The sequence below is a fragment of the Henckelia pumila genome, unplaced genomic scaffold (genome assembly GCF_033568475.1).
Source record: "Henckelia pumila isolate YLH828 unplaced genomic scaffold, ASM3356847v2 CTG_461:::fragment_3, whole genome shotgun sequence".
Taxonomy (NCBI): Eukaryota; Viridiplantae; Streptophyta; class Magnoliopsida; order Lamiales; family Gesneriaceae; genus Henckelia; species Henckelia pumila.
Genome location: NW_027331831.1, coordinates 1,049,146 through 1,193,324, shown reverse-complemented (window position 1 = coordinate 1,193,324; position 144,179 = coordinate 1,049,146). Strand labels below are relative to the sequence as shown.

At 37.5% G+C, this 144,179-nt stretch overlaps 5 protein-coding genes and 1 long non-coding RNA gene across 10 annotated transcripts; 4 read left to right on the top strand and 2 right to left on the bottom strand.

The window, feature by feature from the left end:
- The first annotated feature begins 3,613 nt into the window (after nucleotides 1–3,613).
- On the top strand, nucleotides 3,614–4,420 carry LOC140871257 (uncharacterized). The gene is made up of 3 exons (XR_012147664.1): nucleotides 3,614–3,818; nucleotides 4,201–4,265; nucleotides 4,338–4,420. It is a non-coding gene; the product is annotated as an uncharacterized lncRNA (long non-coding RNA).
- Nucleotides 4,421–25,583: 21,163 nt separating this feature from the next.
- LOC140872144 (E3 ubiquitin-protein ligase BRE1-like 2) lies at nucleotides 25,584–29,366 on the top strand. 4 transcript variants are annotated; one of them, XR_012147762.1, is made up of 6 exons: nucleotides 25,584–26,253; nucleotides 26,515–26,744; nucleotides 26,995–27,078; nucleotides 27,856–28,078; nucleotides 28,644–28,723; nucleotides 29,186–29,366. XR_012147762.1 is itself a non-coding variant. In XM_073274915.1 (4 exons), exons 1-4 carry the CDS (start codon nucleotides 26,226–26,228, stop codon nucleotides 27,871–27,873), a joined length of 360 nt encoding a protein of 119 aa, XP_073131016.1. In that variant the 5' UTR covers nucleotides 25,584–26,225; the 3' UTR covers nucleotides 27,874–28,204. The 4 variants fall into 4 exon arrangements, 3 of the variants coding, with proteins under 3 accessions (XP_073131016.1, XP_073131015.1, XP_073131014.1); XM_073274915.1 differs by lacking the exons at nucleotides 28,644–28,723; nucleotides 29,186–29,366 and having other exon boundaries at nucleotides 27,856–28,204; XM_073274914.1 differs by lacking the exons at nucleotides 27,856–28,078; nucleotides 28,644–28,723; nucleotides 29,186–29,366 and adding an exon at nucleotides 27,618–27,848.
- Nucleotides 29,367–54,347: 24,981 nt separating this feature from the next.
- LOC140871451 (uncharacterized) lies at nucleotides 54,348–70,273 on the bottom strand. The gene is made up of 6 exons (XM_073273973.1): nucleotides 69,733–70,273; nucleotides 61,906–61,948; nucleotides 61,226–61,361; nucleotides 60,747–61,181; nucleotides 60,348–60,488; nucleotides 54,348–54,503 (listed from the first exon to the last, which is right to left on the bottom strand). Exons 1-6 carry the CDS (start codon nucleotides 70,271–70,273, stop codon nucleotides 54,348–54,350), a joined length of 1,452 nt encoding a protein of 483 aa, XP_073130074.1.
- Nucleotides 70,274–81,539: 11,266 nt separating this feature from the next.
- Nucleotides 81,540–82,781, top strand: LOC140871450 (sufE-like protein 1, chloroplastic/mitochondrial). The gene is made up of 2 exons (XM_073273972.1): nucleotides 81,540–82,468; nucleotides 82,761–82,781. The coding sequence occupies exons 1-2, from the start codon at nucleotides 81,587–81,589 to the stop codon at nucleotides 82,779–82,781; spliced, it is 903 nt and encodes a 300-aa protein (XP_073130073.1). The 5' UTR covers nucleotides 81,540–81,586.
- A 6,953-nt stretch (nucleotides 82,782–89,734) lies between these two features.
- Nucleotides 89,735–95,363, bottom strand: LOC140871634 (uncharacterized). Its single transcript, XM_073274236.1, has 7 exons — nucleotides 94,971–95,363; nucleotides 93,644–93,806; nucleotides 91,734–91,934; nucleotides 91,423–91,668; nucleotides 90,993–91,140; nucleotides 90,498–90,729; nucleotides 89,735–90,418 (listed from the first exon to the last, which is right to left on the bottom strand). Exons 1-7 carry the CDS (start codon nucleotides 95,296–95,298, stop codon nucleotides 90,081–90,083), a joined length of 1,656 nt encoding a protein of 551 aa, XP_073130337.1. The 5' UTR covers nucleotides 95,299–95,363; the 3' UTR covers nucleotides 89,735–90,080.
- A 2,142-nt stretch (nucleotides 95,364–97,505) lies between these two features.
- LOC140872082 (homeobox-leucine zipper protein HDG11-like) lies at nucleotides 97,506–105,818 on the top strand. Of its 2 annotated transcripts, XM_073274814.1 has the most exons (12): nucleotides 97,506–97,570; nucleotides 97,929–97,995; nucleotides 100,405–100,557; nucleotides 101,434–101,551; nucleotides 101,647–101,838; nucleotides 102,037–102,474; nucleotides 102,612–102,704; nucleotides 102,787–102,996; nucleotides 104,069–104,252; nucleotides 104,355–104,623; nucleotides 104,742–104,831; nucleotides 105,408–105,818. In XM_073274814.1, the coding sequence occupies exons 3-12, from the start codon at nucleotides 100,445–100,447 to the stop codon at nucleotides 105,789–105,791; spliced, it is 2,091 nt and encodes a 696-aa protein (XP_073130915.1). In that variant the 5' UTR covers nucleotides 97,506–97,570; nucleotides 97,929–97,995; nucleotides 100,405–100,444; the 3' UTR covers nucleotides 105,792–105,818. The 2 variants fall into 2 exon arrangements, with proteins under 2 accessions (XP_073130915.1, XP_073130916.1); XM_073274815.1 differs by lacking the exon at nucleotides 97,929–97,995 and having other exon boundaries at nucleotides 97,507–97,570.
- Nucleotides 105,819–144,179: the final 38,361 nt, after the last annotated feature.

Genomic DNA, 144,179 nt, shown 5'->3' with positions numbered 1-144,179 from the left:
GACCAGCAGTAGTAACAGTAGACAGTATGTTCCTTACCTCGAAAAATCTCACCATGTTCTGAGCTCCATAGCTCTCAACATCAATGTTATGCTCCTCCAGAATCTCTCAATCATCATAGTTCTCCCAGCAATCAGCAATCTCCTTGGAGTAAAAAGCAGATGAATAGGACGAGTTTACCTGGTATTCTTCGCCTAAGGTGTTGTCCAGGGTGTCGGCAACACCTTCCTCAGCACCTTCCTCTTCTTGTTCAGAGTCATCAGAATTGGACTCTTCTTACAACTCCTTTTCAGCATCTGAATCTTCACTCGAATCAGAGCTGGAACTATCAGAAGGTTGAGGGCGGTTGTCAGCAAATTCTGCGAGCATCTCCTCATCTGGTTCATCTTCAGATTCTGGGACAGGAGCAGTACCAGTAGATGTAGGCTTCTTGCCTTTAGACTTCTTCATTTTAGCCATGAATTGGGCTATTGACATTTCTTCTTCATCGGACAGAACATGAGGAACAGTAGATGTCCCCACAACAGTAGGTATAGATGCAGGTGCATCTGTCTCAAAAATAGTAGCAGCAACAAGTGGAGTTCCTGATTCAGTTGACTCACTCTCAGAGGAATCACTTGATGATTTACTTTCAGCGGCAAAAAGAACCGGAATAGCTTCTCCAGATGGTTCCTGGGTACTTGAATTTCCCCTTTTTCGGCGTACAAGCTTGAAGTCTTCATTAGAGCTCTCATCCCCAGAGGTGAATTCAGTGTCCACCAGAGATGGTCTTGATGGTTGTCCTTTTCCACGGAATCGTTTGGAGGCAGTGTAATCTGGGTTGTATCCAGCTTGTCTCTTGAATCGGCGAGTTAAGGGTTTCGTGGGAAACACCTTATTCACCACGCTCATGTCTGGTAAATTCTCTACATCGATGGCATTGCCAGGCTCTCCTGGAGCGATGGAGTCCAGAGGCACAGGTTCCTCGGCAACAGGAATGATTGCTTGCTCAACCACAGGGTGCGGTGATGTAGGTGCCGTGACACCTTCGCAGCATCTTCCGTATATCCCATCTCAGAACGAATATCATGTGAATCAAAATCTTTTCCTGCCATTAGAATGTGAAAGAGTGAACAGAGAAGAAATTTTAGGCAATGAAAAAACAGGGAGTACATAGGATACAATGGTGCGAAACAAAGCAAGGAGATAATATCTTTCCTTAAACAAATAAGCACACAAACATATAAGGCACCAAATCTTTTCCTATTCTAACTCGGATTCTGAGTAGGCCCCAACGGTAACAAAATCTCCAACGGTAACTATGAGGAGAATGGTAACAAATCCGATTTAATTTGGAAATAAATCTCTTCGATTTTCTCCGATAATTTCGGCCCAAATATTTCACCAAATATTTCCAAATTTAAATCCTCATCAGAATATAACACCACTGAAACAAAATCCAATAACATTCAAATTCAAAAATTCAGAGGATAGGGCAAAAATCACAAATTTTGTTCGATCAGAATTTTTAACCTTTTGGCTTAGTATATTCACAAATATTCATGCCCTAATTATGTCTAAAAACAGAGTGTGACATAAAAAATAAAATGCAATTTTATGCACAAATAAATGTTGACAAGTGAGGTGTTATCCACGATGTTGGCAACATCTCCCAGCAACACTTCAGGATTCAGAAAAAGTATTATATCCAATTCATTATTTTTGCAGAAGTGGTAACCTGCACACTAAAGGAACGATCTTCAAATGGACCCCTTTAGGTATCTTTTTCCATTTGCTTCTGATTATCAATCAAATTTGATGATTGATTCAATTCAAGCTTCATCATTTTTTTTATTCTGAATTTACAAAGTCACTTTTCACTTGGGACAAGATCATGGAATACACGAACGTCCCTCCACTACTTCGTGACTTAGTCAGAACTCTTCTTTAATTTATCCGAATTAAACTGTAAAATATTTTGCAAAGAATTTTGAGTGAAAGCTAGTCAATGGTTACAAAGTATCAACCACATTACAAAATAGAATGAATGCAATATGCCTAAGATCCTAAAAATGCACATGCATGAAAAGGTGTTGTCACAGGGTGTTGGCAACACTCCTGACAACATCTCGGTTCTGTCTATAATACACACATACTGAAAGACTTCCTTAGACTAGAAAATCTCTCGAAATCCAAATGTTTTGTGAATATATCAGCTAATTGGTTATTAGTTCCAACAAACTCAATTAAGATCATGCTTTTCTCGACCAAATCTCGAATGAAGTGATGTCTAATGTCAATGTGTTTGGTTCGAGAGTGTTGTACTGGATTTTTGGATATATCAATGACACTTGAATTATCACAGTACACAATAGGAGTATCACTCTTAACACCATAATCATTTATCATTTGATTCATCCAAAGGAGTTGTGAACAGCAACTACCAACAACAACATACTCAGACTCGGCAGTAGACAGTGAGACACAATTTTGTTTCTTACTATACCAAGATACTAAGTTATTCCCCAAGTAGAAACATCCTCCCGAAGTGCTCTTTCTCTCATCTAAATCCCCAGCCCAATCAACATCACTAAATCCTACCAAATTAGAATTGGTTTCTTTAGTGTACCACAAACCCAAATTCAATGTTTCAGCCACATATTTCAGTATACGTTTTACGGCCTTCAAGTGAGTAATTTTTGGGTTAGACTGGTATCTAGCACATAGACAAACACTATACATGATATCAGATCTAGTAGCACTTAAATATAAAAGACTACCAATCATGCTTCTGTAGAGGGTGTTGTCAACACCTTCGGCAACATCCTCCCTAGACAGTTTTTCATTAGACCCCATAGGTATGCGCATGTGTTTAGTGTTGTCATTCAGAAACTTCTTTACAAGATTTTTAGCATACTTGCTTTGACACAAAAATATACCATCATGCATTTGTTTTACTTGCAAGCCCAAGAAATATGTTAACTCACCAACCATGCTCATCTCAAATGTAGACGACATGCACTTCACAAAATCATCAACAAGTTTATCATTTGAAGCACAAAAAATTATATCATCCACATAAATTTGGCAAATTAATATATTACCTTGAGACTTTTGCACAAACAAAGTCTTATCAACTTCACCTCTTTTGAAGACAATATTGAGCATGTACTCAGTAAGTCTCCCATACCATGCACGTGGTGCTTGCTTCAATCCATACAATGCCTTTTTTAACTTATACACATAGTCAAGATGATTTGGATCCTCAAAACCCTTAGGTTGTTTCACAAAGACTTCTTCATTTAGGATCCCATTCAAAAAGACACTCTTTACATCCATTTGAAACAATTTCATTCCCATATAACATGAAACAGCAAGAAAAAGTCGGACTGACTCAATGCGGGCTACAAGAGCAAAGGTTTCATCAAAGTCCACCCCTTCAACCTGTGTATACCCTTGAGCTACCAATCTAGCTTTATTCCTAATGATGTTTCCCGACTCATCAGTTTTATTTTTGTAAAGCCTCGTTTTTATCTTAATTGAATTTATTTGAGTTAATCAGAGATTACAGAGTTCCCGAGCCGACTTGATTTTGATCAGGGTCCTTTTTGCAAAAATTGGATTTTTCAGGGACTAAAACGCAAATTGTGGATTTTATATATTATCTACTCTTAGAAATTGGTTGACAAAGTCTTCTTCATCCCCTCCAAGCCGTCTCCCTCCATTCTCACGCCTCCAAGCTTTTCCAAGCTTTGGGATTCCAGTCCGAGCACGATCCGGCCGTTGGAATTTATTTCTGAAGGCAGTTTAGCGATCACTGCAGCGAGAGCTCCGTTATATCGTAAGTTTTTCTACGATCGGATACATTCTAGTTTTTGGATGTTGTTAGAATCGTTTGAGATTCGAGTATGTTGTTCTCTACAGAGTTCTGATCGTTTATTATCTGTCGGTTTTGAATTAGAGCGACGTTCGGATTTGTTATGATTTTTGGAAGCCATTTTCGAAAATGTGGATTTTGAGATTGATGGGTTTGCTTTGTTTTGGTTGTCTTAGAATTTTTATGAGGTTATATCGCTATTGAACTGCTGTCTGCGTTGTCGGTTTGTTCAGTTATAGCCGTTATGCCGTCGGTTTGAGTTTTGGAGAATTGAACCGTTTTTGAAGTTGTTGAACTTGGATTGTAAGTCGATCATGGTAATTGATCTTTGATTGTATCTGAACAGATTCGTTTGGAGTTGTCAAGCCCTGTGTTAGCAGCATTTGGTCGTCGAGAATTGGACGAAGAACGGTAAAGAGATTACCTTGAACCGTTGCCTTTGTTGTTGGATTGTTTAGTTGTTGATTAAACCTTTTGTTGTAGCTTATCCAGAGTTGGAACTACTGCATTGAAAGGTAAAAGCAGTCATCGTAGCGGGATAGCATACTCGGGACTGTTGGTTCTCGAGTTTCCCCTTTTTAAATCACATATTGCATTGATACTTGTTCTAGCATGTGGAACTTGTATTTGTTGATTGATTGAGTTTTTGTTATGTGGCTTATGTTTATGTTTCTGTTATGCATTCATCTTGAGCCTACTTTGATTTCAACGGGCAGGACCGCCCTTTTTGTTAGACGTTTGGGAACTATGATTGAGTGGCCTAGGTTGTAGTATTTCGCCTAGTGCTAGCATACTCATTATGGTTTCTCAAAGTCTAGAGGAGTGGGATACGTGGCACCACCTCGATTGGGAGAGTCGGTGAGTCGTTACGTGATCTCATCCTCGGGATCCCAAAAGCAGAGCAATACTCCCGTGTTTATCAGAATCGATATCCTGGTTTTAAAGACATGCATATCATTAACTTCGACTTGAATATGTGGTTTGATAGTATGTTGTATATTCATTACTTGATATGTTGCTTTTACTGGGATTATCATTCTCACCGGTTATCCAGCTGTTGCTTTGTTTTGTATGTGTACTTGGCAACAGGAAGGGCAGGATCAAGTCAGCATAGACCTGGTTAGCATCCAGAGCAAGAGATAGAAGTGAAACTCGTTTAGAAGTCGAATCAGCATGTCAACCTAGTTATGTTTTGCGATCATGTTTAGTCATTCGAACTTCTCGTATATGTTTTGTAAGCAAGAAACGATGTAGGTGCTATCGAATTGAATGTTGCTCTTCCCTAAACCTTTCTTGTATTGTTATTGGAATGTCAAATATTCTTAATGCAAGTGTTTAGGTTTTGATTGAGTTTATTACAGTGCCTTAACTTTTCTGGGCGAGGGGATGGCGCGGGCGCGCGGCCTCTTTGCGAGGTATGAGCGCGGGCGCGCTTCTTTTGGCACGGGCGTGCGGCCTCTTTGCGAGGTATGAGTGCGGGCGCGCTTCCTTTGGCGCGGGCGCGCTGGGATTTGCGGGGCGTAGGTGCGGGCGCGCTGATGTCAGCGCGGGCGCGCGAGCCTCCTTTTTAAAAAAAAAATATTTATTGGGTTCTTGATTACTTATCGCTTGTTGTCTGATATTAGTTGTTTAGAAACGAGGTCTCACATTAAGTGGTATCAAAGCGTTAAGATTCTTGGTCGAACTAGAGTGAGCGGGTAGATCGAGTCTGCGTGTATTGGCTCCTCGCATGTGTTTGAATTATTTTAACTATGTACTTAAATCCATGCGAGCATGCTTTATTATTGAGAACTATTGAATTACATGGTTATGTGATTTAATTTATAAAGCATGCTCTACTTGAGATATAACTGTTTCTGTTACCGACTGGTATCCGGTATTCCAAGCGGTTGTAAGGGCACTGATTGTAGCGATTGAGATATCTCGTGTCCTAACCTTTGATTATCAGATGGGTCCTCGTCGAGTGATAAATAGAAACACACCGCCAGTTATCCCTGCGACTGAGCAAGCTAGCACTGAGGTTGATCAGTTGGATGCTTCAGCGACTCCTATGGAAACCTTGCTGAAGAGGTTTCAGTCGTTCAATCCGCCATTGTTGATGGGTTCAGAAAATCCAGTTGATTGTGAGAGTTGGTTGGATGATATGGATCAGTTGTTTGATTCCATTGACTACACAGATGACCGCCGAATCAGGTTAGTAATTCATCAGCTGCGTGGTGGTGCTAAGAGCTGGTGGATCATGACAAAGAAAGCATTTGAGAGTAAAGGTACAGAGGTTACTTGGACTCTTTTTAAATCTGAGTTTTATAAGCGGTTTTTCCCTATCTCGTATCGTAAGGATAAGGGAGCAGAGTTTGCAAATCTGAAGCAAGGGAATCTGAACATTGAAGAGTACGTGGCTAAGTTCGATAGTCTGTTGCGTTTTGCACCGCTAATTGCCGGAGATAAAGAAGCTAAGGCAGATCAGTTCATCAACGGGTTGAACCCCGATGTCTTCACGTTGGTTAACACCAACAGGCCTAGCAACTTTGCGGATGCCATGAATTACGCAAAGGGAGCAGAAGCAGGCTTGTGGAGGCAAAGAGGTAATCAGGGGGCACCTCAACAGCAGAGGCAGTATCAGAACCAACCATCTCAGTACCAGAATCAGCCACCTCAACATCAGAACCAGCAGCAGAGGTATAAAGGTGGTAGCAGTGGGGGAAACAGAAAGGATCAGTACAAAGCAAGAGGTAAACAGTTCAAGAGGCAAGGAAACAGTTCGTCCAGTTCCAGTGGTTCGAAGCAATTCGGTTCAGGACCGAGTTCTGGGTCATCATCCTTGTACTGCAGCAAGTGTGGAGGAAGACACTCACCGGATCAGTGTGTGGGAGTCTTCGGCAATTGTAACACATGTCAGTAACCGGGACACTTCTCTAAGGTGTGCCCTCAACGTAATAGAGATAGAGCTCAGAGTGGGAGTTCGTCTAGACCTGCAGCTCAGCCGGAGAGGCAGTCGTCTGCAGTGCACTCTTTCCAACCTCAGCAACAGCAGAACAGACAGGGAGGTAGCTCTAGTGCAAATCAGCCTCCGAGACAGCAAGCACGAGTCTTTTCATTGACAGAGGATCAGGCTCAGGCAGCACCTGACGATGTCATAGCAGGTAACTGTTCGATTTTTGGTCATTCTGCTCATGTCTTGATAGATACAGGTGCTTCCCATTCCTTTATCTCTGAGAAATTTGTGTTATTGCATGCTTTTCCAACTGAATTGTTGCCTACAGTAGTAGCTGTTACTTCACCTTTGGGTGGAGGAATTGTTTCTGTCATACTAGTCAGGAACTGTGAACTTTGTTTTGAGGGAAATTTGTTAGAATTCGACTGTATTGTGCTTGGGTTGTCAGATTTTGATTGTATTGTCGGTATAGATGCTTTGACCAAGTACAGGGCAACAGTTGATTGTTTTCTGAAAGTTGTCAGGTTCAGACCTGAAATGGCAGACGAGTGAAAATTCTTTGGTAAGGGTTCTCGATCTAGAATTCCTTTGATTTCAGTATTATCTATGATTCGTTTGTTACAAAAAGGTGCAGAGGGATTTTTGGTGTATGCAGTTGATGTACTGAAATCTAGCCCAGCTTTGGTAGATTTACCAGTGGTTAGAGATTTTGCTGATGTGTTTCCGGAAGATGTTCCTGGATTGCCACCCATTCGAGAGGTTGAATTCAGCATTGACTTAGTGCCAGGTACTCAACCTATTTCAAAAGCTCCTTATCGTATGACACTTATTGAATTGAGAGAGTTGAAGGAGCAGCTTGAGGATTTGATTGCCAAGGGATACATAAGGCCTAGTGTATTGCATTGGGGTGCTCCTGTGCTTTTTGTTCGGAAGAAGGATGGTTCTATGCGGCTCTGTATCGACTACCGCCAATTGAATCAGGCTACAGTTAAGAACATGTATCCTTTACCCCGAATAGATGACTTGTTTGACCAGCTGCAGGGTTCTTCTGTCTACTCTAAGATTGATCTGAGGTCAGGTTATCACCAGTTGAGAGTGCGAGAGGAAGACGTTCCTAAGACCGCATTCAGGACGAGGTATGGTCATTTTGAGTTTATAGTCATGCCGTTCGGTTTGACTAACGCCCCAGCGGTTTTTATGGGTTTGATGAACCGTATCTTTCAGCGTTATTTAGATGAGTTCGTCATTATCTTTATCAATGATATTCTTATCTACTCGAAGAACCGTACTGACCATGCAGAGCACTTGAGAATCGTCTTGCAGATTTTGCGAGTTTAGCAGTTGTTTGCCAAGTTGTCCAAGTGTGAATTCTGGTTAGATCGAGTTGTCTTTCTCGGTCATATTATTTCTGAAGATGGGATTTCTGTTGATCCCAGCAAGATTGAAGCGGTTATGAATTGGCCTAGACCTACTTCAGTGCCGGAGATTCGAAGCTTCATGGGTTTAGCTGGTTATTACCGTCGTTTCATCGAGGGTTTCTCGTCTATTGCCAAGCCAATTACCCAGCTGACTCAGAAGAATGCGCCTTTTGTTTGGACTCCAGATTGTGAGGCTAGCTTTGTTGATCTGAAGAGGAGACTGACCAGTGCTCCAATTCTTTCTATTCCAAAGGGTACTGGAGGTTTCACAGTCTATTGTGATGCTTCTAACCGAGGTTTGGGTTGTGTTCTTATGCAGCATAAGCATGTGGTGGCGTATGCACACGAGACTCGTTATCCGGTTCATGATCTTGAACTAGCTGCGATCGTCTTTGCTTTGAAGATCTGGCGTCACTATCTTTATGGTGAGTCCTTCGAGATCTTTTCTGATCATAAGAGTCTTAAGTACTTGTTTTCTCAGGCAGAGCTGAATATGAGACAGAGAAGGTGGTTAGATCTGTTGAAAGATTTCGACTGTGAGATCAAGTATTATCCGGGGAAGTCGAATGCAGTTGCAGATGCGTTGAGCCGAAAGCTTTGTTCTTTATCTCTTTCTACTATTGGTGTTTCTCAGTTGATCGATGATTGTTGCACTTCTGGTTTAGAGTTTGAAATAGATAGGGAGACTATCAGAGTGTTTGCTATTCAAGCCGAACCGGAGTTGTTTATTGCAATCAGAGAAGCACAGAAGTCTGAGCCGAGCATTCAGGTTTCAGTAGAGAAAGTCAGATCTGGGCATCAGTCTGAATTCCAGGTTAGAGATGAAGTCTTGTTTGTGAATAACCGTCTTGTTGTACCTGATGTTCCGGAGTTGAGACAGCGTATTCTCCGAGAGGCTCATTGCAGTCGGTTCAGTATTCATCCAGGAGGTCGTAAGATGTACAACGATCTGAAGAACCAGTTCTGGTGGAAGAGAATGAAGAGCGATGTAGCGAGGTTTGTATCTCGGTGTTTGAATTGTCAACAGGTGAAAGCAGAACGGAAGCGACCAGGAGGTCTGTTGCACAGTTTATCTGTTCCTGAATGGAAGTGGGATCACATTTCCATGGATTTCGTCACGAAGCTACCACGATCCATTCAAGGATGCGATGCCATTTGGGTAGTGATCGACCGATTGACGAAGTCTGCGTGTTTTATTCCGTACAGGATGACGTATCGTCATGATCAGATGGCTGAGTTGTATGTTAGCAATGTTGTGAGACTTCATGGTGTGCCGAAGTCGATCGTTTCAGACAGAGATCATAGATTCACTTCTCACTTCTGGCACAGTCTTCAGGGGGCACTTGGTACTCGATTGCATCTGAGTACAGCTTATCATCCTCAGACCGATGGACAGTCAGAGCGGACTATCCAGACGTTAGAGGATATGCTGCGAGCGGTAGTGCTAGACTTTGGCACTAGTTGGCAGGATTCTTTGCCTCTAGAGGAGAAGAGAACTTTTTTACCAGCAGCATGTTATACTCTAAGTAAGGCTGAGAAAAGAAAACTTTGCAATTCTTTGTCTGAAACAAAGGTCCCTACAGGTTATTCATCCAATGTTAAAAATCTTGTGTCGATGAAAGACTTGAAACTTGTTGGCCTTAAATCACACGACTATCACACTTTGATGCAACAATTGCTTCCAGTCGCCATCCGTGGTGTCTTGCCTAAACATGTTAGAGATGCTATCACTCGGTTTTGTGGCTTCTTCAATGTGTTATGTAATAAAGTGATAAATGTCTCAGAGTTGGATGCTCTGCAAAGAGAGATTGTGACAGTATTGTGTTTGCTTGAAAAATATTTTCCCCCATCCTTTTTTGATATAATGATTCATTTAACTGTTCATCTTGTTCGGGAGGTCAAATTGTGTGGACCGGTTTGGTATAGGCAGATGTACCCATTTGAAAGATTCATGAAGACCTTGAAAGACTATGTGCGAAATCGCAATCGTCCTGAAGGGTGTATAGCCGAATGTTATATTGCTGAAGAGGCTGTGGAATTTTGCTCGGATTACATGTCTAATGTGCATACAATTGGGATCCCGTCAAGACATCGGCAAATACAACTTACTAAGCCTCTGTCTGGTTCAGTATTGCACTCCACTTGTCATGATGAGTTGAATCAAGCACATCGTTATGTATTGGAAAATGATGTTGACGTCGATCCTTATATCGAGTAATTTCTCTTAACTATTAATATTTTTTTCACTTTACTTACATTCTATTGGATAACTTATCAGTAATTGTTCCATTAGGAAACACATGGAATTTTTGAAGGAAACGTTTCCTCATAAAGCTAAGTCCAAAAAGTGGTTACAAGATGAGCATAACCGGACTTTTATTCACTGGTTACGTGATCGTGTGAGTGCAGTTGGCAATTCCACCTGTCAAATATCCGAAAGATTGAAGTGGATAGCGCGTGGACCTAACAATCAAGTGTTAAAGTACTCTAGTTATTTGATTAACGGAGTTACTTATCATACAAAAGAGCGTGATAATACACGAACAGTTCAAAATTCTGGGGTAAGTTTAGTCGCAAAGACAATGCAAGTTGCTAGTGCGAAGGACAAAAATCCAATTGTGTCAGACATGATTTTTTATGGAGTTATTCAAGAAATATGGGAACTCGATTATCACAAATTTCAAGTTCCAATGTTTAAATGCAATTGGGTTGAGAATAATAACGGTATTAAAGTTGATGATCTTGGTTTCACGTTGGTAAACCTCAACAGAATTGGATTCAAGTCCGACTCTTTTATCTTGGGCAGTCAAGCAAAGCAGGCATTTTACATTGAAGATCCTCAAGATCCTACATGGCATGTTGTTCTTTCCACTCCTACTAAGGATTACATTGAATACATGAATTGTGATGAGTTGGAAAATGAGTCAATCCACTACCAGTGTTCTACAAGAGGGTTTGTATCAATGAAATCATTGGATGATGACGGAACAGATGAGAATGAACCACCGTGCATCCGTGAAGATTGTGATGGGACTTGGGTTGAAAATAATTAAATGTAATATTTTGTTTATAATACCAATGTTTTTTTTGTCTTTTAGATGTTGCTATATATATATATATATATATATATATATACACTACTCTGCCTTTATGTTTAATATTTAATGTCCCAAATCGAAATTTTATTATATTGCGTATCTATGGTCCCCTTCATAAATCTTTATCTTATTGTTAATTGCTTAGGACATAAAATGCGTAGAGATTTGAATAACCCAATTCACCATTGTCTTATAATTTCATATGTGAATAAATGATTATCAGCAGCGTCACCAATATTCATGCCTAACAAGTTGTCTATTTTTTTTTTTCAGGTATTGGGTCATTGAGGAGCTTGATAAGGTTTCGGCTGTCAATAATCTCGTCATTTCTTTGATGACACTATGGCAGCTCGTGGAAAGCTTCCTATAGGGTATCAAGTTGATGAAACGGTTGAGAAGAGCAATATATTACGGAGGATTGATAAGGCTAAAGGAAACAGTACTGCATATTCTGCGACTAACATTAGTTGTGAGGGTCAAACAGTGATTGAATCTACAGATACCGAATCAACAAGGACATGTAGAGGTCGTACACGTTTGGATAAGCTTGTTAGGCAAAGGGTGCATGGAATTAGGAAGGATGTAAAGCTCAACAAGATTGGACAGCCAATTGGAGAATTTGCGGGTGAAATGCAAAGTTATATCGGCGTGCTCGTTCGAGAGAAGATTAAGATAAGCTACAAGACCTGGAAGCAGGTTCCAAATGATGTTAAAGAGTTAATATGGGAATCGGTGAATGTAAGTTATAATTCTTACACAATTTCAATTATCTCTCAAATGGTTACGATACATTGAATGTGCTGTTCTATTTTTTTTAATAATTTTCTACAGCTGACGTACAATATTGACCAAAGCTGGAAGAAGGGATGTCTAAGTTCAGCAAATAATAAATGGCGTCAATATAAAGCTTTTCTCACTCAAAAATTCATTTTCAGCAAGAAGGATAAACCAGATGAGTTGAAAGATCCACCGATTGGCTATGGTATTACACGAGATGACTGGAGTTCTTTCGTAATCAGCCGCATGACTGACGACTTCATGGTAAGATTCATAATTTGTCTTTTACAAATAAGTCAATTACAATATCATTAGTTCTATTGAAATCTGATACGTATGTGAAATGTTCAATTAACTAGAAAGAAAGTGATGAGCAAAAGAAGAGAAGAAGGCAGAACGTATACCCTCATCGACTTTCCCGTAAAGGATATGCACGTTTTGCTGATGAAATTGTAAGTATATTGAAGCTGCTAGTTACTATAGCACATTAATATATATTTTAAACTGCTAGTTTAATATATTGAAGCTGCTGGTTACTATAGCACATTAATATATATTTTAAACTGCTAGTTTAATATTTGGAAATCAGATTTCCTTATGGATGGCATGTTGAGCATGATTTTAGTCACATATTGTTGTCCAATAATTCAACACCCATTCTATTTTCAACCTAAAATGATTGGTTATATTATGGTATGTAATGATATCCACTTTTTGCTGATGAAATGTAAGTATATTAAACCTGCTGGTTTAATCATCGACAGCAACGAGTTAGCTAATGCATCTGTTTTATCTTAATTTTATTTACTGGAATGACCATTCATAGTTGAAAATTGAAGGTGTTATGTACATTCTTGTTATGAATATCACATTAATAAAGCTGTCCAACACGCTGAGGAAGTGTCTCCTGCGTTGTCCATTTATTTATGTGCTGGTATTTATGTTCCAAAATCTGTATCTAAGATTGCTCCTTGTTTATAGGCATCTGAATTATGTGATGACGATGAGATAAATCGAGCTCTTATTTGGAAGAGAGGACGGGTCAACAAGGAGGGTGAATTTGAAGGGGATGATCTGAGAATGGCAGTAGACAAGATTGTATGCAATCAATACATGATAATCAATATGTTATTTATTAAAACTGATTTAGTAATTATTTTGTATGTTTGGTGATTACAGGATGATTATGTGCAAAAAAAACGAGAGGGGAAGTTGCACTTTGAAGGGGCAAAGAAAGATATCCTTACAAATGCACTCGAATCAGAAGAACATGCTGGGCGTGTGAGGGCTGTTGGAGGTCATATCACTCCAACAATCTACTTTAATGTTGGTAGAAAATGGAATAGACCTCTTGAGGATGGTCAATTAGTCGTTCGTCATCAAAAGGAATTGCAAGAGGCAAAGATGCTAATTTCTGAACAAAAAGCACGCATGGTAGAGCAAGATGCACGCATGGTAGAACAAAATGCACGCATGGCAGAGCAAGATGCACGCATACAGAAACTTGAAGAAATGTTCAGAAAAGGTGCATGCGACATTGAGGTGGATGAAAAAGGAAGTTGCTCAGTGAGGTTACCTCCCATGAGTGAAGATAAGATCAAAACAGAAAAGAGTGTCCCAAATTATGAAACTTTGATTGATGATGACATGAAAGTTTTGAGCAAGGATGAGTATCTTCAGGTATATGTTTGTTTAATTGTGGTTACATTACTTGATATTATTGCAAGAATAAGTTGCATCAATTTGTAACATGATTGATTGTCTTCTAGGGTAAGCCGGTTGCTTTGACATTGGTTTCTAAGACCAATGTTGTTGCCTATGGTACAATTGTTGATGTCAATGGGGCTGGCAAGTTACTTCATGGTGCTCCATTACCCATGAATTGCATGCGCGTCTCAGTGGATGAGGCTGTGGAGAAATCAGCACTGTTGCCATTTCCGATACCTAACGAATGTGATACTGTTGGTGATGCTATAGGAACCCATGTGGCTTGGCCTGCACACTTGGTAGTGATGAAAGATGAGGTAAAAATTTTGGTTCGGGTTAGTTAATATATAAGATTTTTTCAGAGTTGTAATATGTTCAGTTTCAGGGCGTATCCATCCTTATTTCACCACTAACATCACTTAAATGTGCGATTTTCAGAAGCCTCAAAGGAAGAAAATTGTTGAGAAAAAAAGTAATCATGTTTTGCCATCCAATGTGCCGAGATCATTGCATATTTTGTACTGTTATGCTAAGCGTGGGCTGGATATAATTGGAAAACATATATCAATGTTTCTTGATCATGATTTATTTGACGATGAGCACGAACTACTTGTGGACCTTGAAGACATCACACCTTTTTTTCTGTTGGAGCCGATATCTGCCAATTGTATAGTTGTTTACATGTGGTAAGTTTTCGAATAAATTTAACTTTTTTCTTTGAATTGTTTAGCATATATTTTGAATAAAATTCAATAATCTGGTAACATTTTTCTGTTCAAATGGCAGGTTTCTCTTCAAAAAGATGAAAAAAGATAACAAGGTCGAAAAATTTAGATTTATGAATCCACAGGCCATCCCAGTCATGCCATATGTATCCAAACTTGATAAAAATGAAAAAATTGAACACTTGAATAGCTGGGCAAGTGTTTTGGCAGATAGGCTAAGTGGTGCAGCAAGAAATCAATTAGTTTTGGTGCCATACAATGTTGGGTAAATCAGAAATACAATATCACTTATAATTGATTTTTTTCAGCAATTTTGCGAAACGTGTTAATTGACTAACTGTTTTGTGCCTATAGTTGTCATTGGATTCTCACTGTCATCGATCCTTATGTGGAGGTGGTTTATTTGTTGGATTCACTTGGTCATCGCAATCGCTATGAGGACTGGAAATATGTAGTGGATATGTGAGTATATATTCTTTTCTTAATTAAGCATTTAATTTAGCCAATGGAACACTTATGTCGAATCTTGTTGCTATATGAAGGAGCTTGAGATTGTTTAATTCGAACAAGGAGAGGAAAGGGAAAAAAAAGCCTACATGGGAAGTGATAAAGGTATTTCTTATATATGTTTATCTGCGATAAATTGACAAATATTTATACATGCAGGAAAGGAAAATGAAATATGAAATAAAAATATGCTTTGGGTGTGTGAGATAGTATTAGTCAATTGACAATTTTTTGATAATATAGGGTCCTCGCCAACCAGATGCAAAACAGTGTGGGTATTATTTGATGAGGTTTATGAAAGAAATTGTTGAAGGAAATGCTACAAGTGATAAGGATTCACTTTCCTCAATGGTATATTTGACATATTCTCAATCTTCTCAAATAAGTGTGTTTATATCATGTTTCTTCTTCATTATTGTTTTTTTAACTAATATGATTTGAGTTTGTTCACAGTTCATGAAAACAGTTTACTCTAATGAAGAAATTGATGAAGTGCGATCCGAATGGGCGGAATGCGTACTAGACTATATTAATTATGAATAGGTATCTTAATTAATAATGTTTTATATTCTTATTGTTCACTTTTGCTTAATGAGTTTTTATTTAGAGCTGTGATAATCGACTCTTGTTTTAGAGTTTCCAACCTGTAGTTCACATGTTCTTTGACCAGGGGCTTTCTTAGATAATGCATCATGATTTCGAATTTTGGATGCTTTTTGGTAGTGTCAATGTTTAGGTCTGTAAGACACTTTGTTTTGTGCTGTAGCATCTACCTTGATGTAGTATTTATAGTGCAGAAAAAGGTGAAGGGGGTGATTTCGGTTCTGTTTTCATTGTTTTTGGAATTATGTTTCGTGTAATAATTAGTTTCTTTATGATTAAAAAGATATAGAGAGGTGGGAAAGTACTGGATAATGGAAATCTTGTGGGAATTGTTGCTTTTGAGCACTGTTTCTTCCACATTAATCATGCAGTTGTAAGCATGGAAGGCGGCTTGTGTATAACTACAGGTTTCTGACTCCAATTTCTGTTGTTCCTTTGGTGGCTCTTGTTGTTTTTGGGCTCTATGAGCTTGGATTCTCTAAGGTACGAACAAGGCCTAACTAGCTGCGCATGATCTTTTAGTGTGTGTTTTCGAGCCTGAGATATACGGCTACTGATTAAGGACCATTTGATTGTTTTATTGGTCGATCGTGTAGTATGGTTTGATTCTTTTTGGTCGATGATCTAGGCTTTATGTTTTTTAGTAAAAAAAAAAATTCAACGAGCAGTTTTCTTTGCAAAAACAGTGTCAATCTCCATAGGTTCCATGTAGCTATCATCGATACTTGAATATGATGGTATTTTCTCCATATTAACTCTATACTGATTAATTTCTTGGAATCAATATTTGTATTTTACATGTACCTAAAATTTTTAATGTTAATTTGCTTATGATATCAAACAAGAAGGTCTGCATCCATGCTAGTATGAATTAAAGTTGGGAGGCTAGCTTATTGGTGTGTGGTTTGACTTAGAATCTGCACTGCCTTCCCTTTTGGAGTTGCTGAGTTTTTTTCTTTTATTTTTTTCCATGACAAGTGAGATATTAGTTTGATAGTTGACATTGGATTCCATGTTTAAATTGGTTAAAGATTTTGTTGATAATTTTGGACTTCAAAGGAAATATTGATGATGGATTGAAGAAAATAATGTTTGATTATTATTTTTTTTTTCTTTTGCTGCTGCTGTATTTGGTAGTGGATTGTGGGATATTATTGCATGTTCACAGTACAAACGTGTGGGGGCTTGATACTTATACTTGTGCCTCTTCAATGGGGGAGTGCTGTGTTTTGTTTTCTTTTGGTCAACATGACAAGTGAGATATTAGTTTGATAGTTGACATTGGATTCCATGTTTAAATTGGTTAAAGATTTTGTTGATAATTTTGGACTGAGAATGTGTTTTCTTGTAGGTAACTCGGGTTTTGATGCAGGGATTGAGTAATACGTAGAAGTCATCTCGTACTAAACATCGTTATCAAGGACAAACACATGATGATTTATGTTTTGATACAACCATATTTTGGAACTACTTTTGTTACATTTATATTATATTAGATGGGATATTTGGAGTTTCGACTACGTAGTATTATCTTCCAAATTAGATGTGTGACTATTTTGGAACTTGAATATTTTCATCGATTCAATGTAGTAAATATTTTATTTTATATTGATTTTTTTATTAATATTTATAGTTCGTATGAAGATTAATTAGACAACGGTTTTAATGATTCAAAATAAAACTGAATTAATAGCAAAAACCGTTGTCGTATACCACAAACGACAACGGATATACACCTTTGCAAAATACGTTGTCCTATGCCATAAACAACAACGGATATACACCGTTGCAAAATACGTTGTCCTAGGCCATAAACAACAACGGATATACACCGTTGCAAAATACGTTGTCCTAGGCCATAAACAACAACGGATATAAACTGTATAAGAACCGTCGTCTTAAATTGCCTATAACAACGGATTTAAACTGTTCCAAACCCGTTGTCTTAAGTCATAAACAACAACGGATATAAACTGTATAAAAACCGTTGTCTTAAATAGTCAATAACAACGAATTTACACTGTTGCATAACCGTTGTCTTAGGTGACTTAATACAACGGTTAAAAACTGTTGCAACACCGTTGTGGTAGGATAGCTACGACAACGGATAAAAACCGTTGTAATTGGGCACGCTTTTTACAACGCCCCCAGTTACAACGGTTTTATCCCCCCCTACGACAACGGATATTATCCGTTGTTGTTTTGCAATTTTCTTGTAGTGTCTTGTCGAGTTTTCTTACAACAACAGCTTCCAAGCGAGTATCGGTATGGAGCCTTTCGAGGCTTTGTACGGCAAGAAGTGCCGATCTCCGCTGTTTTGGGATGATTTATCCGAGTCACCAGATTTGGGACCGGAGATGCTTAGAGATATGGCAGAGCAGGTTAAGATCATTCAGACCAGAATGAAGTCAGCTCAAGATAGACAGGCGAAGTATGCGAATGTCAGGCGTAGACCTCTGAGTTTTGATCAGGGAGACCGAGTCTTTCTGAAGATTTCACCTTTCAGAGGCACTGTCAGATTCAGTAAGAGAGTGAAGTTATCTCGGGGATTCATCAGGCCGTACGAGATTCTCGAGAAGATAGGCGATCTTGCCTACAGACTTGCACTTCCTCCGTCTTTATCTGGTATTCACGACGTTTTTCACGTCTCTATGCTGCGAAAGTATCAACCAGATATTTCTCATATCCTTCAGCCTGACGAAGCCGAGTTAGACGAGACTCTGAGCTACTTTGAGCGACCGATTCAGATCCTTGATCGGAAGGAGAAACAACTCAGAACCAAGTCGATCCCGTTAGTGAAAGTGCAGTGGAGCCGTCACGGAGTCGAGGAAGCGACTTGGGAGACAGAATCTGACATGAGACAGCATTTTCCAGAGTTATTCAGTTGACGTGAGTTCTTCTTACTGTCTTTAGTTCTTTATTCTAGCTTATGAGTTGTGGTTCTCGTTGATTTCGATGACGAAATCTCTTCTTAGTGGGGGAGAATTGTAAAGCCCCGTTTTTATCTTAATTGAATTTATTTGAGTTAATCAGAGATTACAGAGTTCCCGAGCCGACTTGATTTTGATCAGGGTCCTTTTTGAAAAAATTGGATTTTTCAGGGACTAAAACGCAAATTGTGGATTTTATATATTATCTACTCTTAGAAATTGGTTGACAAAGTCTTCTTCATCCCCTCCAAGCCGTCTCCCTCCATTCTCACGCCTCCAAGATTTTCCAAGCTTTGGGATTCCAGTCCGAGCACGATCCGGCCGTTGGAATTTATTTCTGAAGGCAGTTTAGCGATCACTGCAGCGAGAGCTCCGTTATATCGTAAGTTTTTCTATGGTCGGATACATTCTAGTTTTTGGATGTTGTTAGAATCGTTTGAGATTCGAGTATGTTGTTCTCTACAGAGTTCTGATCGTTTATTATCTATCGGTTTTGAATTAGAGCGACGTTCGGATTTGTTATGATTTTTGGAAGCCATTTTCGAAAATGTGGATTTTGAGATTGATGGGTTTGCTTTGTTTTGGTTGTCTTAGAATTTTTATGAGGTTATATCGCTATTGAACTGCTGTCTGCATTGTCGGTTTGTTCAGTTATAGCCGTTATGCCGTCGGTTTGAGTTTTGGAGAATTGAATCGTTTTTGAAGTTGTTGAACTTGGCTTGTAAGTCGATCATGGTAATTGATCTTTGATTGTATCTGAAAAGATTCGTTTGGAGTTGTCAAGCCCTGTGTTAGCAGCATTTGGTCGTCGAGAATTGGACAAAGAACGGTAAAGAGATTACCTTGAACCGTTGCCTTTGTTGTTGGATTGTTTAGTTGTTGATTAAACCTTTTGTTGTAGCTTATCCAGAGTTGGAACTACTGCATTGAAAGGTAAAAGCAGTCATCGTAGCGGGGATAGCATACTCGGGACTGTTGGTTCTCGAGTTTCCCCTTTTTAAATCACATATTGCATTGATACTTGTTCTAGCATGTGGAACTTGTATTTGTTGATTGATTGAGTTTTTGTTATGTGGCTTATGTTTATGTTTCTGTTATGCATTCATCTTGAGCCTACTTTGATTTCAACGGGCAGGACCGCCCTTTTTGTTAGACGTTTGGGAACTATGATTGAGTGGCCTAGGTTGTAGTATTTCGCCTAGTGCTAGCATACTCATTATGGTTGCTCAAAGTCTAGAGGAGTGGGATACGTGGAACCACCTCGATTGGGAGAGTCGGTGAGTCGTTACGTGATCTCATCCTCGGGATCCCAAAAGCAGAGCAATACTCCCGTGTTTATCAGAATCGATATCCTGGTTTTAAAGACATGCATATCATTAACTTCGACTTGAATATGTGGTTTGATAGTATGTTGTATATTCATTACTTGATATGTTGCTTTTACTGGGATTATCATTCTCACCGGTTATCCGGCTGTTGCTTTGTTTTGTATGTGTACTTGGCAACAGGAAGGGCAGGATCAAGTCAGCATAGACCTGGTTAGCATCCAGAGCAAGAGATAGAAGTGAGACTCGTTTAGAAGTCGAATCAGCATGTCAATCTAGTTATGTTTTGCGATCATGTTTAGTTATTCGAACTTCTCGTATATGTTTTGTAAGCAAGAAACGATGTAGGTGCTATCGAATTGAATGTTTCTCTTCCCTAAACCTTTCTTGTATTGTTATTGGAATGTCAAATACTCTTAATGCAAGTGTTTAGGTTTTTATTGAGTTTATTACAGTGCCTTAACTTTTCTGGGCGAGGGGACGGCTCGGGCGCGCGGTTGTTGGCGTGGGCGCGCGGCCTCTTTGCGAGGTATGAGCGCGGGCGCGCTTCCTTTGGCACGGGCGCGCGGCCTCTTTGCGAGGTATGAGCGCGGGCGCGCTGGGATTTGCGGGGCGTAGGCACGGGCGCGCTGATGTCAGCCGGGCGCGCGATCCTCCTTTTAAAAAAAAAAATATTTATTGGGTTCTTGATTACTTATCGCTTGTTGTCTGATATTAGTTGTTTAGAAACGAGGTCTCACAATTTTTGAAAATCCATTTAGTTCCTATGACATTTCCATGAGCAGGACGCGGTACTAAGTACCAAACATCATTCCTAACAAATTGTTCTAACTCTTCATGCATAGCATTGACCCAAAATTCATCTTTTAAAGCTTCTTCTACCTTTTTGGGTTCAATGTTTGACACGAAACAAGAGAATCTTACCTGAGAATATGTAGAACTCATGCACAACAAACCTTCCATCTTTCGATAATCCACTTTCTCTTTCCTTCGAGTTTGCAAGTCTCCATGCACATCTCCAATGACCTGTGAGGTTGGGTGATTTTTTTGAATTCTGCTTGGAACGTTCTTTCCAGCTTCATTTACCTCACTGTTCTCATCAATATTCTCATCAGTAGGCTTTTCAACTTTTGATTCTGGATTTTCTATAGGAGGTGTTTTCAGAGGTGTTGGCAACACTCCTTTGACATCATCTAAATTTCCAGAATTTTCAAGCAGATCATTAACTTCATCCTCAGCTGTTTTCTTCTTTAGATCTGCAAAGTCATCAAAAACAACATTAATTGACTCAAAAATAGTCCGTGTTCTCAAGTTGTACATCCTATAGGCTCGGCTATTTGATGAATATCCCAAGAACATACTAGGGGTGAAATCGGGTCGGGACCCGTCCCGTAACCCCCTTACCTGATTCCCGTCCCGATAGGAATTGAGATATTTTTTTTCTCCCGATCCCGCACCCGAGATGTGTCGGGACCCGAATGTTCGGGATCCCGAACATTTGGGATCCCGTCGGGTCGGGAGAGGGTAATCCCAAATAATATTTTTTTAAAAAAAAAATTCTAAGAAAATATTTTTTTGAAAAAAATTTATGAAAAAAATCAAACAATTTCTTAATACATTACAAATAAATTAAAATTTCTTTATATATAACCATTAGAAACTAAAACATTTTTTAGTGCATTACAAATAAACTAAAACAACTACTTGATTAATAAAAAAACATATAATTATTCATAATAATAAAAAAAACAAAATAAAAAATTATAACTCAATGTTAATATTAAAAAAGATAAATATAAAAAAATTATATGGTATATAATTATAAGACATTAATATTAAAACATAAAATTAAAAAAAAAATTACTTTTTTAATTAAAAAATATTATTAAAAAAATTATTTTTATATTCGGGTCGGGTCGGGAATCCCGTCGGGAAGGGTTGCTTATCCTTATCCCGATCCCGATACCGACATTGATCGGGTCGGAAAAAATCCTGAACACTCGGGTCAGAAAAAGTTCGGGACGGGAAAAATTCGGGACGGGAACGGGTTGAGAATCGGGACGGGTCGGGATTTTTGTAAAATTTGCCACCCCTAGAACATACACTTATCACTTTTTGCATCAAATTTAGCAAGATGATCCCTATCATTCAAAACGTGACATACACATCCAAAAACATGAAAATATTTAAGGTTTGACCTCTTTCCCATGAGAATTTCGGATGTCATAGTAGTACCATTCCTCAAATAAACTCTATTTGAAATATGACATGCAGTATTCAAGGCTTCAGCCCAAAAATGTTTTGAAATATTTTTCGAACTCAACATCACTCTTGCCATTTCTTTCAAAGTCCTATTTTTCCTTTCAGCAATTCCATTTTGTTGTGGAGTTTTAGGAGCAGAAAATTCATGAGAAATACATTTTTTATCACACAGACTAGCAAAAGAAGAGTTTTCGAACTCCTTACCATGATCAGTGCGAATACGGATTACCTTCAGATTATGTAGATTCGTAATCTTAGTGAGCAGTTTCTTGAAGGCATTAAATGTGTCCAATTTTTCTCTCAGAAAATTTACCCAAGTATATCGTGAGAAATCATCCACACAAACAAAAGAATATTTCCTACCTCCAAAGCTTTCAACATTCATTGGACCCATCAAGTCCATATGTAAAAGCTCAAGGCAGCGTGTTGTCACAGATGTTGGCAACACCTCGTGTGACACCCTATTCTGCTTCCCTTTTTGACACGCTTCACACACAAATGGAATATCAGATTTTAAGTTAGGCATACCTCTGACAACATCTAACTTAATTAAGTTCTTTAAAGTCTTGAAGTTTGCATGACCCAATTTTTGATGCCATAGATCAAACTCATTCAATTTTGTGTGCCTACAAGCCATCTCTTCTTCGAGTTGATAGCAGTTATCCGATGACCTTGTACCTGTCATGACACACAAATTTGAATCATCAAAAACTTTGCATAGTTTCTTATCAAATTGCACATGCAAATTATCATCACAAAGTTGCCTTATGCTTATTAGATTTGCGGTTAATCCTTTAACATGAAGCACATTGCGAAGCTTGGGCAGACCAGCAACATCCAGAGTTCCTTTTTCAACAATGTTTCCCTTTGAACCTCCACCATAGGTTACTTTTCCACTTTTCTGTTCAACATAGTCAGTGAGAAACTTTTTGGAACATGTCATGTGACGAGAGCTACCGCTATCAAAGTACCATGCACCTGAAACATTAGTTCTCAAAGCAGTATAAATCATATGACATTGAATATCAGCTTTTGGTACCCAAATCTTTCTTACATAAGATCTGTTTCTAGGGATGTTGTGGGGAGGTGTTGGCAACACCTTAGGCAACACCTTCGATGCAGATCTATACCTGTAGTCTTCCTGCAGCTTAAAACAGTATGGTTTGATATGACCTGGTCTATGACAGTAATGACAGATGTACTTACGTTTCCTTTTAGATTTTGAAGGGGCAGCAGGCTGTGGCTTTGGTTTTGGAGGATCACTTGGTGAGACATTTTTGCTTGAGATTTTTGCACTCCTATTTTCCTTGACAAACATAGGGCCTTTTGAACTTTTACCAACCTCAAATATGCTATTTTCAAAACCTAAACTAGCCGTACCATATCTTCCCATCATGAGTAACGAATCAAGCTTGGAAGTGCTTGAATTAAACTTGCCAATATAGCATTTGCTTTTCCGAGTTCTTTCTTCACTTGGCTTAGTTCCATGTCTTTCTTACTCAGCATGACTTCCAGTCTTGACACATCAGCCTTTAGATCAGAATTTTCCTTCGAAAGAATAGTATTCATCTTATTCCTTTCAACCCAATCAGTATGAAGTTCTTCAAACATCATTCGAGCTTCTTCCATGGACATTGTCTCTTCACCTGTATCATTATCACACATGTTATCAGTAATGGAGGAATTCAAACAAACTGACCTTTGGGAGATGTTGCGGCCAGGTGTGGCAACACCTGCGGCAACACCTAAAGGATTGACTTGAAACTTTTTCTTGCTCTTCAGTAGGTCAAATAAGGCAGTATGGCTTTCTTCATCTTCTTTTTCTTCTTCTTCAGACTCTCCATCACTCAAGGACATGTTCACCCTTTCCTAAGAGTGTTGGCACACTCATTTGCATAGTGTCCAAAACCTTGACAAACATCACATTAAACAGTGTTCAACTTCTTTGACACAAACTTCTTCTTCCCTTCCAACATCAGTCGAGGTTTAGGAGTATCAACAGGTTTCCTTGGTGATTGTTATGGTCCAGTAATCCTTAAAGGCTTGTTAGAGAACATTTGAGCCTTGAGTTTTTGATCCGTCTTTCTTGACTCTTTCATCTTCTTCAGATAATCATTGAATTTCCTAGTCATAAGAGAGATCGAATCATCTTCCAAGTCAGATTGATGAACTTCTTGATGAAATTGAACATACTCCTCGTATGAGGGTTTCGAGGCTTGAAGGGCTATTGATTTTCCTTTATCCTTCTCTTGTTCTGAATTGTTCATCTCAAAAACTTGATGGATGTTAATCAGTTCAGTCATCTTCATCTTTGAAGTATCTTTAATTTCTTCAAGCGTCCAAATCTTCCCATTAAATCTTTTAGGCAAAGATCGAAGAACCTTGTTCACCATAGTTCCACTAGCAATAGGTCCTCCAAGAGCATGTGCCTCTGTAGCTATCTCCCTAAGTTTCTTATCATAATCAGCAATAGATTCATTCTCATCCATCCTGATATTTTCAAATCTTGCGTTTAACAATCTCAATCTTGTTCTTCTCACGCTATCAGTCCCTTCACAGTGTTCTTGAAGAGCATCCCATGCATCCTTAGCAACAGTGCAATCAACTATGATTCCATACATCCTCATATCAACAGTTGCAAAAATTGCATTGAGTGCTTTAGCATTGTAGCTTGAACTTTGTGTTTCCTCGGTAGTCCAAGTTTCTTCTTGCTTGATGACGTAGTCTCCATCTTCATCTACCGTCTTTGGAGGAGTCCAACCAGTCAAAATACTTTGCCAAGCACGAACATCCATAGCCTTAATAGTATATCGCATCCTATTCTTTCATAGTGCGTAATTCGTGCCATCAAGGACCGGAGGTTTCAGGAACGAGTTCGCAACAGACGATGAGTCCATCTTATTCCCTGTAATAAAATAAACAAACCAAGATCAGTACTTAGTGTATCAAGAATATGGCTCTGATACCACTTGTAAGGAAATAGGGGTTGCACATAAACTGTTTGAGGTGTTGTCACAAGATGTTGACCATACCTACACACTACAAGAAAAATGCAATAACACAACACTTAAAAGACAACATTTTTAGTGAAAAGTGTTGTAATTTTTTGGAATACAACGCTTTTAGTGAAAAGCGTTGTCGTTATATGTTTTTTATTTATGAAAGACAATGCTTTATTTACAAAGCGTTGTAGAATAGGCTTTTTTTGGGGTCAAAGACAACGCTTTTAAAAGCGTTGTCTATTAGCATTTTTTTCCCCATGTACCACAACACTTTTTAAATAGTGTTGTAGAAAATCTATTACTTTTATTTAAAATAAATCATAAAGTAAATAATATTGGCCAGATCCCCAAATCAGACCCTTCCCGATTACTTCTCTTCTCCGATCTGATCCCTAGCCTTTCTCTTTTTTATCTCTTTCAATTGAAAATCCCATGTCGATTTTTGCTCGATTCTTCAGACTAATTTTGAAGTGATCTCCGACAAGCCTTCTCCAAGAGCTTCATCCTACCCTTCCTTCCTCGAAACGCTGTTCTCGCTCGGGCCGTTCGTCGGGAGTTTAGAACAATACTTGGGCAGAATAAAGGACGCATCAACGAACAAGTACTTGCATTCGAACAAGGGTAAGAGTATATGTTTTGCTCATCCGTGTGATCGCTACATCTCACCATCCTCTCTTCATTTCTCAATTATCGGTAAAACATCTTTTTTCCTCAGCATTGTGCGAGTAATTGTATGTATTTGCTCATGTTCGTGTGGTTTGAATTGATTTTTGCGTCGTACAAAAATTAGGGAAAGTTTAGGGGTGTTGAAATTAGAAATGAAAAATCCCCCGTGTTCTTGGAAATTAGTAGTTTGATTATAGCGACTTGGCAACCATAGCGAAAGCTTCAATAGTCGTCTGCCCAAAATCTGGAGGCAAAAATTCTCATAACCCTGAGGCTCTGAGCTGTCGAGGTGGAAAAGGGTCTTCCCTGTATATACATATGGTGGTGAGGGTGACGAAGAACAGAGACGGAGGATGACATTTCGGGAGCAAATTGGAGGAAGCGGTGAAAAACCCTGAAGATACAAAGCAAGAAGAATGAAAGGTTCTCAAAACACTATTTTTGGTGAGTTTCGTTAATCATATTTTATTTTTCTTCAAGATCGATCTAATTTTAGTGCCTCTGTTTGCTATTGTTTTGCTCTAGATTGGTTCTTATGTTTTTAGATCTCTGTTTCTGCTCGGTGTGTGTGAATTCATGAGTTGGATATCTACGACTTTGTTTCTAGAGACATGAGTTTATTGTTTAGGCAATGAAATACGGATGTAGGTGTAAGTTTAAGCTTCTTTTGGTCCATATGTTTGGCATTTTTAATTATGTGTGTAGGGGAGCTGGAAGAGAGCATGGCTAAACTTGAAGAAAGTAGAAGAAAAATTATCAATCTGAAAATACAGAAAGATGGGGTCTTTGGAATGCAGGTTTCAATTCTTATTCCTATTCCTGTCCCAGTTCTCATTCCAGTTCCTAATGCCATAAACGGAACGATGTCTCCAAAAATGCACTCTGACATGTCAAAGCGATTATGCCAGCTAAAAGGGTCTGTTGAAGAGATAAAGGTTTCTATTCTTTGACATTATACAATTGACACTTGCTTGCTTCTTTTATCATCTCATGTATTTATATAATAGATAAAGTTCGCTTGACATGTAAATATATAATGCACTCTGACATGTAAATATACTTGCTTGCTTGCTTCTTTTATCATCTCATGTAAATATATAATGCACTCTGACATGTCAAAGCGATTATGCTTGTTTCTATTCTTTGACATTATACAATTGACACTTGAAGTTGAATACGATGTAGGTGGTCACAGAAGATTGCTTTTCTGAACTTCAAGATGTGCAGGAGGACGATTTAATTTTGTCAAAGCAGTTTCATGATCTTCAGGTTGCAAAACATAGTTTTTTCCCTTACAGATCAAAATATGGGTAAATTGCACGGGCATTGCTTGATGTTTGATATAATTACAGAAATCCATCTGTGTTATGTAACCACCATTCAGTAGTATAATCTTAACTGAGATTTTTTCTCACCCAAAGCTGAACTGAGATTTTTTCTCACCCAATTTAATTTGTTTAGAACAGTGTAATTTATTTATATTTGTAATCTTTACAAATTCAATTGGTTGATTGCATGCAAAAATAGATATTAACTTTATGATACATTAGCTGACATTCATTGATTGGTGTCTATTCCAAGATTCTCTGGTTCATATACTCTGTTGTTGTTCTTTTAATGGTTGCATAGGTTTTCTGAAAAGATTTAACTTTTCTAGTTGCTGATGGTGGTGCTGTGTTGTTGCCAATGTTCTTAGAGGGGAGGTTATCTCCCTTCATAAAAATGTGCCTTGGTTTCTTTTCATTTCTGGTCCTCAGAAGAGGCCACGGAGATTTTTTCTAATTTGTTTCCTGTATTGCTATTATTAGCATGTACTGGAGCATGGAAAGCCACATGGACAGTCTGCATGAGCATGAGTTCCAGCACCTTGAGAGAATAGCTTGCGCCTTATTTTTATTTTTTTATTTATTTCTGCAGTTTTTTTGTATGATTGGAATTTGGAACACATAAGAGCATTAAATTTTCTTACTTTGATAATTTTTTTCCTCATTTTTCTAGCTTATTCGATCAAAACTTAAAAGTGTCCTAAATTTATTTTCCAACCAGGCTATTATGAAAGATTAATTTGCGAATTACATCGTACATAAAGTGCATGAAACTTGTAATGACCAGCAGCGTGAATTGATCATGTCAAGAATCAAAATCCATTTGAATGTCGTAAGTACACTTATGGAAAGCATATAGTAACTCGTGTAGAGAAACTTGTGGCTGCTGGAGAAATCTTTATCACTAGGTGCAGAACCAGAGAAAGGACCTGGTAGTTACTCAAGTAAGAATGTTTCCATTGATTAGTTGTAGTGATGTACTGTGATGCATATGCTTATGTTGATCTCAATTATTAATTAGAGTCTGTTTAAGTTTATTTTAGAAAGTTACAAGAAGTGATTTTATCACATTACCATCCATTTAATCCCAATATTTATGTGATTGAAAAAGAAAAAGGAAACTGTGGGGCATGTCTCATACTAAAGAAAGGGATGGCTAAAAGCACATCAAAATTCTGAGTTTTCGTGGCCTTTGAAAGATCTTCTATTATATAAAGTTGTTCTTAAAAAAAGTATGTTGAATGTAGTACTGCTGCAGTTCCACTCCTTGCTTGGGCAGTTGATTTCAGGGGTGTACGAGGATGATATTTAGCTTTTACCATCTAAAGGACTTTTTTTCCCCTCCCATTAGTGTTTGTAGAGTGATTATGTTTTATTTTTAAAAAATCCCATCATAAGGCTGTACATTATGCTTATTATTATGATAACTTTTACCCAATCTACTATTATTTGTTCATTCCCACTCCCCCTTACCGTAATATAGTTAATTCGTTTGCTTGCAATTCCCAGGCTCGGGAGATGGAGAATAAGAAAGAAGGAAGGCCAGGGGAAGCCAGAACTTCTCTAAGGCATTCAGTGATGGATAATGGGTATGTTTTATTCATAAAGGTGTTGTACATAAATAAAGTATGTTGCTTTTGTTTATTTGAATTTGAATTTTTGAGTTTTCATATCTGGTTAATAACTCTCAGAGTAGTTACGTTCAACTCTATAGATGTGGCAAGCCCTTATCGGTGAGGAAGTTTATATGATGGAAGAAAATGACTTATCATTTTAAATATTTAAGTTTATATTCCTAGAATGATTAAAGATCCTCTTAAAGAGAAATTTCACTAAATAAAAAATACCCATACCCACGTCCTCATTGGATGGTTACTGGTTACATATTTTGTTGCATCATTGAAAACTTTAGTCGCATTTTATAAAATTAGCCATTTATATCTTTCATCTCTAAAGTTTTTGTTCCCTCTTTCCCAGTATTTGGTTGTAGAAAATAAAAAAAACATTGCTCTTATGCTTCAGTAGTTAGTAATGCTTTTGTGATTCTACAGGGGAACATGGCTATCCTGGCGGCAAATTCTTCGACCCCTTGTCAGTTGCCGGTACATTGAAGGATGGAGTGTACATCCCGGACAATGAAAAGCTCGAAAGATTGAAGCTTACTGAGATTAAGCATGCTAGGATCGCAATGTTGGCTATGCTCATCTTCTACTTTGAGGCAGGGCAGAGGAAAACACCCCTTGGTGCACTTGGCTTGTAATTTTCTTCAATCTTGCATAATGTTTGAGTAAAAAGATCGATTATTTTTTTATTTGAATGATTTATAATATTGGAATATTCTATATTAAATTTTATTTACAAATTTTTGAATTTTGAGTGATTTATAATATTGAAAATTTGTGAATTATTTTTTTTTTTTTTTTTTATTTGAACAAAGGTCTTTGCCAAAAAAGACAACGCTTCTTTTCCAGATACAACGACGGTTAAAAAACGTTGTCTTTTCCAAAAACTACAACGCTTTTTATAAAAGACAACGCTTAAAAAGCATTGTCGTTTTTAGATACGACAACGCTTTTTAAGCGTTGTATTTTCTAGAAACGACAACGTTTTTTCCGCGTTGTCTTTGAGCGTGGTCTTTTACAACACTGGCTACGACAAAGCTTTTTTGGGGACATTAACAACGCGGAAAAAGCGTTGTCTTTAGCCGTTTTTCTTGTAGTGACAATAACACCTTGAGTAACTTGCAGCGGAATAAAATTAAAGCGTAAATAAAATAAACAAGCAACCAAATAAATAGACTCAATATGATTTAAGCAAGAGTATAAAATACTCTTGCAGTGCCTCAGGGCAAAACTTCACTAGAAAACAAATCAAAGAGTTTTACAAACCCTAACACTAGTGATTATTGTAAAATTCAATTTCTCAAAACAATTGAGAAAATAAACCATAAAAATAACTCCTAAAAATTCTATTCAAAATAGAATAAATAAAATAGAGTAAGGAGTTAAAAATCTTGATGCCAAAAACTTGTATAGTCGAAACACTCTTCAATCAATGATCTTCAAGTGTTCTTCAAGCATCAAGTAACCTTGACTGATTTGAGCTTTCAAAGATCTTCAATCCTTCTGTCAATGTACGTGTATGAAGCTCTTGGGAAATCTCACGGTCTCTCTCTATCTCTCTCTTCTTGTGAACGCCTATCTCAAATAAATAGACCAAAAATCCTTCTTCAATATATTTCCTTGTAGGCGTAGGATTCCTTTGATTTGATCATATCAAATCTACACAAATAAAGAAAGGTAAATATTAGATATGATATGTTAAATATTCTAATCAGCTTATCAATATCGCAAATAGGAAATAAATCACATAAATAAAGATTACTTCATGTACAAGAAAGGAAAAAGATATTTAATAAACTTTTTTTCAAAATAGGATGATTTTAAGGAATAAAATATTCCTTTAAGGATTTATGTTCACCATGTTCTTATCTACTTGCTGGCAACATATTTATAATTTAGCTATTTATGAATTAGGGTATAGGGGAAAGCAAAGAGTGCGCTCCTAAAGCAATGGAAATTGATCCAGTGAAGATCTCCCTAAAAAACTGGATATAAAAGCTTCTCAAAAAATTTGAAGCTGATTATGAGAAAATATTTGCATTTTTCATGAATGCATTAACTTTAAGGTGATATATAAAAAAATTATAGAAGGATTTGATGCAAAAAATATCATTTTCGCCAACTTGAAAAAGAAAAAAAGATATTTGATTCTTGAAGTATCATAACTAAGGGTGAAGTCATCACATGCATCAATTTTTGGCAAATCAGTGCATGAGACTGAAATATTAAGAGTTAATAAATTCAAGTGATGCATGCAAGGGTAATAAAAATTAAAGATTTTTCCACGTGGCTTTTCATAATAAGGTTTTCAATGAGGCAATTAACAAGTGACGTGATGTCGTACGCTTTTTCCTTAACTTATTAAAATTTTGTCCCACTGGTTTTTTCTTAATAAAATTTTAACGAGACACATCCATTGTCGAGAAGATATCCAAAGAAAGTATCTATTGTTGTATTTTTTTCCCTTCGTTAAAATTTTTCCTACTGGGTTTACTGTCAAGGTTTTAACGAGACAACACTTGAGTCCCGATGAAGTTCTCAAATATCCACATTGCCAAATGGAGATTTTGAAGAATCGGTTGCTTGTGCAATTAATTATCTAAGGGGGAGTGTTATAAATATATTGTTATTATAAATGATTATCTTTATCTATGTAGATTTAGAAGATTTATGATCAAGATAATATATGTAAAGATTTGTATTATATTATTTTTTCTTATAAATATGGGTGATTGAGTTCAATAAAAATCGCGTATTGACTCATAAATTCTCTCCCCTCTCGTAAATTTTTTTTGAGAGGAAAATTGTCACTTTTATTAAAGGCTGAAACGTTAAATTAAAATATTTCCAACCAAATAGGAAAATTCTCACTCTCTCAAACAAGTATAGAGAGGGAATAAGTAGTAAAACGAGCAATAATATGCGCCACAAAGTTTGTTGATCTTCTGACATGTTGAAGGTTTAGGGCTTGAGCCTGATCCAAAAGCTTTTTAATCAACCGAATACGTGGTCATGTGTAATGAAGATACTCATCAATCCCTGTGATTGCTTGCACTGTGATTAATGAGTCAGAAACAACCCGGAATCTTCATAGTCCTCACGCGTAGGCAAAAATATCTTCGTAGTCCCCGCGCATAGGAAAAAATGTCACCCCTTCTTGAATAACTATAAGTTCACCTTCGACAACTGATGTAGGTGTTGAGATGCTCATCCCAAAAGCATAAATTTTATTTCCTTGAGAATCTCTCACCACCCCTCCAACTCCATATTTGTTTAGCCTTTCGTTTACACGCGCATCAACATCAGTTGTAAAGTTCCTGGTGGCGGGGCCATCCAGAGAGAGGGCTCTGATTGGTTTGGCTCATTTTGCAAAGGATGCAATTTCAGTCGGGCCATTTGGTAATCATGCAATAGTCTATCACACCAATTCGAGTCATGGTTTATCTTATTACCTTCTCTCACATATATAGCTTCCATCCGATATTCCATAGGCCCCTTGCACAAGTAGCCAGCCCCTCAAAAGTTTCTTTGTCTGTATTGGCTTGGATCCAAAGGCAGCTATACAAGGTGTTCGTATCTTGAAGTTTTGCCACTATTTTCCAGAGGTTGGTCTTTTTCCAGTACTTTCTTACTGGAGCACAAAGGAAGAGCGCATGATTGTACTGTCTCAATGAAACCCACATATCAGGCACGATTCCGAGCATGGTACATAATGTTGTCTCAAGTTGGCCGCAGCGGGGATAGTGTCCTGTGATAGGCACCACCAAAAGATCTGGATTTTAGGAGGTATATTTAATCTCTACATGAATTTCCACCACTAAGGTGTATAATTTGATTGGTATTCTGGTGGTGATAATAGATGACACGCTATCTTGTAGCCACTTCGGACTGTGTAGCGACCCTTATTATCAAATCCCAATATTTAGTATCCGACTCATAAATTGAGAGAAGGGGAATTCTTAAGATTTGTTCAGAGTAATACAGAGAGAATTTGGAACTAATTAATGATTCGTTCCATGCCCCCTCCGATATTAATGAGCACATCCTTTGGTCTTTGGATATCTGAGTGGGATGATTGATTACGCCATGGAAGTCTGGTAGCTATTTATCTTTCAATATTCGTACTGAATTCCCATCACCAATACGCCAATGAAACGCCTTTTCCAACAGCTCTCGGCCCCAGAGCATTGAGCGCCAAATATTGGAGGGATTATTTCCTAATGGGGCACTCATTATATCCATATATTTAAAGTATCTTGCCTTGAGAACTTGAGATAGCAAAGATTACGGTTGTCTAATTATCCTCCAAATTTTCTTAGCCAATAGTGCCTGATTAAATGGGGTGAGTCAACAGAATCCTAACCCACCCAACTGCTTCAGCACATAGTTTGTCCCATTGTTTCCAGTGTATGTGTCTTTTTTCCATTATCCATATCCCACCAAAAATTCGTACACTTCATTTCAATCTCCTCGCAAACTGATCGTGGTATGCAGAAACATGACATCGCATATGTCGGAATAACCTGCAATACCGACTTAATCAGTACCTCCTTGCCACCCATTGAGAAAAGTTTGTGTACCCAGCTTCTGATTCTTTTCAAGAACATCACTTTAAGGTAGAAAATTGCATTCTCTCGTTGCGCATGGAGAGATTCGGTGGGCCCAAATATACTTCATGACCTTGGACTAACCATATTGTAAATATTGTCTTGATCGCTTCAATAATTTCTGCAGAGGTGTTCGGGCTGAAAGACAATGCTGACTTTTCAAAATTAATCATTTGTACAGATGCAATTTCATATCTCTTCAAGCAATCTCTCACTTTAGAACTATCCTGGACCTTTTTTTGAGGGCTTTGTATCCCCATTTACCTTTTTTATGATTACGCATCCAGTGGACACACTCAAAACACATCTTGATGTTATCACTGATTAGTTTTGAAAGGTATCGACATGACATGATAGAAATATTCAAAAACGTAATGCACTGATGTTGTCCTATGATATTGGTAACATAAAAAACAACATCAACAAAAACTTAATATGTTTGAATAAAAACAATTAAGAAAAAATAATTAAGCAGAGAAAATAACTGTGCACAAGTCAAGGAAAAAAAATAATTACTAGAATAAAGTAATATCCAATTACAAAATTCAATCCTAGTAATTCTTATAAAATTCAGATTCTCAACAAGTAGAGAAATCCAAACCACACTCTAAATTCAATCCTAGATTGAAAACGAAAACTAGAGAGCATAAAAAAAAATATCAAATATATCTAACAATTGAGATATGAAAATCAAACCCTAACAACTATAAAACAAGTATAGAAAACCAAAGGGTGGAGTAGGATAACTAAGGCCGCAAGCAAGAATCCTGAGGGAACTTTGCTAAGCAGTGTTCACGATGTTGTATACCGATGTTGTGCAACACCACCGCAAACACCAAACAGTGGCTAGAATTCTTCAATCGGAGCGATGGATCTTTGATAGCTTGGTATTCAGAATAGTTCTCTGTCAAATCACGTTGTTCTCTCTGTTCTTTCACGCTTCAATATTTTTCCTATAAGTAGATGATTTTGTTTCCCCTTGATAGAGTCCTAGAATATGAAAACAAATCAAACGTGAGATATATATATCAATTATCAACTTAATAATTGAAGAGATTTTATGTCTTGTAAACCAAGACATTTTTCTTTCAATCTCCATTTTTTTTCCTTTTTGGACAAAACAAAGAATTAGTTTCTCCCCCTGAGTTAGATAAATCAGTCAATAAATGAACAGATAACTAACAGCTGGAAGTTTTCAATTAATCAAAGCAAGAGAACTGTAGTGACCGACACCGTGATCACATACTAATCAGAACATAAGCATGCAATTAATTAATAAAATAATCTTAATCAGAGTAACTGCAGAATTAAAGTAAGTCAAATACCAGGTAAGCAAAACCTAGTGGTCAACCCCGCTATCCAGCCTTGGTCACCACCTAACCTCCCTGTCTCCGGGAGAACTACCTACATCTGCCCCATGGAATAGGGCATCCAACCAACAGAAAATAAACGGAAGTGAGCCTAATATGCTTAGTACGAGAGTATGAGTATAAACTATTATATGCGCATGAATGCAAATGAACTGGGTATCAAGACACGAGGTCAAGAATATCTGATAGAGAATAACTTGGGCCTTGGTATGTACCACGCTGAGCTATCGCTACAGGAGGTGATAGACGTACCTAGATGCCCTGATGGTGACCTAACACAAGTCCACGTGTCCAACCAAATATCAATGACCTGACACGAGCTCATGTGTCCAACTAATATTGGTGACCTGACACGAGCCTATGTGTCCAACCATCTACTGACAAGGTAAATATTCCAATACCGGATAAAAACTCAATATGCTCATGTATGAAACATACAGTCGTGAGATGCTGTATATAAAGGAATATAAAATATGCAATCACATAATCCATGCAAACACATAATACATGCATACTCAATCTGGATATCTCAAATAATACTTCCGTACCTTACTAAGGCAGATCCTAGAAGCTCCCATCTAGGTTCAAGCCTACCATGCAACACTACAAAATAAATAACCATGCATTACCTAGCATGCCAAGCATCACCTACTAGGCTCTAAAATCCTTAAATAAAATTTATCCTACTCCCTAATTACTATAGGGAACCAAAGCCATACCTTCGTCCGTCGTCAGCCCGCTGATGTCGCATGCCCCAGAATCTGGGCATAGCCTAGCTACGACCCCTAGATGCCTTGCCAGAGCTCCGCCTCCTGGCTGCTACTGCTAACACTGTCCGCTATAAAAAATACTATTTCTTACTCCAACTCTTAAAGAAAGAGTCCCAAAGCCCTTAAAATAGAGCCATTACCGGGAGAGGAGAGGAAATTTGAAATTCAAAATGAGAGCCTCACACCCTTTTTTATAGTCCTGGGTTCGGACGGTCCGAACTGGGTTTGCAGGCTCCGAACCGGGCATGATTTCCACATGTAGAGTGCATTTTTGACACCTCAATTTGGCGGAAGTTTGGACGGTCCGAACTGAGTTTGGAGGCTCCGAACTGCCACTTGTCCGAGCCACTTTTGACACATGGACTCTGCTAAGTTCGGACGGCCCGAACTGGGTTCGGATGGCCCGAACTGGTCCGTAAGCTCCGAACTATTTTGCTCCTTCCGAACTCATTTTTGGACCCCCGGGACCTACCCTACCATTTTTGGACGTTTCGGATCTGATTTTCCACTTATTTTCACCAAATAAGGACTCGTTAAACATTTTTTGACACTTTTAAAATTATATGTCATTTTCTAACATGTTTAAAATCACTTAATTTTGTAAAATGGAACCGGGCTACTACATTCTCCCCCTACTTAAGATATTTCGTCCTCGAACAATCTTAAGTATTGAATGCAGTAAAATACTGAATAAACATCTTTTATTCAAACTGATTCATTTTACAAGTTACAATCTGAAAATACAACAATTCAAAATAGCTCTGGATAATCTGTACACATACGACTCTCAAGTTCCCAAGTGGCCTCCTCAGTGCCTCGGCGCTGCCACTGAAATAGAACAAGAGGAATGGTTCTGTTGCATAACACCTTATCCTTATGACCTACGCAAATGTCTCTCCATGTATGTCAAATCCGAGTCCAACTGTACCTCAGACGGCTGTAAGATATGAGACTCATCTTACACATACCATCGCAACAGTGAAACATGGAACACGTCGTGGATACTAGACAAATACGGCGGAAAGGCCAATTTGTAAGCCAAATCTCCAACACTTTCCAGAACCTCGAATGGACCAATGTACCTAGGAGATAGCTTACCCTTGAGACCAAATCTCAAAATTCTGCGAAATGGGGAGACTTTCAGGAACACTTTCTCTCCCACTTTGAATTGCAAAGGTCTGCGCTTGACATTCGCATAGCTAGACTGTCGATCCTGTGCAACCTTAATTCTCTTCTTGATCTGCCCAACAATATCAACAGTCTGTTGGACTAACTCTGGTCCCTCTATCTGTCGCTCCCCCACTTCTTTTCAGAACAGTGGAGTACGACATCATCGCCCGTACAACGCCTCAAACGGAGCCATCCCAATACTGCAATGGTACCTGTTGTTGTACGCAAACTCAATCAATGACAACTGATCTTTCCAAGCTGGACCAAAGTCCAAAGAACATGCTCGCAACATGTCTTCAAGAGTACGAATCGTGCGCTCTGACTGTCCGTCAGTCTCTGGGTGATATGTTGTATTCAAACTAAGAGTAGTACACATAGCGCGCTGAAGACTCCCCCAAAACATGGATGTAAACCTGGGATCTCGATCGCTGACTATGCTCACAGGCACTCCGTGCAATCGAATAATATCCTGGATGTACAATCGTGACATCTTGTCAAAACTGAAGTCTCAATTATAAGGAATGAAATGTGCTAACTTGGTGAGTCGGTCCCCCACAACCCAGATAGCATCACAATTCCTTGAGCTTACCGGTAAATGGGTCACGAAGTCCATCATGATCAACTCCCATTTCCACTCAGGAATGGATAAACTGTGAAGCAATCCTCCAGGTTGTCGGTGTTCTGCCTTGACCTACTGATACACCAAACATCTAGAAACATACTGATACACATTTTTTTCTTCATTCCTTTCCACCAGAAAGAACCTCGTACGTAAATCTTTGTATATCGAAAAGATTCTCATACTTTATGACTAACACTTGTCATAACACCTGTGACAACGTCGTTGTCCACAATTCTTGATTTTCTGAACCCTTCATGTTCTCTTCTTGGAAATATCAATACAATTATTCTGTTGATTCACAAATCGATTAGTACAATCTCTAGTGTCAATATATATATTGACATCTATATCGTAACTTCAGATAACACCTGAAAATGAGAATACTTCTTATACTTTCACGGATAATCATTTCCTGTTGAATCCTAACTTGCACTATTGGATGAACAAAACTGTTTCATCCCTCTTAGGAAAAGTCATAAATCCAATAGCAAAAACCCCTGAATCGATCTCATCGAATCAGACTTATCAATGACCTAACACATCCAATAGACATTCCGAAAAATTGGTGACAACAATCCCGCTGGATCTGATAACCTTAGATCTCAGCTGCTGTCCTTTTTCCATGTCTAAAAACTTGATGCTATGCTGTCAGTATCCATTAAAATTCAAATGCTTGCTAGATCAATTTCTGACACTGAAATCCCAAAATTACTACAATTCAATCCTGAGAACTGAATATCTAAGTACTGTATTTATCTTATCAGTATACCAAAAAGTGAACAATTCCAATCGTTCTTTATGCAAAAGAATATTTAGCTCCCCCATCATGGGGTTATAACATCCGTATCTACCTCAGACAAATAGTTTCAAATAGTCACTGGGAACCAAACTTGCACCAGTTTAACTGACCATTTCAAAACATACATGAACACCTAAGTGCTCACCTTTCCACTAACCAAATGAATTCTTATATTATCGTATCCATGTTGTAACTTAGCAGGCTCATGACATCTGTCAATAGAATCGAGTATCTTTTCAAGGTTATCAAACTGACACCAAATTATACTTTAACGAAACTGTTGTAATGATCATAGTTCACGTCTTTCAGTATAAGTCATCCCGGTGTCATAATAAAACTCATCTTTGCTTGATAACCCATCAATAAAATTCCAATTCTTACATGGAAACTTACCTAAGTAAACTTATCACTTAGAATTTCCTGTTCATCTTGTAATCAAGATTCTGATCACTATATATACCTATGATAGAATCAAACAATACTGGTAAAACCTCCTGGTTCTCCCCCAGTATCACGTGCGAGAACTACCCGTCCAGAATATTCACTTGTCAAGGAATCATTTCTAAGACTATTCTGTCCACGGAAACCAAAGTCTGTATCTCTGATGAAGTCAGACAATAACTCAAATCCCTTGGAACTAATCCAGTACCAAGTAAAATTCCAGAAGACTCAAATAAATTCTGAATATTCTCGTGATATTTATACCTATTGCTATTACTGTACATACAACGAGACCGAGGTAAGTCTTCCTATGATGCCAATCTGGAACAAAAGAATCCTTTCAGAGTACACCGGCATAAGGTCGCACTTACTATACCATCTCGGAACCCGAAAGTCAAGAGCATCCTGGCATAACTCATCTCTGAGTCTCTGATATTATGCAACATTCCTATCTGGACCAAAATCATTGGTCAAGGAAAAATTCTCTGCAGAGGCACAACTCAAATCCCGAGTTTGCAAGCATCTAATAATTAAATCCCGTTGAATATCAATTCAACTAATATCTTGGATTAAATCCCAACATCACAAATCAAGATCAAAACTTATCTACTCAGAACAATTACTTATAAAAGAAAATTCATTCCAAGACTGTTCTGACAACGGGACATCTGTATTTCAAACAGACGATAACCAAATCTTGATACCACGCTTGGTATTTATCAATCTAAAGCTACACTTTGTTGTGACTATTGCCAAAATTCCCAGACTGATTAGCCTTCCCAAAATTGTAGTAACCTAGAACCCATTTTAAGATAATAATATGTTAAACATGATTAAGGGTTAGTAATTAACCAATTTCGGGGATTAATCAACTAAAAAGATGATTTGACGAACGGAGCTTCCGTTGGCCATCGGACGCAACGATGGAGGGGTAGAACGGATGCAACGTTCTTTGAGATACAGGCAGTCATGAGGTGGCTGAATGACTAAGCTACGAGTTTTGACAAGTGTCAAACATGCAGGAACGGACGCAACGTTCCCCGAACGGACGCAACATTCGTGTCCGGAAATTTTGGCTATAAATAGGGGTCTCCGGAGTTCATTTTCAAATACGAATTTCGAGTTTCCTTCTTCGATTAGTTATATAGTATGAGTTATACACTTGAGGGCCCTATCGGTTATAATAGAGGTTCTGGAATAACCAAGGTATGGTTATAGTCATCCGGGACTAGCGACTCCAAAGGGCTATCTACGGACAAAGGTATGGTTCGGGAATCTATTTAAGTTTTGGGAGTACTTATTAGCTTAGTTAAGGCTTATAGAACTTGTGTAGTGATACGGTAAACTTTTGAATATAGGCTTGGAACCTAGGATCTACTATACTTGAACTAGCCTAGAGGTACGTACACATTGACTGAGATTGTCAGCGAGTATACATGTTTATATGTTGCATTTATTTGGAATTATTATATGGCATGATATATGATTTACCATTTTCCATATTCATATTTCATGTACATATACACGTTGAGCCTATACCTTGTTATACCCGATTATAGAGCCGCTCAGCTATATACTCGATAGTCTGTCACTGAGAGTACCGCGACGGCGGGGACATGTATGTCTGACTAGACGAGTGTGGTAGCACCCAGAGGTTGATCCTTGCGGTGGCAGCACTCATGTGGCGCCGGTACTGAGCATGACTTTTCAGATGACCATTTACCAGTCATCATGTTGCATGCATTATATACTTATGTTTACTCATGTTTATGTACTGGGCGTTAGCGCTCACGTCCTAGTTGTTATCTTGGACACCCTATTCCATGGGGCAGGTTGCAGGATGGACGGAGCTGGTAGTTCAAGGCAGGACTAGGGAGCAGGAGCCTTGGGGAGTTAATTATACAGCAGGATTCGATATAGCTGTATAATGTTTACTTTTAAGTTTTTCGATATGGTTGTATCACTAAAGTATTAAGCCTGGATATATTTTAATAAGCTGATATGTAATTTATGGATTATGTTTCCGCACGTTTTACTCTGTTTAAGTAATTTTGCTGTATTAAGTTATTGCATGCTATTAGTTGCCAGTTAGTAGGTGATTCCATGCAGGGTCACTACATTAGTCTTTGGAGAACAAAGGCCTAAAAAACAACCTCTAAAATATGAAAACTTCTAGAGTAATACCGACTAAGGGTCGCGCTTCCTCATTCCTAGTCCTGGTTACAGTCCACAATTACTGGTATTTCTTAGCCTGTCATCCTGATGAAAATCCATCATCACTAGGTAACAACCTAAAAAAGGTCAAAACAACCAATTGTTCTAAGGAAATCCATCTAGAACAAACATCCATGCCCCCTGATGAATCACATCATCCTTGGCAAACACTTGGATTACTAGAATATTCTAGGTAAAACATCTAGAACTATTCATTGAAAACCTAAAAAATCCAAAGTATTTATTTATACAATGATCAATCTTTTATTCAAAATAACCAAGTTAATCTCAAAGATTACAACACTTGAACCACCAATCCAGGTTCTAATACAATCTTAATTACAATACCATGTAATGCATAACTTAATCAAAAGATTACACTGAAAGATGTACAATACAACAATAACTGAGTACATCAAATACTGATGTAGTGACCCTTACCCGGATCACCTACTAAACAGAACTTAGGCATGCAATTAACTTAATTAAACAGATATCAAAATAAACTGCGGAAACCATAAACATTATACAATCCCAAGTAAAGGAATCTGTAATTTATCCAATTAATATACAACCAAATCGAATAGCTGTATCAACCTCAAAACAACAGAAATAAAACCTAAGCGAAGCTCCAGCTGGCCAACCACTGACTAGCCTCTCCTGGATCCACCCGCCTCGTCCAATCGCAAACCTGCCCCATGGAATAGGGTGTCCAGAAACACAGAGTACAAGATGTGAGCATAAAATGCCCAGTACGAGAGTATGAGTATACATGCATGCAAAGTGAACTCCCTATAAACTCGAGGTCAAGGATCAGATAACAGAGACAGACCGGGCCTTCGTATGTAGCACGCTGTGCCGTCGCTTCAGGAGGTGGCTCCCATACCATAATACCAGTGGATATACCGAACCCAAATCGATGGAAGTCCATCCACTAACAGGATAGGGTACAACCCTACTAACAGACATCTCGAAGGAGATACAACAAGATGCAAATGAATGCAGCATAATATCATGGCATATAAATCATGCAGTCACATAATACATGCATACTCAGTCAGGATATCTCGAACAGTACTTTCGTACCTCAAATCAGTGCAAGCTCTACCAACTCTAGGTCCACGCCTATAGTCTGCTCTACACTTCCAAATGATACTACTATCATTAAAGCGCTCTAAAAGCCTTAACTAAGCTATTGCATACTCCTAAATATTTATAGAAAGCAAAAGCTATACCTTCGTCCGTCGTTAGCCCTTTGATGTCGATGCCTCTAGAACTTGGGCACAACTCCGCTACGACTACCAAACGCCTCGCCGACCGCCAGGTCAAGCCTAGGAAGGCTAGAACTACTTGAATAGACTAGAAAGGAGAGGGAAACACACGGAATTGGCAATTGGAAATGAAGCCTCGGCCCTCTATTTATAAACAACGATCGGAACTTCCGATCCTTGATCGAAACATCCGAACCTTGATCGGAACGTCCGATCCTGCCATCGGAGCTTCCGAAGATCCTGATCTTCCACGTGTCAAAATATCACTAGTTGACTCCGGATAGGGGTGATCGGAGCTTCCGATCCTGATCGGAGCTTCCGATCCAACCTCACGTCATGCCTGACATAATATTATCGGTGCCTCCGATCGCTCATCGGAGCTTCCGATCCTGTTCGGAGCTTCCGATCATGCCTTCGGAGCTTCCAATCCGTCCGATACCCAATTTATTTAATCAGCATTAATCCTTTAATTACTCAATTAGGGTACGGGCTACTACATTCTCCCCCACTTAAGATATTTCGTCCTCGAAATCAGATCTTAAGTACCGAATGCAATACAGAAATCAGACATATTCTTTATTCAAATCAAACGTTTACAGAGTTTGCAACTGAATACAACTTAAGAATGAAATCAAAACAACTCAGGATGGTCTTCACGCATCCTGTCCTCAAGCTCCCAAGTAGCTTTCTCAGTGCCTCGACGCTGCCACTGAACTAAAACCAAAGGAATGACTTTGTTCCGTAAAACCTTATCCTTATAATCCAGGATACGTAGGTCAAATCCTTGTTCACCTGAACTTCAGACCGCTGCAAAATATGAGATTCATCCGCCACATACCGTCGCAACAGAGATACGTGGAACACGTCGTGAATACTGGATAGATGTGGTGGTAAAGCTAGTCGATAAGCCAAATCGCCAATGCTCTCCAAGATCTCAAACGGACCGATAAACCTGGGAGACAACTTGCCCTTAAGGCCGAATCTGAGAATCTTGCGGAAAGGTGACACTTTCAGAAACACTTTCTCCCCGACATCGAACTGCAAAGGCCTACGCTTGATATTAGCATTGCTGGCCTAACGATCCTGTACAGTCTTAATCCGTTTCTTGATCTGATCAACAATGTCTATCGCCTGCTGGATAAACTCCGGTCCCTCAGCCTGTCTCTCCCCCACTTCTTCCCAGAAGAGTGGAGTACGACAATGTCGCCCGTACAACGCCTCGAAAGGTGTCATACCAATACTAGTATGATAACTGTTGTTGTACGCGAACTCGATCAACGGCAAATGCTCCTGCCAGGCTGAACCAAAATCCATGACGCATGCTCTAAGCATATCCTCCAAAGTACGGATAGTGCGTTCCGACTGACCATCAGTCTCCGGATGATAGGCAGTACTCAAACTGAGAGTAGTACCCATCGCACGCTGAACACTCCCCCAGAATCTAGAAGTGAACCTGGGGTCCCGATCGCTGACAATGCTCACAGGCACTCCATGAAGTCGAACGATCTCCTGAATGTACAACCGAGCCATACGATCCACATTGTACTATTGGCTGTAGGAAATGAAATGCGCTGACTTGGTGAGTCGGTCCACCACAACCCAGATAGCATCACAGTTCCTCGGGGATACCGGCAAATGGGTCACAAAGTCCATTGTGATAAACTCCCATTTCCATATAGGAATAGGCAGACTGTGAAGCAAACCTCTAGGTCGTCGGTGCTCTGCCTTGACCTGTTGACACACCAAACATCTCGAAACAAACTGATAAACACTGCGTTTCATTCCCTTCCACCAGAAACGAGTACGTAGATCCTTGTACATCTTGTTGCTCCCAGGATGAATACTCAACTTAGTGCGATGTGCCTGAGACAAAATATCCTCTCACAACTCTTCATCCTGCGGAATCACAAGCCTACCAGACAAACACAGAAAGCCATCTGACTGATAATGATATCCAGACGAGCTACCCTCGTTAGCTAGACGAGCTAAACGCTGGGTCTTTGAATCAAACATCTGAGCATCTCGGATCCGCGAATACAAGGCTGGCTCAGATAATATCGCAAACATCTGGATACTCTGCATACCTTTCTTATGCTTGAAGGTATAACCTGAAGTACAACAGTCACTGATCGCACTAGACACCGAACAAGTATGAAGTGCGGATAGTCGCACCTTGCGACTCAAAGCATCAGCGGTGAGATTAGTTGCTCCCGGATGGTACTTAATTTCGCAATCATAGTTTTTAAGCAAGTCCATCCAATGTCTCTGCCTCATGTTCAACTCCGCCTGAGTGAACAAATATTTGAGACTCTTATGGTCGGTGAAGATCTCAAATTTCTCGCCATACAGATAATGACGCCAGATCTTCAAAGCGAACACAATGGCTGCCAATTCCAAATCATGGACTGGATAGTTGTCCTCGTGAAGCTTCAGCTGTCTAGAAGCGTATGCGATCACATGCCCATTCTGAGTCAGGACACAACCTAACCCCTGAAGAGAAGCATCCGTGTAAACCACATACCCTCCAGATCCTGACGGTAATGCCAACACCGGCGCAGAAGTCAACCGCCGTCGAAGCTCACAGAAATTCTCCTCACACTTGGAGGACCACTCGAAATCCACACCCTTGTGGGTAAGCTGCGTCAAAGGTCGAGCTAGTTGAGAGAAGTTCAGAATGAAGCGACGATAATACCCTGCTAGACCCAAAAAACTACGGATCTCAGCAATTGTCTTCGGACGCGACCAATTAAGTACCGCTTCAATCTTGCTTGGATCAATAGAAATCCCCTCCCTGGATATGATATGGCCAAGAAAGACCACTCTATCCATCCAGAACTCACACTTGCTCAGCTTGGCGCACAACAGCTCATCTCGAAGAGTCTGCAGTACCAACCGCAAGTGAGAAACATGCTCTTCCGTATTACGCGAATTGTGAGACCTCGTTTCTAAACAACTAATATCAGACAACAAGCGATAAGTAATCAAGAACCCTATATATATTTTTTTTTTAAAAGGAGGCTCGCGCGCCCGCGCTGACATCAGCGCGCCCGCGCTCATACCTCGCAAAGAGGCCGCGCGCCTGTGCCGTCCCCTCGCCCAGAAAGGTTAAGGCACTGTAATAAACTCAATCAAAACCTAAACACTTGCATTAAGAGTATTTGACATTCCAATAACAATACAAGAAAGGTTTAGGGAAGAGCAACATTCAATTCATAGCACCTACATCGTTTCTTGCTTACAAAATATAAACGAGAAGTTTGAATGACTAAACATGATCACAAAACATAACTAGGTTGACATGCTGATTCGACTTCTAAACGAGTCTCACTTCTATCTCTTGCTCTGGACGCTAACCAGGTCTATGCTGACTTGATCCTGCCCTTCCTGTTGCCAAGTACACATACAAAACAAAGCAACAGCCGGATAACCGGTGAGAATGATAATCCCAGTAAAAGCAACATATCAAGTAATGAATATACAACATGCTATCAAACCACATATTCAAGTCGAAGTTAATGATATGCATGTCTTTAAAACCAGGATATTGATTCTGATAAACACGGGAGTATTGCTCTGCTTTTGGGATCCCGAGGATGAGATCACGTAACGACTCACCGACTCTCCCAATCGAGGTGGTGCCACATATCCCACTCCTCTAGACTTTGAGCAACCATAATGAGTATGCTAGCACTAGGCGAAATACTACAACCTAGGCCACTCAATCATAGTTCCCAAACGTCTAACAAAAAGGGCGGTTCTGCCCGCTGAAATCAAAGTAGGCTCAAGATGAATGCATAACAGAAACATAAACATAAGCCACATAACAAAAACTCAATCAATCAACAATTACAAGTTCCACGTGCTAGAACAAGTATCAATGCAATATGTGATTTAAAAAGGGGAAACTCGAGAACCAACAGTCCCGAGTATGCTATCCCGCTACGATGACTGCTTTTACCTTTCAATGCAGTAGTTCTAACTCTGGATAAGCTACAACAAAAGGTTTAATCAACAACTAAACAATCCAACAACAAAGGCAACTGTTCAAGGTAATCTCTTTACCGTTCTTCGTCCAATTCTCGACGACCAAATGCTGCTAACACAGGGCTTGACAACTCCAAACGAATCTGTTCAGATACAATCAAAGATCAATTACCATGATCGACTTACAAGCCAAGTTCAACAACTTCAAAAATGGTTCAAATCTCCAAAACTCAAATCGACGGCATAACGGCTATAACTGAACAAACCGACAACGCAGACAGCAGTTCAATAGCGATATAACCTCATAAAAATTCTAAGACAACCAAAACAAAGCAAACCCCTCAATCTCAAAATCCACATTTTCGAAAATGGCTTCCAAAAATCATAACAAATCCGAACGTCGCTCTAATTCAAAACCGACAGATAATAAACGATCAGAACTCTGTAGAGAACAACATACTCGAATCTCAAACGATTCTAACAACATCCAAAAACTAGAATGTATCCGATCGTAGAAAAACTTACGATACAACGGAGCTCTCGCTGCAGTGATCGCTAAACTGCCTTCAGAAATAAATTCCAACGGCCGGATCGTGCTCGGACTGGAATCCCAAAGCTTGGAAAAGCTTGGAGGCGTGAGAATGGAGGGAGACGGCTTGGAGGGGATGAAGAAGACTTTGTCAACCAATTTCTAAGAGTAGATAATATATAAAATCCACAATTTGCGTTTTAGTCCCTGAAAAATCCAATTTTTGCAAAAAGGACCCTGATCAAAATCGAGTCGGCTCGTGAACTCTGTAATCTCCGATTAACTCAAATAAACTCATTTAAGATAAAAATGGGGAGTTACACGAATACACCAAGATGTCGTCAATGAAGACCACGACAAACTTGTCCAAATACTCCCTGAAGACACGGTTCATCAAATCCATGAATATAGCCGGCACATTAGTCAAACCAAATGGCATTACTAGAAACTCGTAATGCCCATAGCGAGTACGAAATGCAGTCTTGGCTACGTCCTGATCACGGACTCTCAACTGATGATACCCAGATCTCAAGTCAATCTTGGAGTAAACTGACGTGCCCTGCAGCTGATCAAACAAGTCATCAATACGAGGCAATGGATACTTGTTCTTCACAGTGACTCGATTCAGCTGCCGATAGTCAATGCACAGCCGCATCGACCCATCCTTCTTCTTTACTAAAAGAACAGGAGCTCCCCAAGGAGATACACTAGGACGAATGCACCCCTTGTCCAAAAGATCCTGTAGCTGATTTTTCAACTCACGCATCTCTGACGGAGCCAGACGATACGGTGCTCTAGAAATAGGCAAAGTACCCGGCATCAACTCTATGACAAACTCGACTTCCCTAGCAGGAGGAAAACCCGGAATCTCATTAGAAAATACATCTGGAAATTCATCCACAACAGGAATGCTCTCTATCCCAATACTCTCAGCGGACAAATCAACTGCATAGATAAGGTAGCCTTCCCCGCCAGACTCTAGAGCTCGACAGGCTCTCAAAGCTGATACCAAAGGCATCGGGGGTCGCGCTCCCTCACCATAGAAAAATCAGCTCTCACTCTCCTCCGGATGAAAGCGTACTAATCTCTGATAGCAGTCCACTGAAGCTCGATAAGTAGTCAACAAATCTATTCCCAGAATGCAATCAAAGTCATCCATCGACAGGACCATGAGATTCGCTAACAGAATGTTCCCTTCGAACTCTAAAGGGCAACCCATCACTAGACGCTTAGCCAAAGCAGATTGGACCGTCGGAGTAGAAACAGACATCACTACGTCTAGTGCAATGCATGGTATTTTATGCCTCTTAACAAAACGTGCAGAAATGAAGGAATGAGTTGCACCAGTGTCAATAAGTACAAGAGCAGGTATACCATAAAGCAGAAATGTACCTGCGATGACTTTCTCATTCTCCTCCACTGCCTGATCATGCCTCAAGGCAAACACCTGGCCAGAAGCTCGTGGCCTCAAATGAGAACTCCCAGCAGGCTGTCCCTGCGACCTCTGCTGAACGGTGGCCTGAGAACCCGATCCTGAACCAGAACCAGAATCAGAACCGCCTCCCCCAGACAGTGGACAATCCCTCCGGATATGACCAGTCTCTCCACAATGGAAACAAGCTCCAGAAGCTCTACGGCACTTGTCGGATGGATGGTTCTTCCCACAGTGATCACACTTGTCCTTCTTACCGAAACAGACAACACCTCCAGAACCAGAGGAAGAAGAAGTAGATCCAGACTTCTTGAAAGATTGGGCACGGGGACCCAAAGAACTAGCAGGCCTCGATTAAGAGAAAGACCTGTTCCGCCGAATGCTATCCTCCGCCTGGTGACAACGGCTCACCAAACCCTCGTAGGACATGTCGTCGCCAACCGCCACACGGTTATGGATCTCAGGGTTAAGGCCCTGAAGGAACAGATTATACTTCATCTCTGAGCTATCAGCAATCTCGGGGCAATAGGATAGCAGATCAAAGAACCTCTGCTGATACTTATCAATAGACATGGCTCCCTGTCGCAGACTCAGTAGCTCGCCTGCCTTCGACTGACGGAGTGCAGGAGGAAAATACCTCTTTTGGAAAGCTGTGCGGAACTCGGCCCAAGTGGTCACTCCTCTCGCCGCAACAAAAGGTGCAGAAGTAAACCTCCACCACCTGCGCGCACGTCCATCCAGAAGATAACCCAGGGTCTCCATCTTCTGCTCCTCGGTGCATTGGAAAGTCTGAAAAGTCGTCTCCATGCGGTCTAACCAATTATCTGCATCCTCCGGAGACTCACCTCCAACTAAGGGCTTAGGACCCATAGCTATGAATCGACGCACAGCAAAACGCTCGTCGTCATGATGACGATGACGCCGTTCTCGACGATGCTCTCGATCGGCATCACCCCAACGCCCACCAATACTGCCATGAGAACTCCGGTCGTCACGATTTGCCATCTACAAAAATACCTCATGATGAGACTAAATCCCAAGAATTCTTTTGCATGCTCTGATACCATAAATGTAGTGACCCTTACCCGGATCACCTAATAAACAGAACTTAGGCATGCAATTAACTTAATTAAACAGATATCAGAATAAACTGCGGAAACCATAAACATTATACAATCCCAAGTAAAGGAATCTGTAATTTATCCAATTAATATACAACCAAATCGAATAGCTGTATCAACCTCAAAACAACAGAAATAAAACCTAAGCAAAGCTCTAGCTGGCCAACCACTGACTAGCCTCTCCTGGATCCACCCGCCTCGTCCAATCGCAAACCTGCCCCATGGAATAGGGTGTCCAGAAACACAGAGTACGAGACGTGAGCATAAAATGCCCAGTACGAGAGTATGAGTATACATGCATGCAAAGTGAACTCCCTATAAACTTGAGGTCAAGGATCAGATAACAGAGACAGACCGGGCCCTGGTATGTAGCACGCTGTGCCGTCGCTTCAAGAGGTGGCTCCCATACCATAATACCAGTGGATATACCGGACCCAAATCGATGGAAGTCCATCCACTAACAGGATAGGGTACAACCCTACTAACAGACATCTCGAAGGAGATACAGCAAGATGCAAATGAATGCAGCATAATATCATGGCATATAAATCATGCAGTCACATAATACATGCATACTCAGTCAGGATATCTCGAACAGTACTTTCGTATCTCAAATCAGTGCAAGCTCTACCAACTCTAGGTCCACGCCTATAGTCTGCTCTACACTGCCAAATGATACTACTATCATTAAAGCGCTCTAAAAGCCTTAACTAAGCTATTGAATACTCCTAAATATTTATAGGAAGCAAAATCTATACCTTCGTCCGTCGTTAGCCATTTGATGTCATTGCCTCCAGAACTTGGGCACAACTCCGCTACGACTACCGAACTCCTCGCCGACCGTCGGGTCAAGCCTAGGAAGGCTAGAACTACTCGAATAGACTAGAAAGGAGAGGAAAACACTCGGAATTGGCAATTGGAAATGAAGCCTCGGCCCTCTATTTATAGACAACGATCGGAACTTCCGATCCTTGATCGTAACGTCCGAACCTCGATCGGAACGTCCGAACCTCGATCGGAACGTCCGATCCTGCCATCGGAGCTTCCGAAGATCCTGATCTGCCACGTGTCAAAATATCACTAGTTGACTCCGGATAGGGGTGATCGGATCTTCCGATCCTGATCGGAGCTTCCGATCCAACCTCACGTCATGTCTGACGTAATATTATCGGTGCCTCCGATCGCTCATCGGAGCTTCCGATCCTGTTCGGAGCTTCCGATCGTGCCTTCGGAGCTTCCGATCCGTTCGATACCCAATTTATTTAATCAGCATTAATCCTTTAATTACTCAATTAGGGTACGGGATACTACAACTGAAATCTTTAATACATCTGAAATACAGTATTTAAACTCCTGCGGAAATTTTTCATTTCGTCTACTGATCTTGAACATGAAGTTTCCTGTCTGCTACTCAGCAGACCTTCTTCATCACAAGATCTAAAAGATAAAATCTTGCTAATCTACCGGATCCTTCAAATATTGTTGGGTTCCTAATCTGGTAGATGAGACAAGATTTTTGTAACGACCCACTGTATCAAGACGGGTCTTTTCAGCGTGCTTTTATCCTCACTCACACGCACCCTGAGAAACTTCCCAGGGGGTCACCCATCCTATAATTTCCCCAAGTCAAGCACGCTTAACTTTGAAGTTCTTATGTGATGAGCTTCCGAAAAGAAGATGCACCTTCTTGATATGAATAGTACATATGAAATCTTTTTAAGCTCTCCTCAACCATGTAGTCTCATACCTACACAGTCTCAGAATCCCTCTCATTCCGGCATGGGATCGGTTCATTCATGTTTTCCTCCGCCTAGAAGCCTACCAGGAGCCGCTCATTGTCCGTGCAACCTCTTGGCACCGGCGATCACTCCCTGCCTCTTCAGCCCCGGGCGTCACATGCCCACCAGCTTCCGCTTGGTTTGGACGGTCCGAACTGGGTTTGCAGGCTCCGAACCGGGAATGATTTCCACGTGTAGTGTGCATTTTTGACACCTCAATTTGGCGGGAGTTCGGACGGTTTGAACTGGGTTCGGAGGCTCCGAACTGCCACTTGTCCAAGCCACTTTTGACACATGGACTCTGCTGAGTTCGGACGGCCCTAACTTGGTTCGAATGGCCCGAACTGGTTCGGAGGGCCCAAACTAGTCCGTAAGCTCCGAACTGTTTTGGTCCTTCCGAACTCATTTTTGGACCCCCAGGACCTAACCTATCATTTTCGGACGTTCTAGATCTCATTTTCCACTTATTTTCACCAAATATAGACTCCTTAAACATGTTTTGACACTTTTAAAATTATATGTCATTTTCTAACATGTTTAAAATCACTTAATCTTGTAAAATAGAACCGGGCTACTACAAGAACAACCAGAGAAAGACTTAATACTTTTAAAAATAGAGCTAAGAGAGAAAAACACAAAAGAAAAGAAAATAAAAGGCTAATAAAATCCTAAGTGTCTTCTTCTTCTTCATTCAGAACTCCCGATGGTCCAGATTTTTCTCCAGCATCGAGTCCAACTTCAATTCTAGTATTTTTAGCATCATAATTTTCTCCCCTTTTTGTACAGAAATGTCAAGAAGAAGCTTGTACTCAACAACTTGCTCAGTGTTGTGTGCAATGATAGTATGAACATTCAAAATCTGAGACTCAACAAACTTGATCTGGGACTGGAGATAGGTGGTGGAAAGTTGCACAAATTCTGGTGTTGTGGGGTTGACGTGGGATACATTAGGAGCAGCAACACTAGTCCTCTGAGATCCACCCATCCAAGGTAGATCAGTTCTTCGATTACCCTTGAGAAAATCAGGGACAATCTTGATTGTTTCTTCCTTAACAAGGAGTGGTTTATCCTCTACATGAACAAAGCCTTGTGATTCCAGAATGCGAAATGTAAGAGAAGGGAAAGGCAAACCAGAGGACTTGAGTCCACCATCCGTAAATGTCAGGACAATGCGGAAAACCAGCTTCTCAAAATTGAACTTGGCATTCATTCCCAGTGCATACAAGGTCTTGACCTGTATTCTAGTCACCATGATTGAGTTGGAAGATGGAGTCCAGTTCATGACAGCCAGATTGTGGAGAACAAAGTAGAAAGAATTCAGGCGTGCAGTTGAGAGCTGTATTGGATGGTGAGGAAACTTCTTCAAAGTCCTTCTGTAAGCACATCAATGATGCCATCGATGTGCAGTTCAGGACTATCTTCTTCAGAGTCAGGAGTGCCATAGGTACCATTGATAATGGAGGGAGTAAACTCATAAAGGCGACCCCGCACAAAGACTCTTCCATACTTTTGGGAGTTTTCATTTCCCACGGCAGTAGTAAGATTGCACTAGAACTCATGGACGAGATATGTACAATAAGGAACCACATTAGATACAGTGGAGAGTTGTTTCTGTCCACCAAAAAGGAGACCATATTGTACTTCTCGAAAAAAGGTATGTCCAGATTGCGTTCATCTATCAGACCACGTACGATTCTTATACAGTGGCCAAAGAGCAGCAACAACATCAGAATAAAACTTATAAGAGAATGAGTTGGAGAGATCATACCTGTAGTGACCTACTCCGTGATCACCTACTAATCAGAAACTTAAGCATGCATTTAAACTTAATTAATCATGAACAAATAAATCACAGCAGAAGCTATTAAAGATATTCAAACCCAAGATAATTAAATCTTAAATACAACCAAATCGAATAAATACCGAATAAAATCTTAATCTAGAACCCCTCTAGTGACCCCTGCTACCAAGACCTGGTCACCGATCAACCACTGATCTCGCTCCTAGTCCACCTGCAAACCTGCCCCGTTTAATGGGGTGTCCGAGATGAAAGCAGGGACGTGAGCGCTAATGCCCAGTACATAATGTATCGAATATACAATTCTATATGATGCATGAAACATGAAATATGAATTCTCTGGATAAAATTGGATCATATCTGGAAAATCATGTTTAGAACATAGGCGCCTCTAGTATGCGCACGCTGTTCTGAAGATTCAATGGGTTCCACTCATATTGAACCCAATCTTGGACTATCATCGTCCTGGGTAAACCGCACACGCTGCTCGTCAGTTCAGTGGGTGTCACACGATACCCGATCGTATAATAAAAACAACCCTAGGGCTGAGCGACTCTAGAACAACTGGTTATCTCGAAAGGATAACATGCTCAACATGATATTCAAATGCCACATACAAATCATGAACAATATATCAAGCATCTCATGACAAATAATAATGCAACACATAATCATACAACACATAAACATGTATATTCAGCTAGCTATCTCAGTCTGTACTTACGCACCTCTATAAAATAAGTCCTAGAAGCACCACTCTAGGGTCCAAGCCTACAGCCAATATTTCCGTGCATCACTAATACTGATCTAAAAGCCTTAACTAGGCTAATAACTACTCCCAAAAGCTAATCATATTCTAGACTTATATCTGCGTCTGTCGTTAGCCCGCTTATGTCGAATGCCCTGACCCAAGCACAACTCTGCTACAAGCCTCGTAGCACCTTGCTAGTGCCCGACCTTCAAGAATATAACCCAAAAAACTCAAATATAGACTAAGGGTTCGAAATCCCCTCAATTTTGCATCTGAAAATGAATTTTGGACGCATATTTATAGGCTAGGGATTGGACGGTCCGATCTGGGTTCGGACGCATTTTGACACCTGGTTCGTGGTTGAGATCGGACGGTCCGATCTGGGTTTGGATGGTACAAACTGGTCCAGATGCTCCGAATTGCTTCGGTCCTTCCAAACTCGTTTGGCTGCTTCTGGACTGTCTGAGACCTCCGGGACCTTTCCTACCATTTTGGAAGTTTCGGATCTGATTTTTCACTTATTTTCACCAAATAATGACTCCTTAAACATGTTTTGCCACTTTTAAAATTATATGATATTTTCTTTACATTTTTAAATCACTTAATCTTAAATCACTTAATATTATAAAATAGAACCGAGCTACTACAATACCCATCTTGGGATTCGATCTTTTCATCATCCGTGTTAGCAACATCCTCAGCAGCAACATCAGACACCTCATTGTCCTCAGAATTATATTCTGACTCAGCATCAACAAAAGAATAGCTTAGAGGAATAACTGGAAAAGCTTGTGGAATTTGCGGGTCTGTTGTCAAAAAATTCCTAAGCCATCTCAGCATCGGGCTCATCAACATAAATTGGCACAGTGGGCTTCGAATATGAACCATTGTCCTTTTAAAATTTGCCAATAATTGAGCGAGGGACATCTCAAACTCAGCATAGTCTTTCAGTTTGAGGGGTATCAATAAGAGATGTGGACGGAGCAGAGTGCGAAGATTCATCATGCTTCGATGAATCTTCCTGTGCTGAAGAAGTGGAGGCAACATCAACTACATGCTTAGGGCAAGCCATTGATTCAAAGTCCTCATCCTGTGAATCACCAACAGAAGAGAAATCAGGATCAAGGATGAAGGGAGGACGATAAGTCCCATCTGCCTTGAAGCTCTTGTACTTTAGTAGCCCGACTACTATTTTAACTAATTAATTTCCTAAAACATGATTAATGAGTTTTTAAATGAGTTAAAGGAGTGGAAAATCGGATTCAGGACGTTCAAAAATAGTTCGGGGTATCTTCAAGTGTTTGGGAGTTCGAACGATAAGAACCAAGCAAGGCCAAGTGATAAGTGTATTTTATACACTTAATTTGTATATGATTTTAATTGTTAATTGTTTGTTTCGAGCAGATTTATGTGGGTGTTTTGTTGTTTTTGTGCTTGCAGAGAATTATTAAATTATTTGGAAAAGAAGAGAAAATGGGAATTTGTGAAGAGAAAAGAAGAGTAAAAGAAAAGAATAAAAGAAAGAAAAGAAAATTAAAGGAAAAAAAAAACGACAAGACAAGAGAAGAGAGTTAAATGGGCTTCTTAATGGGCCAATGTTGTCAGCGCTTAAGTTAGTGCTAAACAAGGAGGAGAGGCGCTATCGCGGAAGACACATGAAGGCGTGAGAATTGAATTCCAGAGAGCCATGCGCGCCCGCCTATAGTTCTGAAGCGCCCGCGCGTCGCGGAAATCTGAAGTTGGAAATTTTTATCGGGAAGAAAATATTTTATTTTCTTGGGCTTTACTCTTGGGCTTTTGTGCGCGCTATAAAAGGAGTTTTTATCAGACATGAAAAGAGAGCCGCCACACACAATACACACATCAGAGATCGTGACTTTCTGTGTGAAATTTCTGAAGGATTTTTGTGCTTTTATCTGAAGAACAAATACGGAGTTCGATAGACCAGACACGACGTCGACGACGGATTTGTTTTCTATACTTTATTTAATTCTGAATTTATGTCTGGATTTTTGAATATGTTTTATTTTATTCAGAATTTCGTTATGAACTAATTTTTTAGAGTCTAGAAGTCGAGAAAGAATTGGATGCATGGCTGATGAAATTTTTTTTGTGCTATAACTAAAATCCATGATTGTCTACCTATCTGACAAATATTTTTTTGAGAAAAATGGAACCAATTAGATGAACAATTTCCTATATACTCTGTGATTAATACTTGAATCTGATTTTTTGAGACATCCAGACATAGAGATGATTGAGGCATTGTTTGAATTTTTGGGCCTAATTTTCATTGAATTAATTTATCCTTAGTTTCCCATTTGAGCTTACACGTATATTATTACTTTGAGGTAAAGAATAATCTGAATTTTGTTGTGAAAATCATCGTTTACTGCTGATAATTATTCTTTTCTACACTGATTGAGATATGTATGAATTAATTGTGGATTGAGACTTGTCTAGAACTAGTTCGGACACTCTTCGAGGCGAAATACGGGTAAAACTGTGATGAGGAATGATTTAGGCAATTTTTCTGAATTCGTTTGAGCCTTTCAAGCTACCTATTTATATATTTTATCCCTAGTACCTTGTTTGAGCTTTATTGAAAATCGAATGGCATGCGTGTAAACGTGTGATAAAGCCCCCATTCGTCATTATTTCAAGGTCCTACATTGACTACCTGAATAGCCTAAACACTATTTCCTACCTTTAAGGGAGTAATTTGAATGCTAAAATGTTATATGCTCCTAGTTTTTAATTGTGAAAAATGGAATGGTATGGTGGATGAATTGAAAAGATGAAAAGAGGTAATAGAAAAAAGAGTTGTAAAAGTTGTGAAAAGAAAAAAATTGTGAAAGAAGGTTAAAAAAGTCAATGAAGTGAAGAAAATAAGTGTAAATTGTGAAATAAAAGGAGTTGAAATTAGAGTTTAAGCATCATTTACTCCTTATTTTAAATTCTTATCCTTCATTTGTAGCCATGAGCCAAGCTTTACATTATAAGCTGATTAAGTCCTATTGACTGAGTCTCAGTTGCCCAATATACTAGTGGAGAAGAGTTGCGAGAATTTAGCCTATGTACTGTTGATTGATGTTTTTAATGATTATGAATTTTGATCGAAACACGCACACACTATTATTTGTTGCATTTAACTGATTGTGAGTGTTTTTGATTTAATATCCTATATTTGATCACATGCTACGTTGAAAAGTCCTTATGATCTATGAATGTGTGAATTGAATTTGGATAATGGTGTTTTGAAAAGTGAGTTGCAGAGATTGTGAGTTTATGCGGTTATTTTGTTGTGACTGAAATTTTCAAGTGTTAGTTGGGTATGACATGATTGGATTTGAATTTTTTGAAATCATTGCTGAGGTCATTGCTCCATAATATTTCTTGGCTATTCTTGTAGGTTTTAGAGATTGAGTTTTTAGAATTTATTGTTTTGAATAGTTTTGCTCGGGATTAGCAAAAATCTAAGTTTGGGGGTATTTGATAAGTGTATTTTATACACTTAATTTTATATGATTTTAATTGTTAATTGTTTGTTTCGAGCAGATTTATGTGGGTGTTTTGTTATTTTTGTGCTTGCAGAGAATTATTGAATTATTTGGAAAAGAAGAGAAAATGGGAATTTGTGAAGAGAAAAGAAGAGTAAAAGAAAAGAATAAAAGAAAGAAAAGAAAATTAAAGGGAAAAGAAACGAACAGACAAGAGAAGAGAGTTAAATGGGCTTCTTAATGGGCCAATGTTGTCAGCGCTTAAGTTAGCGCTAAACAATGAGGAGAGGCGCTATCGCGCAAGACACATGAAGGCGTGAGAATTGAATTCCAGAGAGCCATGCGCGCCACCTATAGTTCTGAAGCGCCCGCGCGTCGCGGAAATCTGAAGTTGGAAATTTTTATCGGGAAGGAAATATTTTATTTTCTTGGGCTTTACTCTTGGGCTTTTGTGCGCGCTATAAAAGGAGTTTTTATCAGACATGAAAAGAGAGCCGCCACACACAATACACACATCAGAGATCGTGACTTTCTGTGTGAAATTTCTGAAGGATTTCTGTGCTTTTATCTGAAGAACAAAACGGAGTTCGATAGACCGGACACGGCGTCGATGACGGATTTGTTTTCTATACTTTATTTAATTCTGAATTTATGTCTGGATTTTTGAATATGTTTTGTTTTATTTATAATTTTGTTATGAACTAATTTTTTAGAGTCTAGAGGTCGGATGAAACCTGGCTTAGACGCTTTCATGAATATTTGATTTTATTGAATTGAGTTTCTTCTAGATTAATTGTTTTTCTAGAATTGATTGTCTTTTCAATTATCTGATCAATAATTGATTTGTTATATTTATTTGAAATCTGGCACTCGGAAGAGGAGATTTTGAATAGGACCATTAGAAAATACACTGTTAATTATTTATATAGCTCGAGAGAGTGTATAATTTTAACAGAGCTTTTAAAAAGAACATTGTTTTGTGATAGATCACTGCGATAAATTCTTAATAGGGATATTGGAATTTAATTGTAGTTGATAAACATTATTTGTTGCTCGGGAGAGTGAAATAATAAACTTAAGTGTTCTTGGCTATTAATTTATTGAAATTCATGAAGATTAATTAATTAGGATTGATTGTTGTTGAAACCAGGTGAAATCTAAACCTCTAGACCAATTTTATCTGAGTGATTATATCTGCAAGTTGTGTGCGTGCTATCAAAAACTTCATGATTATTTTATTTTTCAGCAAAATTCTGAGTTATTGATTTTCTAAATAAAGTTTAGACTATTTTAATTACAAGAACTGAATATTTTCAATTTACTCCATGTGGGATCGATATCTGATTTTATCACTATATTAAAACTTGACACTCGTACGCTTGCGAGCATTTTTCATTAACAACAAGGGATCGAACCATATGAACAGTTCGGAATCTAGGTTGGAGTTTGGACAATCCGAAGGAGGAATCGGACAATCCGATCAGCTGCCGGTAGCTTTTAGGACACGTGTTTGGAGGGAGTTTCTTGGGAGATATTGGACGATCCGATCTCAGAGATCGGACAATCCAATCTATGCTTATAAATAGAGGTTCCGAGAGCCTCATTTCTTGCTCAATTCCATTTCCTCTCTCTATTTTCTAGGTTATTTTAGGGGGTTTTAGGCATTTCTAGGCGTCGTTTCAAAGATCTGGAAGCGGCGGTACGCTGCTAGTGTTGTAGCGGAGTTGTGCCCAAGTTTCGAGGCTATCGTCATCAGTGAGATATCGACGGACGCAGGTATACTACTAGACTCAGGTTCGTCTAAGTGAGTATTTATTAGTATAGTTAAGTCTTTTAGAGAATAAATAGTGATACAATGATTGTCTGCTTATAGGCTTGGACTAGAGGACTTGTATCGCTAGGTTGCTTACTTTGAGGTACAGATGTACTATCCGAGATACCCTGGTTGAGTATTCATTTTCTATGATTGCATGTTTTATGTGGCATTTATTATATGTGCATTTATTATGTCACGAATATTATGTTGCATGCATTGGCATGTTGAGCCTGTATTTCATTGATACTACTAGTAGAGGGGTCGCTCAATCCCATGTTAATTTTATGGATGGATGCCATGGTTTTGGATCCGAATAATCCACGGTTTTAGGGAATGGAAGTCACCTCCTGATGCGACGGTCTAACGTGCTATATAGCATGATGCCTTTGACTGATCAGTGTTCTATCATGATAGATATTTGATATTTTTCACTTGCATTAGCATTCATAGCACTTGTATACTCATGATTTTGTACTGATCTTTTTATGTTCATGTCCTCGGTTTTGTTCTGGACACCCCATTCCACAGGACAGGACTCAGGTTAGACGGACCCGGTGGTAGCGGTCGTTGAGCTACAACAGGGTGGATTTGTACTGTACCAGTGTTTTTTTGTTGTATTTGGGATTTTAGTTTTACCTTCGATGGGGTTGTATAACAGTATTGGTTATTATAGTAATTTTTTTGGACCGTTTGTATTCTGTCGGTAGGCTTTAGTTGTTTTAATTAAGTTTCTGGATTTTCTGAATTTTGCTTTTAAGTTGATTTGTATGCTTTAAGCTTTGGTTAATTAGTGATTCCGGGTTGGGTCACTAAATCCTCATCCTGTGAATCGTCACCAGAAGAGAAATCTGGATCAAGGATGAAGGGAGGATGAGAAGTCCCATCTTCCTTGAAGCGCTTGGACCTTGAATAATGAGGGTTGTAACCAGCCAGGCGTTTGGAGTAGGGGTGCAACAAACCGAACCTGTTCGTGAGCTTTACGAACCCGCTCGATAAATATTTGATTCGTATCCGAGCTTATCAAACTAGAGAAAAATTCGAACATGTTCGAACTTTTTTTCGAGCCGAGCTCGAGCCAAAATTACTCTGTTCGATAGTTCGCGAATAGTTCGCGAGCCTTAATATTTAATTAATATAATATAATTATATAATAATATATATACATTTCGAGCTTTCGAACAATAATATCCGAATATTTCACTAATAGGTTCGAATATTTCGAACCGAACTCGAACTCGAACTTCATTTCGAGCCGAACTCGAGCCAAAATATTTGAAATTATCGAACTTCGAATCGAGCTCAAACTCGAATATACTCTTATCGAGCCGAATTCAAACCTTGAAATTTTTTGAAATTTAGAAACTCAATATAAAATTTAAATCCCAAAGGAAAAATTTATGGTTAATTTGACTTTTCACCATATTCCATCCAAAAAATATGAAACAATTTCACTAGTTTAATTATTCATGAAATAATGCAAATGCATGAACTAAGGATGCCTAAAACAGGATGGTTATTAGCCAAAAATACAACAACAATGCATGAGTGATGTTTACTAGTGTGATGTTTGCATCCGATGTCGGCAACATCGCTTGGAACCACGGTAGTTTCCTTTCACATTCAATGTTCCTTTGCCAACTATCTTCCCTTTTGCACCTCCACCATAGGTTACATGTACACTATTTTGATCCACATATTTGGTGAGAAAGTCCTTTGATCCAGGCATGTGACATGAAATACAACTGTCAAAGTACCACACCTGCAGTGTCAGTTTTTAATGAAGTGTAAATGACTAAACAGTTAGATTTCTCCTTTAATACCCAAACCCTTTTACCAATGGACTTTTTCTTGTTGATGTTGTGGCTGATTTTGTGCAACATCGGAGACAACATCGACTTGACAGTTCACTTCATGTAGTCTTTCCTTATCTTGAAACAATAGTGCTTGATGTGTCCAGGTCTGTGACAATAATGAAGACAAAATGTGGCTTCTTACCTTTTTGTTTCTGGGAGCTAACCTGTTTCGGTGGAACTTTGGCAGTAGAAACATCTTTAGAGGATGAGTGACTCCCACTCTCTTTCACAAACACCGTAGGCTTAGGTGCACTGCTTGAATATTCACCTACTTCAAAAGCACTGTTCATGTATCTCGGACCAGTTTTATCATCCTTGCCAACAGTCAGTAAAACCTTGAGCTTGCGTGTACTTGAGTTGTACTTGGCCAAAGTTTGATTTGCTCGAGCCAATTCATCATTCATTATGCATAACTCAATGTATTTCTTGGTCATTATAGTTTCAAGCTTGGCCAGAGAGTTCTTCAACTCAGTATTCTCCTTTGTAAGTGCAAGATTTAATTTGTTCCTTGTTAACCAATGAGCATAAAGTTCCTCGTACATGTTTTGAACATTTTCCAGTGTCAGCTCTTCTTCATTCTGATCATCATGTTCACTGGCCTTTTCAAAATAATTCAAACAAGAGGAACTTGACTCACATTTACACCATGAGTATTGACTTGCAAAGACTGCTTTCTTTTCAAGATGACAGTGAGTGATGTATGATTCTCCTCATCATTAGATTCACGATCTTCATCAACTTCCTCATCACTTAGAGAAGCAGACATTCCTCTCCTCAATCTATTGGCATACTCATTCGCATAATGACCATAACTTGAGCATTCACGGCACTATATATACTCAATATTCTTGGGATCAACCTTGTACTTTGTAGTGACCCGTCCCGAAATCACTAGATAATCAAAACTTTAAGCATGCAGAATAACTTAATTGTAATAATCAGATAATATTCCAGCGAAAAATTTAAATATTACTACTTAAACAACCGGAAAGATACAACTGTCCAAAGCAAAATACTGTAAATGTTATACAACCCAATCAAAACATAGTACTAAATCCCACAATAGAAAACCTGGTACATTACAATCCACCCTGCTGAAGCTCAACGACTGCTACTGTAGACCCAACCAGGATCCACTACTAATCAGAGATTAGTTCTTAATAAAGCATGCAATAACAGTAAATCAGAAATATATCGCGAAAAGCTTTAAATAAATGCTGGTCGGCAGAATACAACCGGCTAAACAAACCATAATTTACAACCCAATCGAATAAACCTCGATAAACAAAATAAGCCTAACAACCAATCTTTGTTGTCTCTTACCTGATCACTGACTCCACCGAGTCTTTGGATGTACTACCTGCACCTGCACCATATAATGGTGTGTTCAGACAACAACAAAATACTGGACGTGAGCGCTAACACTCAATACGCTAGTACAGGTAAACATAAAAACATGATGCATGAAAATTAATGTCAGGGTATCATACTGAGAATCATATCCTGATCAGTTTAGGCGCCATGGTATGTAGCAAGCTTGGCCCTCGCATCAGGAGGTGGCTCCCATACCATAAATCGTGGACCTATCCGAGTCCCAAAACTATGGTTCGTATCCACACATGCAATGGGGCTGAGCAAATCCCCTATACTGGGTAAGCCAACAATACTGGCTAAATCAAGATGTATGCACGTGTAGCATAACAGAAACATGCAGTCATGACACATAAATGCAACATATAAGCATGCATACCCGCTGAAAATCTCAGTCAGTACTTACGTACTTTTCTAAGGTAGATCCTAGAAGTACCACTCTAGGTTCCAAGCCTACCATCCGGTACTACAAGTCTACAATGCAAAATACCAATGCATCACATAACATGCTTAAAAGCTTTAATTACATTATTACATACTCCCTAATATTTTCAGGGAACTCGGAACATACCTACGTCCGTTGTCAGCCCACTGAGCGACTATTCCCCACTAGAGTACAACAGTGTTGTTGCTTCTCACTCGAGCACTGCTCCGCTACTCGGGCACTACTCCGCTACTATGTCGCACACTGTCCAATAACTCTAAAATATAACTACCTACTCCAACTCTTAAATAAGAGTACCCAAAATCCCCTTAAAATGAGCTAACATGGGCCAAGGAGAGGTTTCTGAGCGATTCTGAAATGAGCCTCTCGGCCCCCTTATATAAGCAAGGGTTCAGACGGTCTGATCCCACTTCTGATCGTCCGATCTCCACGTGTCCCAGACATGTGTCAATCGAGTTCCATGCAAACCGTGCACCTGTCCAACCTATTGTTCTGATGGTCCGATCTTGTCTTTGGATCGTACAAACTCGATATTACGTCATCCATGATTTCATTCACCCAATGAGACGAAGACACATGTTCCCGCTAAAGTTTGGATCATCCGATCTCCAGATCGAAGCGTCCCAACTGCTCGCAGCTCCCTAACTGGTTCGGATGGTCCGAACCCTGATCGGATCGTCCGATCTGACTTGACCCTTCAGACTATTTTCGGATACTCTGAATCTATTTTTCAACTCTTAACATTCATTAGGAATTTCCTTAATTAGTTTTTACTTAATGCAATAGTGATTAACGAATTATCACTGCATTTTGGTTACGGGCTACTACGTTATACCCCCCTTAAAAAGATTTCGTCCCGAAATCTTAGGACAACCTGAGAATGTAATTCAACCTGGACTTAAAACTATAGTCGATCGTTCTGATCTGAAACAATATTTTTAGTCGAATAACTCTCGACTGCTACAGGCTCTACAAAAATCCATATAGTCTGCCTATACTGAAGCACATCAGTATCCTAATTTCCAATGAGGACTTCAATCCTTAGCAATCATCTATCGACTATTCATTGATCATCATTCATTTACTTAGAATGACCTAATATGATCTCCATAGGCCTGCTGCATTATAAGTCAACACTTATAATCCTTATTTTGTCAACAAGATTATCAGATATTTCTCTCGATATCAGTCAATCCATGATAATCGGTGATACATCAACATAGTATCATCTCTGCTGGTCTGACACTGTTGACATTCTTTGTTACCACTGGATCAAATTCCATTGAGATTTTAACCTCGAGTTAAATTTCTAAGGATTCTTTTCCACCAAAAAAATACTTGTATCATTATATCTCAATACTAGAGGTATCTCTAAACAATGATACTGGCTTCTTATCACAGACAACATATAGTCCGTCGATGTATATGTATTCATCCGAATAACCCATCTCGATGTCCTTAAAACATTCTAACATTGTCTCGGAACACACATTCGTTCCACCGAGACTTATTCCCACCCCAGAATCAATCGTGGCTATCTCTGATGACATCAGACGATAGTTCATGAGTAAGTACTGGCACTAGTACGTACTAAAATATCTTCAATTGTGCTGGTCCAAATGGACACTAGATTACTCCACATTCACTTTCCCCAAGTGAAATCTCATATTGGCGAATTCAAATCATAAACCAGCCGGAACATGGCATTCATCGAACCACTATCTAGATACATATGTCTAGTAGTCTCACAATTTCCTTGTACAGAACATTCACTGGTTAGAAATTATCCATCCCAACACTAATCTGACCAAAGAATCCGAGCTCTATATATATCCCTCACAAAATTAGGCGATGTTCAAAGAGAGTCAACAATATTATCCCGCAGATTCTTTAGATTATAATTCTAGTTAAATACCAATATCGGATATGCATCCTACCTGTTCAGAATAACACTTGTCGAGGAAAATCCTTCCAAGACTATTCTGTCAATGGAAAAATCCCATCTATTTCTCTATAAGAGAATTTAATCACCACTAAGTGATACTCTCCCGTGACTGCCAAAATAATCGCTAAAATGCGGCAGCCTCCCTCGTAACCCTCTGAAGCATGAAAGACTTTCAGAACAACATTGTTACAAGGTCGCACTCCTCAATGTCTAGTCCTGATCACAGTCCACGATTCTCCGTATAATTCAACGCTATGCCCTGATGAAATAGTCATCACTTGGCAACACTCTAATAAGATCGAATTCCAAACTGGTCTAGGAATACCATCCAGACAAATCATATCATCATTAGTGAGTACCTCACTTCTGACGAAACACGTCACCCAGATCACGAATCTATATCTCTAATAGAGTCAGACGATAAATCATCAAATCCCTTGGCACAAATCCATCACCACGGTCAACTCTAGAGGACTCCAACTATCTCTGAACATACTCTTTGTAGTTATATCCATTACTATGGCTGTTAAATATATCAAGACCAAGGTAGCTTTACCCAATAGCCTATTTGGAACAATCCTCCTAGAATACCGGTGTAGGTTGCGCTTACTGTCCCGTTTCGAATATCCAGACATTAGTCAGCACCCGACATAACTCTCCTTGAGTCTTCTGATAAAAATCATCATCACTGATTCATAACCTCAAAAGGTCGAACTAATGACTGATCTTAGGGAAAACCTACCCTTACCGATCCGATCATATCACATCCCAGACTACTATCCTTGCTGGAACGTCTCAGCATTGACAATCAGTCTCTATAAATAATCACCTGAGAACAAGCACATCTCTAGTCCCAACTAGATAATATTTGTCAAATCTCATAGTTGAATACCACTCAACTCATGAATCTGGACTTATGCACAAATAATCCCGTATCTTCATCACATAAGACAATGTAATACCATCTATTACAATTTCGATGATCAATATTAAACCCAACTACATTATCCGTAGTACAAATCATAGACTGTGCCTGAGTTCCACGTAGTGCATACATATGTCCCTACATCCAAGACTACTGATAGTCTCCCTGATGTATATCCAGGAACCCTCGAGGAACTGTCGTCTCTGACAGTCTACTAATCAAGATATTATATCCCAAATATCTGATTACCCTATCGACTCTGCCTAGGACAATTCCTCCTGAAGTGATCCACACTTCCTGTAGTGACCCCCATCGTGATCACCTACAAATAAGAGACTTAGGCATACAATTAAACAATAAGTAATCATAATCATAGAAAATGCGGAAAATTAAATAACTAAATACCAGTAAGGGAAAATCTATTGGCTAACCCTGCAATCCTGCCTTGGTTACCACCTACTCTCCATATCTCCCAGAGAACTACCATGTCGACTCAAGAAACATCGGCATAGGGTCATGCTTCCCCACCCGTCTTGGCCAACTAACACAGTTTCCCCAGCCCCTGGTATAAACCCTCATCCTGTCTGAAGAAAATCCCTCTTCACTTGACAATAACCTGATAAGATCAAATCCTACCAGATGATCTAGGAAACTACCCAGATTAAATCATATAAAAACTTCATATGAATCATGCCCTTGATGAAACATGTCATCCCTGACATAAATCCCAAGTCTCACACATACCCAATCCTCCTAGGAAGATGCCTAGAGCTAATCACAAGGTAAGTGCTCAAAATCCGGTTACTCAAAAGACCCATGAGTACCAACAGTTGAATAATAAACATCCCAATACTACAAATCATTAAACCACTGAACCAGGTTTAATGCAATTCTTATTACAAATCCTTAGTTACATCCACTAAGAAATTCCAACATATTGGAATTCAGAATTTACAACGATATAATTGTTTACAACTGAAATTCTGTTTACAACCAATATTACACAGTATTCAAATACATCTAAATCTTTCTACACATCTTGATCTTGAACGTGAAGTTTCCCGGCTGTCAACTGAACACATCAATACAAGCATACTCTGACAGGCGTATTTCCTCACATTTCATTTGTAGAGATTCTTATCACTCGATCGGGTGCGTCACTATTATATGTGCATTCCCCGATGGACGAGGTAAGATCTCTATGACAATCTCTCCAAATACTTGTGGAGGGTCTTCAGAGGAGTGTTATCATGGTTCGAATGGATTATATGCAAGCATCAAGTGCGTCCTAACCAATATTCTGCTACTGCCTCTGACATCTGGTATTTGATCCAAAGCTAGGATCCATATGAGTCAAAATCTTGGTGACAATCTCCGGCGATGACAGTCTCGATGTCCTCTAAACACCTTGAAGGCCCAACATCCAATATTAATAAGGACACCATCATTCTCTGCTGAATCGAATTACTATCATTTGTGCCGAAGATAGGCTTTGTCATCCCAGCCTTCATCGCACTTACTGCCAATACTTCTTGGTCAACTCCTACAAGAGTATCCTAAGTCAATCCTAAAAATACCATTTCTATGTCTCAATTCTTACTGCATGCTCTGATATCAATAAATATAGTCACCAAACCAGGATCCACTACTAATCAGAGATTAGTGCTTAATAAAGCATGCAATAACAGTAAATCAAAAATATATCGCGGAAAGCTTTAAATAAATGCTGGCTGGAATAATACAACCAGCTAAACCGTAATTTACAACCCAATTGAATAAACCTTGATAAAAAAAAAAATAATCCTAACAGCTAACTCTGATGTCTCTTCCCTGATCACTGACTCCACCGAGTCTCCGGATGCAGTACCTGCACCTGCCTTGTAGAATTGGGTTTCCAGACAACAACAAAATACTGGACATGAGCACTAACGCTCAATACACTAGTCCGGGTAAACATACAAACATGATGCATGCAAATGAATGTCGGGGTATCATACTGAGAATCATATCTGCTCAGTCTAGGCGTCATGGTTTGTAGCATGATGGGTCGTGGCATTAGGAGGTAGCTCCCATACCATAAATCATGGACGTATCCGAGTCTCAAAACTATGGTTCCCATCCACACATGCAATGGGACTGAGCAAATCCCCTATATTGGGTAAGCCAACAATACCGGCTAAATCAAGATGTATGCATGTGTAGCATAACAAAAACATGCAGTCATGACACATAAATTAAACATATAAGCATGCATACCCGCTGATAATCTCAGTCAGTACTTACGTACCTTTCTAAGGCAGATCCTAGAAGTCCCACTTTAGTTTACAAGCCTACCATCCGGTACTACAAGTCTACAATACACAATACCCATGCATCACTTAACATGATTAAAAGCCTTAATTACACTATTACATACTCCTTAATATTTTTAGGGAACTTGGACCATACCTGCGTCCATCATCAGCCCACTGATGGTGACTACTCCCTACTGGAGTACAATCATGTTGTTGCTCCTCACTCGAGCATCGCTCCGCTACTCGGATACTGCTCCGCTACTATGTCGGACACTATCCGATAACTCTAAAATATAACTACCTACTCCAACTCTTAAATAAAAATACCCAAAAGCCCCTTAAAATGAGCTAACATGGGCCAAGGAGAATTTTTGAGCGATTCTGAAATGAGCCTCTCAGCCCCCTTATATAAGCAAGGGTTCCGACGGTCCGATCCCACTTCGGATGGTCCATGTTAGCTCAATTTCAGAATCGAGTTCCATGAAAACCGCAAACCTGTCCAACCTACTGTTCGGATGGTCCGATCCTGTATTCGGATCGTCCGAACTCGATATTACGTCATCCATGACGTCATTCACCCAATGAGACGAAGACACATATTCCCGCTAAAGTTCGGATCGTCCGATCTCCTTATCGGAGCGTCCCAACTGCTCACCCTAATCGGATCGTCCGATCTGACTTGACCCTTCGAGTATTTTCGGATACTCTGAATCCATTTTTCAACTCTTAATAGTCATTAGGTATTTCCTTAATTAGTTTTTACTTAATCCAATAGTGATTAATGACTTAATCACTCCATTTTGGATACGGGCTACTACAGCTACCACCCGGTCCGTCCAACTTATGTCCTGCCCCATGGAATGGGGTGTCCAGAACAAAAATAGAGGAGCTAACAACGCTCAGTAAAGAAGTATAATTATACACATACTATGAATGCTAAATTCAAGTGAATGTACCGGAAAACTATGTAGAATACTGCCCAATCAAAGGCACCATGATATGTAGCACATTGGACCATTGCATCAGGAGATACTCCCATACCATAAAACCGTGCACATATCCGGATCCAAAACTATGGTATCCATCCACAAAATATAATGGGGCTAAGCGACCTATCTACTGGTTATATCAATGATAAAGGTTCAACGTGATAACACATGCAACATAATATCCATGTCATAATCAATGGATATAAAATAATTCCACATAAAACATACAATCATAGAACATGCATACTCAACCAGGGTATCTCGGATAGTACGTCTGTACCTCAAAATAAAAAACCTAGTGATACCGGCTCTCTGGTCCAAGCTTATAAACAGATAATCTGTATCACTAAAAGTCCACAAAAAACCTTAACTAGAATAACAACTACTCACTGAAGCTAATCAAATTCTAACGATATACTTGCGTCCGTATTCATCCCTTTGATGATGATGGTCTTAAAACTTAGGCACAACTCTACTACGATCTTGGTAACCCCTCGCTATCGTCTGGCCTCCGAAACGACTCCTAAAGTAGCCTAAAAGCCCAATAGAAACATCTAGGGCCGAGAGAGAGAAATGGAAATGAGCAAGAAATGAGGGTCTCGACACTCCTATTTATAGACCACGTTCGGAACTAACGAACTCTTGATCGGAACTTTCGATCCCACTTCGGAGTTTTTGATCGTGCCTCCGAACGATCTCCACCAAACACGTGTCTCTAATTTGACAACTCGGCTACTGATAGCAGTTCGGAACTACCGATCCTAGTACGGAGCTTCCGAACTCCCTCTTGTACAATCACCCAATCAAAGCTCATGTCATGTCCAACTGTCACACAATCGGAACTATCGATCGCAAGTTCGTAACTTCCAAACTACTCGGACCTTCCGATCAGCAATGCTAGCTTCCGAACACGTTCGTAGCTTTCGATCCTCCTTCGGAACATCCGAACTGTCCCAAATACTCGAAGCCTTAGAAACCATTTTTGATTGTTCTAAATCCGATGTTTAACTCCTTAAGCTCAAATTAATATCTCTTAATCATGTTTAAGCAATAGATTAGGTCAGTTAGAAGTCGAACTACTTCATGCTTCAACTTGATTGACTTATTCTGACCTTGAGAGGGAGTTGGTCGTTGAGTCCTCAAGGGAATAGGTAGTGACATCCGCTTGGATTTATGTTCACCTTCTTTCGTATCTCTGATATTTTTCAAGTAATTACCAAACTTCTTCGTGATCAGAGATATAGACTCTTTACAAAGATCTGATTCATTGACTTCTTGTGTAATTTGCAGTAGATCCTTATAAGATTCATTCGACAGTTGGAAAGAAATGATTTTCCATTTAACTTTCTTCTGTGACTCTAAGTTCATCTCGCACACTTGTAGAGAACTTATAAGTTCAACTAATCCAAGTTTAGTGGTGTGTCTGGATTCCTCCAAGGCACAAAATTTCCCATTAAATCGCTCAGGCACTGATCGGAGAACTTTGCTGACAAGCCTTTCAGTTGATATTGGACCCCCCAAACAGAAGGCTTCATTAGAAAGATAACAAATATGCTGGTCATAAGATGAGATGGATCCAGATTCTTCCATTCGCATACTCTCAAAATTATTGGTCAGTAACCTCATCTTAGAGCATTTGACACTCTCAGAACCTTCACAATGTTCTTGTAGATCTTCCCAAGCTTCCTTGGCAGACACATTGGTTGAGATAAGTCTGAACATCCTCACATCCACAGTTGAAAAAATGGCATTAGAGCTTTATCATTGAAATTCGATATTTGAACTGAAAGAGTGGGTGCCCAGTGAGCCAACTTGTGGCTATGGGCTTTGATGACTCTTTGTATAAACAATCTTTTGTTTAATATTATTTACACTTTTATTAATGGCAATGACTTTATATTACTTCATATTGTTATATTGTGATATACTATTGTTGTTTTGATAAAGACCTTGAATATACTATAGTGTATGTAAGATGTGGTAGAACATGGGGATGTCTATCATGAAATACATCTTATAGTCACTGTATGTTCTAAACTGTTCCTAGTCGATTGAGCCGTCCGATAATAAGGATAAGGATCGCTCGAGTTTGAGACTAGCATTTGCGATGCAGAGTACCACGTTTCATTGGTAGGGAACATGGAGATGTTCGAAGCATGCAAATGGATATTCATAGGATGAATAATCGAACTACCCTATCCGGACTTTCCAAGTGGTTATCACTTATCGAGTGGATAAAGTCCGCGGTTTTGGTTGTACACCATTAGTCCTTACTACTTGAAACATCATGGAGACTCTATATGCTAGTACTGTGCTTTGACTCGTTTACCGACTCTATGGGGGTCATCAGGTGTCGGGATTGGGTACAGTTACAACACATATAGGAGTCGATGCATTGTTGTCAAGGATTCACCACATACTTGCGAGTGTGGATATCCTATGCGATCTGAGGAGATATTAGTGTGACGAATCTCTGGCCAGAGTACTTGATGTGATTTAAGAAATGGTTTCTTAGTAGCACATGCGATGTCACTAATTTGATCTTCAAGATGTATTGCATAGTTATCGAATCTTGAGAGACTCTCGATATACCAATGGTTGTTGATTCGATCGGGATATATGGATGAAGGGACCGTACTGTACGCTAACCAAAATCTACTGGTTCTTGTAGGCACTATCAGTGATACCTAGGGAATCATGGGGCGATGTTGCTAGGCGCTTTACCATGATTCGTTGGGCAAGTCGGAAATCGTTGTTCCGAGTCACAAGGAGTTGTGAGCTCACGGCTAGCTGTATCCCTGAACCATTGAGGGTCACACAGTGTAATGGAGTTTTAATCCCCGTTGAGATAGTTAAATTTAAAGAGTTAAATTTAATGAATAAAGAAGTTGGACTTCTTAAATAAGAGTAAGGGAGTAGGATTTCCTAAAATGACATAGGGATGTACATTTTTGGAAACCACTGAATTCGGATTCAGGAAAATTTATCTTGACTTTAAAATGTGCAGAAATGGTTTCTGTGCACATTGGTAAAATCGGTTTATCAATCGGAGTCACGATGAATTTTATATTAATTTCTGAACATGCGGGCTTTGCTTGTCGGGCCTCAACTTATGACTAATGGGCCCTAAGGTGTTATTGGCCTGCATTATAAATAAGTTATTACAGTATAGAAATTAGACACAACAGGTCATAATTTTGAGAGCAGAAATCGAAAAACCCTAGCCTCTCTCTCTTATATTTCGGCCGACCCCTCCTTGCTCTGTCAGAGAATTTCCGGTCTGTGATTTTTAATTGCAGTCAGGAATAACGAATCAGATTCGTTTAATCTCTTCGCAGAAAAACTTCTGATAGATTTTCTAGTGCAATCTATCAGAGGGATTTAAACCCCATTCGTGGACCTGATTGAAGGAGTTCATCAGTTCCTGGGAGAGACAACAAGAGCAGATTAATTCTGTTGGTGTCCAATAATCTCGCTTCGAGATTGAAGGTAAAATTTAATTAATTGTTATTTGAATTTTACACACACAATATAATTTAATCGTTGAATGGTTGATACCCACACCATGGAATTGTTCCATGATAAAAATTTTTAAACTTCCGCTGCACCGGGTATCAATCGTGATTGATCTGAGAGCCGCGTTTTCCAACAGTGGTATCAGAGCCAGGTTGCTCAGATCAAACGATTAAATTAATCGATTGTACAAAAATTTTTGAGTCTCGGTTTTTGAAACAAAATAAATATTTTTAAATAAAAAAAATTTTTTTTTCGGGGCAATACCCGGGCAGCGATTGGATCGCTGCCTGGTGGGGCAGCAATTGTTGCTGCCCCTGGCGGCGCACGGCGCCGCCCAAAGGGGGCGCACGACGCCGCCCAAAGGGGGCGCACGGCGCCGCCCACGGCGGCGCACGGCGTCGCCCAGGGGCGGCGCTGTGCGCTGCGCAGGGCAGCGCTGGGCGCTGCCCAGGGCGGCGCACGGCGCCGCCCAGGGCAGCAACTGTTGCTGCCCTAAAGGGGCAGCCGGGCTGCCCCGGCCCGCGCCCACGGGTGCGGGCCAGCCCGGGAGTGTCCCGGGCGGCCCGCGGGAAAAATTAAATTTTTATTTAAAATTAATTTTAATGTGTTAAAATTTTATTTTTGGTCCGGTCAAAAATTGTTTTTGATTGGTTCACAAGATTTCGGATCGAATTGTTTGAGTCCGTAAATTTTAAAATTGATTTTTGGATAAATTTGAATTTTTGGAAAATTTTAATATTTTATCCTTAAATTGAATTTTGAAATCAATTATTTTTGGTACAATTGATGATAAGATTTGATCTTATGGATATATTAAGTAAAATATGATTTTATCTATAAAATTGGATTTTGTAGATAAAATATGATTTTATTTGATAAAATATGATTTTATATGTGAAATAAGATTTTATATATAAAATATGATTTTATCTTGTTTAAATTTGAATTGCCACTGCATGTTATCCAATAAATTAATTTTGAATTAAAAGTTATTGGATAAGGATGGTCGATTGCCATGACCAATTTTGTAGGTGTATGTTAGGAATTTACATTTTGTTTTTATTGTTGTTGGTTTTATTAATGGGCCTGGTTTATGGCCCGATATGAATGTCATATGTAATAAAAGTGGGCTTGGTTTATGGCCCGTTCCCACCCCTAAAAATGTATCCCTTACTTGTCATTGCTATTTATTGTAAATACATTAGATTTAGTGGGAGATCAAGATTTGAAGATGGTGGGCCCAGCAGACAATAAAGACTGAAGAAATGTAAATTGGAAGCACATGTAATAGGATTGCATTGCATACTGCATATTACCTAGGATTGGACTAAGACTCGTGATTGGCAACCACGGGTCAATTAGAAATGGAATCGATCATCCTAAATAATATATGATATTATGATTGTATGCATGTTTAGACATAATTGCGTGAATCCGGCAAGCATGCAATAAATTGAATATGATGAGACAAATATTTTTATAATTAAAAATTCCTCATTTTAAATATGATTTAAAATTGATATCAAGATAAATAAAGGAAATTTAAATTTGTTTAAATGTTCCTACCTTCCATCAACGGTCAATGTATGTGATGCTACCCGCGGATACGGTCCGGCTCATATTATTGGGGGGGCCCGTCCGTCGGAAAGCTGTACATTGGATCGACAAATGTTGTAAGTTGGGTGGAACTCCCATGGGATCGGCTCATATTATTGGGGGATCCACATGGCGACCGTCCATCACAACTTAATATTAATGGGTCATCTTGACATGTCATTTTAAACGGCGTCATATTATTGGGCTCTTATTGGACATGAGGTAAATACATGGGGGTTGCTTTGGAAGCAATTGGGCTCTACCTTTTGAGATTATGGTTGGCTGATATTATTCGGGACCATAAGTTTGTCAATTGGACTCCATGTTCTCACTAAGGAAAAGGTTTCTCGTTTTCACTAGAGGGTGGTGAAATCGTTAAAATAGTGGGAGTGAGATTCATAAAATTAAATTTCGCCTATTTTATGTCTTAGTAAATTGCTTAAACAATCATTGATATATGTCTGTTTTTCTTTTCAGTATTTCATACAATGAATTCGCGTAATCCATTATTCTCGATCCTCGAACAAAACAAGTTAACTGGCGCAAACTATACGGAATGGTTCCGGAAGTTAAAGATTGTCTTGACTTCGGAGAAGATGCTCTACGTGTTAGAGAAATCACCTCCGAAGGAAGCACCAGCTGACGTAAGTCCGGAGGAATTGGCCAAACTTGATGCATGGTGGGACCATGACATCAAGACCAAATGCTATATGCAAGCCTCGATGTCTGATGAACTCCAGAGGCGATTTGAGGACACCGTGAATGCTGCTGACATTCACGCTCAACTCAAGGAACTTTTTGGGGCTCAATCGAGGGCTGAAAGGTTCGCAACTGTTAAGGAGCTGATGACGTGTCGCATGCGTGAAGGGACTTCGGTCCGTGATCATGGGGTACGAGTGATTTGGCTCATACAAAAGTTAGCGACCCTTGATTTGGTGTTGGAGCATGAACTCAACGTGGATTTACTACTTCTGTCTCTTCCTTCTTCGTTTGACGGATTTGTGGTGAATTTTAATATGAACAAGATAGAGGCCACCCTTGAAGAGATGGTCAATATGCTTGTGACATATGAATCCACACTTAAGAAGGATAAGCCAGCTTTCTTGGTGGGCTCCTCATCTTCTGCTAAGAAGGGGCCAAGTATAAAGGGCAAGAAACGTTCTGCCCCACCCAAGAAAGTCGAGCCCGAGAAGAAGCACAAGACAAAGGCTTCAAACTATGGAAAATCCAAGGATGTTTGCCATTACTGCAAGAAGCCCGGTCATTGGAAGCGCAACTGCAAGGAATATCTAGAGCAGTTGGAAACTGCAAAGGGTATGTTCTATATTGAAATAAACATTTCACTTAATACTACTTCTTGGGTATTGGATACCGGATGTGGATCTCACATTTGCAATGATTTGCAGGTGATGACAAGAAGTCGCAGGCTTAGAATGGGTGAGACCCAGCTGAGGCTCGGGAATGGTTCCAGAGTTGAAGCTACAGCCATTGGAGATGTTTGTTTAATTTTGCAGAACGGTTTTAAGTTATTTTTAAGAGATGTTTTATTTGTTCCGGATTTAATTAAAAACATTATTTCTGTTTCTATGCTAGATAGAGATGGTTATTCTTGCAATTTTGTGAATGGGATTTGCAATATTTACAAGAATGAATGTTTGATTGGAAATGGACAACTTGAAAACGATCTATACAACTTAAAACTAAAAGACGTTCCAATAAATTATATTGATAAACCGGCGACAACAAACAAAAGGAAAATCGATAATCAAAACCCGGCAAACCTTTGGCACGCTAGACTAGGTCATATTTCCTCAAGGAGGATGAACAAGCTAGTGGGAGAGGGCATGTTTGATATGTCTGATATTAACTCTCTACCTACTTGTGAATCCTGCCTAAAAGGGAAAATGACTAAATCTCCTTTTAAGGGGAAACCTGAGCATAGTCAAAATCTGTTGGATTTGATCCATACAGATGTTTGTGGACCATTTAGAGTTGGGACTCAATATGGCCACACCTACTTCATTACCTTTACTGACGATTATTCAAGGTATGGGTATTTATATTTAATGAAATATAAGTCTGAAGCATTTGAAAAGTTCAAAGAATTCAAGGCTGAAGTAGAAAACAAGCTAGGTAAAAGTATTAAAGCACTTCGATCGGATCGAGGTGGAGAATACTTAAGTACCGAGTTTTTGGACTATCTAAAAGAGAATGGGATTCTCTCTCAGTGGACTCCTCCTATGACACCACAGCTGAATGGTGTATCGGAGCGTCGTAATCGAACTTTGTTGGACATGGTTCGATCTATGATGAGCTTCACTGAGCTTCCACCTTCGTTTTGGGGCTATGCGCTTGAAACGGCGGTATTGTTGTTGAACAACGTCCACACTAAAGCAGTGGACAAAACACCATACGAGTTATGGAATGGCAAAGCTCCTAAGTATTCGTACTTGAGGATTTGGGGATGTCCTGCTTACGTGAAGCGGACAGTGGGAGATAAGTTGGATAGTCGATCCAGCTTATGTTATTTTGTAGGGTATCCGAAGAATTCAATCGGATATTATTTCTATTATCCTGCTGAAACAAAAGTGTTTGTTTCTAGGAATGCCACCTTCTTGGAGAAGGAGTTCTTATCGGATAAGAAAGGCGAGATGATGGAACTCGAAGAAGTTCGAGAAGAACCCGAAATACAAAATAACGATCCTACGCCTCAGGAACCATTGCTGGACACGCCTGCACCTAGAAGATCCGAGAGGACTTCTAGACCTCCTGTTCGATATGGTCTTCTTCTTGAAGGGGATCAAGATGAACCCGACATTGGATGTGATCCAAGAAACTTCAAGGAAGCAATTTCTGATGCGGATTCAAATTTATGGCTTGAAGCTATGCATTCTGAATTGGATTCAATGCATACAAACCAAGTTTGGTCTTTAGTAGATCCTCCTGATGGAATTGTTCCAATAGGGTGTAAATGGATCTACAAGAGAAAGCTTGGGCCTGATGGTAAGGTATTGACCTACAAGGCGCGATTGGTGGCGAAAGGTTACACTCAAAGACAAGGAGTTGACTATGATGAAACCTTTTCACCAGTTGCAATGTTCAAGTCCATAAGAATCCTTATTGCCATAGCTGCATGGTATGACTATGAGATATGGCAAATGGATGTGAAGACTGCTTTTCTTAATGGAGACATTAAGGAAGAAATCTATATGAAGCAGCCAGAGGGGTTCACATCCATGGGAAGCGAGCATAAGGTATGCAAGCTTCAGAGATCAATTTATGGTCTAAAACAAGCATCAAGAAGTTGGAACCAGAAATTTGATGAAACAATAAAAGATTTTGGTTTCATCAAGAACCCGGAGGAACCGTGCGTGTACAAGAAAGTAGTTAAGGATGCTGTGACATTCTTAGTACTTTATGTTGATGACATCCTACTCATTGGGAATGATGTAGGGATGTTACAGTCAACAAAGATATGGTTATCAGGTAGATTCTCGATGAAGGATTTGGGTGAGGCATCCTACATTCTTGGGATACAGATCTATAGAGATAGATCTAAGAGAATGATAGGACTCACTCAATCAACCTACATCGACACCATATTGAAACGGTTTTCAATGGATGGGTCCAAGAGAGGACATCTACCCATGTGTCATGGAGTTTCTTTATCCAAGTCAATGTGTCCCAAGACTGATGCAGAGATAGAGAATATGACACATGTACCATATGCGTCAGCTATAGGTAGTATCATGTATGGGATGATATCTACCAGACCGGATGTAGCATTTGCTCTGAGTGTCACGAGCAGATATCAGGCTAATCCTGGTCAAATGCATTGGAAAGCCGTGAAGGACATTCTTAAGTACTTACGAAGGACTAAGAATATGTTCATGGTATATGGAGGACGAGATCTGAAATTGGAAGGCTATACCGACTCTAGCTTCCAAAGTGACGTGGATGACTCGAAGTCAACCTCTGGATTTGTGTTCATGCTCAATGGCGGTGCTGTCTCTTGGAAGAGTTCCAAGCAGGACACCACAGCGGATTCCACCACTGAGGCTGAATACATTGCAGCATCAGCTGCTGCTAAAGAGGCCGTTTGGATGAGGAAGTTCGTCCAAGAGTTGGGCGTCATTCCTGAATTTGTTGGTCCAGTCCCGGTGTACTGTGACAACACGGGTGTCGTTGCTCAAGCAAAGGAACCAAGGTCTTATCAAAGATCCAAACACGTACTGAGGAAATACCACATCATCCGGGAGATTGTGGAAAGAGGAGACATCACTGTCGAACGAGTGGCCTCTGCAGACAATATCGCTGATCCACTTACTAAGCCCTTGCCAGGATCATTGTTTGACAAACATCGCGAAGCAATGGGTCTACGTAGTATGACTAGTTGGCTATAGGGCAAGTGGGAGATTGAAAGAGTGGGTGCCCAGTGAGCCAAGTTGTGGCTATGGGCTTTGATGACTCTTTGTATAAACAATCTTTTGTTTAATATTATTTACACTTTTATTAATGGCAATGACTTTATATTACTTCATATTGTTATATTGTGATATACTATTGTTGTTTTGATAAAGACCTTGAATATACTATAGTGTATGTAAGATGTGGTAGAACATGGGGATGTCTATCATGAAATACATCTTATAGTCACTGTATGTTCTAAACTGTTCCTAGTCGATTGAGCCGTCCGATAATAAGGATAAGGATCGCTCGAGTTTGAGACTAGCATTTGCGATGCGGAGTACCACGTTTCATTGGTAGGGAACATGGAGATGTTCGAAGCATGCAAATGGATATTCATAGGATGAATAATCGAACTACCCTATCCGGACTTTCCAAGTGGTTATCACTTATCGAGTGGATAAAGTCCGCGGTTTTGGTTGTACACCATTAGTCCTTACTACTTGAAACATCATGGAGACTCTATATGCTAGTACTGTGCTTTGACTCGTTTACCGACTCTATGGGGGTCATCAGGTGTCGGGATTGGGTACAGTTACAACACATATAGGAGTCGATGCATTGTTGTCAAGGATTCACCACATACTTGCGAGTGTGGATATCCTATGCGATCTGAGGAGATATTAGTGTGACGAATCTCTGGCCAGAGTACTTGATGTGATTTAAGAAATGGTTTCTTAGTAGCACATGCGATGTCACTAATTTGATCTTCAAGATGTATTGCATAGTTATCGAATCTTGAGCGACTCTCGATATACCAATGGTTGTTGATTCGATCGGGATATATGGATGAAGGGACCGTACTGTACGCTAACCAAAATCTACTGGTTCTTGTAGGCACTATCAGTGATACCTAGGGAATCATGGGGCGATGTTGCTAGGCGCTTTACCATGATTCGTTGGGCAAGTCGGAAATCGTTGTTCCGAGTCACAAGGAGTTGTGAGCCCACGGCTAGCTGTATCCCTGAACCATTGAGGGTCACACAGTGTAATGGAGTTTTAATCCCCGTTGAGATAGTTAAATTTAAAGAGTTAAATTTAATGAATAAAGAAGTTGGACTTCTTAAATAAGAGTAAGGGAGTAGGATTTCCTAAAATGACATAGGGATGTACATTTTTGGAAACCACTGAATTCGGATTCAGGAAAATTTATCTTGACTTTAAAATGTGCAGAAATGGTTTCTGTGCACATTGGTAAAATCGGTTTATCAATCGGAGTCACGATGAATTTTATATTAATTTCTGAACATGCGGGCTTTGCTTGTCGGGCCTCAACTTATGACTAATGGGCCCTAAGGTGTTAGTGGCCTGCATTATAAATAAGTTATTACAGTACAGAAATTAGACACAACAGGTCATAATTTTGAGAGCAGAAATCGAAAAACCCTAGCCTCTCTCTCTTATATTTCGGCCGACCCCTCCTTGCTCTGTCAGAGAATTTCCGGTCTGTGATTTTTAATTGCAGTCAGGAATAACGAATCAGATTCGTTTAATCTCTTCGCAGAAAAACTTCTGATAGATTTTCTAGTGCAATCTATCAGAGGGATTTAAACCCCATTCGTGGACCTGATTGAAGGAGTTCATCAGTTTCTGGGAGAGACAACAAGAGCAGATTAATTCTGTTGGTGTCCAATAATCTCGCTTCGAGATTGAAGGTAAAATTTAATTAATTGTTATTTGAATTTTACACACACAATATAATTTAATCGTTGAATGGTTGATACCCACACCATGGAATTGTTCCATGATAAAAATTTTTAAACTTCCGCTGCACCGGGTATCAATCGTGATTGATCTGAGAGCCGCGTTTTCCAACAGGAACTTCCTCAGCAGTACAAGTGGTTTCTGGCTAGTCTCTACCATCACCATCACCATCTATGATTTTTGGAGGTGTCCAGTCGTTGAGTATAATCTTCCAGGCTCTTTCTTCGATGGACTTAAAGTAAACTCGAATTTTTAACTTCCATAGAGGGTAATTTGTTCCATCTAAGATAGGCGATTTCAAATATGAATAAGCTAGCGGTGTATCCATAATGTTTCTGTCAATAAAAAAACCAGAATCAACTCTTAGTATCGTCAAGAGAAGTCTCTGATACCAAATAAACGGTATCGACAACTTGATAATAGACATATTAAAAAATTTAATGCACTGATGTTGTTCTATGATGTTGGTAACATCAGAAAAAGATCAACGAAAACTTAATATGTTTGAATAAAAACAATTAAGGACAAATAATTAAGCAGCAAAAATAATCATTAAAGTAAAATAAATTTAAAAAAAAACATTTAACACATGAATAACTGTGCACAAGTGCTTGCATTTGTGCGATGCTTCAAGGCAAAAAACAGTTACTAGAATAAAGTAATATCCCATTACAAAAGTCAATCCAAGTAATTCTTATAAAATTCAGATTCTCAACAAGTAGAGAAATCCAAACAACACTCTAAATTCAATCTTAGATTGAAAACGAAAATTAGGAAATGTAAAAGAAAAATCAAATATATCTAACAATTGAGATATGAAAATCACATCCTAACAAATATAAAACAAGTATAGAAAATCAAATAATGGAGTAGGAGAACTAAGGCCGCAAGCAAGAAGCCTAAAGGGACTTTGTTAAGCAGTGTTCATGGTGTTGTATTCCGATGTTGTGCAACACCACCAACAACACCGAACAACGGCTAGAATTCTTCAACCGGAGCTATGGATCTTTGAAGGCTTGGTCTTCAGAATAGTTCTCTATCAAATCACGTTGTTCTCTCTATTCATTCACTCTTTAATCTTTTTTTAAAAAAGTAGATAATTTTGTTTATTCTTGACAGAGTCCTTGAATACGGAAACAAATCATAGATATCAATTATGAACTTAAATAGAAGATAATAATTAAATAAGGATAATAAAGAGGTTTATAAAGACAAAACATATCAAATGAAATTTAATTAAAAAAAATAATAGAAAGATTTTATGTCTTGTACACCAAGATATAGAAAATATATTTTCCTTTCATATCTGTTTGGAATAAATGCCCTCTTGAAATCATCAATAACAAACATATTTTCCCGAATTTTTCCGAAAAAAACCCCCTTCACTTGCATCGACAAGCATCCGCAGCTGGGAAGAGAACCGAGAGAAACAAGCAAGAGCCCACAGGGGCATAGGCGAGTTGGTAAGGCCTGAGGTGATGTGGGAAGAAATTCTTCAGTGTTGCGGGTTCGATCCTCGTGTGGAGCATATTCCCTGCTGAAATATTGTGGGGTATGCTCTGGGGATTGGGTCATTTGCTCCCTTCTTCAGGTCCCTCCCGCTCGTGCACATCCCTCGATTTACCCTCCGCATGAGCCAATAGGGCTTTTAATCATGTGGAATGGGGTCCCCTTCGGGTCAACCCTTTTTAGTTTCAGAGAGAAACGAGCAAGAAAGATGGCGGTTTCAAAGTCGCAATTTGGCAACAACGGATGAAAATACCCCTTCACTTCCAAATTAATACTGGCCTTCTTCAAACCCTCATTGCAAATCACAGTCCAAGAAAATTATCTGCGCATTCAAAGTATCAGAAATCTGAAATGTCAATTTTCAGCAGAATCCCATACTCCCCCCTCTTCCACCGCTCAAACACCCAAATTTCTAATACAATAAAAGCCTCATCTTTGTTATCGTCACCACCCCATAATTTGTTCTTCTTTAATCCCATCACTATACAACCGATACCTACCAAAATACCCAAGTCATCATCTCCTTCGCCTTCGATTTCTCTTCAACCCGTTGAAGAGCTGCCACCTAAGCTACAGGAAATTGTCAATCTTTTTCGGGGAGTTCCAGAACCCAAGGACAAGTATGCACAGTTGTTATTCTATGAAAGAAACTTGAACCCTTTGGAATCTCAGTATAAAACAAGTGATAACAAAGTGCAAGGTTGTGTTTCTCAGGTGTGGGTCAGAGCATACCTTGATAGTGATAAAAATGTTATCTTTGAGGCCGATTCTGATTCAGAACTCACTAAAGGGCTCGCTGCCCTGCTAGTTCAAGGTCTATCGGGCAGGCCCGTGGATGAAATTGTGAGGGTGTCACCTGATTTTGTGGTGCTTTTGGGGTTGCAGCAGAGTTTAACTCCTTCTCGGAATAATGGGTTCTTGAATATGTTGAGACTGATGCAAAAGAAGGCTTTGCAGTTGTATTTTGAAGCTGAAAATGCTGGAAATGAAGCTGAAAAGGCTGGAAATTCAAGCGGTGAAGAATTTGGAAAAGGACCGGTTGAAAATTCAAACTTGGAATCAAGTGATGGTGCCAGAGATGATGGATCAGAATCTAGTGAAACTTTTGTTATGGATTATGCCGAAGTGATCATGACGATAATAATTACGGAATAAAATAATCAATAAGAACACCAAAGATTTACATGGTTCACTCAATATAGGCTACGTCCACAGAGCTGCTGCAAATATTTATTACCGGAGAAATATTACAAGTGTATACAAAACACTATATCTCTCACACGATCCCAATACCCGAGTATTACCGAGAAATACTTCTCTAACTCACACAAGAGAACGCTCAAGAAAAACCCAAGAAACTCTTTTTTCTTAACTCTCTTTTCTTTTTCTCTCTCGCTCTGGGATATCTAAACTGAAGGGGAAGGAGCTCTATTTATAGAGCTCCTTCACGCGTCCTCTACGCGTCAATTAAATGCCGATGCATTTAATTGCTTTCCCTACTTTCACCTGCCATCATCCCAACTTCAGCCAATCACCATCATTTGCCACCTAACAAATCTCCCACTTCAAGACTTGATTTCAATCATGGCTTCACACAGTCAATACAGCAGCTCATGCCTTCTTTATTTACGCTTGTAGTCCAACTGAAGTCGAGCACAACTTCAGTTTATCAGTGGTCACCACCTTCGTAAACATATCAGCAGAATTTTTACTTTCAGGAATCTTCTCAAGCTTCAAGACTCCATTCACCTGATCTCTAAGGATCCTGATTCCAAGGATTTGTTTTGCAGCACCCAAATCCTTCATAGCAAATTCTATCTTTAGTTTATCAATCTCCTTCAGACAAACTCCTGCTATCAACATATCATCTACATATACCAGTAACATGATATAAGAACCATCAAGCTTCACATAACACCAGTGATCAGCATGATACCTCGGGAAACCATCATTATTCATTACACCATCAAACTTCTTGTTCCACTGTATTGTAGCTTGTTTGAGACCGTACAAGCTTTTATGAAGTTTGCACATCATTTTCTCTTTCCCTCGTACTTCAAATCCCTGTGATTGATACATTTCTTCATCTAGCTCACCATGAAGAAATACAGTCTTTACATCTAACTGCTCCAGATGCAAATCTTTTTTTACCATCAATCCAAGTACAGTCCTGATAGTAGTTAACTTTACCACCAGAGAGAAAATATCAGTGTAATCAATGACTTCTTTTTCACCTTTTACAACAAGGATTTCTTTGTACCGCTTGCTACCATCAACTTTTTTTTTGATCCGGTACACCCACTTATTGTGTAATGTCTTCTTGCCTTTCGGAAGTTCCGTCAACTCCCATGTCTGATTGGATGACAGTGAATCTATTTCATCTTCCATTGCTAACTCCCACTTGGTTGAATCATCATTTTGCATCGCTTCTTCAAAGGTCTCCGGTTCACCTTTATTAGTCAGCAAAATATAGTGAAGTGCAGGGGAGTATTTCTGAGGTGGTCTGATTGTTCTTGACGATCTCTTGAGTTCAATTACCGGAGTTTGTGGGTCAACTTCTTGTGCAGTTTCTTCTTCCTGGTTACTATCCTCCGACTCATTCATAGGAATATCCATCAATGGTACTTCATCTGTCTTCTTGAATTCAGGACATTTATCTCCAGCTGGAATGTCTGATTTGTCCTTGTACAAAACTTGCTCATTGAAAATGACATCTTTGCTCCGAATGATCTTTAGATTTTGGTCATCCCAGAACCGATAACCAAACTCATTTTCTCCATAACCAATAAAGAAACACTTCTTTGATTTCGGATCAAGCTTCGTTCTGCTGGCTGAATCGATGTGAACATATGAGAGACAACCAAACACTTTCAAGAACGAAAGGTTTACTCCTTTGCCGCTCCAGACCTCCTCTGGTATTCTGCAATCAAGTGGTACCGAAGGTCCTCTGTTGATCAGATACGCTGCAGTGTTAACTGCATCAGCCCAGAATGATTTCGGCAGTCCAGCGTGCAATCTCATGCTCCTGGCTCTCTTATTCGGGGTTCTGTTCATTCTTTCAGCCACGCCATTCTGTTGAGGTGTACTAGGAATGGTTTTCTCCATCTTGATCCCGTTCTGTGCACAATACTTCTTGAACTCAAAATCTTCATATTCTCCTCCGTTATCAGACCGTAAATACTTCACTTTCAAGTTGGTCTCATTTTCCACCATGACTTTCTACCTCTTAAAGGTTTCATAAACATCAGATTTATTTTTCAAAAAATAAACTCAGACCTTCCTGCTCGAATCATCGATAAATGTGACATAATATCGTGAGCCTCCAAGGGATGTCACAGGAGATGGCCCCCACACGTCAGTATGAACCAGCTCCAACTTTGCTGGTTTCGGTTCTCTACCGCCTTTCGAAAAGCTCACCATTTTCTGTTTTCCAAGAACACAACTTTCACACAGTTTGTGTTCGACTGCTTTAACTCCGGTAGCTTCCCTTTTGACATCAGCATCTCCATTCCTTTCTCACTCATATGTCCAAGTCTACAATGCCATAGACTTGAGTTAGCTCCAGCATCCACAGCTGCTAACATGTCTCTGCAACTGGAAGTCATGTACAGGGTTTCAGTTTTCATTCCTCGAGCAATAATCATGGCTCCTTTGCTCACTTTCCAAGAGCCATCACCAAAGATCACTTTATGACCTTCGTCATCGAGCTGTCCCACTGAGATCAGATTCCGGGTCAACTTTGGTACATGTCTTACTTTGTTGAGCTTCCAGATGGATCCGTTTGACATTTTCAAACTGATATCACCCATACCAGCTATTTTCAACGGTTTTCCATCAGCCAGGAAAAATTTTCCGTAATTACCAGCAGTGTAATTACTGAATACCTCACGATTACCGGTGGTATGAAATGAAGCTCCCGAATCCATAACCCAAGAATCAACCGGGCTTTCCATGGATAGTACTAAGGCATCATGTACATCCTCAGTAACAGCATTTGCATTATTCTTGGGTGATCTGCAGTCCTTTTTCATGTGGCCAGTTTCACCACAGCTCCAGCATTTTAATTTCTTTTCGAATGTATTTTTGTCTTTTTCACTTCTTGATTTGGATCTGCCACGCCATCGGTTAGAATTCTTTTCAGCACTTCTGCCCCTACTTCTGTTTTTGAGATTTAGGGCAGATCTCGATGATGTTGCTTCTCCCGAATCCCTCCTGCGATCTTCTTCACCAAGGATTCGATCTCTGACATCATTGAATTCTAACTTTCCTTTTCCAGCAGAATTGCTAACCGCTGCCCGCATCGGCTCCCAAACATTTGGTAAAGACGCCAAAAGAATAAGTGCTCGAATCTCATCATCAAATTTAATTTCAACCGATGTTAGCTGAGAAACAATCGTGTTGAATTCATTGATGTGTGCCGCCACCGAAGCACCTTCCTCCATCTTCAAGTTGAATAACTTTTTCATGATGAACACTTTATTATTTGCTGATGGCTTCTCATACATGTCCGACAAAATGGACATCATCTCCTCCGTAGTTTTTGCCTCCGCCACGTTGTGTGCCACGTTCTTTGTTAGGGTCAATCGTATTACCCCTAACACTTGTCGGTCAAGAAGCTCCCACTCATCATCCTTCATCTTTTCTGGCTTCACCCCAGATAGATGTTGATGTAGCTTCTTGCTATACAGATAATCTTTAATCTGTAACCGCCAAAACGTGAAATCTGTACCGTCGAACTTATTGATTCCAGGTCCCGATCCGTCATTTCCGGCCATCGCTTCTACTGCCTTAATAAAATTTCAAAAAATCTTTTCTGATGTGGAAGATCAGACAAAGCTACAACCACAGAGCATACTCAGAATTTTAAGAAATTTTTCACCAAGCCTCCCGGACACCGTAACAACTCTGATACCAGTTGTTATGAATTATGCCGGAGTGATCATGACGATAATAATTGCGGAATAAAATAATCAATAAGAACACCAAAAATTTACGTGGTTCACCCAATATAGGCTACGTCCATGGAGCTGCTGCAAATATTTATTACCGGAGAAATATTACAAGTGTGTACAAAACACTATATCTCTCACACGATCCCAACACCCGAGTATTACCGAGAAATACTTCTCTAACTCACACAAGAGAATACTCAAGAAAAACCCAAGAAACTCTTTTTTCTTAACTCTCTTTTTTTTTGCTCTCTCGCTCTGGGATATCTAAACTGAAGGGGAATGACGCGTCCTCTACGCGTCAATTAAATGCCGATGCATTTAATTGCTTCCCCTACTTCCACCTGCCATCATCCCAACTTCAGCCAATCACCATCATTTGCCAACCTAGCATGGTTGAGTGTTTAATTTTGCTTTCTTTATAAATCGCTACTCATTCTCTGGAATAATTTATGACAGAGCATGTGGTTATTTAAAGATACAATGGATTCCTAAAACGTACACTTTATATTGATCTCTGATGATACAATTTATAGTAGCTTTGTAGTGGATTAATTTCTTTTATTTGTTGGTCGAGTTTTGAAACTCGTTAGTGAATTATATGGTTTGTTATTTGTCTATGATCTGCTAGTGTTGTGCATTGGTCCTCATACCTGTTGCTTAATGATATTTGGACATCAAGTGGTTGAGTGTTTCATCTTGTTTTTCTGATAGGGACCCCGCGTCATCGCTGCTATTCATTATTTTCAGAGGATTAGTACTGGTGTCACTTGAATAGGAGAAGCTAGAATTTATCGAGTGTAATTCATATAAATTTATTCTGCACTGGAAAGCTTTGATTCAGAGGTATATTATTGAGATGGTGTCATGGTACATTCTTGGCTGTCTAGTTACTCGTTTTGCCACCATCAATTATGATCTATCTACTTTTTATTTTTTGAAATGGTGTCTCCAATAGATTTTGGGGTTATATCCTTATAGAACTACATCAATAGGAATCATCATCATACAATCTCTACTCATACTTTTAAGGTTTATAAGAATTCATCCTGTTTGTTGTGACATCACCGACTTGGCTACGTTGACATGGGAGAAGCTGAGGAAGAAACCGCTTGTTGCTGGGGTAGAGATTGCAGAAGCCAGTGGAAATGGATTTTAGACGGCACAACATGGCGGCCCCTGAGGTAGGATATGATTAACGGAAGAAACGATGAATTTGTGGGAAAAGCTAATCATGCTTCAACTGTGTATAAACTTATAACTTATTATTCAAAATTTCAAATTCAATCTGGAGCAGGCAGTGAAATTCCATTCAATTGTGCAATTTTAGAAAAAAACTACAAGAAAAAATTGTCCCAGTCGCCTTCAGCTACGTGCCTTGTGTAGTTGTATCGAGTCAGAGAGTTTCTTAAATTTTGAATTGAAACGGGATATTCTTAGTGTCCTCTGCAGTACATATATCTGTGAGCTTGTTTGTTCTTCAGGTAAAATGAGGATTTTGGCAGAACAAAGTGAAAATACTGCTTCATGCTTAAGTATTGTGAAATTGTTGGCATGTTTAATCTATGGATGAATGTATCTTAAATACCTCTGCATATCCTCTTGTCTATGGAATTTTTGAACCAATGGCATCATTCGATTGGAAAAAAATTTTCACAAAATTTTGAAATTTTGTGTAGGAAAAACTAAAAAGTGCTTTCTAAAAGCTCTAACAAACACTGCCTAAGAATAGCTCTTTAGGTTTAAAAATTAGATAGGCTGATTCGGCTCATTGGAGTAAGAACTATTTAAGAAATGTGCGAAATGAAGTCAAGTCCCAAAATAATGGCTTTTGTTTTGATTCATTGGTCTCTGGAGAAAAAGTTCACCATTTCCAAATGGTGGACAGTCATGTTTAAGATTTATACCAAGCATAGTATTCTTATGTGGATAGATGGTATCGATTCGAACCCAAAACCTCTTAGATCTTGTGATCTCATCCTTGTCACTGTATCAACGCATCCTTGGCCAATGGTATCCCATAGTTAAATTATAGTAATTTTGTGTGGGAACACGGATCATAGAAATGTTTACTACCGATGTATTTTCAGTTAAGTGTCAATACATTTATTGAACAAGGAAGATAGACCCAGTTGACATTAGAAAAAGGAGTGTTGCATTCATAAAATCTCTTGTATAACACGGAGCAGTCTATGCTATCCCAACCGGGCGGTCGGGGTATAACACATGGCCTTGGCATACAGTGTCCAAGTACACTGGGCATGACAAGATTGTACTTTTATTTGGATAATGTTTCTCTACTTCTTTTTCAATTAACTCTACTTGTACGATTATAATTGCAATAAATTTGTATGTATCTTTCTGTATAAATGAACTTGTAATGATAAATAAGAATTTCTATTCTAGATTCATGAACTTGTAATGATAAACGAGGAATACTTCACTTTTTCATTCACTGTTAATTACCATTAGTTTATTCTCCTGCAATCTGTCATTGTCCCTGATAATTTAGGATCCTCGTTAATGAATAGCATATTGTGATTTTAACGTCCATATATGAAGCATGGATAGTCTATTCCAAATCTGCATTAAAAGCCAATAAATTTGGAATCATTATACGATTTTTGCCACCGCTCCTTTTTCAAATGCGATTTTATACCTTATTCATAGTTTGGATACAAAAGTCATTTGCTTAAAAAAAACAATTAAATAAATTCAGTTTTTAAAATATTTTTATAAAAAAAAAAAAAATGATTTTAACGTTTGAATAAATGTTGAAAAAATGATTTTTTTAACAAAAAAAAAGTCAAAATTTCTGACTTTTAAAAAATCAATTATTTGTACTTAAATAAAAGCTTTCTAAAAAAGTGTTGTTGTAAACAAACACCTAAGTTTTTAAGAAAAACACTATTTTTTTAAAAAAAAAAATGCTTTTTTCTCTGGCTCATTGCTGCTTCTTTAAAAAGAAGTGAATAAATACTGAGAGGTTTGTCCTCTGCATTGACCTTTATATGGTGCATCATATGCATACGTTATTGTTTAAAGTGGTCTAAATTATCTATTTATATATTCATCCAAAAATTCTGGAGCATCATATGCATACGATGATTGCATGTCGTTTAGGATTTCTGAACTTAGATGAGTGCTTGTTTTATCACAGTTTGCTACTCTTGCATTCAGCATCATTATTTCTCCAACTTACATAATAAGCAAAGAAATACACACGTTGAAGTATAAAAAAATGTGTGGACCATTTTAAAGGTCGTTTCATTTGTCGTTTTTTCGAATGGAAAATCAATCATCATACATGCAATGGTAAATTATGGAAGATTTTCGTAATACATACGAAAACATTTTTTTTAAGAGTAAAAACATTAATTTTACCACAGTAGTATTATGCGATTATCAATTTTAGTTTTTTCTTGATTAGTTTAACAAGTCAGACAAAAATAGAAATTTATAGAAAAAACTAACGTATTTATATGTCAAGATTGAAGCTGGCCGACTATAGAAAATAATGATAGAACAAAGTCGATAACTGTTGAAAAATAATTAGAGAAGTAAGAACACGAACCCATAATTAATTAAGATATACCTCGGTGCACCGAGTCGTGTTCCGTGCATGACTTGGAGAAGAATGGGACTTACACGGCGGAGAAACGCGATCCTTTGAGAAGCACCGAGTGGTGTTGGTTTTGGATTCAGCATGGCCAAGGGGTGACAGAGTCGTAGAGAAGCACGATAGTGAATAGGCAAATGCACAACACACAATCCAAGTACTCCCAAACTCAATTAAGAGGGACAGAAACCACCGGGGTCTTCCTCCTGCGACAAAAGTGATTTAGGTAGTCGTCATTAGATGTTCCAAACCCTGAGAGCTTGATGCCATATGCTTCCATCCTTCGTATGTCACGTGGAATAGGGGACTGCCAAAGTCCATCCCACCAAGCAGGGGCAAGAACAGGTGTTAAAGCGCATTGATTGGAGTGGCTGTGACAGCTTAGTGGACCAGCAAATCTGTTCCATACATGTCCCCATCCAACCTGGTTCTTCAAACCCTCTGAAAGCAAAGTACCTTGGAAGCTGCTAAAGAATCTAAGGGTAGAATGGCTAGAACTATTTTCATCTGCAGGCAGGTGCAGAGGAAGAAACTAATTATGAGAATATATATCTGAATGACAGAATTCGAAATGAAAGGCAATTACCTAGTCTACAAGCAGCTGCAAGTGCTGCAATCAATTGAATATAGGTTGTCCCAACCCGTCGATGAGCTCCCGAAATTACAGCATGTTTAGCACGTGATGCCAGGAAAAAATCAACAAAGGCTACCCATCTGGGTGCTGGGCCCCAGTCCTTTACTCTAAAATTTGAGCTGTTTGACTTGTTATTGATGGCAGAAATATTTAACTCGAAATTTTTGTAATCGAAATGAACAACCTGAAAGGGAAAGTTCAACAAGGTTCAGGAATGCGTATAATTATTAGCATGACATAAGTGCAAGTATGTCCTAAAGATGATTAGAAACCAAAGTATGCACACTAACATGAGAAGCATATATCCTTCTAAAAGATGTCTCATTGCAAGAAAGTACACCGACATTCAGGCCTCATTGCGATTTTACTTCACTGTAATATTGCAATAAATTAGCATGCATTTGAGAAGAATATGCTTATCATAGCAATAAAAAAAGGGATACTTACTTCTGTAAATTCCTCTAAAATTGGTACAATGTCTTTCACCAGAGAAGGGGTATCTGTAACCAAAACCAACTTAGGTCTCGATATCATTGAAGTATCCTGAACAGTTTTTTTCACACAGTCCAAGGCTGCTTGTATTGCTCTCACTGACCTGCAAAAAGTAGGGAAAAAATCCAGCATGTCTCTACCAAAGGCCATAAGATAATGCATAGGTAAAAGTTATGTGACATCTCATGCAACATGAATCTATTCCATGAATAAAGAAAACCCAATCATATACATCTTTGTGAGCGTAAACAAATCCTTCAATTTTTTTTCTAACTAATAAATATAGAAAAAGTTAGTTATTTGATCCATGTACCATGAAAGAAGAAGTGGATAACTTGCTAATTTTACAATATCATTTCCATCCTTAGTTATTGTGCTGCATTACCTATTCATCATCATCCGCATGTGCAGTACAATATCAGGGTCCTGACTGCCATTAAGAGCCCAATTTACTGCCTGCTCAATGTTTTTTGAAGGAAAGATTAAAACCCTCATTAATTCTCCAAACACATTAGCCCTGTGTTGAAGATCTTCAGGTTTCCCAAATAGATAAGAAGCTGCTTCCCTCATTTCAGGATGTACATTCTTTAAGAAAAACTGTGCAGCCACAGCATCTGTAGCATTTTGAAACCTATTGGAACATTATTTAATAATTATGTGCCAATTTACCGATAATTACTGCATATTTTACAGTACCATATGATTGGCTCTTGCCATTTCCTCCAATTACTGCAGATAACATTTGTCAACGCCGGTTTCTGAAAATCATCAATCCTCATTGTAAGATGTCTCCCATACTTTGCCAGACAGCGATTCTTTCTCCACAGATGCTTTACTTCTTTCATTGTAAGCGTTTGGTTGGAATAAGAGATGTAATCACCGAAAGGGTATTTACCCCTAAATTTTAGAAGATATAATGAATTAGTTTAAATAAATCAACATGAGCCGCTAGACTTAAAAATGTATCATAAACCCAGGAATTTCATCGTATTCTTTCACATGACCAGTCCAATTAATGGCTTCAATTTCCTGTAAATTGATGACGCATGATTCTAGCTTCACATACCTAATTCTCATAAACACATACCAAAAAAAAAATGTGAAGGTACAAAGCAACTAAATGTATCAACTAGTGAAGCAACAGTTGGACAAAATGGGGGAAGCACCAACAGAGGATCTCAAAACTTCCGAAGCCAGGATGTCAAATGAGACGAAGTGAGGGCCACTCATATGTCCTTGAACACTCAAGTTAGACTACGGGCAGTCTTATCCATTAAAGTGGCTATACTAATGCAAAGAATATTTTTAGCATCAACAAACACCGGAAGCAGAAAAGGTTAATTGGTTTCCTTTCACTTGGAAGGCGTTGCAGGGTTGTGCATTTACCCAGATCACAATGGAAAGATTTGGGCAACATAACCTCCATTTTAGACCCCCTATAGATAGGGAGAAATTTCCAAATGCAACAAACATGCACCATGGAAGATTACCAGCGCAGTTTGAGCAATCGGCGGCACAATCAAGCACTTAAAAAGTGAAAATGAGGTTAACATTTTCACGGTGACTTGCAAGAAGATAAAGCCATCGAAATGGAACTTAAAACACCCAGAGTACTTGACTGATGCCATCAGCCCTGCAATCTCTATGAAAGGAGGTTTTTTTTTTTTTTGGGGTTGGGGGGGTTGGGGGTGGTTGTGTTGCAAGACACTGTGGGAAGATTGCCAGCTGATCCTCCTAAGCCACCATGGGTGAAAAAATTGGGTGGACAGTAGACTGGAAAATATAGAAGGAAGAATAAACAGGTTGTGTCACAATTATGAAGAGCTTTAAACGCCTAGGCATTAATGCAAGAAACTATTTTGGTCAGAAGGGATTCAAGAAGCAATACCATTAGAGGAAAGGGAGGATATAAACGTGTTGTTATACCCTCATCCATGTTTGAGGCCGAAGTGCCGAACTAAAGTCTCAAGGGGCCAGTAATGTCATGGGCCACCAACGTGACCCAACAAATGCAGAGCCATGAGAAAGTGTGATTTCTCAGGGCTCTAGGTTTTTAATATTCCATGACAGCTAGAATCCTGGGATAGTTATCAATTGTTAAGACTACATTTATTTTATCAGATTGCTTATCATCCAAATAAAAGTTGTTGAGTCATTATCCAACATGAGATAATTGATAGGGTAGGTGGCAGGATCTCATTTTGCAGATTTCTGTTTATCAAGTTATGTGCATTTGTAGTTGTATATAAGGAAGTGGTATGGAATAAAAAATGACAGCTTGAATACTATCCTCATATTGATCATCAACGATCGTGAGGTTCTCTTCTTAAAATCCTCTATTTTTTTTTCCTATGATTTTCAAATAGTTAGACAAGGAAGAATACCCAATAAATCTAAAGATCTCACAGATCTTAATAACCAATCCATTCACCGCCATAACAAGATCCACCTCCCGGAACCATAAAATTTACTTGGAGTTTAAAAATTGCAAGCAAGAAACAAAAGGTTACAGTCAATAATAATAATGAAAAAGAAGAAAAATAAGAAGAAGCACAAATCCAAAATCCAAGGCAGAAAGAAAGGCTTGAGGGAGAACCAATATATGCCTGGTTTGCCCAATTATCAGTGATCTGTTCAACATCACACTAACGGCAGCAGCAGTTAAGATCTTGTACATTTCATTTCCCAAGCCGGCTTCTGAGGCCTTTCCAATAACAAAACCATGCTTGCAGAATTGGTGTTGAGGAAGTTCTCTCACTGTTAAAGCACCTGAATAAATATAAGTTTCATATCACCAGAATCTTTTGAGTTTTCTTATTCCAACAATAATCAAATATTACCAATTCAGGTAACATTAATTCACCCAATGAAAATAGAAGTCCGTATCAGCGACCAAAGAAATAGACTGTTTTTAAAATCATAGAAATAGTAAATGCATTATGCTATATTTGTCTAGTAGAATTTTGTCTTGACGCAACACCGTTGTCCGTCGTTATAGCTCAGCAGATGTATAAAGTATATTCCCCACAACTTATCATCATCTTCTCTACGAAATAACAACTAAGGGAATCAAGGAAAAAATAACAGTCAAATAGTTGCAATGCATAATACACTATTATTGGTTGACCGATGAATAACAAATTTTTCTAAAAAAGATTATATTATAGTTCGAGGTTAGTAGATTTGTTAGTTAGTTGCTTGGAGTTAATTATTCATCAAATACCAGTGCTTGTACGTAAAAAGAATGATGTACACAGTACACTATTATTGCTTGCCACTATTATCGATTGATGGATGAACAACAAATTTTTCTTGTTCAAGATTAGTTGATTAGTTAGTTTATCACTCAGTTAGTTGCTTGGAGTTAGTTGTTTATCAAATATCAACAAACACTGATACATTTAATAAATAAATATAATATAATAATAACGCCAAGTAATGAACTAAGTGATTAACTAACTACTCAACTAATCTTGAACTCTAGCAATACACACCAACTTCCTTTAATGGCTCTGCGGGAGAACTCTCACACAGTTCGATCCAAGTGCGCTGCATACGACTTACTGTAATCAGTCCAAATTTATGATATCAAACTATATAAGGCATTTACGATTACCCTCAACAGAAAATACTCCACCACCGTTTGGACTTCTTCAATCTAACTATGCTTTCATTGGATTCAGAGTGATTTGCTACCAAATAATATTAACCTAAGAAGCAAAGCTCAATTCACTTAATTTCCGAATTTCAATCGAAATGTCATCTCCAACTCACGGCTAATTAAAACAGAAAACCTAAACCCTAGTGTCTTGCAAGAAAACAAAGTGGGGAAAAACACGACTGGTTAACTACATCATTTAGGCAACGAATTCCAGAACTCAATATGTCCACTACCACCGAGAAACGCGTAAAAGTGGGGGAAAACGAGAGCACCATTTCGGGCGAAGTGATCTTGAATGATTTCTCTCACTCTAAGACTTTCCTCCGCATATCCTCTGCCGAAGATCTCACCCATTTCTTCAACAGTCGCGCATTTCTTTGTAATGTTAGTTTGTTTCGCAAAATTCATCGTCGTATTCAAGGAGTAATCCTCATTTTCAGAGACTCGTAGGGTGTTATTGTTACCAGGAAGCGGGGAAGATGGATCAACGGACTTTATACCGAGCATCACAACGCCAAGAGTGGCGAATAATGCAATCACGAGGAGAAGACTCTGCACGGGGAATCGACGGCGGCGCCATGTCGTCGTCTTCGAGCTCATGTTCAACACTTGACACACCCGAGGATCGGAACAGAGCTTTTCTGAGCTGGGACGGGTGCGATGTATTGGATTTGGGCCCAATCAGTTGAAGGCCCAACGTTTGCATACAAAAATAAATTAATTAGTTTCTTAGATAGAAGTAGAACTAGTTAAATGTTTTTTTTTTTTTTTACCAGAACTATATATTCTACGTATAAATAATTAGAGATGTTTAGTAGTTCGAATTTATCATATCGATTAATTTTTTTTAAAAAAATACTCATTTAACTTAGTTGCTTAGAAAAGTTTCTTCTCAATCAACAAGAGGCGACAACAAGAACAATTGTCTCAAATATAATGTGTTTCAAGTTTTGAATCAAATTTTTTCCCATAATATTATATTTTATGAAAAGGCAAACTGATTAATTACTCAAAAATTCGAAAAAAAATAATGATTTCATAGCAAATCTACCACTGATTTACATAAATCCGAAAAAAAATTTCATTTCTATCTGAAAAATGGTCCCCGAATAGGGATGGCAATTGGTCGGGTTTAGCATCAAACCCGACCCGACGGAATAGGTCTAGACCCACCTAAACGGGTCCACAAGCACCAAACGGGTCCGGAGTGGGTCCCAGATTTGGCCAAACCCGCCCCACCCGCCATGTATATATGTATATATAATAAATTTAAAATGTACATGTATATATATAAATATAAACTAAATATGTAATATTAATAATATATAATCATATTTTTATACTAAATAATTAATATTTTATCCATAATTTTAGTGTATAATATTATTGGATTGAAATCAATTTATTTTATTATGATAGATTTAGTATAAAAATGTATCATTATAATATTTTTTTGGTTAATAATTATTAATTAATTACAAGTTGATCAATTTTAACTTGTGAGAATATATTTTTTTGTTTTAAATACTATCAATATATATTTAAAATTAAATTAAATTATTTTTGTTAATTTTATATTTTTTAATTTAATAAATTTAAAATTATTTAATTTTTGACAGATCCAATGGTTTTAACCCGAAACCCGCTGGGTTCGCGGAACGGGGCGGGTCCAGTCCAGTCCAAAGGGAGGCGGGGCGGGTCTCGGGTTTAGCCAAACCTGCCTCAGACACACCCCTTTGCTATCCCTATCCCCGAAGACCTGTTTCCTTATGCTGATTATCACATCAATCAAGAAGTTAAAATCATGTAATTAATAAATGTTGCCAATTCGAGCTTTTCCATGACTGATTACATCATGTTGTTTCATTTTGGAACTATTTTATTTAATTTCTATGCAGTATAACTAATGGAAAAATTATTTTTTGATCACGTATCACGTATGTTTGTATTTTTTTGGATTTTGAATTTATATGTTATAAAAGTTCAGTTTTAATAAAGTATTTTTTATTTTTGATAATTATTTTTTTTATTGAAATTGTTGATGTGGTAGCGCACACATTAGCACCACAAAAATATTATTTGGTATTAGATTAGCTTCGCAGACAAAATATTCGTATAAATAAATAAAAAATAAAAATAAGAAGGAAAAGAAAATAAAATAAAATAAAAGAAAAGAGAAAAACACAATTTTCCCTATTTTTATTTATTTACTATATAATAATAGGTGAATCACATAAAAAAACTGATTTTAATCGTTAATGTGGGTGGACTAATATATCATTCGTCTCTTTTTTTTTTTCTTTTTTTTATCAAAGAGGACAAAATGATAATTTCATATGATAAACTTTCCCGACTCTCTCCATTTCCTCCCACCTTTCTCAATCTCTCGTCCATAACTTCCCACGTCTACCTTTATGCGGGTTAAGGTTCATGTCTCTCCTGAAAAATATAACACTAATAATCCTTGAAGGTAAACACTGATATAGTTTATAAAATTCCGATCCTTATCTCAAAATACTACGTTTGGATTATTATATTACACGCGTTGCACGTAGCAACGCGTGTGCTTCGATAACTAGTAATTAATTAATTATGATTATATTTCGACAAATTTGATGAAAAATAATACTCATGTTTAAGCAAAATTCAAATATCTATACTATATATATTAAACAAGAACACTTTAATTGGTATCCCAATCTCAAATAAAAAAAAAAAAACTCAAAAAAATATCAAATTAAAAAAAATACTTATCATATTAAAATCAAACTTGAGTTAGGGAGTGTCTTCAAATTTGAAACAAAACACCACATTCTTAATCCTCTGCCGTCCGTCTGCGGTATGGATGTCTGTACGCTCCTTTGTTTTTCAGGTAAAATGATGATTTTGGCAGAACAAATGGAAAAAAAAGACTCGGTCTGGGCTGAATTCAAACTGGCTGAAAACTAATCTGTTAGAAAAATCTTATGGCTTCAAAATCTTTACATGCTGTTATGTTTTAGCTTCTATTCAGTTTCCTATGATTAATTTGGCGAGAATGTATGGTATTATGCAGGATTTTGAAATTTTACCAGAAAACTGTTGTAAGGTCTCAGATATGGTGTTAATTCTGTGATATAATCAGTGCAGTATAAATGAAACAAAAATTTTTAGTATGTAACTTGAATTTTTGAGATAATTCCGAAAGTAATGCCTTACTTTAGAAATAATTATTGCTCATGCTGGTGCAGCAATAACCCATTATGAGGTTTTCCTTGATGTGGAACTGAGAATGGAGATCACATGGTAGATTGATTGGTAAAGAGCTCCTTAATATTTGTGTTAACAAAAGAGAGGATATCTGAATCTTCCGAAGTTGCTATAGGAATATGTGAATTGTTTCATGCCTAATAATTGCAAAATTGTTAGTGTGGTTAAATCTATGGATGAACATATTTGAAAATACCTGTGTAGCCTTTTACGTTTGGAATTTTGATGAATGGCGTTATTATCAAATTTATCGATGTTTTTCCTCGTAAATATTGAGGGTATCTTTTAAAGATACTAGTATAGCTATTTGTTTTTTGAACTTGAAAAAATGGATCATCATAATTCGATTAGCAAGAACTACTTAAGGAATGTGCAAAATAAAGCTAAGACCCAAAATAAGGGTGGAAAGTTTTTTTGTCGTAATTCATTGGTCTCTGAAGAAAAATCATCTCAATTTGGAAAAGGTTGACAGCGATGTCTAAAAATGTTTATATGTTGATTGTCGGTCTTAAACTATATTCAAACATTTATTGCAAGCCTAGTGTTCTTGTCGGTATAGGTGGTGTCTGATAGTTAAAGTAATTTTGTTGGGGAACACTGATAATTGAAATTCTTGCAAGCAGTGTATTTTCAGATAAGCCTTGACTCGATAAATTTGTTGAACAAGATTGATAAACACAGATGACATAGAAATAGGTGTGGTGCATTCATAAATCCCTTGTATAACAAATGGCATACGATGGCGGATACCTAACATGACAAGATTGCTTTTTTATTTGAAATTGATGCTTTACCATTCTAATGCTAGTTCAAATACAAAGGCCAGAGTAGAGCAGAACTTTATGAGAAAGAAAGTTCCATGCTGGCCAAGTTTAACACACTTAATCCAGAAACATTCCTTATTAGAAATAGCGATATTACGGAATGAAAGCTTCTTGTTTATATAATTGTAATTGCAATGAATTTGTATGCATCTTCCTGTATAAATGAACATGTAATGATAAACAAGACACTCTTATTATATAGCTAGTTTAACGAACCCCACTTGATCCGCAAATTTTCCTTATCATAAATAAGGATGTTCTAGATTAAGAACGTCTTATTTATGATTGCGATAAATTTGTACGCATCTTCCTGTATGAATGAACTTGTAATGCTAGACGAGGAATACATTGTTTTTTTGATTCTCTATTAATTAACATTAATTTATTCTCATGCAATCTGTCATCATTACTGATTATTAAGGATCCTCATTAATGAATAGCAGATTGTGATTCTAATGAATCTAGTTCAAATAATAAATGTAAAGGCCAGCTTGGAACATAACTTTCTTAGAATGATTATCTTAAAGTTCAGTGTTAGCTACGTTTAACCCCAGTTAATCCGCAAACGTTCCTTGTTAGAGATAACGATATTCCAGGATAAGAGCATAATTCAAATAAATTAGTATGCATCTTTCTGTATAAAAAAAATGAACTTGTAGAGATACACAAGAAACCTTTTATTATATAGCTAGTTCAACCCCACTTGATCTGCAAATATTCCTTATTACAGATAAGGATATTCTAGAATAAGAATGTCTTATTTATATAATTAATTGCGATAAATTTGTATATATCTACCTGTATAAATGAACTTGTAATGATAGATGAGGAATACTTTGTTTTTTTATTCACTATTAATTACGAATAATTTATTCTCATGCAATTTGTCATCATTCCTGATATTTATGGATCCTCATTAATGATGGCAGATTGTGATTTTAATGTCCAAATCCAAAATATGGATAATCTATTCCTCAATCCACATTATAAGCCAATAAATTTGGAATCGCTAGACGATTTTATGCCACCATCATTTTCTGAAATGCGATTTTATACCTAATTGATTGATTGAACCATTGCTACTTCTTTTGAAAGAAGTGAATAAATACTGGGAGGTTTGTCCTCTGCGCCCACCTTTATATACATCATCATATGCATGTGCGTCCTTACTTTTAAATTTTCTAAAAGTGATCTTGATTATCTACTTCATCTTCTCTTAATTATTTCATTTAAAGATTGTTGTGGTAATTCTGGACACTACTCCATATTGAAGTAAGTGAAATACAGGTGACAAATGGTCCAAGCTTAATCCCAGTCATTCTAGTTTATAATGGACATTATACATGCACAGACTTGTTTATCTCCTAATTGCTTCTCATAGACTATATTATTCTCGATGCTTGCATGTCCCTTCAGGATTTCTGAACTTATCCGAGTGCTTTGTTTACTCAGTTTGCTGCACTTGCGTAGTTGCATTCAGCATCATTGTTTCTAGCAAAGAATACAAATGTAGAAGCATTAAAAAATGTGGACCATTTTGAAATCCTTTTCATCTGTCATTTTTTTATTATTGACAAATTTTCTATTCTGATTAATTTTTTTATGCTTATTTTGTCCTGGTCAAATTCTGCAGCTGGGAATAAAAAATATTTCTTATCATTTGAAACAAAGAGATGTGTTCTGCTGAAGGAGGAAGTGGATCAGGTGACAAAGAAACCAACAACTCGCAAAAAGGGGAGACACAATTTCGACGGCATTCTGAGCAACAAATTCAACGGCTGGAAGCGTAAATATTAAATTCTAACTCCTCATTTTAGTAGAAATATTTTAGTCTCACCATATTGCTCTGGTAAATTTCAGCTCATGCATTTTAATGCATAAGCCACTTAAAACTAATTTTCCCGTTTTTGTTGTTATTCCATGATGAGTCCATCATTTACTGTGTTGTGGTTTTTATATCTCTCAATAATTATGTAATAACACATCTGTTCTCGCATCTTCCATCAATTAACTCTTTATCGAAATAGAGGGATTTTAATGCAAGGAGAAATTTGAGAGTTCCTAGTAAGCTATGTTTTTTTATGTTTTTTTGGAAATGCTTTCATTTCCCAGAAAATGTTAACTAATATGCTCATATTGTTTTCAAACTATTTTAATAGAAAATGTAATTTAATTTCATTTCCACAAAATCATTGTATTATTTCAATGTTTCATCATTCCTAAAAACAATTCTACTGTTATATTGTATTTTAACTCAAATAATTTATTGTTAAATTTTAAATTATCCTTTTATAATGGAAAAATTAAATAATCTGATAAACTAAATAAGATATCTTAATTAGAAAACATGTCATTCAGAAACGACGACCAAATATACATAACAACCTTATTCAACTTTTAAAAGTACATTTCTGTGAACTATTTTCCAGAAATTCTGGGAACGTGTATATAAAATACTCTTATTTTCCAATTATTGTTTTGTTTAACAAATGGTGGGATGACAAAATTATGATATCATCTGAGCTCTAGTTTCAACATTTCTTGATGAATTAACTAAAAAAGTTTCTCGACTTTCTAGCCTTATCGGTTATCTTTAAAATATTTTTCACCTTTCTTTATACTTTTGTTGAAAGGTTCTTTGGTGCTGATGACTTGAATGCAGTTTTTTTAAGGAATGCCCCCACCCAGATGAGAACCAAAGGCAGCAATTGAGCAGGGAACTAAGTCTTGACCCTACGCAAATAAAGTTCTGGTTTCAAAATAAAAGGACTCAGAAAAAGGTACTAAACAGTTTTTATGTAAACATATTTTTTCGTAAATGTTCTAAGTCTCAGGTTTCATATGCAATGTGGTAATTCAATGTAATATTTTTTAGGCGCAAAGTGATAGAGCTGAAAACAATGTCCTCCGGTCTGCCAATGAAAGATTTCGCAGTGAGAATCTTGCAATGCAGGAGGCAGTAAGAAATAGCCTTTGTCAGTCTTGTATTGGTTCAGCTCTTGGGGAAGACGAGAAACATGGTGTGTTACAGAGGTTGAAGATGGAAAATGTACTATTGACAGAAGAGGTGATCATAATCAGTTTTTCCTTTTTTTTTCTCAGATAGTAACTAAAAATTTTTCTATTTAAACGGTGGAATATCCAGAGACGTTGCACTTAAATGTTACTTGATCGAGCTAATTGTTTTTTAACGCAGCTCTAGTATTTCCTATTTAGATGTTTATTTGGAGCATTTCTTAAATGGTCTTTTGCCAAATTTTTGCAGCATAGACGTTTGATTGACATGCAAAAACTAACCACGTCTCCTCCTGGAATTGGGTCCTTTATAGAGACGCCCGAAAATCATTCAGTTGGTGACAAAATGGGCGCCACTGCTGCTCCTGATCTTGAACAAATGCCATGGAAATTACAGGATCTGAAATCACAGCATCAGTTAACTGAAATAGAGAAGCTCGAAAAATCTCTCATTATTGGGATAGCTGCTACTGCCATGGATGAGCTTGTGGAGCTTTTACACCTGAAAGAGTCTGTCTGGATCAAGTCCTCCAGTGATGGGAGATCTCTTATACATCACGATAGTTATTATAAGCTTTTTCCAAAGACAAATCATTTAAAACTTGTGAATGCTCGGATTGAATCTTCAAAAGATTCAGGAGTGGTGGCAGTTGCTGCAACAGATTTAATTGAAATGCTTCTTGATTCGGTACAAACTTCGTTTGCTCTCCTTGTCCAACATATAATGTGAATTATTATTATTATTATTATTATTATTATTATTATTATTATTATTATATGTTACTTCCTGCTTTCAAATACAAATATGCATTGTTAATATTCCAGAAGAAATGGAAGGATTTGTTTCCTACTATTATCAACGAATCAGGGACCATTGAAGTGATTGATACTGGAGAGTTTGGTGGTTCTCTGAATTTGGTAAAGATTTAAAGAGCAGTTTTTCTATGTGCTAGCAATGAGTAAGGCATTATGAGGTTTATATATGATGATGTTCGTGCAGATGTATGGAAAATTACACGTTTTGTCACCTCTTGTGGCTCCCCGGGAATTCATTTTTCTTCGCTACTGCCGACAGCTTAACTCAAGCACTTGGATTCTAGTCGATGTATCCTATGATTTCATCAAACAGCTTGAAGATTCTGCTCCATATCACTCTCGGAAGTTTCCTTCGGGATGTATGATTGAAGATATTTCAAATGGAAAATCTAATGTGAGTTAAATGCAATCTTATTAGATTGACTATTGTGGTTTGATTGTTCTTGTCTGCACCAAGATGATGATAACCATCATAAACGAGGAATGTTATTAAAATGCTTATCATTTTTTTTTTAAAAAGACAATTGGTAGGATTTTTTTCATTTAACCAAATGTTGAGTGCTTCAAAACTTTTCAAGTGCACATGTTATAATAAATCGTAAATGATTCCGATATGTCGTTATACACTAGAGACATAAATTTTAGAAAATAAAATGAGTTATATTTTTAAAATTCACTGCTTTTGGGTGCTGAATATAGATATTTTTTTTTAATTAATTGTCTTAGGGGCTCATATATTCATAATTGAATTCTAAATTATTTGCCCTAATATAAGATACTTTATTTGATTAATAAAGATGGCATTGAATTATAAATTTTGATTTCACTTCATTTTCAATGTTAGGAATTTTAAATAGATTCATATTTCGAAAAGCTATGAATTTTAGTTATTTTCAGATTCAACATATAGTTTTTACATTATTTATTGTTCGACTCACTTTAAAGAAAAAAAAATTACCCCTTCCAGTATAAGTTAATTCATGTGGTGCATTTTCTATACCTAAAAATTAATCAACATTATGTATACTATATTAGCAAATGTTTAGAATTTTATTTTGATATCTTTTTTGTTAAAATTAAATCCTCCTTTATTTTTTCATGTGTCACTAATTTGTTCTCTTTGTTGAGTTGAAGAAATTCTTGAAACTAAATTTTTTTTTCCTCACATTATCTTCATTTTTTTTCTTTGTAGTTATCCTTTTTTTTTTTTTACAAATTTAATTTCTGGTCTTTAAAACATTGATGAACTTTTTCACCAAAAAGTGTACTCAGAGTTCACCGTGCAAAAATTCACGAGCTAGCATACTGATGATTGTAAATCAAGTAGTTGATGCAAATTTGGTCGGTATGAAAAGATAAATAAGACATAATGTCTCTTCTGGAAGTCGCTCATCCCGCTGTTTGCACATCCATTGCACATATTGATAAAGAAATGGAATATCTAAAAGCATTTGTTTTCTTGATAGATTACATGGATTGAGCATGTTGAAGTGGACGATAAATCATTGACCCATCGCTTGTATAGAGATTTAGTGTGTAATTGTCAAGCGTATGGAGCTACAAGGTGGGTAGTTACCCTTCAAAGGATGTGCGAGAGGATTGCATTCTCAGTGGGGCCAACTATGACACATAAACATTCTCTTGAAGGGGGTAACATATAATTATAATATGTCATTCTATTGCCCATAATGTGAGGGTTTATGATTTTGGGAACTGAGCATGAAGTGATTTATATTTATCTTGTTCATTCAGTTATTGGCTTGCCCGAGGGCCGAAGGAACTTGAAGAATCTTTGCCATAGAATGGTCATGAACTTTTGTGAAGAATTGAGCATGTCAGATAGACTAGATTTTTCCCACTCGTCAGCTTCGAATAGCAGTGGAGTGCGGGTCTCACTCCATAGAAGCAATGTACAAGGGCTGCCTAATGGTCTGATTTTGAGTGCTGCAACCTCTCTTTGGCTTCCCTTTTCTTATGAAACTCTCTTTGATTTCTTCAAAGATGAGAAAAATAGAGCTCAGGTGTTTAAACTTGCTAGTTTTGTCTTTTGGTTTCCTAATAGTCGCATCATGTCTTATTTTTCTTGAAATGATTTCATTTTCTAGTAAGGCTGAAAGATTAAATGTATTTTTCATGCAGTGGGATGTCCTGTCTAATGGAAATATTTCCAATGAGATTGCACACATCTCAACCGGGACACATCCTGGAAACTGTGTCTCTGTCATTCAGGTTACTTTCTCTTCTTGTCTAGGGTGCTATATTTCTTGAAGTTCCGAGTCTCGTGCATCTGGAAATAATGATGTTCTGATGAGAATATTTCATTTTTAACATTTACCTCAACTGTAGTTCAGTTTTTGTGCAACGTATGTGACATTTTTGGCTGCATTGATGAGAATATTTCATCTTAACATTTACCTTAGACCTTATTGGCACATAGTTAGCACAATATCTCTTTCAAAGAAAATATCATTCTTTTAAATTTAAGCAAAGCGCATTTTGTTAAACAGCTTAGAATTTGGAATTAGCCACACACATTGAGTTCGGACTTTGTACTCCATTCACACATTTTTTTTTTATCACTGGATTGGTAACTCTATTATATTTATAAATGAAATATAACGATGCTGAAAAGTAAGAAAATTATTTATTTAGATCAAGTGCAACTTTTGTGCATGTGAGCTGAGCAACATCTGTAATGATATATCTAATTTAATAAATTGAAATCCTCGACAATTTGTCCTAAATTGATTCGAAATTTCCTTTTCCTTCTTTTTTTTTCCGGTAACAATGTCGTTTGCATAGCAGCCTTATGTACCCGAGGAGAGCAACATGTTGATTCTGCAAGAGAGTTGCATTGACCCTCTTGGGGCGATGGTGATATATGCCCCTATAGATTTACCATCTGTCGTTGTTGCTGTGAATGGAGGGGACACAACCAAGATTCCAATACTTCCATCTGGATTCGTGATTTCTAGAGATGGTCGTACTGATGATGGAGTTGGATCATCGTTCAGTTCGGGTAAGGGCAAATCCAGCGGTTCTCTCGTGACTGTGGCTTTTCAAACATTAATGTGCTACGGCACACTGTCGAGGGAACGGAATATGGAGTCTGTAGCTATTCTGCATGCTCTTTTAAGTTCAACAATTCAAAAGATAAAGACGGCTCTCGATTGTTCAGAGTCGGAGTGACATTTATACTTTTCGATTCTTATTGTGTGTGTGTGTATATATATATATATATATATATATATTACTCTATTATTATTATTATTATTATTATTATTATTATTATTTAAAAGTGTAAATAAAAGGGTAAATTTTTACAATTGTGAATCTACAACTTTGTTTTTTTACTCTACACAAATTTATGTAAAAATAAATAATATAAGGATATAAATGTAAAAGTTAAATATTGGCTAGGACATAAAAGTAATATATTATATTACTTATCTATATCATCATCATCAAAGTGTAAATCAAGGTCAAAATTTATCATTATGTATTTTCAACTTTGTCATTGGTTAGTACACACTTGATAAATTTTATGAGGATACTTTTGTAAAATCAATTATTATGATAAGGTCAAAATTGACAATGTGTGCATATTATATAAGGTTCCAGTTTAAAAAAAAAAATTGAAATATCAAAATACTTTAGTTTTTATTTCTTGTAGATAAAGTGAACATATTTTTTTCACAAAAATTTTAATTAAATTAAATAATTACCGAATTTCCTAAAAGATTGAAACACCAAAATACTTTAGTGTTTATTTGTTTGTAGATGGAATGACATATTTTTTCAACAAAAAATATTATGTATTTTAATTTGCGTAAGGATCTATTGAACTAAATAGTTATATCATGAGTTTATAAATATAACAAAATATCAGATTTTTAAACATTATTTATATATATATATAAATTAAATTACACATTGGTGTTGAAATAAATCAATTCATGTGGAGTCCATTTTTAATCTAAAATAATAAATAAAGAACAAACCAACACACAAATATCATATATGTAAAAGTTGAAATTTAAAAAATTAAATAGTTTTCATCCTCAAAAAATCTAAAAAGTATAACAATTATTTTACGAGATGATGTTACAATTAATGAAGGAATATTTTTACAAGAGTTGGACAATTGTTTTTAGCAAAACTATAATATTGATATTATTTAAATATTATTGAAGTCTGTAAATATATCTATGTTAATCAATCTACTATGGGTTAGTTAATAAATCAAAAAAAAAAGTCTAGAAATTATGGATGACACATCTCACATTAAATTAAAGATCCTGTAAAAATTACATTGATGCAAATTTTCAACCAGATAAGTAAATAAAGTAAAATATGCAACAAAACGGTTGAGATAAAATATGGAATGTTACATTTGTAATTAAAGACATTCAAAATTCAATCAAAAATTTCAGCAATGAGAGCATTGTAAGCAAAAAGATGTCAGTAGATTTTGGAAAAAGAGAAATAAAAAAGAAAAGATTATTTTCAACAAATACAATGATTGTTAACGATACTTACATATAAGTAATGGAAGACGATAAAATACCAGAACGCAGATGAAAAATGAGGAAATATTTGTTATTCTTTGCAAGTAAATATTTTTAGCATAAAAAAGAGACCGTCTGATTAAATAATAACGATAGAAAAATGCAAATAATTGATGAAAATAGTATATCACAAGAATTGTTATTAAAGATGATGATAATAATTATGATTCTTTCATGGAGAATAAAAAATACATGATATGAAAATCGCTAAAAAGAGAAAATCCCACATATAAAATAAAAATATATATGACGCAATAATTTAAATTAAGGTTTAGAATGAATCATCTATACCAATTTTTTTTTCGTAAATCAATAATGATCAACATATAACATAGAAAATTAATAAAATCATATTTAATATAATTTGATTAACATATCTTACTTATTAACAAATACAGAATAAATCATACATACATTAGATAGAAAATAAGACGAATTCATGGTATGAAGCATGTCAATTTATCAAGATTAATAAAAAAAAAATAAAAAACTCGATCGAGCTGTAATAATTAGATAAGTTTCAATATCAATATTATGTTAATGTAAAAATATAATAAACGTAACACTTATATTTATAAGCTTATTGATAATGTCTTATTCTAAACTGTTAATGTGCATGAAAAATAATCATGACCATAAATAATATAAACATTGAAACTGCAAGTGTTACATTGTTCGAAAATGTTACAAATATTTTTATTAGTTGCAATGTCGAATGTTATATTGATTATATCACTAAGAAATGTAATATATTTTTATTTTTCAAAAAGTATATATTATTACTATGAAAATCATTTATTAACTGCTTGTTAATATCTTCTCATCTCAATTAATTTATTTAACAACGTTTATTTACAATAAAAAATGTTCACGTGCATCGCACGTGACTTTTATTTATATATATATATCTACATCTTTGGCAAGTACTACTTTTTCCTGTTTTACGCGCATAGAGCTTCTATCACTGCGTGATCACTATTTTTTGTTTATTTATGTGCATTTAGCGTTCAATGTACACTCATTTCATTTTAGTACTACATGTGTGATGTGTCTTAATTATAGAGTTTATTGCATCAAAACTTTCTGTGAAATATTGAAAATGCACAATTTTTCTTTGTGAAATTTTAATTGGCGTCCAAGTCCTTAACCTTTTGTAATAGTTGCACGTTTAACACTTGTCACGATGATTTTGTTAAACATGCGCTGTTTTTCCGCCAAAATAACCATTTTTTAAATATAATATTAGGATTATGATACGAAAATGACCTTTTATTATTGTAATAATTTTCATATCTACTCATATACATCACCCACATCAAAATACATAATTTGTATTCACAAATACACGTGATATATTAGAGTAAATATAAAAAAATACTACAATAAAATGATATTTTCGTACTATAGACCTAATGTTGTATCATAGAGCTAATATTATCAAAAAAATTGTTGATTAGACAATGTAATTACGCGTGTTCAATAACTCATTGAGGCAAGAGTTAACCTGCAACTATTACAAAAGATTAAGATCTAAGATGTCTATTAAAATTTCACAGGAGGAAAAAAATGTATTTTTAATATATCACATGGGGAGTTTGGTGCAATAAAATCTTTATACAAATATATAAGCATGTATCTTTATTTAATAATTTTTTTATTCTTTTCCTAATATACCTTTATTTAATCTGGAATCATATAATTATGTTATTTGGATTTTATTTGTGCATAATTTTATTTTTTTTGACAAAGGGGTGGGGTTGTGGGTTTAGAATCCTTGACCTCTCCCAAATTTGGAGAAATTGGTGTCATTAGACCAATTGGTCATTGGCCTTTATGCATAAAGTTTATACATTAAATGAAGTATAAATAACAAAAAATGAAGTGGAAATAAAGACTCACTATTGGAAAGGTAATCATTTATATAAGCATAATTAAATAAGAGTAAATTAAAATTAGAAACTTGTCAGTATAATTAACATTCTGTATGAAAAAAGCATAGTAATATAATTGGGATAGAGTTAATATAAATAGAGGTTTTATTGTGCAATATTAAAAAGATAAAGTTAGTCTAGTAATTAGGAATTATTTATAAAATAACGATCTTAATATAATGCACAGATAACAAACTAAAAATATTTTTAAAACTATTTGATTCAATCTTTGTGTATTTTAGAGCAATTCAAAAATACATGTAAGTGAGTACATAAGCACGCTAGAAAAACTCATCTTGATATAGTGGAAACAGTCATCGAATGTAATTAAGACATTACAATTCATTACATCGAACATGGTTATTCTTTCTTCTTTTTTTTTTAAAGTTTGATCAAACATATTTTCCAAATTTTGCTCATATTTATTTTATGTGCTTTCTAAATTACAATTTTCTTGTTAAAAAAAAATGACATCTGAAAGGAAAAATGTCTTGGCATGCAAGACATAAATTTCTAATATATTTTATTTTATTTAATATATTTTATTTTATTTTTTGATAATATTATGTAGTAGAGTTTTGTCTTTCTAGACTATTAATAGAATTAACTCTATATATGATCTCTTATATTTAAAAGACATTATTTTTTTATGAAACTCTTCTTTTCTTGTTTTGGTATCTATCAAGAGATCTTTTTTAGGTTAAAGATCGAATTATTCTGAAGAGCTCGATTAACCAAGCATCAGTGTTTTGTTGTGTTGTGTTGTGTTGTCATGAAGTACTGTTGAGGACTCTCAATTAGGGGTGGTTTTTTGGTATATCGTAATAAAAATATCGGTATAAAAAAAATTCATATCGATATCGAAAATTTGAAATTTTGGTATAGAAAAAATTCATATTGATACCGTATAGATACCAAAAAAAAAATTCAATATATCGAAAAAATATCTGTATATCGAAAAAATTTCGGTACGATATCGATATAAGTCGATATTTTTGTACGGTATGTCAGCCCTACTCTAACCACAACACTTGGTCGTTGGGGAGTTGTTCATTGATTCGATTTTTGATTTTCAATTTTCACAGTGTTTGCATATGTGGTTATTGATTATTTTTGTTAGTTGAATTTTATGATGCAGTTTACTTACTTGATTTTTCAAGGGAGTTAAGTTTTAATTTGGCACTAGTACTTGTGTTATATTCTTTATTGCACTACATTTTATCGTCTGTGTTACAACACTACACCTGATACACATAATTCACAAGTTACTAAGTACTTATATGTTAAAAAAATTCTTTCAACATCCAGCAAATCTTATTCATTCTCATATATATGTTCCAAACAAAACTTATGGACCCTATCTCCGGAGTCAATGACACCCGTGTTATTTGCAAATGAGTATAAGATTTATCCAATCAAATCTATTTATAACCAAAATATTCATTTACGAAGACAAAAAGATAACATGTGGAAGCTTAAAATTCTTAAGTAACAAAATAGTATTTAAATGACAGTAGCGACTAAAATTTATCCTCATCACAACCTCAAAATTAGTTTTGCTCATCTTCTACGAGTTATTCCAAGTTATTATCTTCAAGTTTATCTCTCAGTAAATTCAAGTTATTTCAATAACAAAACAGAATCGTGTAGTACCGAAATTCCTCTAATTTTTCCATGGTTATCAAGATGGGTCCTATTATATTACTCCTCAAAGGATGAGACCAAAATATCGGTCACACATAAAATTGTTGGATCTCGGATCTCTATCGTGTCCAAAACGCAGCGGAAGTTTAAATTTAATTTTGACGTTTAAAATTTTCTTGGACACTCGTATGGTTTAAATAAATGTACTGTTGGGCTTTGGCCCAATTACTATCTTATACTTTCACAGCCCAGTCCAAACCATCATATAATTCCCCTTCTTCTCTTATCAGTCGTGAGGAATTAAATGTGCGCCTCCTCCTTTGAATTGTGTGTTCCTTCTCTGCGTAAAACATGGAGCAGCCCTTCTTTGTGGGCGGCTGCCTTTATGATCAGCCCTATCCTCTTATATATGGTATAGCTCACACGATTATGAGATTAGCGTGAAGATATCCTCTGTGTGAGGCGAACGATCCTTTGGAGAGGGCAGTGAGCGTAGCGAGCGTGGGTTTTCTGGGATTGGGAAATCCTTTTGTGTCTTCACCATGGATTGCTGTATTGTTGGAGAGTCAACGCGTCTGAGCCCCGGTGCTTGCCGATTTCTTCCTTTTTATTGAACTGCCGTTCTTTTTCCTGTTCTTTTCTGCTCTTTCTTCTGGCTGCTGGTTTTCTTTGTTATTTTGCAGGAAGGAACATTCAACGAGTGAAAGGAGAAGTCTTAGGTCACCTGGACAGCTGATACCTAACAGTGGTATCAGAGCCACTGGTTAGCCGAGCCACCGCCGCGTCCAGGACAGCAGCCGTTCGCCGTCGTTTTTGGGTGCCATCGCCGCCAGCCTCTGCCCGTCGCTGTCTCTGCCCGTCGCTGCCTCTGCCCGTCGCTGCCTCTGCCCGCCGTCCATCGAGTCACTGGTTAGTCGTCAAGTCAGCCGAGCCGCCTGGACAGCAACTGCAGCCGAGCCTCCTGGACAGCGTGCCTTCCTTCGTCGCCTTTGGGTGTCGTTCTGGTTCGTGGGATCGAAACTCTTACTTAGAGTTTCGCTCTGGTAAATTGGCTTGAACCTCTTTTATCGCATTTGTAGTAGCCGCTGGCCGCGGTTTAGGTTCTGGGATTACGTGCTGGTAGATTTCTAGGACTTATGTGCTTATTTGCGTTGACTGTGTTACTTTTGTGATTTTAAGTGGCTTCCGTTGTGACTGCTCTTATTTGTGAGTTTACTGCCTTTTTTGTGTGTGAAAAAGTTTCAGTGATTTTTCTGTGTGAAAAAATGTCGTTCACTGGTTTTAATCTTGAACCTTTTAATGGGAAAACTGATTTCTCAATTTGGCAGCAGAAAATGAAAGGAATTTTAATACAACAAAAAGTTTTCAAAGCAATAGATTTGTCGTATCCTGCTGCCGAAACGGCTGAGAAAAAAGCTGAAATGGATGAATTTGCTTACTCCTCTATTATCTTGAATTTATCTGATTATGTGTTAAGAAAAGTGGGTAAACTGAAATCGGCCAAAGAACTTTGGGAAAAATTAGAAGAGCTCTATACGGAGACTTCACTACCGAGTAAATTGTTTTTACTTGAAAAATTTTTCCGTTTCAAACTAGATTTGAGCAAGGACATTGATGAAAATATTGATGTGTTTACCAAACTAATTCAAGATATTAAGCAAACAGGAGATAAACACATTGATGATTACACACCTATTGTTCTCTTGAATGCTATTCCTGATTCTTACAGTGATGTTAAATCTGCTATTAAGTATGGTAGAGATAATATAACATTAGAAACTGTTGTGAATGGTCTGAAAAGCAAAGAGATCGATTTGAAAAGCAATAGGGGTGGTAATAATTCTGGTGAGGTTATGTTTGTTAGGGGAAGGTCTAAAAATCGTTTTCAAAGACATTCAAACAATCATAACCAATCTTTTGCTAAAAACAGAGGTAAAAGTAAGCAAAGATCTCAGTCGAGGCCTAAAAATAGAAAGTGTTTTAATTATGGTGAAACAGGTCATTACATTAAAGATTGTTCAAGGCCTAAACAAAAACAAAACCAGAATTACAAAAATCAGCATGATGATATTGCTAATATGGCTTCTTCTAGTGAAAACATGGGTGATGTTTTTATGGTGACTGAAGTATGTGATGTGCCTACTGTGAATTCTGTGCATTCAAGTGCTTTGTGTGAAAATGAATGGCTTGTAGATTCTGCGTGCACTTTTCACATGTCTCCATTCAAAAATCTGTTTTCTAATTATAAAGAAGTGAAGCATGGGTCTGTTTCTATGGCTAATGAAAAGATGTGCCAAGTTGCTGGTCTTGGTGATGTATGTTTGAAATTTGATTCAGGTTATGTGCTGACTTTGAAAAATGTTAGACATGTTCCTGATTTATGTCATAATTTGATTTCCTATGCTGCTTTGGAAGATGATGGATTACAGGGTAGATGGGGTAACGGGGTAATGAAAATTTTGAAAGGTTCTTTGGTGATTTTCAAAGCTGAAAAATTGAGAAACTTGTATGTTTGTCATGCTGAACCTGAATCTTGTATGCAAAACTTTGTGAATGCTGTCTTGAGTGATAAAACTGATTTGTGGCACAAAAGACTAGGTCACATGAGTTCTAAAGGTTTATAAATTTTGCATAAAGATGGTTACTTTGGTACTGAAAAATTGTCTTGTGTGCCATTTTGTGATGCATGTGTTCTTGGCAAACAATCTAGGGTCAAGTTTCCACATTCCCCAAGTCCCAAACAATATGTCACTTCTGAAATTCTTGAATATTTGCATGCTGATGTTTGGGGTCCTGCTAGTGTGCCCACGCATGGTGGAAATCAATATTTCTTATCTGTGATTGATGATTTTTCAAGGAAAGTTTGGGTGTTTTTATTGAAAAACAAATCTGATGTATTTGAAAAGTTTAAAAACTGGAAAAACTTGATTGAAAATCAAACTGGTAAGAAAATTAAAATTCTAAGAACCGATAATGGTCTTGAATTTTGTAACAAACTGTTTGACAACCTATGTGCTGAATCTGGTATTCAAAGACACAAGACTGTCCCTTATACACCTCAGCAAAATGGTGTTGCTGAACGTATGAATAGAACTTTACTTGAAAGGGTGAGGTGTATGCTTGCATGTTCTGGTCTTTCAAAAAAGTTCTGGGGTAAAGCTGTTTGTACAGCAGCTTATTTGATAAATAGGTCCCCTTCTGTGCCTTTGAATGGTAAGTGTCCAGAATTTGTATGGTCTGGTACGCAAATTAATTTGTCAAACTTGAAAGTTTTTGGTTGTTCTGCATTTGTGCATCAAAAACAAGATAAACTTGAACCTAGATCAGTAAAATGTATTTTTCTTGGCTATCCTGATGGGGTTAAGGGTTATAGATTGTGGTTAAGGGATCAAACTGGTTTTAAAGTGGTAATCAGTAGGGATGTTGTTTTCAATGAATCTGATTTTCCATGTTTATCTGCTCCCTTACCCATTCCCCAACCTGCCACTGCTCCAAACAAGGTGGAGCATTTGTCAGGTCCAAGTCTTGTTTCTGAAAATGTGCAGAATGTGCCTGTTGTGGATGAAGTATCTGATAATCTATCTGAAAATACTATTGATGAATCTGATGTGCATGAGGAAACTGTTGAAAATGTGCATGAAAATGACTTGAATGATTATCAATTAGCTAGAGATAGGTCTAGAAGGAATATTAGGCCTCCACAACACTTTGATAACTTTCACATGACTTCTTATGCATTCAGTGTATTTGAATCTATTGATAATGTTGAACCTAAGTCGTATGGCGAAGCTTTAAAATCTGAAAATTCTGGGAAATGGTTAAATGCAATGAAAGAAGAAATTAATTCTTTGCATGTTAACAATACTTGGATTCTTGTGCCTAAACTTGAAAATTGTTCTGTTGTGGACTGTAAGTGGTTGTTTAAGATCAAAAATGAATCTGAATCTGTTAGATTTAAAGCTAGGTTGGTAGCCAAGGGCTTTACTCAAAAAGAAGGGATAGATTATACCGAAATATATGCTCCTGTTGTGAAATTTACTACTGTTAGAATTATGCTTGCCCTTGTTGCTCAGTTTGATTGGGAGTTGAAACAGTTAGATGTTAAAACTGCCTTTTTACATGGTGAACTAAATGAGAAAATTTTTATGAGGCAACCTGAAGGTTTTGTTAATAATAAGTATCCTGATCATGTTTGTTTGCTCAAGAAATCTCTGTATGGCTTGAAGCAATCTCCTAGGCAATGGAATAAAAAGTTTGATGAATGCATGCTTTCTTTGGGCTTTACTAGAAGTAATTATGACCATTGCTTGTATTTCAAACAAAATGCTAAAGTTTCAGTTTTCTTGCTTATCTATGTGGATGATATGCTATTGATTAGTTCTTGTGTGAAAACTGTTGAGCATGTCAAAAATTGCTTGAGTGCTAAATTTGATATGAAATTCCTAGGAGATGCTAAACGAATTCTTGGCATGAATATTTATAGGGATAGAAAGCAGTCTATCATTTTATTGAATCAGGATACTTATGTTAAGAAGGTTTTGAGTAAATTTTCCATGTCAAATGCCAAACCTGTCAATGTGCCTCTAGCTGGTCATTTTGTTCTAAGTAAAGAGCAATCTCCTAAAACTGAATATGATGTTAAATGCATGAAGAATGTGCCTTATTCAAATGCTATTGGTTCTGTCATGTATTTAATGGTTAGAACAAGGCCTGATATTGCTTATTCTGTGAGTTGTTTGAGTCGTTATATGTCTGATCCCGGAGTTTACCATTGGGAAGCTCTCAAATTTCTGTTGAGATATTTGAATGGTTCTGTGAAATATGGTTTAAAATTTTCCAGATCTGAAACTGGTGTTAAATTGATAGGATATGTGGATTCTAATTATGCCAATGATAGGGACAATAGAAAATCTACAACTTCTTATGTGTTTACATTGTGTGGTGCTTGTATTAGCTGGAAATCTCAATTACAACACATTGTTGCCCTTTCAACCACCGAATCTGAGTATGTAGCTGTAACTGAAGCGTTAAAAGAAGCTATTTGGTTGAAAGGAATCATTTCTGAAATTGGTTTTCTTGAAGGTGAAGTTGTTGTATTTTCTGATAGTCAATCCGGCATCCAACTGTGTAAGAATCCTGTTTTTCATGATAGAACTAAACATATTGATGTTAGGTTCCACTACATTCGTGATGTGGTGGCAAAAGGTATTGTCTATCTTGAAAAGATTCCTTCTGAATTTAATCCTGCTGATATGGGAACTAAGTGCTTATCTGTTGAAAAGTTTAGATCGTGTTTGAAAATTTTAAACTTTGATACTTCCGACTGATTTGTACTGACTTTGTGTTTGTTGTGGGGCAATGATGATGACTGTAAGTGACTCTCATAATCAGTGAACCGGTGTTAGGCCAAAAAGGTGGAGATTTGTTGGGCTTTGGCCCAATTACTATCTTATACTTTCACAGCCCAGTACAAACCATAATATAATTCCCCTTCTTCTCTTATCAGTCGTGAGGAATTAAATGTGCGCCTCCTCCTTTGAATTGTGTGTTCCTTCTCTGCGTAAAACATGGAGCAGCCCTTCTTTGTGGGCGGATGCCTTTATGATCAGCCCTATCCTCTTATATATGGTATAGCTCACACGATTATGAGATGAGCGTGAAGATATCCTCTGTGTGAGGCGAACGATCCTTTGGAGAGGGCAGTGAGCGTAGCGAGCGTGGGTTTTCTGGGATTGGGAAATCCTTTTGTGTCTTCACCATGGATTGTTGTATTGTTGGAGAGTCAACGCGTCTGAGCCCCGGTGCTTGCCGATTTCTTCCTTTTTATTGAACTGCCGTTCTTTTTCCTGTTCTTTTCTGCTCTTTCTTCTTGCTGCTGGTTTTCTTTGTTATTTTGCAGGAAGGAACGTTCAACGAGTGAAAGGAGAAGTCTTAGGTCACCTGGACAGCTGATACCTAACATGTACGTAGGGAGTTAAGAGATTTATACCTATCAATCTTAAAAGATTGACGATGGCTCCAACTATTTCGAAACAATTTCAAAAATAGCTCTTGTTGTAAATCCCTACGAACAATCAACTGGATTTTTCCTCCTTTCTTCAAATCAGGTCCACGATCGGATTTCCTGTTCCTCTTCTAATTCGCACTTAAAAGAAGAAGAAATTTATCGAAGAGAAAAGGAAGAATATGACTGGTCGAAGAGAGCAGAACCAGAGAGGAGAGAGCTTCGAATAGAAGAGCATTACAGAGAAGAAACCATTTCTCCTCTTCTAAAATGCCTCAACCCCAATCAATTGAAATATTGATTGGGGTGAGTAAATGAGTTGTCGGGAGACAACTCATTTATTTCCTTTTTTTTTAATATAATAATATAATATATATATATATATATATATAATATATTATTATAAATATAAGGTCCAACATCCATAAATATATATTTATTATATATATCCATATATATATATATATCGTATATATATATATATGAGTGAGTCCTTAAATCCGAGTCCAACTCGGAAAAATTAATTAAACTCTTTTAATTAATTTTTGCTCTCAAAATTTCTATAAGCCTTTATAAACCATTTATAAAGCTTATCTATCGATCCAGCCAAATTTGTTTAACATAAATTCAACTCTTTGAATTTATTATCTCAACGGAAACAGGGAAATCAGTACTTGTGTAACCCTCAATGGTTCAGGGATACAACTAGCTGTGGGTCCAGGCTTACCCTTATTAGCCTCATTCTACGCATCAACTCCTTGATCATAAAATGTCAGAACTCATTTCTGATTTAACCCATCGAATCATGGTAAGAGCGTTAAGTAGCACCGCCCCATGATTCCCTAGGTATCACTGATAGTGCCTGCAAGAACCAGTCGATTATGGTTAACATACAGTACAGTCCCTTCATCTCATATATCCCGATCGAAACTGCAATCATTGGTTCATCGAGGGTTGCATGTGAATTTTGATAACGATGTGATGTCTTTGAGAATACATAGTGGCATCGCATGTGTAACTTGGTAAACACTTTAATCTACTACACATCTTATACTCTAACCAGAGATTTCATGCACTATTATCTCATTTTATCACATAGGATATCCACACCCATAGGTGAGCGGTGAATCCCCGGCTATAATGCACTGGCTCCTAGCATGTAGAGCCTCAGTGTTGTCCCGGGTCGTAAGGACTAATGGTGTACAACCATAACCACGGACTTATCCACTCGATGAATGATAACCACTTGGGAAGTCCGAGGGAGGGTAGTTCAGTGAACTCATCGTATGAGCACCAATCTGTATGATTGAACATCTCTATGTTCATACCAATGAAACGTGGTACACATCATCACAGATTCTAGTCTCGAGCTCGAGCGATCCTTATCCTTATTATGGACGGCTCAATCGACTAGGAACTTGATTTAGAATATACAGTAATTAATAATATGTGTTTCATGATTGTCATCACATGTACAACCTCATATCTTACTATAGTATATTCAAGGTCTTTATCTATGCAACTTGCATGGGTATACAGATAAAGAAAATGCCAGATAAAAGATTAATTATATTAAAATAAAGATTGTTATTACACTTGAGTCAATAAAATCCCTGACCAACATTTGGCTTGCAGGACATCTACTCTAACAAAAATAAATGGTCTGAAAATTCCAACATTTTCCCAATGTTAGAGCAACAGTTATCCCACCTCACCACAACACCAAGACCATAAGGTTGTGTTTACTGGAGTACGAATTCAATCAAAAGAAGATGATATTTCCAAGCTGGACCAAAATCCATGACATGCACACTCGTAGCATTTCCTCAAGAGTACGGATTGTTCTCTTAGACTGGTCATCAATCTTTGGATATATGATATACAATACTCAGACTTAAGTTAGTACCTAGAGTACGATGAAAGTTGCCCCAAAATCTTGAAGTGAATCGAGGATTTTTGTCACTAACAATACTTATAGGCATGCCATGCGACCGAATAATCTCCTGTTTACAAATGAGGCATACGATCAAAAGTGAAATTTCGGTTATACAGAATAAAATGTGTTGACTTGATGAGTCGATCCACCACGACCTAGATAGCATCACAATACCTCAAATACATCGACAAATGGATCACGAATTTTATTATGATATGCTCCCATTTCCACTCAGGAATCTTTAAATTTTGAAGCAAACTTCCAGGCCGTCAGTTCTCTTCCTTAACCTGCTGACACACTAAACACTTAGATACATATTGATAAAAACTACGTTTCATGCCTTTTCACCAGAAACGATTCTTCAAATCTCTATACATCTTGTCACACTCAGGATGAATTCTCAATTTACTATGGTGGACTAGAGATATTATCATTTTCCTTAAAGTGTCATCCTTATTATCACAATACGGCCAGACGAACACATGAAACCATCAGAGTGGTAGTGAAATCAAGATGTATTATCCCCATTGGCTAACCGAGCCAATCGCTATGTCTTAGGATCAGAAATCTGAGCATATCGAATCCGAGTATACAAGGCTAGCTTAGATAATATTGTAGCAATGCAAATACTTTCCATTCTTTTCTTGTGTCTGAAATTGAATCCCATCGAACACCAATCTTAGATATTGTTTGACACAAAACTATTCTAAAGTGCAGATAATCTCACCTTGTGACTAAGGGCATTGGACGTTATATTTGCAGATCCTGGATGGTAATTAGTCTCATGACAGTCATAATCTTTCAGTAGATCCATCCAACGACGTTGTATCATGTTCGAATCAACCTGTGTGGACAAATACTTCAGACTCTTATGATTGATAAATATCTCAAATCTCTCACCACATAGATTGATAAATATCTCAAATCTCTCACCACATAGATAATGGTGCCAAATCGCCATGTTCAAAGACGATATCTACTAACTCAAGATCATGCAGTGGATAGTTGCCTTCATGGGATTTCAAGTGTCTTGAGGCATATTCAATCACATGCATATTTTTTGAGTCAGGACACTACCCACACCTTGCCGAGAGACATCAATATACACAACATAAACTCCATTTCTAAAAGGTAGTGTCAACACAGGTGCAGTAGTCAGACGCCTACGAAGCTCTCAAAATTTTTCTCCACACTCAGGTGAACACTCAAATGGTATATATTTCCAATTCAGCCGAGTCAAAGGTCTAGCAAGCTAAGATAAACTCACAATCAAGCGATGATAATATATCCAGAAAAGTAAAAATCTCACCTATTATCATCGGAATCGACCAGTTCAACACGTCTTCAATCTTGCTCGGGAATGTCTCTGAGCATCTTGTCCCCACAACCAACACTAATCACCGTGTCCGACCATCTAAAAAGAGTACCAAACATTATTCCCAAAACATCTCATCTAAGTCCCAAAATATCATGCATGCTTTGATACCATAATGTAGTGACCCGACCCAGATCACCTACCAGTGCAAAATTAAGCATGCAATTAAATTAAAGTAGAACTTAATCAGAGAGAAACAACTGTGGAAACTAAATCATATAGAAATTTCAATAACCATCCGGTAGAATACAAACGGTAAAAACTGAAGTCCAAACATCAGTTTACACAAACCAATTGAAAACAAAATTTAAACAAATAAACAGAAAATAGGGTAACCTCCTCAAGCGTTCACTGGCTCTGCCTCAACCATGCCTTAAACCCTCGACCTCTTCTAGCCTAAGACTTGTCCCGTTGAATGGGGTCTCCAAGAATAAAAACAAGGACATGTGCGACTAATGCTCATAACGTAAAGTATGAGTATACAAACTGACATGATGCATGCATATGATGTGAATACGTAACTAGGTCACTAGATCAATCTCGTTCAGACTGGGTGCCAAGAGTGAGTAGAACCATCTAGGGGCAAATCCGTCGGGTAGCTCACATACATCAAGATCACCGTATCATCGATCCCCATCATCATAGTAGCTCCCGGTTTTCGATCTTATCAAAATTATAGGGTTGAGCAACCCTATTAAAATGGCTTATCTCGAATGAGATACATGCTCACTATGATACATGCACATGTAACACAATATAATAAAGCAATAAAACATGCATCGTGGCACATAAATGCAACATATAAGCATGTTAACCTTTGGCAATCTCAGTCAGTACTCACGTACCTTTACAAGTCAGTCCTAGCAGCACAAGTCTAAGGTCCAAGCCTACAATCCCAGTAAATACCATATCGCTATTACTGATCTAAAACCTTAACATTCCCAATAACTACTAGGAATCTCTGACTAAACCTGCACCAGTTTTCAAACCGTTGTCGAAGGCTCCAAAACTTAGTCACAACTCTGCTATAACTCCGGTACCACTTCGCTCGCCCAAACCTCGAGTATGTAACTAAAACTACCCAAAATATGCACTGACCAAAGTTACACATCAAACACAGACTAATTTTGATGATCTCTCGGGTTATATATTTATAAAAGAGGTCGGGTGGTCCACTCCCAGATTTATACGATCTAATCCTGCATATCTTGACACGTCTTTGGACACCTGTCTCTGGAAGTTCCAATCTAGACTTTGGACATTCCAATACTCTTTGGATGATCCGATCCCACAGCTCAGACCTTCCGTTCTTACATGCATCTCATGTGTCAGCGACACCTCACTCACTGCTGTAGTTCGGAATCCGATCTCTTTGACCTGGTAGAAACTTTTTACTTAGAATAAGTGGAAATCAAGTTGATGCATCTTCAACCTCCAATCTACAAATTATTTAGGCCTGTATATGGGATTTTGTTCTCTGTGCTATACCTTTGAATCATAGTCAACCTCACTGAATGTGATCTAAAAAATTGTCAGTATCATTACAATTTTTTCTTTACTTTGATGCTTTAGAAACTGTCATGTTAGAGCACAACCAAGAGGAAGTTGATATGTTGATGAGAGGTTTACTGAAGTTGGTCAAGCAACTATCCTTGTTTACAAAAGGTGAACTACCTGAAACCATGGATCACAAGTTTAATTGGGCGTTGTTCAATAGAGGAAGCGGAGTTTTGGGGTTGTTCGAAAGGATTTGGAGTTGGCTTGGAGAAAAGGTTTAATGAAGATTATACTCGAGGTTGACTCAATGAAAGTGGTTAAATGGCTTAAAACAAATGAATTGTCATCATCATCGTTAGCTAATCTAGTCTCCAACTATAGAATCATCCTTGTCAGAGATTGAGAAGTTAACATAAACATATATATATATATATATATATAAAACAAAATCGGGCCGTATGGGCACCGAAGCTCTGGCATCGGCAGACATAGAAGAATTCACATAAATTCATAGTGGTTATTTGGGTGTTTCCCTCCGCATATCAAAAAATAAAATAAAATTAACCATATTATTTTCCTTCTATTTTCTTAATACATCCTTGTCAAATATAGAGTCTTTTAAATAACTTACATATAATTAGGGTAAAATTGGAAACTTGTTTTTATAATGATGCTTCTAATAATTTTTTAATACGTCCGACAAAAAAAAAATTGTCATTTAATTAGGAACAGATGTAGTATAACATAGAGATTTTAGCTTCCATTATTGACAAAAGAAAATTATTATATTAATTCAGAATTATTTATATAAAATTATGATTATAATTATTATGTAAAGATAATAAACTAAAATATTTTTTAAAAACATTGATTCAATCTTCGGTATTTACTATTTTAGAGCAATTCAAGCAGGTTGGCTCATAAGATATTTATAAAGTATTTTTAAAAAATTAACCTTGTTCAAATTTTTTTTTAAAAGAATTATCCAAACCCTTTTGAGTACAATTCATTATATCGAGAAGGTGAGATATTCTATGCTACACCGGATGAAATACTCTAATTTCAGTGTTTTTTCCAAATGTTCACGTGAACATCTCAGTGAAAAAACACATGTTAAACACATTAGTAAATTTTTTGGGTTTTTAGAATGATTTTCGCGTGAACATCTTAAGAAAAATGATATCTATATATTCTGATGTAACATAAACTAACCCGGAGATGTTTATCCAATTATTATTCCTTTAAAAAGTTTGATCAAGCACATGTTCCAAAATTTATTGATATAACATCTGGAGAAAAATGATGTGTATATTTCTTGATATAGCATAAACTAACTCCAATGATTTTTATCCAATTATTTCTTAAAAAAGTTTGATCAAGCACGTGTTCCAAAATTTGCTGATATTTATTTATTTATATGCTTCCAAACCTACAAATGGTCGCATGATTAATCGGATGACATCCAATTAAATCTTATTTATTCTTACACGCATATGGGATCTATTAAAAAAATAAAAAAAAATTCATAGACCTCACTCCCGGAGCCAATAAAACCAGGGTCGTTATTCGCAAATGAAATTGGAAAACAACAAATGTCAACATATAATATTTTTAACCCACGAAGTCTATTTCATAAACAAAACTTGTCTTTTTGCTACGACAAAAAAGATTTTGAAAAAAATCGTATTGCAATTGTAGGATAAAATTAAGAGTCGGTGTTGTCCGTGGCGTTACAACACCAAAGACAATACTTACACGGTACAACGAAAAATAAATACATAAAATAAACAAAAATAAATAACACAAGAAATTAATTTTGCACGAGTATAAAAACTCGTGCGGATGCCTTAGGGCTAAATATCACTAGAAAAAATAAGATCAGTCTTACAAAGCAATACTAATAATTTTACGAAAAATAAATAAATCCTAAATTTCTCAACAAATTGATAAATCAAACTTACATCCTAAACAATCAGAGTAAAACAAATCAGATGCAACTCCCGTAGCCTAAATTTGAAAAGACACAAAAAATCTTCGAACAACACTATTCCCACAGTGTTTTCTTCGATGTCTTCAACACCAACGGTAGCACGGGGACAAGCAACAACAATGTCTGCAAAACTTCTTCAGAATCTTCGAATTCTTCTATGTAATTTTCTATTAAAGCTCTCTGAATTCTTCTCTGAAGTTCATATTTGTTTGTGCACATGAATCCTTTACTTATAGATGAAAGTCTAAACATGCAAATGATTTCCTTGTACAGTCCTAGACAAATAAGAAAACAAGTGTTTATTAGGAATATAACTCTATTAGGCATAAACACATATATCTTGATAATATTTAATAACCATAAAACTCTTCAATTCGATATCAAGATATAATTTAATTAAGTTAAATATCTATTCTAAATATATTATCGAGATCATAAAATATTTAACCATATCATATCAAATCTTTTGTCTAGAATGCAAAATTCAATATTATAATTAACACGATTAAGAAAAAGATTTTCAAGAAATTAATATTCATTTCAATCTCTCCCTTTTTGTATTTCTAGAAAAAACCAGCACAAACAATTTTAAACATAAATTTTCCCTGAGTTTAAAACACTTTTCTCCCTGAATTAGTAAGTCTCCCCCTGAAGTTGTTAGAACCTAATGTGGGGGGGGGGGGGGGGGGGGGGGGGGTGAGAATTTAGGTTCTATTGACAACTTTAGCAATTTAAAGCGATTATGCAAATACGCAAGCGGAAGACTTAAAGCAATCAAAAATAAATGCGGTAAATAAATGCGTAAAAGAAATAAAGCGATAAATGAGATAGGATATGTTTATGGAAGTTCGACGATAAATCGTCTACGTCTCCCCTTCTTGGTTAAGATCGATTAACCAAGGATCCACTAGCACTTCAACGTCTTGGCCTTGATGGCTCCAAGGATAGCCGTAAAACTTGACACGATCACCGCGTCGATACAACTCAATACTCTTGGCCTTAAGGGCTCCAAGGATAGCCTCAACACAAACGCTTGGCTTCACACTCAAGTGCTTACAATGATAGCACAACACACTTGGCTTCACACTCAAGTGTTTACAACAATAGCACAACCAACTCACAAACTATTTTTTACAAACACTCTCAAATATATCACACAAACACTTTGATAGTGAGAAATTGCTTGCAAAGGAGAGAAGAGATGAGTTGTGATGTCTCCAAATGAACTTGGATGGCCTCTATTTATAGTTGGCAAAGATTTGAATATGATTTGAGTACTTGGAGCGTGTGTTAAGAAGTCAAGGAGTGACAAAAAGTGTTCGGCGCCGCTTCCTACTTTTTCCCAGCACTGAGCGAATTTTGTGGAAAAATCACATCTTTCAATCTAACCGTTGGATTGATTTGGAATTTGAACGGAAGCTTTAAAACATCTGGATCTTCCTTCTGAAAGGTGCAGATTTGGTTTTAAAGAGTCAAAGATTTCCAGTAATTTTCGGAAGTCACTTCATCAAGTTTTCGAACTTGTTCAGTGCAACAAACTTGAAAAATTCATATCTCCATATCCATCCGTTGGATTGATCTGAATTTTGGACAGAGGTTGTAAAACATCCTAAATTTGAATCTGATTGGTAGAGATTTGATTTGGTTGTCTCAAACAATCTCAGTTAATTTCTGAAGTTGAATCTTCATCATTTGCTTCATGTTCTGCAGAAATAGGTACTGTGCAACCTTTGTGGAAAAATCATAACTCCATATCTAGCCGTTGGATTGATATGTTTTGATATAAGTTTTAAAACATCATGATATTGAGTTTGATTGGTAGAGATTTGATTTGGATGTCTCAAGCACGTCCAGTAATTTTCAGAAGTTGATTCTTCATCCTTCACTTCAAGTTCTGCAGAAATAGGTACTGCACAATTTTTGTGAAAAAATCATAACTTCATATCTAGCCGTTGGATTGCTCTCAAATTTGGACAGCACATGTAAAACTTCCTCATCACGATTATGACTGGTGAAGATTGGATTTCAATGCCTAGAAAGTTCCCAGTAATTTTCGGAAGTTGATTCTCCATACTTTGGCTTCTTCTTATCTTTTACTTCATATCTCTTAACAATGTTTCATCCATTCAATGAGCAATACAAGACTTTATAAATACATGTATAGCTTCAAAATAGCTTCCAAGAATTTAATCATCAATAAATCTAATCTGTAAAATCTCACTTTAAATGGTTAGTAACAATTAACCGAGTTTTGTAATCATCAAAACATAATATTATCAGACTTGTTAATGCATTAAAAACATTAATCTCATAACACGAGATTTGTATGCGTTTAAGGCGTAACAATCTCCCCCTTTTTGATGATCACAAAACTTGGTTAAATAGGAGAAAAAAATGTACAATATTAAATAAAAAATTTAAATTTGTAAAATATAATTGCATGAATAAAACTTTCCCTAATTTAAACAATTAGTTAAGAAGAGTTTGTTTATCAAATAACCAGTTTTATTCTCCATGCATTTAACCAAACTAACTCTCCCCCTTAGTTAAAGTATTTAACCAAACTAATTCTCCCCCTTTTTGTGATAATCAAAAAGACTGGAAAAGTAAATGCAAAAACAAGAGAATTGAAATATGATTTCTAAAAAGAAACACATAAATTTCACATAAAATGTGAGCTTTATAACTTTGAATAAATACAATTAATTTGTATTATCCAATATTAAATTGCTCGAATTTAATATTAAGCTCCCCCCCTAATATGACATTAAATTTAAACTTATGTCTACAAGCGATTACAACTCAATCATGCCAAGTTCACCACGCAAACGAATAAAAGTATTTTCATCTAGTGGTTTTGTAAAAATATCAGCAATTTGATTAGTTGTGTCAACATATTGAAGTTCAACTTCATTTTGTTCGATGTGGTCACGAATAAAATGACGACGAATGTCAATATGTTTGGTGCGCGAATGTTGAATCGGATTTTTTGTAAGACATATGGCGCTAGTGTTGTCACAGAAAATAGGAATTTTTGAAAAAGATACACCATAGTCGAGCAATTGATGCTTCATCCAAAGAATTTGCGCACAACAACTACCGGCAACCATATATTCGGCTTCGGTTGTTGATAACGCAACACAATTTTGTTTTTTTGAAAACCAAGAAAATAAACAATTTCCTAGAAAGAAGCAAGTTTTACTAGTGCTTTTCTTGTCCACCTTATATCCACCAAATTCGGCATCACAGTACGCTTTTAAATCAAAGAAAGAATTTTTCGAATACCACAAGCCGAGATTTGGAGTATTTGAAAGATATTTGAAAATGCTTTTTAAGGCGAACAAATGCGATTCATTTGGACATGATTGAAATCGTGCACACAAGCAAACACTAAACATAATATCCGATCTACTAGCAGTAGCATAAAGTAAGGAGCCAATCATACTACGAAATGAAGATTGATCTACAGATTTACCATTTTCATCCTTGTCGAGTCTGATTGCTGTGCTCATCGGTGTGGATGATGATTTTGTGTTCTCCATCCCAAACTTCTTTAGAATCTCCTTGATGTATTTGCTTTGGTTTACAAAGAACCCATCCTTGCACTGTTTGATTTGTAATCCGAGGAAATAGTTAAGTTCCCCCATCATACTCATCTCGAAGTGTTCCTGCATCAACTTAGAGAATTCTTGACAAAGAGTTTCATTAGTAGAACCAAAAATTATATCATCAACATAGATTTGCACAATTAATAAATCATCTTTGAAATTCTTGGTGAATAAAGTAATGTCGATCTTTCCTCTTGAAAAACCATTTGAAAGAAAGAAAGTAGACAATTTATCATATCTAGCTCTAGGAGCTTGTTTCAATCCATACAAGGCTTTGTTAAGTCTAAACACATGATCAGGCAAAGCAGTATCAACAAAGCCATCAGGTTGTTCAATGTAAACCTCCTCTTTCAATTCACCATTAAGAAATGCACTCTTGACATCCATTTGAAATAACTTGAAATTTCTAGAGCAAGAAAAATCAAGTAGCATGCGAATAGATTCTAGTCTAGCAACAGGCGCATAAGTTTCATCATAATCTATGCCTTTTTCTTGACTATATCATTTAGCTACAAGCCTATCTTTATTTCTAGTGATAGTACCATGCTCGTCAAGTTTATTCCTAAACACCCATTTAGTACCAATGATAGATCTATCATGCGGCCTAGGAACAAGATTCAAAACATTATTACGTGTAAATTCATTCAACTCATCTTGCATAGCAATAATCCATGAATCATCTAATAAAGCATCATCAATGAACTTAGGTTCAACATGCGAAATAAAAGCAAGATGATTGCAATTATTATTAATTGAAGAGCGATTAGATACTCCCTTCGAAGGACTTCCAATGATAAGATCCATAAGATGATCTTTGTGAAGCGTCCAATCCTTCGAAAGTGGTGTTTCCTCAACAGAAACATCTATATCATTTAAGCTTGAGGAGGCCATCTCTTCTTCGAGTAATTCTACATCATCGTTAGTATTACGAGGAACTATAGACATAGATTCATCAAATATTACATGCATTGATTCTTCAACAAGTAAAGTACGTTTATTAAATACTCTAAAAGCCTTACTTGTAGTAGAATATCCAAGAAAAATACCTTTGTCGGATTTGGAATCAAATTTGCTAAGGTTGTCCTTACCGTTATTATGAATATAGCATTTGGAACCGAAAGCTGGAAAGTATGAAATGTTAGGCTTTTTCCCTCTCCATAATTCATATGGATTTTTCTTGAGAATTGGCCTTATTGATACACGATTGATAATGTAACAAGCAGTGTTCATTGTTTCAGCCCAAAAATATTTTGGTAGAGAATGCTCACATATCATGGTCCTTGCAATCTCCACAAGTGTCTTATTTTTTCTCTCAACGACCCCGTTTTGTTGAGGAGTCCTAGGACAAGAAAAATTGTGACCGATGTCTTTCTCTTCACAAAAGTTTGAAAAACTCTCATTTTGAAATTCAGTTCCGTGGTCACTACGGATCTGTTTTATAGAAAGATTTTTCTCATTCTCAACTCGTTTGACAAAAGTTTTAAAATAATCAAAGGCATCATTTTTGTGGGCTAAAAACAATGTCCACGTGTAACGTGAAAAATCATCCACAATGACAAATGCATAAAGCTTCCCTCCTAGGCTAGCGTTCCTTGAGGGACCACATAGATCTAGGTGGAGAAGTTCAAGGGGCATAGAAGTTGATACAAAATTTTTGCTTTTAAAAGATTCTCTTGTATGTTTGCCAAGTTGACATGCATCACAAACAGAATCTAATTTTAAATTGAGTTTTGGCATACCAACAACTAAATCAAGTTTAAAAAGTTTTTCTATGGTATTAGGACCAACATGACCTAGTCGTCTATGCCAAAAAATGTTGTCATCAACATTCAAGGATACAAGACTTTTAATATTTGATAAAGATAAATTATTTAGAGAAACCTTGTATATATTTTCACTTCTATATCCTTTGAAATTTATGGATTTGTCAGTCATGAGTGATATAGTGCAGTGTTGGGGAGTGAATTTGACTTCATAACCTCTATCGCACAATTGACTTATGCTTAGTAATTTATGCTTAAGCCCTTTCACTAGGAGTACATCATCAATCAAGCAGGATTTAGAAATACCTATTGAGCCGATTCCTTCAATAACTCCTTTGCTGTTGTCTCCAAAGGTGACAGATCCCTTCTCTTTTGGTTTGATGGATTGGAGTAGCTCTTTGTTTTCTGTCATATGTCTAGAAATCCACTGTCTAGATACCATATGCTAGGGAGAACAGTTTTCCTATTTCCCTGCAAAAATTGGTTTTGGTACCCTTTAGTTCTTTTGGGTCCACAATGTTAGAAAAGAGAGATACAAAATAGACTTCTAAGAGTTCAGTCTCTCATAGCAACATCATCGCCACTTTCTAAGAGTGCTCCCAGTAGTAGGTAGGGCTATGGCCTCTTTAAAAACCTATTTTCTTGGACAGAGCAGCGTTCATCAGGAAGACCAGTCGCAAGTCAAGGCAGTTTAAACCAGTCTATGATGAACTCCCTTAGATCATGATCTTATAATGCCAACTGATGAGTTTTTAAGTACTCTTAGGCCTCCATTTCATATAGCTCTTTTGATCATATTGAAATCTTAAAGATCTACATTTATATCTAGCATGACCAATTTTACAACAATAAGAGCATGTAGGGGGTGATCTCATTTTGGCTTTAGCAATAAGGCTAGTAAAATCTATTGATTTCTTACCATACCCTATTCCACCCTTATCAAAGCTACATTTTTGCATGCTTAGTAAATTATTCAACTTGTTACTACTAACATTGAATTTATAAAATGATTTTTCTAAGGTAGCTATGTCATCCTTTAATCTTAGGTTTTCATGCTCCTTAGATTCTAATTCATTTTTTAGGTTTCTATTTTCTTTTCTAAGTGATTTAGCCATGTCAAACATAAGCTTATAAGCTTGTAGTAATTCATCGTAAGATGGTACCTCATCATCATCGTCGGAGGCGATGTCATCATCCTTGGCCATGAGACATATGTTGGCTTCCTCCTCATCGCTATCTTCATAGGCTTTCATCTCAAATGTCTCATGTTTGAGCTCTAGGAGGTCAATTTTTGTTTCCTTGACCTGGTTGGTTCCCTCATGGCATATCTCTAATTTATCCCATATTTCTTTAGCGGAGGAGCACATTGATATTTGGTTGTACTCGTTCATATCTAAAGAATAATGCAAAATATTCATAGCTTTAGCATTTTGAGAAATTAATCGCATGTCCTCCTTGGTAAAGTCATCCATTACCTTAGGAATTTTAATCCCTTCAACCTCTTTCATAGGTTTGTAGGGACCTTTTACCGTAACTTTCCAAAGATCATAATCTACTGATTGAATATATAGGGACATTCGATTTTTCCAATATCCGTAGTTTATGCCGTTGAAAAGAGAAGGACGATTGATAGATTGCCCTTGAGCATAATCGCTAGCTAGATTTGCCATAGAGCCTTTTTGAAAATATTTTTGTAAAAAGGTGGCTCTGATACCACTTGTTAGAACCTAATTTGGGGGGAGGGATTTAGGTTCTATTGACAACTTTAGCAATTTAAAGCGATTATGCAAATACGTAAGCGGAAGACTTAAAGCAATAAAAAATAAATGCGGTAAATAAATGCGTAAAAGAAATAAAGCGATAAATGAGATAGGATATGTTTATGGAAGTTCGACGATAAATCGTCTACGTCTCCCCTTCTTGGTTAAGATCGATTAACCAAGAATCCACTAGAACTTCAACGTCTTGGCCTTGATGGCTCCAAGGATAGCCGTAAAACTTGACACGATCACCGTGCCGATACAACTCAATACTCTTGGCCTTAAGGGCTCCAAGGATAGCCTCAACACAAACACTTGGCTTCACACTCAAGTGCTTACAACGATAGCACAACACACTTGGCTTCACACTCAAGTGTTTACAACAATAGCACAACCAACTCACAAACTATTTTTACAAACACTCTCAAATATATCACACAAACACTTTGATTGTGAGAAATTGCTTGCAAAGGAGAGAAGAGATGAGTTGGGATGTCTCCAAATGAACTTGGATGGCCTCTATTTATAGTTGGCAAAGATTTGTATCTGATTTGAGTTCTTGGAGCGTGTGTTAAGAAGTCAAGGAGTGACAAAAAGTGTTCGGCGCCGCTGCCTACTTTTTCCCAGCACTGAGCGGATTTTGTGGACAAATCATATCTTCCAATCTAACCGTTGGATTGATCTGAAATTTGAACTGAAGCTTTAAAACATCTGGATCTTCATTCTGAACTGTTAATATTTGGTTTTAATAGTCAAACATTTCCAGTAATGTTCGGAAGTCACTTCATCAAGTTTTCGAACTTGTTCTGTGCAACAAATTTGAAAAATTCATATCTCCATATCCATCCGTTGGATTGATCTGAATTTTGGACAGAGATTGTAAAACATCCTAAATTTGAATCTGATTGGTGGAGATTTGATTTGGATGTTTCAAAAAATCCCAGTTAATTTCTGAAGTTGAATCTTCATCATTTGCTTCATGTTCTGCAGAAATAGTTACTGTGCAACTTTTGTGGAAAAATCATAACTCCATATCTAGCCGTTGGATTGATATGAAATTTTGATATAAGTTTTAAAACATCCTAATATTGATCGGTGCAGATTTGATTTGGATGTCTCAAGCACGTCTAGTAATTTTCAGAAGTTGATTCTTCATCCTTCACTTCAAGTTCTGCAGAAATAGGTACTGCACAACTTTTGTGGAAAAATCATAACTTCATATCTAGCCGTTGGATTGCTCTCAAATTTGGACAGCACATGTAAAACTTCCTCATCACGATTATGACTGGTGAAGATCGGATTTCAATGCCTAGAAATTTCCCAGTAATTTTCGGAAGTTAATTCTCCATACTTTGGCTTCTTCTTGTCTTTTTCTTCATATCTCTTAACAATGTTTCATCCATTCAATGAGCAATACAAGACTTTATAAATACATGTATAGCTTCAAAATAGCTTCCAAGAATTTAATCATCAATAAATCTAATCTGTAAAATCTCACTTTAAATGGTTAGTAATAATTAACCGAGTTTTGTAATCATCAAAACATAATATTATGAGACTTGTTAATGCATTAAAAACATTAATCTCATAAGAAGAAATTTGTATGCGTTTAAGACGTAACAGAAGTGTTGTCCCTCGTGTTGGCAAACGACGGATAACATGGACAATAACACGTAGGGATTCTATTATTCCTGTATTAGAAAATTAGGGTAGAAGAGTTTAGTCTAGTTAGAGAATATTTGACAAATAAAGCACGCAACTAGATCAAAATAAAATAAAATAAATAAATAAATAATCAAAAAATTAAAGCTAAGATGAGATAAGGAAAAAATATGGGGTGACACCAATCAATCCAAAATTGATCAGTATCAGATCCCTTTTGATCTTCGTGTCCTCATCCTCATCGTCCTTAGTCCCATATGGACCAGCCTCATCTTGTGCATTCTCTCTCCCCTTTTTGCCCAGAAATGACAAATCTTGTACGATAGTCACCTAACAAGGCTCCATAAAGATCCAAGTCCTCCTCTGTAACGCCCCAATTTTATCTTAATTGACTTTATTTGAGATAATCGGAGATTCCAAAGTTCAAGAGCCGACTTAATTTTGATCAGGGTCCTTTTTTCAAATTTCGGATTTTTCAGAAACTATAATGCAATTTTGGACTTAAATAGATATTTAAGCTTGTTTTGACTTCTTCTCCTCCACTATCTCCTTCCTCCATCGCCTCTCCCTCCATTGAAGAACTAAAACGTGAGTTTCAAGCTTTTAGATTTCACCCCGAGCTCGATCCGTCCGTTGGAAATTATTTCTGAAGGCAGATTAGCGATCACGGCTGCGAGAGCTTCGTTCTATCGTAATTTTTTCTCCGATCAGATATATTCTATTTTTCGAATGTCGTTAGAATCGATTGAGTTGCTAGTATGTTGTTCTTGGCAGAGTTCTGACCGTTTATTCTCTGTCGGTTTTGAAATAGAGCGTCGTTCGGATTTGTTATGATTTTGGAAGATTATTCGAAAGTTGAGTTTTTATGATTTATTGGAATTGGATTGTTATGGTTGAAGGTTGGTTGTTTTGAGTTTATTGGATTGATATTATGATGTTTGCATTTTCGGTTTGATTAGAATATAGCCGTTATGCCGCCGGTTTGTAATTGAGATTTTGAACCGTTTTGAGTTGATGATATTTGGCTATTGAGTTTAATCATCATTGTTGATCTTCTCTTACCTCCGTACAGATTCGTTCGAAGGCCGTTGAGTTGTGAGATTTCAGGAGTTGAATCGCTTCGAAGATTGTAGCCGGTATAGTATCGACTTTCTTATTTTCGACTAGGAAGTTTGATTGAATCTTGAATGAGTATTGTTGTTGTTTCCAGGTTGGAGCATCGACATTTGAAAGAGGTATAAGACGAATTAGACTGGAATGGAACGATTAACTCGAATCCGACTTGATTCGAGTGTTCCGGAAAAATCACATACTTGCATGTTATTTGATTTACTTGAATGAGTTATGATTTACATTGCATTCATATTGAGCCAATGGATTTATTTAATTTTGATTTAAACGTTCTGAGAACTATAGTTTGGGGCATTGGCAGGCGATTTACTGCAATGACCGACTTAACTCTATATAGTTGCTTCAGAGTCTAGAGGATTGAATTATACACTATCCACCCCGAGTGGAGGGTCGGTGCGATTTTGTGTGATAGTTCATCCTCGGGATCCCAATAGAGGAAGAGAAGAGTTGATTACCTTGATTATCCGGACTTGATAATCCCAGAGTTTTAAAGACATGCATTTCATGTTGAATTGTCTTGGAATTGCATGATTGATATTTGAATATCTGGAAGTTGATGTATTTTGTTTTGAGATGCTTATCTGATATTGCATGGTTGTCTTTTTTATTGGGAATATTATTCTCACCGGATTATCCGGCTGTTGTCTTTGTTGTATGTGTACTTGGCAACAGGTGGGGCAGGACCGAGTCAGAGATCGCATGGCTAGGTGGTCGAGTTGATAGAGTGAGACCTTGTTGTTGTAGAAGTCGAATATGTAATCGAACTTAGATTGTATTCGAACTCGTACTGTATTGTATTGCATTGAATAAGCTAGACTGAAGCATGTTCTAATAGTTTGAGATTGTATGACTCTAGAACTACCTTGTATTGAATGATTTATGCATGTTGAATGGATATAGTTTGGAAGACTTGGAGTTGAATGAAGTCAAGCAATCTGTTTTCTTTTCTGCAAATTTGGGCCCGCTCGATCGGTTGAATCTTACCGATCGAGCGAGCACCCCTGAGCTAAGGCAGAGTGTTGGACTTTTGTGTCCGCTCGATCGGTAAGATTTTATCAATCGAGCGGAGGGCTTTTGTTAAGTTTTGGCAGAGACTTGGAATTTCTGGCCCGCTCGATCGGTAATGTTTTACCGATCGAGCGAGCACTGTTCAAAAAAAAAAATTCTTTTCTTTTAATCTTTGTTATTGTTTGCTTAATAATTGTTTATCCCGATATTAGATGATTAGAATCGAGGTCTCACATTAAGTGGTATCAGAGCGATAAGATCTTGGACTGAATTTAGAAGTGAGCGGGGTTGATCGAGTTTGCATGAATTGATTTCTCGCATGTGACTGAGTTATTTAAATTGATTTGTTTAAATACCATGCGAGCATGCTTTATTAATTGAGAATTATTTGAATTACATGACTATGTGATTTAATTTATAAAACATGATTTGTGTTGTTATCGAATGGTATCAGAATTCTGAGAGGTTGCAAGGGCATCGAATTGCAGCGATGAGATATCTTGTGTCCTAACCTTTGATTATCAGATGGGTCCTTGATGAGTTATTAACAGGAACCTACCGCCAGTTACTCCATCGAATGAGCAAGCTAGTACTGAAACTGTTCAGATGGATGCTACAGCGACGCCGATGAAAACCTTGCTGAAGAGGTTTCAGTCGTTTAACCCTCCTTTGTTGCTGGGTATAGAGAATCCCGTTGGCTGCGAGAGCTGGTTGGATGACGTTGATCAGTTGTTCGATTCCCTTGACTATTCTGATGACCGCAGAACCAGGTTGATTATTCATCAGCTTCGTGCTGTTGCAAAGAACTGGTGGACCATGACGAAGAGATACATGGAGAACCGAGGTACAACTATTAACTGGAATCTGTTTAAGTCTGAGTTTTATAAACGGTTTTTCCCAGTTTCGTACCGAAAGGACAAGGGAGCCGAGTTTGCAAATCTGAGGCAAGGGAATTTGAACATTGAGGAGTACATAGCCAAGTTTGACAGCTTGTTGCGTTTTGCACCACACATTGCCGACAATGAAGAAGCTAAGGCCGACCAGTTCATTAATGGTCTGAACCCTGATATCTTCACGTTGGTAAACACTGCTAGGCCAGATAATTTTGCGGATGCCATGAATCACACAAAAGGAGCTGAAGCAGGTTTGTGGAGACATAGAGGAGGTCAGTTTGTGCCTCAGCAGCAGCAAGGACAATTCCAGGCACAACCTTCTCAATACCAGAACCAACCATCTCATTTCCAGAATCAGTCTTTTCAATTTCAGAATCAACCACCGAGTTCTGAGGGTGGTAGCAGTGGAGGTAATAGAAATGATTACTATCATCCGAAGGGGAAGCAGTTTAAAAAGCACGGAAGCAGTTCTTCGAGCTCTAGTGATTCGAGGCAATATGGATCTTGACAGAGTTCGGTTCAGTCAGGCATATCTTGTGCCAATTGCGGAGGTCGTCACTCCAGTGATCAATGTAGAGGTGTTTTTGGAAGCTGCTATATCTGTAACCAGGCGGGGCACTTTTCCAGAGCGTGTCCTCAGCGTGGCCCTGAGCAAGCTCAGAGTGGAAATTTCTCGAGACAGTCAGCTCAGCCTCAGCAGCAAGCACCTACTGTCTACTCTTTCCAACCTCAGCAGCAGAATAGGCAGGAAGGTAATCAGTATGCAAGCCAGCCTCTCAGACAACAGGCACGAGTTTTTTCTCTGTCTGAGGATCCGCAGACTCAGGCTGCACCTGATAATGACAGATCAGGTAACGTTCGATTTTGGTTTTCCATTCTTATTGGACTGTTAGATACTGGCGAGTCTCTTGCCTCTTATTGAAGAATCTATTTTATGTTTAACGTGCCTCTAAACATTTGTTGAATCGTTCGAATTGACGAACACTCCTGCCGTGTTTGTTAAATTTTGATTAACCGGATCTTTCAGAAGAATTAATCGAGACTAGGAATTCTTATCGTTGATTTATTATCTTTTTGGAATGAGAATTGTACAGATTTTTCATAGCTTTTGAGAATCGTATAGCAGATGTTTGTGCCGAGCAGTTGTATTCTATTCTTCGATGTGTGAATTATTTTTTTTGATCGAATGGTTTTCTTTGATTGTATGATTTGATGATGGAATTTATGCCGATCAGCGCTCTTTTATTATCGAGATTTTGGGATGTATCTTATTCAGAGGAATCGCGCTCTAGTCTAGACATCGAGACAGCTGAAGACGCTCGAGACTCGATGTCTGAATCTGGACTTTGAACTCGCAGCGATCTTATTGATTAGAAGATCTGTTATCTAGTGTCTTATGAGGAAATTTTCGTGATCTTTTCTAATCTTAAGAGTTGGATTAATTGTTTCCGCAGACGGAACTGATTTGGAGGCATAGAAGAGGATTAGATTGTATGAGATTTCTGACTGCGAATCTTTATCTGAGGAATTGTATGCAACAACTGATGTTTTGAGTTGTTCTTATTTTATCTACTATCTGTTTTTGGTTGTCTGATTGATGAAATCTGCTACCGCATTCTATTTCAATACCCTCAGAACGACGGACAGCCAGGTCAGACGAGTCGAACTTAGATGTTATGCCTTGAATTGGAACCAGAGATGATTTGATTGTGACGGAGCTTAGGAAGATTTCTGACAAGAATGAGTAGACTTTTGCTTTGACGGACTTGAAGGAGTAATTCGAGAGACGGAGTTCGTGTTGGAACCGTGTTTGATTTCGAGGATGAAATCTTTTCTTAGAGGGGGAGAATTATAACACCCCAATTTTATCTTAATTGACTTTATTTGAGATAATCGGAGATTCCAGAGTTTAAGAGCCGACTTGATTTTGATCAGGGTCCTTTTTGCAAATTTCTAATTTTTTAGGGACTATAATGCAATTTTGGACTTAAATAGATATTTAAGCTTGCTTTGACTTCTTCTCCTCCATTCTCTCCTTCCTCCATCGCCTCTCCCTCCATTGAAGAACTAAAACGTGAGTTTCAAGCTTTTAGATTTCACCCCGAGCTCGATCCGTCCGTTGGAAATTATTTCTGAAGGCAGATTAGCGATCACAGCTGCGAGAGCTTCGTTCTATCGTAAGTTTTTCTACGATCAGATACATTTTATTTTTTGGATGTTGTTAGAATCGATTGAGTTTCTAGTATGTTGTTCTTGGCAGAGTTTTGATCGTTTGTTCTCTGTCTGTTTTGAAATAGAGCGTCGTTCGGATTTGTTATGATTTTTGGAAGATTGTTTGAAAGTTGAGTTTTTATGATTTGTTGGAATTGGATTGTTATGGTTGAAGATTGGTTGTTTTGAGTTTATTGGATTGATATTATGCTGTCTGCGTTTTCGGTTTGATTAGAATATAGTCGTTATGCCGCCGATTTGTAATTGGGATTTTGAACCGTTTTGAGTTGATGATATTTGGCTATTGAGTTTGATCGTCACTGTTGATCTTTTCTTACCTCCTTACAGATTCGTTCGAAGGCCGTTGAGTTGTGAGATTTCATCGCTTCGAAGATTGTAGCCGGTATAGTATCGACTTTCTTATTTTCGACTAGGAAGTTTGATTGAATCTTGAATGAGTATTGTTGTTGTTTTCAGGTTGGAGCATTGACGTTTGAAAGAGGTATAAGACGACTTAGACTGGAATGGAACGATTAACTCGAATCCGACTTGATTCGAGTGTTCCGGAAAAATCACATACTTGCATGTTATTTGATTTACTTGAATGAGTTATGATTTGCATTGCATTCATATTGAGCCAATGGATTTATTTAATTTTGATTTAAATGTTCTGAGAACTATAGTTTGGGGCATTGGCAGGCGATTTACTGCAATGACCGACTTAACTCTATATAGTTGCTTCAGAGTCTAGAGGATTGAATTATACACTATCCACCCCGAGTGGAGGATCGGTGCGATTTTGTGTGATAGTTCATCCTCGGGATCCCAATAGAGGAAGAGAAGAGCTGATTACCTTGATTATCCGGACTTGATAATCCCAGAGTTTTAAAGACATGCATTTCATGTTGAATTGTCTTGGAATTGCATGATTGATATTTGAATATCTGGAAGTTGATGTATTTTGTTTTGAGATGCTTATCTGATATTGCATGGTTGTCTTTTTTATTGGGAATATTATTCTCACCGGATTATCCGGCTGTTGTCTTTGTTGTATGTGTACTTGGCAACAGGTGGGGCAGGACCGAGTCAGAGATCGCATGGCTAGGTGGTCGAGTTGATAGAGTGAGACCTTGTTGTTGTAGAAGTCGAATATGTAATCGAACTTAGATTGTATTCGAACTCGTACTGTATTGTATTGCATTGAATAAGCTAGACTGAAGCATGTTCTAATAGTTTGAGATTGTATGACTCTAGAACTACCTTGTATTGAATGATTTATGCATGTTGAATGGATATAGTTTGGAAGACTTGGAGTTGAATGAAGTCAAGCAATCTGTTTTCTTTTCTGCAAATTTGGGCCCGCTCGATCGGTTGAATCTTACCGATCGAGCGAGCACCCCTGAGCTAAGGCAGAGTGTTGGACTTTTGTGTCCGCTCGATCGGTAAGATTTTATCAATCGAGCGGAGGGCTTTTGTTAAGTTTTGGCAGAGACTTGGAATTTCTGGCCCGCTCGATCGGTAATGTTTTACCGATCGAGCGAGCACTGTTCAAAAAAAAAAAATTCTTTGCTTTTAATCTTTGTTCTTTTTTGCTTAATAATTGTTTATCCCGAGATTAGATGATTAGAATCGAGGTCTCACATCCTCGGCTTGGGCAGTCTTTTTTTCATCATGAGCCATGAGAGCCTGAATGACAGTAAGAGAGAAATCCAAAGTGGATTGTTGAGGCACAGTTTCTTCAGGGTCTTCAATGTTGTCTCCCATGTTGGCAACACCGGGAACAACATCAGCACCAGTAACAACATCAGTAGATTCAGACCAAGGAAGGTCAAGGTTTCTCTTTCCTCTTATTAAAGCAGCTGCAACCTGCAGATCTTTAGTCAGTTCAGAGATACCTTCACCAAAATCTCGAATCAAACCTTGAAACTCCAAAATTCCATAGATCAAATATGGAAAAGTCAGTTTGATGGATTTTAATCTCCCATCTGCAAACTGGAGTATAGTCTTGAATACGAGCTTGCTAAAATTGAAAGTGCTCTCAGTCCCTATAGCAAATGACACAAACTCTTGTGGTCGAGTCACCACAATGAAAAAAGCATCCAATTGCGTACATTTATTTTGTGTAAGATAGATTAAAAGGATGTGAGCTGTGCAATAGAGAATTATCCAAGACACTTTTGATCAAATTACCGGTGAGTACAACAACAACTTCATGAATATCAGGGTGGTCCCTTCTTCAACATCCGATGTGTCATAAAGAGTATTGATTATGGCAGGGTTGAACAAAAAAAAAACTTTACTCTAAAAAATTCCAGCACTGGTTTCCTACTGTAGGGCACCATTGCAGTAAAAATATAAAATAGATTTCGAGCCTTTCAAAAAACTCAATCAAATTGAACATGCCATAAGCATCCACATCGATATTATTCTCATAAATCAGCCCCTATTCACATATAAGAGCCACACAGCAGCATCTTCTCCAGATTAGAACTTGTAGGAAAAGACATTAGTCAAATAAAACTCAGCAGCATCCGTGTTATCTGTGATGTTGGAAACACTATTAGCAACACCAGCATCAACATCATCATCATTTTTTCAGAAGACTTGATTCCTCACTAGATTTAAGCATTATACTCCTCTTTAAATGTGGAAGAATTATCAGATACATCGGGCCTGATTGCAGCAAATTATTCTGGCATCTCTTTATCAAGCTCATCATCGGAAGGTTGATAAAAAACAACCACAGAAATATCAACCTTCCCTTGCTTTAGAATGTCCAGAACTTGAGTCAGGGAAGCTTCATTATCATCATAAAAGACAATTTTCTCAGTAGCAATGGGAGGAACAAAAACATCCAATTCAATCATTGATCGATACTCAGCCAATAAGGCTTCATAGTATACACTGTCTTTCTTCTCCTGAATTATTTTCTTCACTGCATGATCCATCAAAGATTGTATATAGGCATGAATGATTTGCATAAATCAGTTGTGGTAGCAGTGTTGCACGTAGTGTTGGCAACCCAAGGCACAACATCAGGTTCAGACCAAGTTAGATCTATTTTTCCTTTCAGCAAAATATGAACAATCCTTCAATTCTTCACCAACCAGAGACAAAAGCTCATCAATGTCTCAGATAATACATATGATTCCAGAATCCCAAATATGAGGGATGGAAAAGGCAAATTTGTGAACTTTATAAACCTCCATCAGCAAATTGGAATATGAACTTGAATACCAGTTTCACCAAACTTTAAAGAATGTCATTTTCCAATTGCAAACAGTACCATATCTTGTACTTGGTTACCACAATAGAGTTGGTTGAAGAAGTCTAGTTCTTCACAACACTCATTGATATCCAGCAGAACTCCTTTCTCTTCATCATCAAAAATGTGGTATAGAGCAGTGATAGTAACTGAATCAAACCTTTAGATTCGCTCATGCACAGGCATTCTGTCAAACTTTGTAGATTTATCAGCATCTACACTAGCAGTGAGGTTTGCAAAGAGTTCCAAAACAATCTTTTGATTATAAGGAACAAAAGCAAAGACAGTAGCAAAAAGACCTCGAGTCTTGAAAGAATTCAACCAAATTCTTTCTCTTGCAAGCATCCAGATCAATCTTCTTCTCTTCAATGAACTCTTGGTTTACATACAGATGTCAATCAACAGTAGAAGCTTCTAAATATAACTTGTGAAATCAGAAAATTGTCATATTAAAATCTGCATATTCCATGTTGCCTCTAGTGTTGATAACATCATTCAGAACATCATCTCTAGTAGAATATTTAGTGTTCGCTTCCACAAATTCATCATCTTCAAAGATGGAAGATGAACTACCAGAAATATTAGGTCTATTATCTGCAAGTTTCTATTGCATATCTGCATCAAGTTCTTCCTCAATGACAGCAGAAGTAGGCACATGTTTGGAAAAACCAACAAAAAACAATATGATTAGAACAGAAAGCAGATAAGCTTAAAGTTAATCAAAACGAAAGAATGTATGAAGGCAATTCAATGATTGCAAAGAGCAATTAAGCATAGGAATGATCAAATCAATGAATAATATATGCTCAAAAGAAATCCATTGGACAGTAAAAAAAAATTCAAAATTCAAACATTCACCTTCTAACAAACTCATCCAGAGACACTTACCAACGAAAATTCTTATGGGTAACTTTTCAAATCGAGAAAATAAAATCCAACCAAATTAAGAAAATAATCTGAGATTGAAAGCAATCAAAAATTACCACAAATAACTTCACATTGACTCAACTCCACTAAATCATTGTTAATCACAAACATTCAATTTTTATTAGATAGAGTATTTCACCAAATTTGTTCGTTTAGAACGTCAAACCCTGAACAAAAAATATTCACAATTCTGAAGGCATATGCATATCTTATTTTATGCCTAAAACAGAATGTAAAATAAAAATAAAATGCAACCCAAGCATATGATATGTTCACAAGTGTAGTGTTGCCTCTCGTGTTGACAACATCATCAACAACACCATAGTTTTTCAAAAGTATTTGAAACTTACACACTTGATTACCCTTGATTTCAGAAAATTTCCAAAAGTGGTAGCCTGCACACTAAAAAACAGTCTTCATTGGACTCAATTAGGTAGCTTTTTCCTTTTTCTTCTGATTATTGATAAAGTTTGTATGTATGACATTGGTCATAAAACTTAGTAAAATCTGAACACTCAATTTGCGAAACCACTTTTCACATGGGACAAGTAAATGAAATACATGTACATCCCTCAACTACTTAGTGGTTTAGTCAGAGTTCCATAAACAAGGGCCAGTGTGTTTTTAAAAAAATGTTCTACAGAAAAACTTGGTGTCAGTCGAATCATTGTAACACATATTAAAACACTACACTCAGCACAAAAGTGAATGAGAAATGCCTAAAATCCTAAACATGCATGAAAAAGAAAAACAATGTTGTCCTTGGTGTTGTACCACCGGAGATAACATCAGTAAATGATTATAATGCACACATGCTGTGAGACCTTCGAAGAGTTGAGAATATCTAGAAATCTAAAGCTTTTGTGAATATAACTGTTAGTTGGTTATTAGTTCCAACAAAATCCATTCGAATCACACCTTTTTCTACCAAATCTCGAATAAAGGGACGTCGAATGTCAATGTGTTGTGTGCGAGAGTGTTGAACTGGGCGTTTTGAACTATCAATCGCACTCAAATTATCACAATAAACAATGGGGGGATTCACTTTTAAATCCATAATCCTCTACCATTTGGTTCATCAAAAAAAGTTGTGAACAAAAACTTTTATTTCCTAGATAAAAACACCCTCCCATAGTGCATCTTCTATCATCCAAATCCCTAGCACATAAACACATAGTAAACATGATATCAACATGAATTGCAGTTAAGTACAAAAAACTTCCAAGCATGTTGCGGTACACGGTGTTGTCAACACCGGCCACAACATCATCATTACCCAACTTTTCACTATATCCCATTGGTATTTTCATGCTTTTATTGTTCTCATTACAGAACGTTTTCACCAAAATTTCAACATACTTACTTTGGGACAGAAAAATATCATCATGCATTTTCTTAACTTGAAAACCAAGAAAATAACTCAACTCAAATACCATGCTCAATTCAAAGATGGAAGACATGCATTCAACAAAATCATCAACATGCTTTTGAGAAGAAACACAAAAAATGATGTTGTAGTGACCCTGCATGGAATCACCTACTAACTGAAAACTAATAGCATGCATTAAACTTAATACAGCAAAATACTTAACAGAGTAAAAACGTGCGGAAACATAATCCATAATTTACATATCAGCTTAGTAAATAATCCAGGATTAATAGTGTAGTGATACAACCAAATCGAAAACTTAAACAGTAAACATTATACAGCTATATCGAATCCTGCTGTATAATAAAATCCTCAAGGCTCCTGCTCCCTAGTCCTGCCTTGAACTACCAGCTCCGTCCATCCTGCGACCTGCCCCACGGAATAGGGTGTCCAAGATAACAACTAGGACGTGAGCGCTAACGCCCAGTACATATACATGAGTAAACATATGTATATAATGCATGCAACATGATGACTGGTACAGGGTCATCTAAAAAGTCATGCTCAGAACCGGCGCCACATGAGTGCTGCCACCGCACGGATCAACCTCTGGATGCAACCACACTCGTCTAGTACACCAGAGTAGACAGACATAAATGCCACCGCCGTCGCGGTACTCTCAGTGACAGACTATCGAGTATAGAGTTGAGCGGCTCTATAGTCATGTATAACAAGGTATAGGCTCAACGTGTATATGCACATGACATATGAATATAAAAAGCGGTAAATCATATATCATGCCATATAATAATGCCAAATAAATGCAACATATAAACATGTATACTCGCTGGAAATCTCAGTCAATGTGTACGTACCTCTAAGCTAGTTCAAGTATAATAGGATCCTAGGTTCCAAGCCTATATTCAAAATTTCACCGTATCACTACATAAATTCTATAAGCCTTAACTAAGCTAATAAGTACTCCCAAAACATAAATAGATTTCCGGACCATACCTTCGTCCGTAGTTAGCCCTT

Bases quoted from the DNA above. Each gene is read 5' to 3' on its own strand.
- LOC140872144 (XM_073274913.1), top strand. From the start codon at position 26,226: ATGAAAGGTTCTCAAAACACTATTTTTG. The intron at 26,254-26,514 runs GTGAGTTTCGTT...TTATGTGTGTAG, and splicing joins TTCTCAAAACACTATTTTTG to GGGAGCTGGAAGAGAGCATG. The intron at 26,745-26,994 runs GTTTCTATTCTT...AATACGATGTAG, and splicing joins GGTCTGTTGAAGAGATAAAG to GTGGTCACAGAAGATTGCTT.
- LOC140871450 (XM_073273972.1), top strand. From the start codon at position 81,587: ATGAAAATACCCCTTCACTTCCAAATTAATACTGGCCTTCTTCAAACC. The intron at 82,469-82,760 runs GTGATCATGACG...TCTAAACTGAAG, and splicing joins TTGTTATGGATTATGCCGAA to GGGAAGGAGCTCTATTTATA.
- LOC140871451 (XM_073273973.1), bottom strand. From the start codon at position 70,273: ATGTTCAGACTTATCTCAACCAATGTGTCTGCCAAGGAAGCTTGGGAA. The intron at 61,182-61,225 runs GTAAATGTGAGT...TATTTTGAAAAG, and splicing joins TGCAAGTCAATACTCATGGT to GCCAGTGAACATGATGATCA. The intron at 60,489-60,746 runs GTTAGCTCCCAG...CTGACACTGCAG, and splicing joins CCAAAGTTCCACCGAAACAG to GTGTGGTACTTTGACAGTTG.
- LOC140871634 (XM_073274236.1), bottom strand. From the start codon at position 95,298: ATGAGCTCGAAGACGACGACATGGCGCCGCCGTCGATTCCCCGTGCAG. The intron at 91,669-91,733 runs GTACTGTAAAAT...ATGTTCCAATAG, and splicing joins TGGCAAGAGCCAATCATATG to GTTTCAAAATGCTACAGATG. The intron at 90,730-90,992 runs GTAAGTATCCCT...TTTCCCTTTCAG, and splicing joins TTTTAGAGGAATTTACAGAA to GTTGTTCATTTCGATTACAA.
- LOC140872082 (XM_073274814.1), top strand. From the start codon at position 100,445: ATGTGTTCTGCTGAAGGAGGAAGTGGATCAGGTGACAAAGAAACCAAC. The intron at 102,997-104,068 runs GTGAGTTAAATG...TTTTCTTGATAG, and splicing joins TTTCAAATGGAAAATCTAAT to ATTACATGGATTGAGCATGT. The intron at 104,253-104,354 runs GTAACATATAAT...TTGTTCATTCAG, and splicing joins TAAACATTCTCTTGAAGGGG to TTATTGGCTTGCCCGAGGGC.